The sequence below is a fragment of the Juglans regia genome, chromosome 11 (assembly GCF_001411555.2).
Source record: "Juglans regia cultivar Chandler chromosome 11, Walnut 2.0, whole genome shotgun sequence".
NCBI classification, from domain to species: Eukaryota; Viridiplantae; Streptophyta; class Magnoliopsida; order Fagales; family Juglandaceae; genus Juglans; species Juglans regia.
In genome coordinates, this window is record NC_049911.1 from 32,271,440 (window position 1) to 32,409,718 (window position 138,279).

General features: G+C 34.5%; 14 protein-coding genes and 1 non-coding gene across 19 annotated transcripts; 10 read left to right on the forward strand and 5 right to left on the reverse strand.

Annotated features, from left to right (window-relative positions):
- Positions 1–996: 996 nt before the first annotated feature.
- Positions 997–7,476, reverse strand: LOC108998889 (uncharacterized Rho GTPase-activating protein At5g61530-like). Its single transcript, XM_018975631.2, has 10 exons — positions 7,359–7,476; positions 7,028–7,144; positions 6,627–6,889; positions 4,800–4,862; positions 4,650–4,668; positions 3,962–4,060; positions 3,782–3,859; positions 3,450–3,694; positions 2,662–2,821; positions 997–1,571 (listed from the first exon to the last, which is right to left on the reverse strand). Exons 2-10 carry the CDS (start codon positions 7,086–7,088, stop codon positions 1,426–1,428), a joined length of 1,134 nt encoding a protein of 377 aa, XP_018831176.1. The 5' UTR covers positions 7,089–7,144; positions 7,359–7,476; the 3' UTR covers positions 997–1,425.
- Positions 7,477–9,363: 1,887 nt separating this feature from the next.
- LOC108998906 (hexose carrier protein HEX6) lies at positions 9,364–11,878 on the reverse strand. Its single transcript, XM_018975666.2, has 3 exons — positions 11,655–11,878; positions 10,721–11,043; positions 9,364–10,614 (listed from the first exon to the last, which is right to left on the reverse strand). The coding sequence occupies exons 1-3, from the start codon at positions 11,782–11,784 to the stop codon at positions 9,571–9,573; spliced, it is 1,497 nt and encodes a 498-aa protein (XP_018831211.2). The 5' UTR covers positions 11,785–11,878; the 3' UTR covers positions 9,364–9,570.
- Positions 11,879–33,083: 21,205 nt separating this feature from the next.
- LOC108998890 (very-long-chain aldehyde decarbonylase CER3-like) lies at positions 33,084–37,983 on the forward strand. Its single transcript, XM_018975632.2, has 11 exons — positions 33,084–33,458; positions 33,633–33,856; positions 33,994–34,229; positions 34,323–34,542; positions 35,082–35,209; positions 35,558–35,814; positions 35,941–36,048; positions 36,242–36,448; positions 36,665–36,775; positions 36,882–37,055; positions 37,638–37,983. The coding sequence occupies exons 1-11, from the start codon at positions 33,408–33,410 to the stop codon at positions 37,803–37,805; spliced, it is 1,884 nt and encodes a 627-aa protein (XP_018831177.1). The 5' UTR covers positions 33,084–33,407; the 3' UTR covers positions 37,806–37,983.
- A 3,350-nt stretch (positions 37,984–41,333) lies between these two features.
- Positions 41,334–46,626, forward strand: LOC108998919. 3 transcript variants are annotated; one of them, XM_018975688.2, is made up of 4 exons: positions 41,335–41,610; positions 41,732–41,869; positions 44,808–44,993; positions 45,773–46,626. In XM_018975688.2, exons 1-4 carry the CDS (start codon positions 41,448–41,450, stop codon positions 45,817–45,819), a joined length of 534 nt encoding a protein of 177 aa, XP_018831233.1. In that variant the 5' UTR covers positions 41,335–41,447; the 3' UTR covers positions 45,820–46,626. The 3 variants fall into 3 exon arrangements, with proteins under 3 accessions (XP_035538850.1, XP_018831234.1, XP_018831233.1); XM_035682957.1 differs by lacking the exon at positions 45,773–46,626 and having other exon boundaries at positions 41,334–41,610; positions 44,808–45,141; XM_018975689.2 differs by lacking the exons at positions 44,808–44,993; positions 45,773–46,626 and adding an exon at positions 43,516–44,801 and having other exon boundaries at positions 41,334–41,610.
- Positions 46,627–61,795: 15,169 nt separating this feature from the next.
- LOC108998786 (transcription factor IBH1-like 1) lies at positions 61,796–62,949 on the forward strand. Its single transcript, XM_018975485.2, has 2 exons — positions 61,796–61,966; positions 62,147–62,949. Exon 2 carries the CDS (start codon positions 62,148–62,150, stop codon positions 62,736–62,738), a length of 591 nt encoding a protein of 196 aa, XP_018831030.1. The 5' UTR covers positions 61,796–61,966; position 62,147; the 3' UTR covers positions 62,739–62,949.
- An 8,644-nt stretch (positions 62,950–71,593) lies between these two features.
- On the reverse strand, positions 71,594–77,006 carry LOC108998902 (GPI mannosyltransferase 3). The gene is made up of 9 exons (XM_018975662.2): positions 76,646–77,006; positions 76,420–76,537; positions 74,962–75,066; positions 74,514–74,800; positions 73,339–73,620; positions 73,012–73,210; positions 72,238–72,389; positions 71,954–72,116; positions 71,594–71,847 (listed from the first exon to the last, which is right to left on the reverse strand). The coding sequence occupies exons 1-9, from the start codon at positions 76,885–76,887 to the stop codon at positions 71,764–71,766; spliced, it is 1,632 nt and encodes a 543-aa protein (XP_018831207.1). The 5' UTR covers positions 76,888–77,006; the 3' UTR covers positions 71,594–71,763.
- Positions 77,007–77,863: 857 nt separating this feature from the next.
- Positions 77,864–81,189, forward strand: LOC108998799 (cation/H(+) antiporter 3-like). The gene is made up of 3 exons (XM_018975500.2): positions 77,864–78,385; positions 78,712–79,722; positions 79,927–81,189. Exons 1-3 carry the CDS (start codon positions 78,020–78,022, stop codon positions 81,034–81,036), a joined length of 2,487 nt encoding a protein of 828 aa, XP_018831045.1. The 5' UTR covers positions 77,864–78,019; the 3' UTR covers positions 81,037–81,189.
- A 450-nt stretch (positions 81,190–81,639) lies between these two features.
- Positions 81,640–87,818, reverse strand: LOC108998910. Of its 2 annotated transcripts, none has more exons than XM_018975671.2 (5): positions 87,381–87,818; positions 86,266–86,421; positions 83,600–83,695; positions 82,830–82,950; positions 81,640–82,039 (listed from the first exon to the last, which is right to left on the reverse strand). In XM_018975671.2, exons 1-5 carry the CDS (start codon positions 87,684–87,686, stop codon positions 81,870–81,872), a joined length of 849 nt encoding a protein of 282 aa, XP_018831216.1. In that variant the 5' UTR covers positions 87,687–87,818; the 3' UTR covers positions 81,640–81,869. The 2 variants fall into 2 exon arrangements, with proteins under 2 accessions (XP_018831216.1, XP_018831215.1); XM_018975670.2 differs by having other exon boundaries at positions 81,640–82,096; positions 87,381–87,793.
- A 2,253-nt stretch (positions 87,819–90,071) lies between these two features.
- Positions 90,072–90,207, forward strand: LOC118343924. Its single transcript, XR_004797710.1, has one exon. It is a non-coding gene; the product is annotated as a small nucleolar RNA Z247 (small nucleolar RNA).
- A 7,434-nt stretch (positions 90,208–97,641) lies between these two features.
- LOC108998788 (RING-H2 finger protein ATL13-like) lies at positions 97,642–99,656 on the forward strand. The gene has a single exon (XM_018975487.2). It carries the CDS (start codon positions 98,036–98,038, stop codon positions 99,506–99,508), a length of 1,473 nt encoding a protein of 490 aa, XP_018831032.1. The 5' UTR covers positions 97,642–98,035; the 3' UTR covers positions 99,509–99,656.
- Positions 99,657–102,541: 2,885 nt separating this feature from the next.
- Positions 102,542–103,410, forward strand: LOC108998784 (RING-H2 finger protein ATL56). The gene has a single exon (XM_018975483.2). The coding sequence runs from the start codon at positions 102,687–102,689 to the stop codon at positions 103,239–103,241; it is 555 nt and encodes a 184-aa protein (XP_018831028.1). The 5' UTR covers positions 102,542–102,686; the 3' UTR covers positions 103,242–103,410.
- Positions 103,411–105,472: 2,062 nt separating this feature from the next.
- On the forward strand, positions 105,473–106,417 carry LOC108998810. Its single transcript, XM_018975513.1, has one exon. It carries the CDS (start codon positions 105,473–105,475, stop codon positions 106,415–106,417), a length of 945 nt encoding a protein of 314 aa, XP_018831058.1.
- A 6,182-nt stretch (positions 106,418–112,599) lies between these two features.
- On the forward strand, positions 112,600–116,837 carry LOC108998920. 2 transcript variants are annotated; one of them, XM_018975692.2, is made up of 5 exons: positions 112,600–112,771; positions 114,582–114,666; positions 115,767–115,880; positions 116,289–116,390; positions 116,559–116,837. In XM_018975692.2, exons 1-5 carry the CDS (start codon positions 112,674–112,676, stop codon positions 116,598–116,600), a joined length of 441 nt encoding a protein of 146 aa, XP_018831237.1. In that variant the 5' UTR covers positions 112,600–112,673; the 3' UTR covers positions 116,601–116,837. The 2 variants fall into 2 exon arrangements, with proteins under 2 accessions (XP_018831237.1, XP_035538851.1); XM_035682958.1 differs by having other exon boundaries at positions 112,615–112,771; positions 114,582–114,740; positions 115,777–115,880.
- Positions 116,838–122,291: 5,454 nt separating this feature from the next.
- LOC108998883 (probable alpha,alpha-trehalose-phosphate synthase [UDP-forming] 11) lies at positions 122,292–125,665 on the forward strand. Its single transcript, XM_018975623.2, has 3 exons — positions 122,292–124,500; positions 124,609–124,882; positions 125,029–125,665. Exons 1-3 carry the CDS (start codon positions 122,528–122,530, stop codon positions 125,356–125,358), a joined length of 2,577 nt encoding a protein of 858 aa, XP_018831168.1. The 5' UTR covers positions 122,292–122,527; the 3' UTR covers positions 125,359–125,665.
- A 584-nt stretch (positions 125,666–126,249) lies between these two features.
- On the reverse strand, positions 126,250–131,590 carry LOC108998888 (preprotein translocase subunit SCY1, chloroplastic). Its single transcript, XM_018975629.2, has 8 exons — positions 131,327–131,590; positions 130,236–130,393; positions 129,744–130,126; positions 128,770–129,069; positions 128,600–128,689; positions 127,881–128,004; positions 127,168–127,331; positions 126,250–126,763 (listed from the first exon to the last, which is right to left on the reverse strand). The coding sequence occupies exons 1-8, from the start codon at positions 131,506–131,508 to the stop codon at positions 126,542–126,544; spliced, it is 1,623 nt and encodes a 540-aa protein (XP_018831174.1). The 5' UTR covers positions 131,509–131,590; the 3' UTR covers positions 126,250–126,541.
- Positions 131,591–138,279: the final 6,689 nt, after the last annotated feature.

Consider the following 138,279-nt stretch of genomic DNA (forward strand, 5'->3'; position numbering starts at 1 on the left):
CTTTTAAAAAGTGTTAAAAAGTTTTATTTAAAAAAAAAGAAAAACATTTTAGTGTTGGAATTAATAGGCAGTGTGCTAAAGGCCTCCCTTAGGGACTGATTATGCTGGTGTCCTCTCCATTTGATCTTCAACACAATCGTAGTCTTCCCAGAATTATCAAGCCCACTGCAAAGACGAATTATTAAGCCTCGTAGTTACTACATCTTCTTCGAACCTCTCTCCCCTGTCCTCCGTCGAACCCATCTCCGTAAATTGTTTATTTGTTTATTCTACAAATAAAGTTATTCATCTTGTGATATATTGTATTGGAGGAATGCAGACAATCGGCGGGAGGGAGTGAAAGAGGGGAGAGAGAGAGAGTGACAGAGGGTGGGGGGAGTCTCTCCCGGGGAGAGCAGGTGACGACGGGGTGGGGGGAGTGAAAGTGGGGAAAGAGCTGTAAAAAAAAAAAATCACCTGTGTTCGATTGTAGAATATCTATTTCATCCCCTTATATGTTTAAGGACCACTAGTCTACTTGTGTTATCCTCGCCGGCCGCCCATGCATGAAGATATCTGTGAGTTGAAAGAAAAACATCATGATGATGGCAAGCCCCAGAAATATAAATTGTTCCTCACTCTCTCGGAAGGCCAATCTGTAAACAATGTAAGTCCCAGACCAGTATTCTTGCTTCCCAATTTAAAACCAAATGTCAAAAGAAAACCTTCTACTTACAAGTCGATACGGGGATATATATGTATGTGCAATTTAACAAGTATCATGCACGTTTATCAATACTATAGACAAATGTCTGGTAATTAGGGCTCCAACACATACATCACTATATATAATATATTGCAGAGTATTTTGCAATATATGTATAATTTACATTAAAAAAAAAATAGCGGATTGGTACTATGGTTTGTATACTGCCATTCCGAAGCACGGTTTTGTCATTTCCATGTCACTCGTGAAGCCTAATAAACTTTGTCCGTATAACCGTATAGTAAAGCCAGTTCACCATAAACCAATTCATAAATCACAATACAATTACTTAATTCAGTCTAAAATGCAACGCTTACAAAACTTAGATCATTCCCCCATCCGCACTCACACTCTTGTAAATGATAACAGCATTTGCAATCACACAGACGAGAATTTCACGGCTATATATAACACTGAATTTGTAAAGTATTGAACTATCAATATTTCTGAATATATGCATGGGTGAAAAACCATTCCTCAAGCGGCAAAAATTCAATACTCATTTTAATCCTAGTTCCAGTACGCCCTGATCCCTAACTACAACATATAGACCAATATACAGAAATTCTGCCTACTTTAACGAACATCACATCCCGTGCTGTCCCATGATCATCACGACCAGATTAGGAATTCATCCTTGCCAAATAATTGGTGATGTATGAGGAAAATGTCATTCCAATTCATCTCCAAATCGTCTCATTTGCATCAGTGAAAATTGCATTGTGGTGTTCTATAAGACACTGAACAACCTCAATGGCACCAAAGTCAACAGGCATGCCATCGTCCAAGGGAATGAGAGAGGATGCGTCCATAGCTTCACCCTCCTCTGTATCCATGAGGTTAAGGAAAGAATAAGGACTTACCAGTAAAAAAAAACTCAGCAAATAGCTTTGCATAATCCAACATTTTTTATCAGTGAAAAAAACCCCCTAATAGTATATATAACAAATAAGCATTTAGTTGATATTAAGTTCCCACAGATACTCTACAAAGTTAGTCTTGACTCACAAAATAAAAAGAACATAAAAAAAAAACTTGTGTGGACATTGTGATCTCAGTTCTACAATAATATAGCACCAGGGAAAATGAAAAGAAAAGGAAATTTCCAGATAACCCTCGCAATTCAACTCAAAAAGAAAACAAAAGCTTGACATTTATTATAAGCCAATCCCAGAAAAAAAAATTGGTTTAAAAGAAATAGCACAAGTTTTTTATGACTGATCCATTGTTTAAATATAATGTAGAGATATCATCCAACTTAAACAATATTTTTTTTTTTTTTTTTTTATGTCGGGGAACCTCTCAAAGGCAGGGCCCTTCGGACCTACTCCTGTAGAGTAAATCCCGGTCCCGTGCACCGCACCCTCAGAAGTTTTTCTACAAGAAACTGGTTAAATCGCAAACTTTTCACCAGGAGTGATTGAACAAGATATTCCCAATCACCCCTTTAAAAACCCTTCAATACTAAAGTACATAATGTTTTATACTTTTGTACAATGAGTCTGTCTTCTTTTTTTTTTTTCCTTTTTTTTTTTAATGAAGAGTCTCAGTTTAAGTTCATTGCATTTCGAGGTGGGGTTGGAAAATTCGTTACAAATTGCAGATGAATAAATGTTATGATTCATTCTCGGGGTGTGAAGAGTCTCATATAAAGAAACAAGTTAGTCATATACAACATTAGCACAATGTTGTGATCCCAAGCATTGCAATGGTCTTTCCATTCGTATACATGTAAAGCATATGTAATTAATCCCATGAAAAATGAAATCCATTGAAACAAGAGCCTAGATGCCCCACAGATTTATTCAACCTTCTGGAGTCACAGATAGTGAGATGCAAGGGCACGCTAGCCTAGGCACAAAGTTGATATATATATGTATATATATGAACAAACTATAGGAAACAAGACTACTAACCAGCAAGCATGTCCCATGCACTGTAATTAGGCGGGGGATCCAATTTTTTGGAAGGACCTTTGGATGGTTCACTCCAATATTTCTTATAAAATTCCGGTTTCCGTCCCCTCTGCCAAATAATAACAGGGGCCATGTCCATCGCAAGGCTTCGGATATCCATCTGTAGAGAGGTTAACAACAATTGAGAAAGCTTATGAAATGCATATTATAGAATAATAATTTTATTCACTGTTCCACAATAGCTCATTCAGCAAAAAAAAGAATTAAAATAGAAAAGAATTCTTGATCGAATGGCCATAACAGAATTAGACGAGGATTTCTATAACTTGCCAAATGAAAATAAAAGCTGCAGAAAGTGACAAACAACAGATACAACTAACAATATTTCCTTCACGAACAATATGGAGGAGCAGGTTAACTATGAAATAAGTCAAATGAAGAATTCCCCAACAGAATCAGAGGCAAATAATTAGGGAAAAGTAGTTTTTTAACCAGTGAAGATAAAAACAAAGCAAGCAGCAAAATGCATATCAAAATATGGGGCGTCTTAATCATTATAAACATGATTCCATAAGTTTAGATGCCACATGGTATGAATGTTTTAATAGATCAACTGAACAATCCTCTTGGTGTTTGGAAAGAATGCAGTAAATATAATCCTCTATCAAGTCAGAAGTTCATATCTAATAAGCAAATGCCTCAGCTCACACAATCAACCACTATAGGTGGCATTGACGGTCACAACCCCAATTCAGAGAGAGAGAGAGAGAGAGAGAGAAGATTCATACCTTGTTAAGAAGTGACTTCTGGCTAACACGGAGTAACAGAGCAGTAATAAATTCCAGGGTCATGTAGTTTACAATAGGAAGCCTCTTAAGTATGTTTCTCATTGCATGTATGCTAGAACGGGCACCTTTGATCTCATTATAAAGCTCAAATGTAGTTAGTGGCTCAGGAAGGCAGGCTAGATAGCATTTTATTAGAGCTGCTATGTCGACTGGATTTACTCCCTCTGGTAATGACGCATTTGAATCTGTAATCAACATCTTATGGCATTATATCACAGCATGAGATAATAAGATCATCAAAATTGAATAAATGAAGACAACAGATAAGATACCATCGTTGTATATTGAAACCAATTGCTGAATGACCTTTTTATCTCCTTCAGACTTAAACAGGTCTGGTGAGTTTAATCCTTAAAAATCAACAAAAAATAAGTTACTCTCAGAAAATGAAATTGAATTGAAGCTCATTTGTTAATGATTTAGCAAAGTGTACTTTGTCTAAATTCAATTACCAGATACTATGAGATAGTCTGCACATTTGACCAAAATATGGGGAATGGGTCTGCTGGATTGTTGTTGTTGCACTGTGGCCTCAATTGGAACTCCAAATACTAGGAAAGAAAAATAAAAAATAAAAAAATAGGGGAAATATCACTATACAGACCAGAAAAAGGTCATGTTGATAGCCCAAGCCAAAAAGCTAAATTAAAAGCATTCCTAAGTTATTACAGATCTGCCAGGAAGAAGTGCTAACATAGAACAAGATTACAAACCAACATATATTGGAAGTTCCAACCACCACTGGAATCTAAAAGAATAACGCCACTACTTAAAACTGCACCTACATAGAAAAAAGTCTCCAATATCACAAAACAGAGGAACTTTTACTTCTTTTTCTGGTTGCTAGAATGTAATTAAGTTTTTTCTTTTGTATACTCCCTGTCTACTTGGACAATGCCTATTACAGTCTCTTCAATAAAGCTACTTTTACTTATAATAAGAAATAATAATTAGAAAAAAAACAGAGAAACTTTTACTATCTCAGTTTCATTAAATTAACATAATGACCATCTCCTAGACAGCAAGCCTTTCTACAGACAATCAATTCAAGTTCAACGGGCAGAAGTTAGAATAAAAAAGCACACCAAATTAAAAACACAATTTTAAAAGCTTAAAATGATCCAAGTTTAAGTAACTTACCATCAGTGCTAGCAACTCCCTGCAAGTGAGCAAAACAACATAAGAATTTTGAAACTTAGTGATGGACGGAGAGAGAACCAAAAAAATATGAAGTACAAACGGGAACGAGAAGAGGAACAAGAACTACTAGTTGCCTCAGAATCCTAATACCTTCTGCCATCGTTCAATGTCAGTCAATATGGTTTTACTTTTTTGTGCAGTCTTCTTTGCCACCTGGAACAAACTCAGCATCTCAGATGTGTCAGTTCAAATTATGTGACACATCAAAGATGTCAGGCAAGCGATAATTCCACACATCGGCTCATTAGCCCCAAAACAATCAAAGATGCGTCATTTTAATTTTGAATGCAGATAATTCCACACAAGTAATAATAAGTCATTTTAATGTAGATAATACCAAAGATGCTGCATTAAAATGAATATATCTTAAAAGAACTCAAACGATTGAAAATAATAATTCCATACATGAGCTCATCAGCCCGAAAACAACTACAGACATCACTCTTTCCAATCTTAATTGGAGAATTTGATTAATATGAAGAGCAAGTAAATAACTCAAATCAACCAAAAGTGACTATCTTGGTTTTGCCTGGTTTTACAAGAGCTTATTTTCAACTTGAAAAGCAGTGGTTCTATCCCATACAACACCTAGAGGGGGGTGAATAGGTGCAGTTCAAATTTTCTTTTCTAATAAAATATAAGACAAGTAAGCAATTAAAATATGAAACAAATCATACAAATAATCAACACAGAGATTTGGTCATGAAGTGGAAACTCATTTGAAGAACGTCTTCAAATTCTAAAACCACTCCGGGTGTAAGCCACCACCTAAAATTCACTATAGAAAAAGTTTATTACAATCAATTTAGAGACACTCACAAAACCTTTGTAGTTCCTAAACTTGGCTTGCAACATCACGAGTGACCCACTCGATCTCTACATGCATGTAGTGTCGGAACTCCGACCTTCTATAGCTTTCCACGAGAACCTCTCAATCTCTGCATCAAGATCAGCTCCGGAAACCTTCCGGACAGTCAACACGTCCACTTCAATGGACTTTGAATGAGATTTGATCTTGAGTGTGGTGTGGTGGATATGTGTTTGTCCAAGAGAGATTCACAAGGTGAGGAAAGGTTTCTCTCTTTAGCTCTTGAAGCACTTAGGGTTTTTGCTCTATTTTTCCACACCCCAAGGAAAGACCAAAAGGTTTCCTTTTATACAAATAAGGAAAGAGGCGCTCAAACCTAAGATAATTAGGTTTCCAGAACATTGGCTCGAGCGAAGTGTCCAGCAAACTTAGTTTCGCTCGAGCCAAGTGTCGAGCCTAGTCAAGCGAACTCTCTGACTTGAATGTAACTTGAGCGAAGTGTTGAACCATGTCGAGCGAACTCTCTGACTTGAAGTTCACTTGAGCGAAGTGTCGAGCTGAGTCAAGCGAACTCTCGGACTTTAATGTAGCTCGAGCGAAGTGTCGAGCCATGTCGAGCGAAGTCTCTGACTTGAAGTTCGCTCGAGCGAAATGTCGAGCCACTTCGAGCGAACTCTCTGACTTGAGTTGGCCCTCCCTTTTTCACTTTGACACACTACACACTTGTTACAACACAAGTTTACACAGTTTTTCACAAGAATATGCCAATTAACTAATTTTTCCCTCAACAACTGTGCATTGATAGGTTCAGCGTTAAGGCTTAGTCGACTCTTGTTCAACTTCAACCAAAGATAAGTGCGTCTTGGCATCAATTTTCAGAAGATTAAATGTATTGAGTTATAGATAACACTAAAGAACACTTGAGATGCATATCAATCGGATACACCTCTAAAATTCTTCAGACTCAGACTTCAAAGAAAAAAAATGTCAGACAAGTCACCTCGGCTCTAACTCTTGACTTTCACAATCTATTCTGTATGACTCGAACAAGAAAATTATTGCGAGAGTTTTGAAATGAAGGAAAGGTCTAGTTGTTTAGCTAAATTTACCTCTTCAACTTTTGTCTTCCCGACGACAACCTTGTCCTTTGTCTCGGAGACTCCCTTCCTAAGCAATGTACCGGTGGTAGCAGCAGCGGATATAAGACGTTCCTGAACGGCGTGCCTTGTGGCTGGCTGCTGTAGAAATGCCCATCGACTTTTCACCATGGAGCCAACACGCTCCGCCACATCAGTGAAGTTGTACTTCGCATCCTTTGCAACCTCCCCCACAAATGTCCCGGCCGATTGCCCGGCTTCTTTAAGCTTCACCCCTGCTTTAAAAACCTTAATTTTAAATATATACATATAAATAACCAAACAAGAAAATAAAAGAGGGCAAACAAGAAAACTTGGGTACAGCTCGATATGTTTACGTGCTTATATTACCTATGAGTATATGAATTCCATACCTGAGGAAGAAAAGAAACCGCTAGCCTTCTCCTGCCACTGAGGCGATGTGACGGACGGCATTGAAGCAGTCGCAGTCGCAGTCGCAATCACCAGAAATCGAATTCCAACAAGAATTCCTATAAGATATGTAGGAAACAATACAAGTGTCAGAGATTCAATTTCTTCATTTTTCAAAAAAGAAATTATATATACATATCCTTAAGGCTTTTTCCGATCACGAAGGAAAAGTACTTTAGCTTCCAATAAAGATCAAAAGTCGATGAAACAACAGAAAAAAAGAAAGATATAAACCCTAATAATGGAGAAAGAAAAAGGAAGGAAATGATTCACCTTCGGTTGACGACTAATCGGAGGAACTCGAGCAAAATTCGAAAGCCTGCCCAGCCCAGCCAAGCCAGACGAGGCTAGAAAGAGAATGGGTCTACAAGTCGTTACGAAGTAGAGAGAGACATTCAATTGCCGTGGGAAGGTAGGATAGTTTAAAGTAGAGCCGTCAGTAATTTTGTTTGATAGCACGAACCAATGAAATAAAGCCACGTATGATTTTCTCGTAATCTTCTCCAGTGTTTTAACGGTTCTCTCCCCGTGGTGTTTCCACCTGGCGATGAGTTCAGCGACTGTACTGCTAAATTGAAATAAAAATAAATAAAAAAATCTCAGCAAATAAAAAGAGAAGAGAAGGGATCTAAGGACAAAAGAGAATTAAATTCTCTGTCAATAATCAATGTCACGCAACTGCACAACTCTTATCCCTATCACTGAATCTCATTACTCTTCTAAGTATTGAGAAGTTGACCTGAGTTAAATAAATTGACCATAAAAAGCAGAGAAGTGATACATACGATTACAAAAAATAACCTATATATCATATATTTATTTTATAATAAAAATAATTTTATAATTTAATAAATTAAATTTATTAAATTATAAAATTATTTTTATAAAATTATTTTATAGTTAAAATCTTTATCTAAAAAGTATGTTATTGTTGACAGAAAAAAAAATTTCTCCTCCCTTTTATTTTTAAAAAAATATTTGATAGTTTATATGATACGTTAAATTATAAAATTGTTGTTCTTTATAAATTTGGAAAATGGGAGTTTCAAACTCTAAGCCTCTATTTTAAAAGTTGGAAATTATGCCAGTAATTATAAAATTATTTTTATTATAAAATAAATCTATCGAATCACATTAAATTGTGTTATTTTTATAGATTTACCTTTATATAATCTATTTGTATAGATAACACTTCTCTCATTTTAAATCAATTGTATATGTTTAGTATAGTTTATTAGATATTATGATCATGATTTTAATTATTATTTATAAACGGAACTGATTTTTATGGGTAAGTCCAGTTTCATAATTTATTCATAGGTAAAATATATTAATGAAAAGAATTTCATACTTTTTTTCTGCCATTATTTTCAATATTGGGCTGGGCTTTCCAACATGACGAAAGGCCCAAAATGTTTTCCGTTTTGTTTCTGATAGAGGTTGGGATAGATCTGATTTGCAACTTTGCCCCACTTTATCGTCTAAACGCCAAAATTAATATAGAGAAGTTGGCTCCCAAATTGGAATTAAAGGGTAAATCATCCAGAACTAAAGTTTTATGTAATCTAATAAAAAAATTGATAGTTTGGGGGTATTTTTTGTTTTTTAAATGGATAGTTTGGGGGTATTAAGCATAAACACGAGGGGGGAAAAACTAATTATTGCTAATAGCCAAGGAGGACTTTCACCCTTCGATCTTTTGATTTTTATATTTTTGACGTATTCGTATTTAATTTGTAAGAAAAATTTTAAATTTAAATTTTCTTACATAATAGTACGGAAGAGGATATAATTTTAAGCCAAATTTTAAGTAGCCTTGCTTTTAGGCCAACCAAACAAAAGGAAGAAGCGACTACACTAAGATCACTGAAAAAATCTACTCATCATTTATTTTCTCAAAAGTATTAGTAGTAGATTCAATAAAATTATATTTTAATAAAATTTTAACTAGATTACATAAAAATTCACTGTAGTGTATTCAGCAAAACTATAATGTTTTTAACTTCGATAATTTTCACTGGCCAAATCTGTTGAGTTCAAGTTGCTAGTTAAATATTATTTTGGCATAAAAAATTCTCTCTCTTATGTGCTATTCGTTTTGTGCAATCTCACAACTCTAAAAAATTTCTTTTCGTCTTAAAAGCACAAAGTGCCCAAATCTCAAACTCAATCACAAAAGATAGCCAGTTTCCATTAGTCATCATTTTAATAATGTGGTATCATCTTGTTTGAGTGCTTCAAGTTCTAGTTTTGCAATATTATGATTATTTAATGTTAATTTTTTATTTAAAATTTAACGTGAACGTTAAAAAATTAATATTTTTTAATAACGAAAAAATATTTAAATTACAATTAAAATTAAAATAAATAAAAATGTCAAAGTTAATATTTTAATATAACAGTGATATATTTGATTAATATAATAATCAAATTTTGGCCCAACTGATTCTAGTTCTAATTCGCACTTCAATCTTACACTCCCGACTCACTTCTCCACAATTCTGTTCCAAAACCAGTGCTCCCTCCATATTCTGTCCATCTGTTCAATCGGCATGTTCTTCGTCTCCGGCAATAGAAAGTACACAAATGCCGTCATCACCACTACCCATACCCCAAAGAAGAAGAAAATCACGGCCTTGAAGTGGCAGAGCATTGCCAGAAAAGTTTGAGCAACTACGAAAGTGAATATAAAGCTCACTGCCACCGTAATACTCTGCCCAGCCGATCGAATCTCCAATGGAAAAATCTCGCTCGGAACTAGCCATCCCAATGGACCCCATGACCACCCAAACCCAGCAACGTACACACCTATCAAAATCAGAACCAAATACGAATACCCTTTGCCTATCCCACCTTGATCACCTAGCTGAGCTGCCATTATTCCTCCCACCATAATCTGGGAGATGAACATTTGAATACCCCCTATTATGAACAAAGTTCTTCGGCCAAGTTTATCCACTATAAGCATGGATATGAAGGTTGAGCCTGTGCCAACAATCCCTGTCATGATCGCCGACAAAAGCGATGCACTTTCCCCCAAACCAATCGTCCGAAATAGTATTGGGGCGTAGAAGGCAATGACATTGATTCCCGTCACTTGTTGGAAGAAAGGTATGGCTATTGCCATTACAAGTTGGGGCCTATATTTTCTTTCTAAAATTTTCTTGAACGGGTGTTCGATGGTTTTCGATATGGAACTAGCTTTGATCAGATCGTCTAATTCTACTTGGACATCGTTGGTGCCTCGGACGCGCTGTAGCATTTGTTTGGCCTTGTGATGGTCGCTGCTGCGTTGGATCAGGCTGTTGGGTGTTTCCGGGAGGAAAAGAGCACCCAATGTAAGAATGGAGGCTGGAACGGCGGCCATTGCTAGAGAGATTCGCCATCCCCAGCCTGCTTTGATCTTTTCCGTACCAAAGTTGATGATGTTTGCTGATAGAGCACCGATGCCAATACTGAATTGGAAACCATTGTTGATTGCGCCTCTGTATTTTGGTGGGGCCATTTCAGAGAGATACAAGGGGACTGCCTGTAAAATTTACAGTATATAGTAGAAGATAATTCATAAGAGGACTAAAATCAGTTCACCCCAAAATAATTCATTACATAGAAAGGAAAAGTTATAAGAATGCTACCTGGTTTGCAAAACCGACCCCAACTCCGAGCAAGACGCGACCAAGTATAAGCATGTAGACATTGAAAGCTGCACCGCCAAGGGCTGCACCCGCAAGGAAAGCAGCGCCTCCAGCGAGGATTGATGGCATGCGTCCCAGGGCTCTAGTGACCGAGGAAGCGAAGAAAGTTGCCACAAGGCCAGCCACGTAGAGTGAGGATGTGAAGGAAGTCAACAATTGGCTATCATACTTGCAGTAATTGCTAATCTTGGTATCTTTTTTCATCTTAGTGTACACCTCTGGGAAGAACTTCTTGAGAAATGACTCCATAGAGGTGACTCCACCTTCAAAGTAAATTGTCCAAGTACAAACGTTTGATATTTTCTACAATGGCTAATCACAATTTCCACAACCAATGACAATGACAATTGAGCCATCCTGCTCACCACCTGATATACTAGTACTGAATATGCTTGAAAGAAAAGTAATTTTGAGCTTGCAATGTGTTAACTTTGGTAATTTATAGTGGAAATTATAAAAATTCTACTAGTTGGACTACTGTAAAAAGTGTATCTTCCCATTTTCTCATGAAAAAAAATAAGATTTTGCATCCAAAAATCATCACCCTTCTTTCAATTTACACACACAATGAACTAATTCTTGAATGTAAAATCTTAATCACTTAATGGAGGGTGTTTGTTCCTTTCTTTCTTGTGAAAGGATAGAAATCTTTTTAGCAGTTGCATGGAATCAACACATTATATATAGATGGAACAGCTAGCAATGGAATGTTCCTTTAGATATAACTAATAATACATGATGATATCAGCTGGGATATAAAGTCGCACATAAACTGGCCGGAAACAACCAAAACTCCAATATACAATCCTAAAGCATACAAAGTTTAGTACGAATTAATGGTTGAATATCTCATTGCATCAGTACTTGTGCAGACCTGAAATTCCAATATCATAGCCAAAGAGAACTCCTCCCATGGCGGCCATCATACAAGACAGGACTACAAACCGGGTTATCCTCCCATTGTACTGCCTGCCCTCACCTGCAATTGCTAATCCCACTGCCATGGCCTTTTCCAAGCTCACTGCACACACAGGAGACTCGGTTATGGATAGAGAAGTAAAGAAGCAGAAGCAGTCTTCCTTGACTAGTAGAGGGCAGCATGCATTATTGATATTGATGTCAATTTTGGAAGTAACCATGAATGCTGCATAATCGTCAAAAAAAAAATCTAAACAACGTAGAATATAGATATTTTTTGTGCACTTTATTCGCGCATGTGGGTTTGAATTATATGGGGGTATGCTAAGTTTGGAGCCTTATGCACTGCCAGACACTGAGACACGTCATATTTAAAAAAAAAAAAATCAAAGCACGACCGGTGGACTTATTAGCTATAAAAAATCTACACAACTTTCACACACCATATTTTTTTTAATTTTAATTTTTTTTATCAAATATTTAATATATAAATAATGAATAGAAGAATTAAATTAATTTTAAAAAAATAAAGCCTAGCCCGAGAAAACTGTTGAATGGAAAGAGGACAAAAAGTTCCCGTACGCAACAAATACAATATTCTCCAATTAAGTGCCAATCGGACTAGTTCGACTATTGCCTATAGGCCTAGGGCCCAAGCCCATTTTATTAGATGGACTTTCATTTCATTACTTACGAGCGAAGGCAATGGATCCTCGGCGATGGCTCTGTTTATTCAGTAAGAAAAATAATATTTATAGTCGTGAATGTGTAAGTGTCGTGTAGTCATTTTAAAAAAAGTAAATAAATATAAAACCTACATGAAAAGAAATTAATTTTTTAATAATGAATCTCACTCTTTTTCAAGGCGACTGTATGACGTTTGCGTATTATACGACTGTATGTAGCATTACTCATAAAAATAATTTTTTTTATATTTTTTAAATAATATTTATTTTTTTACCAAGATTTATATAAGACTTATCTATTTAGAATTTATCTATTTTAGGTGGGATCTACTCGTTGGTATTAATATTTCCCCTTTAACCTACTTTTTTCATTAATTCCTATGATAGACTGTCCGGAAGAAAGATAATTATTTCATATAAAAGTTTCTAATGCATGTCTACTTGGAGATTATCTCATTATCGATTCTACAAATTAATTATAAAAATTTTATTTTTAAATCAATGTGTAGCACAGTTAATAAAATACTTATATGATATAATTTAATTTGTAATATAAATTTTAAAATTTAAATTTTATAAATTAAATTTTACTATTTAAATAACGTAGTTAGAGTAGTCAGTAGAGTAAAATAACTCATCAATTATTACAAGCCCATAAACTTAAGTATCCTCTTCCGACTTCGGAACGCTGTCTACAGTGATTACACGTGTCCAAGGAATTGGTCAGGAGTTAGGACAAATAATCTAATATATCCTCATAACACACGTCGGATCTATTACAATCCATTAATTTAGGACTTTACGGCCGGTAGGAGAAAACCCCAAATTGGCCAACCTACGTTCTAATTGTTGGAACTATTTTAAAAATAATTATATATTATATATATATATATATATATTATATTTTGATAAATTTTTAAATTTATTTATCTTAAAAGTTATGAATTATTTTTTAACATGAGTGTTAGAGGCTAAATTGATTTGGTCAAACATTTTGAAAATCTATCATTAAGAGAAGAGATAAAACCAAGAGATAAGGCAAGAAATATATAAGGTAAAAAAGTTGGCTCATACTCTTAAAAGAAAAAAATATCACAAGTCAAGTTGGACTCTATTACTCAAAACCTTTATATAAGGAGCAGCTCCCTCACAAATCTGAGGGACTCTGGATAGGTTCTCTACAAGCTCTCCAGGCACTCTCTACCAAATCTTTAGAGGGACTTGTCTGAGACTAAATTCTCTCGTTATATTGAGTGATATGTAAGGCCACCAGATATAGTGGATTTACAATTCGTAGTTGTAGGCTTTTATGCCGAACAACGTAAATTCATGTGTCTCTTTTTTATTTATTTATATTCGTTTATTTATTATTTATGTTATGGATAAACGCGACGAACATCATATCAAAACTCGAATCACCAATATGGATCGGAGATGACTTTTTTTTTTTTTTGTTCAATCTATTGTAAAATTTTTGGTATTAACAATAAAAAATTTATGAAAAGTTTATAAATATTATAATAATTTGGATCGACTTCATGAGAATAGTTGTTGAATGGCTTGGTCACTGCTATTGACCTGATGATGGGGCTCGAACCACCCCCTATGAGTTTATTAAACTGTCTTTGGCACACAAATACACCGAGCGTCGACGATTAGTATGATCTGGCTCTGCCTCCATGTTTTTCAAATCAATGATACAGGTTTGGATCTTTTTCCGCAACGTCCGACGAGGGATAAGGTTTAGAGCACTCTAATTGATTAATTAAAATTAAAGTATGTTTTTTTTTATGAATATAAGATAAATTTAACTTTTAACTATTCTATTTATATAAATCTCTACATTAGAATAGTTATTTTTTTATTATATGATAATAAAATAATATAAGATGAATTTGACTTTAACTATTTACATCAAATGTCCACATTTAATTATCTATTTATTCATTATATAATAATGAGTAATTAATAATTAATAATTTCAAAAATATTTTAATTTTTTTAATTCTAAATTATTTTATTTTATCATATTTGACTATTCATAATATTATATTAATTAGTAATCATATTCTAATTATATATTTTTTTAATTATCATTTAAAAGGTAGAGAGAAAGAATTGATATAAAATATATTTGATGTATGAATAGTTACTTTCAAATTTAAAAATTATTTTGAATTTAACTTATTTCAAATAAGTTCAATGGATTTAGTTTTTAGCTAATTCATTGAGGATGTTCTTAGAGGAGTTGGTTTTTTTTTTTTTTTTAGTAATGATATATACACAATATTTTATTATTTTTTACAATACATGATGTGAAATGAGAATATTTTTATAAAGTAGTATTATTTTATAAATAATATTTCTCATTTTAAAATATGATTGTAAAATTATTGTAAAAAATATTGTGTATTCAGGAGCGAAACTATTTAGGACAAAATTTTCAAAATTTGATAAAAATTAAATTTTAAATTGTATTTTTGTAAAATAAACAATATAAAAATTAGTATTTGTTGCCTAAAATTATTTTTTGTAACTTGACCCCATACCAGATTTTCTGGTTCCGCAACCTGTGTGTATATCATTATTTATAAACTAATAGTAGGTAGGGCCCCGTCATTCATTAATTAATAATAAGGCAGTTGGAATAGCGTCACCGTACGTCCTTATCTACACAACTCATGAAAATACAACCAGGAACAATTTCCACACGTCTGTTACGAAAGCAACTTTTTTTTTTTTTTTTTAAACAAAACACCTCATCTTATTGAGATCCCTCACTTCTTACCAAAGAAAATCGTGATAACAAATACTAATTCCTATAGACTATAGAACCAAGACCAATACTAATACATATGTTCATGAATCCAAAACCAGGTCAAGAGATTATAGAACCAGCAAAAAAAAAAAACCAGACCAAGACACCTAGGCCAAGAGGCTATAAAAACTGGAGAAAAACAGTATGAAGGTGGGACCAAAAAACCCAGGCTATAAAACCAAAACCAAAACCAATAACACCAAAAAGAAACCAGACTAGAGATCAAAACATATTAAACCATATGAAGATTGGGGAGGCCCGCCTTTTCTAACCTCAATATTCCTTTTAAGTCCATAGGGAACTTCTGTGGGAGGCCATCATTGACCACTACGCTCTTTCGCTCCCATTCTTGCCAAACAATTTGTCGAGACATTCCATTTCCTGTATATATGCGATACTATAATCTGTAAGGACTCTGCCACCTCCAAGATTTCCTCCAAAAAATTCTCAATGTATTAATTTTCACAGCTTTGCACCTTAAACCATTTAACCACCACTAAGGAGTCTAATTCGACAAATAGCTGTTTAACACCCATGTTTTTTGCTATACGAAGACTATGTAGTAAGCCCAACAATTCAGCATAATTATTGGTTCCAGTACTTAAGTCAACTGAGAAAGCCATAATCAAAATTTCCCTCCAATTTCTAAAGACGCAACCTTCTCTAACACTTCCAGGATTTCCTCTTAAAGCCCTATCTACATTTAATTTTATTATTCTTGGCTTCAGGTGTTGCCAATAAACAAGCTGGGCATACATTTGTTTTGAAAACTTGATTGGAATATTAAATTTCTTAAGAATTTTTTCATCTCGCGTGGTAATTAATTTTTTGGTTTTAAGCTTCTCTCCAACCCGTACCATCCATAGCTTAATCTTAAGAGATATGTTAGGTACAATCCACTTAAGCAGTCCCTGCGTACGCCACCATTTGTCATTTGTCCAAATCAATTTGATTGAAAGGTGAAATTAACCTCCTCTGCTTTAAGCTTTTGACGAAGACAATAGAAGGAATTCAAAATTAGAATTCACTTTGCCGCTACTATTCATCCCGCGTGACCCAATTTTTTTTTGTCTCCTCCACCACCGGCGTTGTGCTAATCTCCTCCACCACTGCTATCGTGCTCAACTCCTCCACCAACATCAGCAGGTAACGAGGATCGAGGCTACCAAGCAAATCTGTTTGCCGCTAGCAGCCTCGCGCAACCCAAATTTTTTTTTCTCCTCCATCACCGGCGTTGTGCTAATCTTCCCCACCATCGCTGCGTTGTGCTAATCGGTTTGCCTCTAGTTGCTCTGCTCTCATTGTTATTACCTAGTTTCAGTTTTGGCTTTAATAATCCATATGCACGTACTAGCTTGCTTGCTTATTATTAAGTTCATCAATTTATCTTTTTTGCATGGTGATAAGTATGGCGGTGTCTTCTGAAGGAACTAGCTAGATTCATCTAAATTTAGATTTCAAGGTCATCATTTGGCTAAAGAAAAAAAAAAATTTAGCAAAAAAAATTTAGATTTCAATGTAAATTTTTTTTTTCCTTCTGTATCAGTGTTTGATAGTGTTGATTTATTTTGTAAAGTGAATTAGAGGAGCAGCATGAGATGACATAGTTTGTTTGTGTTTTCTTGGGACTGTGTAGATGAAGAATAAGTTTTAGTTGTGATTAGTGGATTGCTTTTTGTGACTTTGGGTGTTCCTACCCATGTTATTATTGGATTATTAAACATGTTCATCACTATATGTTCAGGAATAGGCTATGATTCTCTTTACTACTAATTTTTTATCTTGAATTGGGTGAATGTTTACATAGAGGTAGGTCTATTTTGGTAGACAATTCGATGGAGAAAGGGGAAGAAAGCACAGGGCCTACCAACAGTGCTACAGGGCCTGCCAGCACTACTGCAATGACACAGGTATTCTTTTCTCATCCAAAAGCCATGTTATCGGTGTCATTTATAATTTGGTGATAAATCATTATTTGATATTGTTTTAGGAAATACCAAGACCATTTTATCCAGATTGGTCAGCATATAACAGTTATATGCATGGTTATCATGGGATTATGCCACCTACATTTTTCCCATCGTTTGCTCCTCATCTAAATACTGACCTTTATTCATGGAGAAACGAGGTGATAAACTTTATGATTCGGAAGTTTCTATATTTAAATCAACTTTGTGAAGGACATTTATGCTTATTTATTGTAAATTGCAGCAGCCAATGGGAGTACCGTTTAGACCACCAATTGCCTTTCCAGGATGTTCAAGTAATCCTAAGGACATGACAGAACCCTCCTCACTTACTAGGCGATCGTTGTTTTCTTCTGAAAGCAATACTTATCACGGTAGCTCAAATGTGGAATACGAGTTCATTGAACAAGAGCAGATATACACTTTATATATTGAAATTGGGTTTATACATTCCTTATCCTGATATGTGTTTTGGGTTAATGCAGGAGGTTGATAATTTAGTGGTTGAGGAAGTACCATCGATGGTTGAGGAAGTACCATCGAGCAGCCATAGAAATGACGATGATGGTATTATAGAGCCGAGGCCGGGGATGTCATTTAAAACTAACAATGAGCTTTTAGATTTCTATAAGAAATATGGAAAACAGATTGGGTTTGGCGTAATGACTCAAAGAAGTAAAAGGGAAGACGATGGGAGTGTTAGGTATTTAACACTTGGTTGTGCTTGTGGTGGTAAGACAAGGAACTGTACTTCAAATGTTTCTAAACCATGGCCGACAACGAAGACGGATTGTAAGGCTAAAATTAATGCAATCTTGCTTGATAGAGTGTTGCGTATAACTAACATTGATAATGCACACAACCATGGGTTAAGTCCAAGAAAGGCAAGGTTCTTTAGATGTAATCATGCTATCGACGCTTCCATAAAAAGACAACTAGATATCAACGACAAGGCATAAATAAGTATGGCTAAAAGTTTCAACTCATTGGTTGTCGAGGTAGGTGGATATGATAATCTTCCATTTGTTGAGAAGAATGCGCGTAATTATATTGATAAGGCCTGACACCTTAGGCTTGGTAAAGGAGGTGCTGATGCACTCTGTGGCTACTTTGAGATAATGTAGTATAAGAATGATGGATTCTATTCCTTGATGGATTTAGACGACGAGGGAAGATTAAAGAATGTTTTTTGGGCCGATGCACGTAGTAGAGTAGCATATGGATATTTTGGAGATGTTGTGACATTTGATACAACATACCTAACAAATAGATATGGCATGCCATTCGCCCCTTTCGTAGGTGTTAACCATCATGGACAATCAATACTTTTTGTAGCAAGTTTGATTTCAAGTGAAGATACTGATACATTTGTTTGGTTATTTGAGACTTGGTTAAAATGTATAGATGGGAGAGCACCAAATGCTATCATCACAGACCAGGATAGGGCCATGAAAAATGCCATAGCAATAGTCTTCCCGAAGACCCGATACATGTATTGTTTATGGCACATTATGTGAAAACTACCAGAAAAGTTGGGTTCCCATTCTAAATATAATGATGGATTGAAGAGCGCATTACACAAATGTGTTTATGATTACCAAATTTCTAAAGAGTTTGAGAAGTCTTGGAAGGTTTTTCTTGATACGTATAATATGCATGAGAATGCATGGCTTCAAAGTCTATATAGTGAGAGGATGCATTGGGTTCCTTTATATCTAAAAGATACATTTTGGGCTGGAATGAGCACAACTCAAAGAAGTGAGAGCATTAATGTATTTTTTGATGGTTTTGTGCATTCGAGGACCATGTTAAAAAAATTCGTTCATAAGTTTGACAATGCATTGAGGAAAAGAGGAGAGAATGATATGACAATAGACTTTCACTCATTCAACTACACAATCCCATGTATAATCCATTTACCCGCAGAGAAGCAATTTCAAGAATTGTATACTAATCCTAAATTTAAGGACGTACAATTTGAAGTAATGGAGATTATTTATTCTCATTGTATTCTCATCAAGACGGAATGGGCAATTTCGACATATCAAGTTAATAACTAGTTGCAAGTTGAAGGGTACATTAAAAGAGTTACATACCAAGCATACTTTAATGAAGATGAGTGTGAGACAAAGTGCATGTGTGGATTATTTCAGATGAGATGTATTTTATGTAGGCACATTCTTGCTATTTTCTCAGTAAAAGATGTTCAATCAATGCCTTCAAAGTACAATATGGACAGGTGGCAGAAGGACATTAAGCATAGGTATGCTCTGATTCGAAGCAGTTATGATGATTTGAGTAATAAACCAGCTGCTAGAAGGTATACTAATTTGATTAAGCTATGCTACGAAGTCGCTACAAATGCAGCTAAAATCGATCATTATTCAATGGATATGACACAAAAGTTGTTGGCTACGAATTTGAGTTACACAAAAACCAAAGCACAGCCTGTAATTGTGAATGCTGAGGTTAATGATGTTGAAATGGGAAGTTCGAAAAAAGTATTGAGTCCTCGCATTGTTAGGAGTAAAGGGAGGCCTCCATAAAAAAAGATGGCACCTACAGTAGAGAAGGTTATGAGGAAGCCACAAACTAAACGTAAACAGTCCTAGACCGTTGCAAAGAGAAAGAGAAAAAATGTATTTAATTTGTTTGTCATACTTATGCAGAGTTATTTCATAAAAATATATAATTTAATTATGTATGGTTGAAATGTAGGCAAGTCAACTTCATGATGAGGTCTTGAGTGACGCTCCAAGAACAGATGAGATCTTAAGCACAAGTGGCGCTCCAAGAACAGATGAAGTCTTGAACATAAGTGGCATTGCAGCAGTAACATATGAGGTCTTGAACACAACTGGTGTTGCAGCAGTAACAGATGAGATCTTGAACACAAGTGGCGTTCAAGCAGCAACAACAGATGAGGTCGTATTTCCTGGCACATAACAAAGTGTCATTAGCCAAGTATGCAATGGTTTATGTATATAACTTTGTTTACTTAAGTATGACAATTTTTAAGTGATTTTTAAATCTATTTTCATTAACCCGATTACAGGTAGATCTTCAACATTGTTAGTTTTAGTCGGTGTATTAGAAGTTGACAAGAACTTTATGCCTGTGGAGCTGTTGGCATTGGTGGAGCTGGTTGCTTATGGCATTGTTCATTTCGAATGTAGTTGTTACTGGTCGCTATTGAAATTTTTGTACTCGACCTTTTTGGTCACATTTTGTATTTGTGGTCCTTGTTTGTATTTGGCATTAGCCATGACTACATTTGTTGACAACACTTTGTATTTGTGGTCACTGAAGTACCTGTTGTGACATTTATTTTCAGACACAATGTTATGTGCTTTTAATGAAGAATGTCATATATTTAAGTTCAAACCAACTTACTTATTAGGTGCTGGAAGTTTCACACTTTATTAATGCACTAGTATGTAAAGAAGAGCAGTTCCCGCATATATAAAATCTCAGCTTACTATTACATCAACAAATTTGATGGAAAATACGTTATATTGATTGCAACATAAGTTGGACATAGAAATTTGATGGTACAGTTGGACATAGAAATTGCATATTACAACTTCGCACAAAAGACTGCATATTAATGCAGAACGTTTACAAGTAACCAGTCTGGCTACACTAGAACACAAAAAGTTAACATCCAAAAAGTCCCCAATACAAACTTAATCTTCAATTGATGTTGATCGTAGCAAACCACATGAGATTAGAATTGTAAATGCTCAGTACACGCAAAGTAGCATGCGTGCATGTTAGAGTTCATTCCCTCTCCTATAGGCTTCAACCTCTCTCTTTCTGACTTCTTCGGACATGTTTGAGGGATGATATGAGAATTTTATATTTTTTTTTAAGTTTAAAATATTATGTTTTAATATTATTATTGTTTTGGGATTTGAAAAATGTGTATTGAGATTTGAAAAAGTTGAATTATTTATTATATTTTGTATGGAGATTTGAAAAAAGTGTAATGATAAAATGAGATGAGATGAGAATTTTGTGTTTTATCTTGTGCCCCAAATCTGCCATTCCTCTCTTTGTTGGAGTTCTCTTTCCCTGGCAAAGGGATTTTCATTTCGTTCTTCAAAATCTGCTCATATAAAGTAGTTGCAGTATGGCTTTCTCTGCAGCAAATTTCTTGTAAAAATCATTGTAGAAAAAAAAGATCACTTCAACAGTGTAGGAGATTAAGTGATGACCTCCTTATTGTACTTTGGACAAGTGAAAAAATGTATTCTTGGATTTCTTGAGGTGTTCGAGATTTTGAGACGTGCAATCGATCCACATAAACATATTGAAGCATTTCTCAAATAACGATCACCCAAAGAAGATGATGATTGAGATTGCGATAAAGACATTGCACTTTACTAAACACAAACACCCATGAAACAAGTAAAATATTAGTATAATGGTAAACACCCTTGAAACAAATAATATCATGAATTAGTTGAGACTTTCATGATTACTTCCATGAGTTGAAGTCCCTAACACATCAATGCATCTTTGTTAGGTCATCGTCTCTTTGAAAAATGGATTCCTAGCTTCTCTTTGAAAAATGTAGAGTGCAGGAAATTAAAATGAGTTGGGTTTGAGCAAGACAATCAGTCTTTATGATTTTCAGGTTAAGCTATTTCTCACCCATTCTTGCAAATATAACTAATCAGAATAATAGATTATAAAAAGTTCATCTCCTAACCGTACTTGCACTCAAAATTGACAATAAACTAAGAAAAGTATATATTAAACACAAAAGTAAAATTTGATGCTATTCACTGATATTGATGAAATATTACACAAAATAGCATTCGGAGTATGCTTATCAGTGTTTAAAGTCAAGAGACTTCGATGCCAAAGAATAAAGCTTGGTGAGTAACTTCAAACTACAAGACAACACCTCAAGTACTCAATATGTCTCCATAAACTCCCTCTTTTCTCTATGCTTTTAAAGGCAAAATCAATTTTAAGAATTCCTTACTAAAATACTATGAAATAATGTACATAAAACACCTACAAATGGAGCTAAAATGTAAAAGGAAAAGAAGTGTGAAGCCAAATCAGCTCCAATTGAAACAATAGATTGCAGTAATACCACAAGCAGCAAGAAAGTTATGTGCTTTGAAAAATGTAGAGTGTAGGAAATTAAAACAATTTCAAAAACCAGAGATCATTACATTTCATGAAACTGAGTCCCTCTCACACATTTTCTCAAACAATTGGACTGCAGCAGCAATGGCACCACGACATTTCCAATAAGAACTCAACACAGAATTTCCAACAACAACGTGTATGAAGATGTACTTCAAAGATGCCTTAATTTCAAAAATTACCAACAAAAATGTGTATAAAGATGTACATCAAAGATGCCTTAATTTCCAGAATTACCAACTAGCTTAATTTCCAATACGAACTCAAACAGAATTACTAAATGCCTACCAAATGCCTTAATTTCTAACAAAAACAGAGAAACATTGCCATAAAAAAATTGTCATAAATCATCCTATTAAGGCTCAGACAGACTAAAGTTAGGGCTAGGCTCAATAATTACTCTTTTGGGCAGAATCAACTCCTCCACCATCTCGCACGACGACGTTAGGGCTGGGACAAAATTTATTACAGTTCTAGGCAAAGCGAATCTCCACCACCGACGGAGTGAAGTTAGGGCTACTTTTCTGGGCAACACGAATCTCCAATACTGACGGAGTGAAGTTAGGGCTACTCTTCTGGGCAAAGCTTCGGTCTCGGGGAGGATGGAAGCAATCTCTCATGAAGAGAAGACCAGCCAAACGAGGAAGGAACTCTTCTGGGCTGAGTTTAGGTCTCAGGGAAGAAGGAATTCACTTTGTCAATGGAATAACGAAGACCAGCCAAACGAGGAAGGCGTTTGTCTTAAGCAAGACGACGTCGTAAGCCCAACTTAATAAAACGGGGCGTTTTTGCCTCGTTGGGCGTGCGCGCCCAGTCCTCTGACATGGGACTGCATAAAGACTTTCTTAAACCAAGTTGACTCTGCTGATTGAAATGAACCTTCCATTCTTGCCTGACACCTCTTGCTCCACAAAGTCCATGTAATAATATAAGGCATCAATCCTAAGACTAGCCCCATTTGGGAGTTCCTCGATGCCTTAGTAAACCAGGATTTTATTAATTGGGAGTTCCTCAATTCCTTCAACATCACCTAAACCCACCTGAGCAGCCGCATAGTGCCAGATTTGTTTTGCAAACTCTCCTACTGCAAGCACACGATTCAAGTCTTCATAACCACCCTGTAAACAACAATCGCATTTGGACACTAACGAGATTCCAACATATTTCAACTTATCGTCCACACTTAGTGCGTTGTTTATCACCTTCCACATGATGATTGAGATATTTTTTGGAATACAAGGGTGTCAATCCATTCAGCCTAACGGAGTTTTGGAGCTCGGACTCTAATGCACTGTTAGCAGTAAATTTTCCATATGTATTTTCCTTGCACACCAAGACATCTATCTCATTTCTAGAAGTTCATAATTTAGCTTTTTGAGAGTTTTAGCCAGACCGATGCGGATGCTCTAAGAGGGCCTCATCTTCCCAACTATCCAATCAAAAAGCTAGGTTACCAATTAACTGTACCAAAACATACCGTCGACCATGAGTTGGGTTTGACTTACGTTCGGATCATAACTGTACCAAATAACGTATATAATGTAGACATGATGCAGAGATATGACTAATGACAACCCATCCTATACAAACGACATAATATTTTGGTTAATCTTGTGGCTCTCATTCTCTTTCATCCATGCATCAGAAAAAGGGCAAAAAAAAAAACCCCTCGAAGTGGGACTTAAAATTGTGAGCGTCACCCATGAAACCAAACGAGCTTAATTATTTTGGGAGGGTGACACAACGATTTATGCTGTCAGTTTTTCGACTAGTCTGGCATGGGTCTTTGAGTTCGATCCATTACTGGTACTAGTACTAGTCTTTGTTATGCAAATTAATTAGTTAGTTCCCTCCGATACGTTATAATATTGTTAAAGATTCAGACATGATTTTCGAATGTCAATTTTGTGCAGGTTCTAATTCGATCAGCATTTAATACCCATCTCATGTCGCTTCCATTTTAAATCTTCACCAGAAGTTTTAGCTAACTAAGTAAACAACACACGATCGAGGCCGTGGTCGTAATTTGGAGATGACGATGATCGTTGTCAGAAAAGAACCAATTAACTTGGGCGCAAAATATTAAGATCAGATGGGAGTTTGCATGACGAAATAGTCAATCGGCCTTCATGAGGTGGCATTTGTCATTAATTAAGCTTCGGCAGGCAGTAGTAGTTGCCATGTGGTTAGCAAGTGGCCGGCGTTCTATAATACATGATACCCATCTTATTATAAATGTGATCAAGTACGAACTCGACGTCCATCATGTGATGAAATAGCAGCATGGATGGAAAAAAGTGGCTGGGGATTTACATGATCAGAAGAAAAAATCTATTCTGTCATATTTTTTCTTATCAATATTTCATGATATAATATTAAATAATAGGTTAATAAGTAAAATATAATAAATAGTCTCTAATTATCTAATATCACATCATAAAATAATGAGAGAATAATAAAAATTAAGATGATAAGTAGTATTACTCTAAATCAGACTAGTGACCTCTCCGTCTAAGCATGATGAATAATATTAGATATAGTTATAAATTATGCAAGTATCGCATATCTTATATTTATTATTTTTAAAAAAAATTAATACGAAATGCTTACGTGCGATATATCATTTCTTACAAGATACGTACTTCAAATAAAATTAGAGGGAGTTAGAGCATTGGCATTATCTTCTTCAAAAGTCAATGCATCTTTAAAATTTGAAGAAATGTAAATATAATAATCTACATTAGCTTTTTCAAAAAGTAAAAGCTTAAATTATGAGGTACAATAATTTTAAGTATATGTTCAAATTTAAAGATATACTGTTAATTTTCAAAAGTAATATTAGATTGTAAAAATTACCCCAACTAATGCTTTGTTTTTCAGTTTTCACTTCCTACAGTTTTTATTTCTCCCTAATGTCATTTCATTTTCATTTTTGTGTTCAATTTTAAAATATGTAAAGAAAGAAATATTATTATTAATTAAAAAAATATTATTATTAATTAATATATAGTTAGTATAATTCTATCAGCATTTAATACCCATCTGTCGCTTCCATTTTAAATCTTCACCAGATGTTTAAGCTAAGTAAGTAAACAACAAACGATGGAGGCCGTGGTCGTAATTTGGAGATGACGACGATGGTCATTGTCATGAAAAAAAACAATTAACTTGGGCGCAAATTATTAAGAGATGGGAGTTTGCATGACGAAATACTCGACCAGCCTTCCTGAGGTGGCATTTGTCATTAATTAAGCTTCGGCAGGCAGTAGTAGTTGCCAAGTGGTTAGCATGTATGTGGCCAGCGTTCTATAATTAATGCATGATACCCATCTTATTATAAATGTGATCAACGAACTCGACGCCCATGCTGAATTAGCAGCATGGATGGAAAAAAGCGCCTCCCCATCTAAGCTGGGGTCCTGGGGATTTACACGATCAGGAGAAAAAATTTATTTATCATTTTTTTTCTTATCAATATTTTATAATATGATATTAGATAATAAATTAATTAGTGAAATATAATAAATAATTTCTAATCATCTAATATCACATCATACAATAATAAGATAATGATGAGTAGTGTTACTCTAAATCAGACTAGTAACCTCTCCGTCTAAGCATGATGAATAATATTAGATTTAGTCATGGATTGTATAAATTTCGTATATTTATTTTAAAATTAATTTCTTCATGTAAATCTTATATTTATTATTTTTTAAAAAATTAATACGAAACGCTTACGTGCGATATATCATTTCTTAAAAGATACCTACTTCAAATAAAATTAGAGGAAGTTAGAGCACTACCATTAGCTTCTTAAAAAATTAATACATCTTTAGAATTTGAAGAAATGTAGATAAAATGTCTATATTGGTTTTTTCAAAAAGTAAAAGCTTAAACTACGAGTTACAATAATTTTAAGTATATTTTCAAATTTTAAGATATATTGTTCATCTTCAAAAGTAATATTATATTGTAAAAATTACCTCAACTCATGTTTTGCTTTTCAGTTTTCATTTCTCACGATTTTTACTTCTCCCAAACATCCTTTCACTTTCATTTTTATATTCAATTTTGAAATATGTGAAGGAAAAAATATTATTATTAATTAACATATAGTTAATGTAATTGTAAAATATGAAAATAAAATAAAAATATTATTATTAAAAAAATATTATTATATTATTATTTTTATTAATTCAACGTGGAGTTATGACTGTTATGACTAGAGAGATTTTTTATTTATAAAAAATATATATATTTTTTTTTTTATCAAATTTTAAAAATAATTTTAATGAAACCAATATTAATATTGAGAAATAAGCTTTCAATACTTGGTTTGACTAAGCTTTGAATAAGCTTCCTATGGTTGAACAAATAGCAGATCCTCCGACTAGTTTGGGGGCAATTCCCTACGAATCAACAATGAAGATCCTACAAGGCTAAAAGGCTTGGGGGCAACGGAAAATGCAACCCATATATATAGCTACAGTTAGAACTTAGGACCATGACTGACCATTCCTATACAGTACCTTTTAGTTAGGGTATAGGAACGACTCACCATGCGGCCTATACTATCCGAGGACTTCTGGTTTCACCGATGTAATGAACAGGGGATGATGTTTATTTAGTTATTCATATATCACAAGAGCAGTTAATTTAGAGAAGAGAATTAAACAATAAAGTTTCCAAATATTAATATAAAAATATAAATATGGCTATTAGATCATTTCAAGCTCAACCATCATATGGTCATTTGACATGGCATATATAACATGGTAGACTGGTAGAGTGCCATGTTGTTTATTAAAAAAAAAAAAAAACATAAATACAAAAGTGGTAGAAGGAACTTAAATTTTAATCTATTTTTTTAGATGCCTTATTATACATATAATACGTGTTATAATTATTGTGTATTATACTTATCATACATATTCGGTCATACTTTGTTTGTGATATCGCTCCTATTTTTTCTCTAATAACAAAAGTGGTAGAGAGAACCTATGATTTTAGTTTTAGGTGTCGTTTGGATTCGAAAATGAGTTGAGATGGATTGTGAATAGTAATAAGATAAGTTGTGAATAATAGTGAATAGTAGTGAAATGAATTGAGATGGACTGTGAATACAAACGAAACCTTATTCTTTTTATGTTTTTGGATGCCTCTTTGTTTGAATATGTTATTTTTTTTAATAAACTATGCGGCATTGTGTCAAGTCAAAAAGATCATTTAAATGGTAAGTTTTAGATGATCAAATAATATTATTTTAAAAATATTATTTTACAAATTAAGATAATACATTGTAACATTATTTTTAATAAAATTATTGTATAATTTTTAATTTTAACTAATATTTTGTTCAGAAGTTTATCGTTTTGGACTGTGGATCGAGGATGGTTAATCAAGATGACGTTAAAAGGAAGAGAACAAAAAGAAAACTTCTACGTGGTTGGCAGGTTGCGGTACGTACCTAGCTATCCCACCACCCACACTATGCTATGAATCTCTCTATGTTTCATTTCAATATTTCAAATATTTAATGAAAAATATTAAACACGCCACTTTTCATTATACTTTCCATAACAATATTTTAACTGAAAGAGTATTTTTATAAAAATATTTTTATTTAATAATATATATTGTGTACGTGGACAGCATTCCTTATATTTAAATTAGTTTTGGTTACCGTTAGTGGCGTTTGGAGCAAGTGACATAATTGACTCCGGCCAGCATCTCAGAAAGGGTTATTAATTTCTTTGAATCCCATCGGAATTAGAAAGTAAAAAGCTATCGTTCAGCATTAATTTACCGATATTAATGCATGATATTCATTCGTTTAAAATTCTTATACAATCCCTTTAAAAAAAAAAAAAGATCTTATACAATCAAAAATGTTGACTGATATAGCATGTGTCACGTGAACCCATAATATGCCGACTTTGTAAACATAGCATTAAATATTATATCACTTTTATTTTAAAATATGTACCCAATAAAGTGATTAGGTGGCATGGTTTAATTTTGGAGATAAATTTTTAAATTTATATCTTATAAATCAGATCTTATAATTTAAATAGTATGATTGTGTACTCTACACACTAATTTAAAAATAAAATAACTTTAAATATTATGGAATCTAAATATGTGCTATGTCTCTCTAAAAATTTTTTCTCTCTCTAAGATAGATTTTTTTTTTTCCTTTCTATCTCGTAAAAACTTAAGGGCTTTAGATATGATTTTCATCGAAGGGGGAAGGAGACATTGGCTTCCTCCTCCTCCTTCCCTCATTCATCCATTTACTCACCTTGTTTATCAAGGTTCCTTTTATTTAATTTTATTTTGCTTTCTTTAAAGTTGAGAAAGATAGATATATAGCTTTTCGACAATTCTCGAAAGACATGCGCAGTACAAGCAGATTCACAGGTTCAAAATTGTTTGAAGGAAAGTTGGAGTTTTGCAAAAAATCACCATGCGTGGTTCTCACGCCCCACCCCTTCCAGCAACTCTTCTCGACACACGTATCAGATCACTGGATTTGCTACTACCAGACCTTTTAGATATGACATTTGTGGCTAAAAAGAGATAAGTATGTTGCCTTCACAGGCTGTCACATATCCCGAAATCTATCAGAGTTGATCCAAACTGTAATTCGTATTTTTACTCATCTATCTTACTGCTTTCATTTTTTATTTCCTTATTATTAATCAAAATAAAAAAGAATTCGTCTCTCGGATATTTTTCTGTAGAGGTTGAATCATATTTTTTTATGAAGTGTGATGTTAAATCTCTGTTTAAGAAGAAAGTGTTGTCTCTTGAACATTTGTTTGAATAGCCTATCAGCAATAGTAAAGTCCAGACCAGTTACAATAAAAAATAGTATACTGGTGGAACTTCAAATAAATTATTTGGATTTATCATGTTATGTTTGATATGTGGACATTTCAGAATGTATTCGATTATGAATATAAATTTCTCTAATAAATGAATTATGATAATTTTTTTTAAAAGAAATAGACTTATTTTCAGTTGCATGGAATTGATATTATAGAATATTGTGTCGGCCTAATGCATAAAATCCGGATGCCGAAGGTATCGGTTTACAATGTTGTTCATTACAAAAAGACTATATACTGATTCTAAATTTTTTTTCCTTTTCATACTGCGTTAACGTGATATTGTCTCTTATATTAATTTTAATTTTTTTAAGAAAAGAAATCAAATTCTAATAAAAAATACCACATCAACGATGTAAAGAAATAAACCAAAAAGTATAATATATATAATGTAGAGAAGCTCTATAGCTATAAAAAAAATTTACAAAAATAAATTCATAAATTGATAAGATTTTATATGATAATATGATAAAATATTTTAATTTTATAATATTTTTTATTTAATTTTTTTTCTTTATTTTTTAAAATATAAAAAATATTCAATTCAAATTATTTAATTATTATTTATAAAATTTTGATTTCAACTTACTCTCCAACCAGCTTTAAATCAGTTTGTAACGAATTAGGTGGGAGTTGGGAGAATGGAAAGCATGCCATGCTGGACCGCTGCTGCGGTAATTAATATGACTAGTCAAAAACGAATGACAGTATCTCTTTCTTTTATCATAAAGGATTCAATGCGTGTACCGCATGGGCCTTATGTCCTTTGTTTTTTGTTTTGTCTTTTAAATAACCTCGAAGACAAGTAAGATATTTTGGAGAGACCATCAAGGTGGTAGCTGGTACGAGTTAATATTTTATAGTTTTGAGATAAAAAATTTGAATCGGGTGTAAGTCGAAATTGCTTGCAAGAATAGTGTCAAACTAAGGATTTATGAGATGGTATTTGAACCGGTTGATAGTTTGGTGGTGCTGTGGTGACGGGTTCATTCTTGTGACAGTAGTTATGGCTTAAATCGGATATTTTACAGTCGGGAGGGACTCCTATGATCACATCCAATAATGATAGCTACGTTAGTCGCTCCCATCTCTCTTTTTATTGAGAGAAAAAAAGATATTTTAGAGATAAAAAGATGAGATGAGAATTTTAGAAATAATAATAAAATAATTTACAAATAGTAATGAAATAGTTTGAATTGAGTATTTTTAGAATTTTGAAAAATGAAAGAGAAAAAATTGAATAAAAAATATTATAAAATTAAAATATTATTATAATATAGTTTTATAATATTATTTTTATTTAAGAATGTGAAAAAATTGATTATTTTTTATTTTTTGTTTAAAATTTTGAAAAAATTTATAATAATTAGTTTAAAAATTTTATATTTGAATTATATTTAGAAATGAGATAAGATGAGATGAGATGAGATGAAATATTAATTTTGGAATGAGATTTATTTACAAAGAAGCCCTTACAAGTTTTTTTTTTTTTTTTGGTTTGATTAACATAAATGCAAACAAGTTTTTCTTCTGTTGGTTGGACTCTGACTAGCTATGCTATTTTCTACCAAAACTAGCACCAATTTCACACGACTTGTGCTACACTACAAGACTCGAGGAGGCATCATATTTAATGATACAAAAATGTTATGAGTAGTTATTTTTATATATTTTTTATTTATTTTATTAATGTGATTGATGGAGTATTTTTTTTAATATAAAATAATTATTTTGATCAATAATTTTAATGAAGTGCATAAAAAATACGTAAAAGTAATTGTATGTAGTAGAATTTGCTATGCCGCCTCATTTTATCTCATCATTTTGACCGTTTATGTATTTAATTTTTTTAGTTATTGATTAAAAAAATGACTATTAATATATTTATATTTTAAAAAAATATTTAAAAATATAAAAAATAAAATTTATACTGGGCACACTCCAACAGTCAAAACGGCACACTAGCACTACCCTAATGAAAATAGAGAGTAGAACCAGTTTGACCAATCAAGGTTGTACGTACATCTGGCATGCATGCAACATAATCAACGATGATGAAGTGCAAACCAGCTCTCCCAATTGAGAATCACTGCTGGTAGCTCTCGTTAATGTATTTTATATTTTTTTATTATTTTATGTTTTTTTATTATTTTATTTTTAAATATTTTTAAAAATATAAAAAAATTTATAATATTATTAAAAAATATTTACTTAATTATGAAATTAAAAAATTAAAAAAAATAAAAAAATTACCAAGAGGAACTCCAAGCGGAAGCCCCAACGGTAAGCATAGCTTTTTACATTAGTTAATTAGAATTTGTGGAGTACTGAATTAATTAATGCATCGATCGAACACAAGCTGCTAGCTAGCTCAAACAGTAGTACTACGTACTGGGGAAGAGGGAGTGCCTAGCCTGCAGTAAATTAAAACAATAAATTATATATATATTATAATTAAGCTCTAAAATCATGTTCACAGCATAGTTGTTTTTTTAATATATATTAACATGAAATAATATTAATAACGAGGAACCAAGCTAGGGGGTCCATAAAATGATATATTAGATTCCAAGTGAAGCAATAATAAATACCTAATTATATTTATATTCTGAAAATGTAGTAGTCTTGTTTACGTTAATCTTGTAGGCGAGCCCAGTCATGCCCATTGCTCTAAATAATTTGTTGCTTTTATTTCAAACCAAGCCAAATTTAATATGATAATCTCTTCATTATTCTTTCATGCTTGCATGCATGGATTGCAATTTCTTTTTTGTATTTATCTTAGGAATAACAAACCAAGCCAAAACATAACAAAATGTCACGTGTGATAAACACATTGATGGTGGAGTAATATTGATAATCAAAATTTAAAAATAAAAATAAAAAATAAAAAGAAGAGGAAAAAGAGCCACGCGTAGAGCAGTGTTACAAATGGACCCCAGCCGCGAAGCACCACCGGCCACCCCCCTACTCCCCAGCCATACGAAACATTAATTCCTTGGGGGAGGGAAGTTAGTCGGCCATCCCTACAGCTGTGCTAATTTGAGGGTGTGAAATTTTAATTAGACGCGTTGAAATTCAAACAAACACACGGCTTCCATGATTGACGAATACTGACTTCTGTGCATCACCATGCCTCTATATATATATATATATATCAAATCGGGTTAACGGATCGTGTTCGTATCGTATCAAGACATATATATTATATTATATAGGTCAATTCTAACCCGACCCATTATTGTGTCAAAATCTCAAATCCTAATATGACCCAATAACATAACGGGTTGTGTCGTATCAATCCGTTTTGACCTATTTATGTAAATAGATTAAAATAAACTCAAAATTAACCTTTTTAATTTAGTTAAGTTTAACATAATTTTATATAAATATTAAAATCACAATATCTATAAAAAAATATAAAACTAACTACAAATCCAAAATTACAATCTAAATAATAAAAATATCGAAATTAAAATCTCAAAAATTTTATTTTTTAGGTATAAGAGTATAATTGTAATTTTAACTTTCTTAACGGGTCATAACGGGTTGACCCGTTATCAATCTGTTGAGCTATCGTGTCTTAACGGGTCAATCCGTTTTGATCTGAACCCGTTAAGGGTAAACTCTAACCCACTTTTATCGTGTCGTGTTCGTATTGAGTTAATAGATCGTGTAACATATTGACATCCCTATATATATATATATATATATATTTATATACACGTAGTTATACAACAAGAATGAAGATAAAAAAGAAAGAGATATATAGATACAGATCTCACTGTGGTGTATTGGACGTGACACTCGTATGTCTTGTAGGCTATAAGTATGTGGCTTTGAGGCCTTGCAGTCCAGTAGCAAATTAGAAAGGCAAATTGGGAAACGCAAGTGCATTTCTCTCTCTCTCTCTCTCTCTCTCTGTGGGATCCCGGATCCTTTATGCAGTCTTGGGAGTCCTGAAATCTGGGGCCTCTTTTTCCTGGTTCTTTTCAGCTCGATCGCTATTTTGGGCTGCCACATTATAAAGATTATACCGTGTACGTTCGTCAAAAAACCGAAAAAAGAACCTATCGCAACAACAGGATCATACATATATCTTGTAAAAATATAAAACAAGGAGATCAAAGGCCAGGAGACGAAAGAAGGTTGAGTTTCTTGTCTTGTTCCTTGTAGAGAAAAATGGTTGCTCCTTTGTCAGCTTGGCCCTGGGAGAACTTGGGCTGCTTCAAGGTATGAAATTACAAATAGCTTATGTTTCCACCCTGCAGCTTAGTGTTAAAGCTAGTTTATATTGAGTTTTGGATCTCTCTCTCTCTCTCTCTCTCTCTCTCTCTCTCTCTCTGTCTCTCCTGTGAGTGTTTGTTGATTTCCCTAACATCATATGATGTTTCTTGTATGTGGAAGTATCTGCTATATGGACCTTTTCTTGCGAAAGTTCTGTATTCAAGATTTCATGATCAGGAAGCCTCCGAATATGGTTGGTGCCTCCATATTCTGGTCATATGTGCACTCAGAGGTTTAATTCATCAGCTATGGAGCTCTTACAGTAACATGCTTTTCCTAAAGAGAAATTCCCGGATTCTTGAAGATGGGGTTGATTTCAAGCAGATTGACAAGGAATGGGACTGGTACTAATTTCCTATCAACAATTCAGCTTTATGATTTATGAAATCAATGGATTAATTTGCTCTATCTGGACTAATGATATTTAGCTGAATTAATCCAGTAATTTCTCATTAATTTTTTAAAACTCTTATTTTTACAGGGATAATTTCATTATTCTTCAAGCATTAATTGCCTCCATGGCCTTCTACATGTTTCCATTCCCTGCGAATCTTCCCTTGTGGAACACGAAAGGATTTATTGCTCTTCTGACACTTCATATGGCTGTTTCAGAGCCTCTTTATTATTGGATGCATAGATACGTACTCCATGGGAACTCTATTTTTACCCATTACCATTCACTTCACCATTCATCTCCTGTACCCCAGCCCTTCACAGGTGACACTGACAGCTCAATAAATTAATTGATAAAACTCGATATTAATTTTTTTTTCCCTTCCTAATTATAATTTACTTGTCATTTTGCTGCAGCTGGACATGCAACATTTTTGGAGCATCTTATGCTAGCAGTGATCATTGGAATTCCGATTCTGGGGGCTTCTTTAATGGGATATGGATCGATGATCACAATCTATTCCTATGTTTTAATCTTTGATTTTCTGAGATGCTTGGGGCATTGCAATATTGAAGTTGTTCCGTATCAAATTTTCAAGACCATTCCCTTTCTTAGATATCTTCTCTACACACCAACGTAAGCATTAATTAATCAATAACGTGCAGTACTCTTAATATTTTCAATTCTTGCAACTTTACATGATGATTACCTAATTTCCTAAAATTAATACGATTTTTGTTCTGATTACCAAAGAGATCATCAAGTCCTTCCTATTAATAACAGTCCCTCACAAAAAAGGAACTATATGGAAGGTAGCATTTACTTTCACGCATGTACGTAGTTGTTCTATATAAAGGTGGAGCTTTGCTATTCATAAACCTCCCGTACTACACATATATATATATATATATTTTAAATAATTGAATTTTTCTATTCATCATCTATATATTATACATTTGATAAGAAAATAAAAAATAAAAAATAAAAAGAATGATGTGTGGAGTATAAGGCTTATGAATAGAATTTTTCTATAAATGTGTGGTTGCTGTTTGTCGGACGTCTAATGAAATGATTATTTCCTCGTGAACATCATATTAGGAAGCCTTTTTGTTTCTGTTTTAATTATAATATTGCTTATGGATTTTACCGATTCACTAGTTTTTCATGCTGTGCAGATATCACAGTTTGCACCACACAGAGATGGGTACCAATTTCTGCCTCTTTATGCCTCTCTTTGATGCAATATGGAAGACACTCAACGGAAAATCATGGGAGCTGCACAAGAAAATAAGCTCAAATCTAGGTGGGTTCGGCTTAATTTCAACAAAATACAACCAATCACTAGTCCACAAGTAGCTAGGTGTTGGTTGAGATCTAATGTGGGGCACTTACCACAAACCATGCACCACTAATGCCTCCTCCATCCATATGCATTTTAATGGATCGTTGAAATAAGAAAAGTACCTCTCAGACTCGAAAGTAGTGCAGTAATGGCATTGACAAGGATTTCTAACACTTCCAACACCACTCTCTCTTTTTTATTTTCCCACATTTTTTTAAAGACTTTTCTGGGAAACCCAATTATTAATAGGTGGGCACATTTCTTAAAAGGTTTAACTCTTTTATACCGACATATAATATATGAATGCAGGAAAATCAAGAAGGGTACCGGATTTTGTTTTCCTGGCCCATGTTGTGGATGTCTCGGCGGCTTTGCACTCACCATTCGTTTTCCGATCTGTTGCAACATTTCCATTCTCGACGAGAGTCTTCATGATCCCGTTGTGGCCCCTGGCACTGTTAGCGTTGCTCATGATGTGGGCTTGGTCTAAAACTTTTGTCTACTCTTTCTACAAACTCAGAGGCCGTTTGCACCAGACCTGGGCTGTGCCCAGGTTTGGCTTTCAGGTCTGCTTACATTCCAAGTTTTTCCTTCCAATTAATCACTTCTACTGCTAATTTTTATATTGCTGATTAGATAGATATCTGTACTAACAAAGATCTCAATCATCCGTTGCTTTTTATACTATGCAGTATTTCTTACCATTTGCTAGGGATGGCATCAACAAACACATTGAGCAGGCCATCCTCAGGGCAGATAAACTTGGGATAAAAGTCATTAGCCTTGCTGCATTGAATAAGGTTGGTTGGTTGGTATTCATCTCATTTATAATCCATGCCAATCTTCAGGGTAACAGTAAAATTCATTTTAATAAAGAAAATCGATTATTGTAAGTTGGAAAAGCCTTAAAAAATTAGTTATGCACTGATCTTCTTAGATATTCCCATCAGTACTGAACCTTAAATATCTTTTTCTTCCAAATTTTCTGTGCAGAATGAAGCACTCAACGGGGGTGGAACACTGTTTGTAAACAAGCACCCGAATCTAAACGTTCGAGTTGTCCATGGAAACACCTTGACCGCCGCAGTTATTCTCAACGACCTACCTAAGAATGTTGAGGAAGTATATTTAACAGGAGCTACTTCCAAGCTTGGCAGAGCCATTGCTCTCTACCTTTGCCGAAAGAGAGTGAGAGTCCTCGTAAGTTTTCTCTCTCTCTTCTCTTTAATCTTCTCTTTTATTTGTTTCGCTAAATAATCTCCTTAACAAAACAAATGCTCCAAAAAATTGACTGGTATAATTAAGAATGAATCCCAATATATCTATACGGCAAATATTGGCATTCTCAATGATGACTCGATGAGCAAAGCTAGCTTGTTATGTACCTAAACTCTGATTGGGTGGGAAAATTTTCAGATGCTGACTCTGTCGGCAGAAAGATTTCAAAAAATTCAGAAGGAAGCTCCAGTGGATTGTCAGAGCTACCTGGTCCAAGTGACAAAGTACCAAGCAGCACGAAACTGCAAGGTATAACATGATGTAATTTAGGAAAGAAAAAGCCTCTCGAGAACTTGAAGTATATATGCGTGATTTTTAGTAATATAATGCATGCTTTATTGGTGATGAATTGTAGACATGGATAGTTGGGAAATGGATCACACCAAGAGAACAGAATTGGGCACCACCTGGAACACACTTCCATCAATTCGTGGTTCCCCCCATCTTTTCCTTCAGAAGAGACTGCACTTACGGTGATCTTGCTGCCATGAGACTACCCGATGATGTACAAGGGCTTGGATGTTGCGAGGTTAGCATTCATATATGCACCACTCTACTAATTATAAATTTGTGTTGTCTTTCTGATTTCTTCTTATAATGAAAATGCCTTGTAACATTAAAGAGAAAACAAAACGCATGCATGCAATATTAATAATATTGCTTAATTGTGGCGGGTAGTAGAAGACCAGGCCAACATGAAAAACATATTGCGCGCATGGGAGGTCTTTCGGGGACTTCTCACACTCTCTCATCATCATGTAAATTAATACCAATTTATTCTTGCTGCATGACATTGAATCCACCATACAAAATTAGAAATAACGAATAGTACTTGAATGGTTAACACAGAAAAAGGACAATCAATTAATTAATTAAGAGCAAAATCTTCTTGAAAAATACTTGATCTACAAATTAAGAGATTTTACAAACTCTTATGTGGTTTAATTTTTTTCATTATAAAAATATATATATGTATATATATATGTTAAATCAAGTACTTACTCAACAATCTTCTTCTTAATTTGCTTCAAATCTTTTTCAGATTTTTTTTTTTTTTTTTTCCTTTTGGCTCACAATTAGCTGCCACTGCATGTACTGTTATAACTTGCAGTATACGATGGCTAGAGGAGTAGTGCATGCATGCCATGCGGGGGGAGTGGTTCATCTGCTTGAAGGTTGGACTCACAATGAAGTCGGGGCGATTGACGTCGACCGGATCGACATTGTTTGGAATGCAGCATTAAAACACGGTCTTAGGCCCGTGTCTTCAAGCAATTAATTATTAAGTTTGATACCTCATGCACCCTCAAATATTTGAAGGAATTAAATGGAAGAAGAGGCGATTGTTGTACCGAATTATAGACTTCTCTACTTATGTTTCTTTGTGGCATAATTATATTGTAAGCCAACCCAAATAAGCTTTGTTATATATAATCAATTGAGTAATGTTATATATAGTCATAGAGTGCGTAAATATCGTGCAGTTATTTTAAAAAAGAGTGAGATTTACTATTAAAAAATTAATTAATTTTTTATGTGAATTTCTTATTTATTCACTTTTTTAAAGTGATTGTACGGTACTTTCACACTCACTGCGATTATCATTTCTCTTATAATATTTCAACTATATATTCTACTTATATAAACTAACAAAGGAGCTGGCTGGCTGGAAAATAACGATTAGTACCTGGACCAAGTTCTAATGAATAAGTAACAAGTTTCTCCATGCTTGGATGAAAAAAATAATTTCCACGAATCCCTAGTTATTTAAATTCCATAAACATATTTAAATTAACATTATAATTGGCTGATGCTAATTATTATTGATGATCTTCAACAAGTAAAATTTAGGATATATAATTATGTTTCTTGGAATAAATACTAAAGGATTTTTTTTTGCTATATTATTTAAAATTAAAGTATTGGTGTTTTGGGGAAAAAAAATTAAGAAAAGACTTCAGGCTTTTAGGAATCTTGACCCTATTTAGTGAAAGTCTTATGTATTTTCTACCACCAAACAAAAGGATATGAATATCCTTCCAAATTTCCAGTCTCTGTGTAAGTAAGTACTCATTCCCCCGTATTCTAAATGAAAACCGGGCCCTTTGTATGAAGAGCCCATACCTAACTCTGAATCAAATAAGACCCAAAATCAATTTGTAAACTATTTTCCCACGTTAGCATAACTGATTACCGATGCCCAATAAACGAAGAAGCAGAATTTTGTGTGTTTGTTTTTGAGAATAAATACTCTGATAAATTCACTGATTAAGAACATGATAGTTCACTGTCTACACTAAGATGAATACAAAGAGGACATTCCCCGGAGTACAGATACTAACATCAGATTAAGTAAGAGCACTTTTTGCCGATGCATGTGTTCACTGCTATATATAAATATATATATATTTTTTAAGAAGAGGACGGTATCTCAATTTTATTCATAACCTTCATTTTTAGTAGAAGAAAATTGTAGTTACAACTAGACACTTGGAGATTACAAATAAACATAAAAACGAAACTTCAAAAGATTCAACAATAAACTAAGAAAGCCAAAAAATTACAAATCATATAAAAAGAATAACTCTAAGAAACCAACACGAAAGAAATCACAAATAAGAAAATAACAAAGAGACGAGAAACAAAAACTAAGTACCTCACTTTGATAACCTCAAATAAGGAAAACCAATTTGTCTATGTGAAGAATGCCTCTTAACCGACTAGATAAAGTATCTATGTTATCAATCTATTTCGTATTTAAACCTCTAATACCCTGCTTAACAAAAAAATCAGCCACAATATTATTTTCGAGATAGATATGAGTAATTTTATAATCCCCACAAAGAAGACAATTGTTTGAGCTATTGTTTGACTTCATTATATATGACTGCCATATATAGTTCATATATAATGACTTCAACACCTATTGTTCGAGCTCATGTATTTATTATTATTATTATTATTATTATTATTATTATTATTATTTTGTAGGCGTTTGAGCTCATGTATTAAGTGCTGTAGCCTATATCCCAGTTGGCCTAAAAAAAAAAAAAAAACCCATCACATGGACCTTTCCATTTGCTATGAGACACGGCTACTAAGAGCACTTTCATTGGATTAGCGAAAAGTTAAATTCAATGAGAATTTAACTATTGAACCATAAAATGTATCACATTAGAATAGTTATATTCTAAATAAACAGTAACTTCTAAAGTTATTTCCAAATTTGAAAGATACTGTTTATTCATCAAATCTATTTTATATAATTTGTTTCTCTCTCCCGAGGTCTCTATCAATGTCTTTCTAGTTTCTATTTTTAATCCATAATTTAATTAGAATATGATTACTAATTAATATATAATATTATAAATAGTAAAATTTGATAAAATAAAATAATTTCATAATTAAAAAAATTAAAATATTTTTGAAATTGATATATTAATTTGAGTTAGTGATATATTAATTTAATAAGAATATGATTATTAATTAATATATAATAGGTAGAATAGTAAAATATGATAAAATAAAATAAATTAATAATTAAAAAAATTAAATATTTTTGAAATTATTAATTATTCATTACTATATAATAAATAAATGTATAATCTAATGTGGATATTTGATGTGAATAATTAAAATCAAATTCATCTTATATTATTTTATTATTATATAATGAAAAAATAGCTATTTCAATGTGGAGATTTATGTGAATGGAATAGTTAAAAGTTAAATTTCTCTTACATTCATAAAAAATGTCCTTTAAGTTTAGCTAATTTAATAAGAGTGCTCTAATACATGCATTTGCATTTGTTGCTGTTGAATATTTTGAAATAATTCATAGGATTGTCTAACTTCACTAACAATCACATTTGTACGAGAAAATGACCCTTCACTACTTATTTCGAAATTAAAAAAAAAAAAAAAAAAAAAAAAAAAAAGCGATCAGTGAATGCAGCTTTGGAAGATTGTTCCAGCAATGTCCAAATGAACAATGCTACACAATCTCTTCAACCTCTAAACATAACATTTTTTTTAATTTTTTTAATTTTTTTTAAGTTTATTCTTTTTAAATTAATTCAATTTTTTTATTCATTATTTATATATTAAATATTTGATAAAAAAATTAAAAATAATATAATATATGAAAGTTGTATGAATAGTAAAAAATTATGTAAATTTTTTCTTATCCAAACACATCAGTACGCGTAGTTGGTATCAGAGAGGATGTGAAAAATAAAGATGGATAATACTACAAAAAAAGTTTTATATTCACGCTACCTAATTAAATATGTAATTATTTTTATAAATTTTTTGCAAGTACATTTAGTATTTTTTATTGAGTAATACGATTCATCGGCTCTTTTATTATTACTCTCTTATCATTCTATTACGTGGAATTAAATAATTAAAAATTATTATATTTTACTTGTAAGTCTATCATATAAATAAATATTAAAAAATTGACATAAAAATAAATGATAACTAAGATGAGTTATAAAATTTTCATTTCATTTCATTATTACGATTTTTTTAAAATTTTATATAAAATATAAAAAATAATTTAATTTTTTTAAATATAAATTTAATTTTTTAAAATTTTTAAATAATAATAATATTAAAAAATATACTCTAAACTTTGATTTAAAATAAAAAATTCTGATATATCCAAGCATATCAAAGCGGTCACAGAATTTTCCCCTCACCACGTGTCGCGTGAATCTTCGAAACCTTGACTCAACTCAGAAACGACACCCAAAGGATCTTAGCAACAGACACCTGTTCCAACGTTCCCAACCGCCACAACTTTCTCACCACCAAAGTTTGTTTACGAAACGCAGAGGAAAGGAAAAAAAAAAAAAAAATAGGAAGTGTGTGATAGCGCTTTTTTCACTGGTTTTGTTTCGCCCGAACCAAACAGGAGATGGAGAAGAAGAAAACGTTGCGTGGAGTACAGAAGAGAAAGCCCACTAAGCGTAGCAAGAAAAAGCTGCTCAAGAAAGTAGGAGACTATCTCAGATCGGATTCTTACATGTTTGCTCCTCTCATCTCTTCCCAATCTAAGACTCTTCGTTCTTCTGCTGAAAGTAAATACCTTTTCTTTTTCTTTTTTTCCTTTTTCGATTATATCTTTGGGTTTTATTTTAAAGTGTTGCTTGTGGGGTATTATAAATATTTGCTTCGATGTATTGGAATTTGCGATCTTAGGAGCGGAAGTGAGAGAACCCATCAGAGAAAACAAGAACAAAAGCCTAATCGAGAAGATTGGGGAGTATCTGAAGTCTGATACCTACATGTATGCTCCATTGGTTGATCCTCCTCGATCAATTAGTCCTCTTCCTACAAGTACGTATAGTTTACATATCCTATGCCGTTTGCTTTTTTTTTTTTTTTTTTTTTAAATTTAAATGGTAAGTTGGAACTTTTGATCATGGTAAAGAGAAATTTATTATGCAATTCTTAGGCCCTGTTTGGATTAAGAAATCCCTAAATTCATCTTATCTCATCTAATTATTATAACTTTCATAAATAATAAACACTTTAACTTTTTTAAATCTCAAAATAATAATAATATTTTATTCGATTTTCATTTCATTTCAACTCAGTATCCAAACCTCCCATATGCGGGTTTCAAATATGTCCCCCCCATTAGTACATTGGTAATAAGGTTTTTTTTAAGCAACCCTATTACAAGTTTAAATGTCAGGTAAAAATGTCTGCCTTTATCTTAATCTCTGTGCATGCTACTCTGTGTGCGCACTTGCACAGGAGGAGGGGAAGGCTGGGTTGGGAGAAGCATTCCAGTTACTTTTCTCCCTTAAAGAATAATGCTTCACCATTTTATATAACACGTATGGAGCAAACTAAAAAGATTGCTCCTGTTGTGATGAACTGAATGAAATGTATCTGTGGGTTGGCCAAATTACTCTACCATTACTCTGTTTAGTTGGGTTTGGGGCGAAATTGGTGAATGTAACCTGAAATTCCAGAGCACACAGCTGAATGAGTTTAGCACTATCAAAAATCTCACTATCACACATCGGGCCCTAGGTCGGAGCAGTGACAACCCATTTCTCCCACGGATTGTTGGGTCGAGACTATTGGTAAACCTGGCCCTGATACCAGTGTACTTGGGTGGTCTTGGGTCTCCTCTCAACCCCAAAAGCTAGCTCAAGAAGTAAGGCTTTCTCTCACACTTATAAATTGACCACCAACCCCTTCCACAACTGATGTGGGACAACTCCAACAGAAATTAAGGGAGTTTGTCTCACTGTGAGGTCACTTTTATAATGCAGTCTGATTATGTGAAGTGCTGAAGTCAGGTTTCAACAAGTCCAAAATTAAGCACAAAAACCAAAGTCCAGGTCATGTTGAAAAATTAGAGAGGGTGACCTCACACTGGGAGTTCATTGATGATCATAATATTTTCGTTCTGAGGTTGAAGACTACCCTATCTTGAAATCATAATTCTCAAATCATCTCCCTTTTCTAGGTAACCTAGTATTTTTTCCCCTAAAAGGATGAATGGGTGATAACTATTCCATGGTTGGAAGGGAGTTTTTCTCCAACAGAAGAAGGAAAGCAAATGAAAACCACAATGAAATGGATGAGATGTGGCTTTGTTGAACATTTACAAATTAACAAGTGATGAGTCAAGGCTGCTGCTAGGAACTCTACCATGCATTTGTATCGAGTGCTAAAGGGTTTGCAAAATTTGAGTCTCCCGGACATGGAAGAAATTTTGTGGATGATGAAAATGTTACTTTCCTTACAGATCTAATATTTTAGGATTTTATGAATGGCCGCCTTCTTGATACCTTTGATAAATGTTGAAAGCTTTTTCTTGTTTGAAAGACACAAAAGAAAATTGAACAGGAAAAAGGAAAAAAAAATCAACAGAGCAAGAAGGGCTAAGATTGTGCAGTTTTGCATAGTTGATCAAGTTTGCATAACAAGTGTTTGAGGTGATGTTTACAATTTCGTTTTAGCAGACAAGTCATGCGATAGAAATCATGCTGATCTGCTGCTGCTGACTCGTCAGAAGAAGCAATTTTCCATAAAGGACTCCACAAGCAATGTGAAGGTCATTTCTAAGGAGTCCATTGGTTGCTGAGCAGTTGAGGAAATAGAGTTGTGTTAGAATTGAATTAGGAGTATTTGTTATTAGTTGTTTGTTTGGGAATAGGATTATCATCAGGTTGCAATTGGGTGTTTTAGGATTTTTAGGTCTTTTAGGATTCATCTGTTGGTTATTACCATTTCTATCAGGAGTTGCGTGTTTCTTTTTCTATAAAATCAGAGTTTGCCCGAAAAGAGTTTGATCTTTTACCAGTTTGTCATCATTGGTCCAGACATCCCCTTCAACATCTCAGCTTTTCTTATACCCCTTCGAGCCTTATGCTGCAACAAATATCCAGAACTCAACCTCATCTATTACCCAAGCTTCACTACCATAATCATGGTTCATTTTCTTATCCTTTTTTCGTTTCCTTCACTTTCCTCTTCCTTATTTCATCTACCACCTGTATTTTTCTTCCTTTTTTTGGGACTTCAATTGAATGGAATCATTACTTATGAGAAATGATGGTCATGAATTTCATATTTCTTTTTAAGGTTAGTCGACATGGTGTCATAGCAGAGGCAAGGAAAGCATGACTAACCCTCACGACATTTTGAATCCACATGGTTTGGGATTAATGACATCATATAAGAGACATTGAACCTACTAAATATTTGTAAGGATTAGATTCCTCAATCATAGCAGAATATTAATGTTTTTTTGTGGTTTTACTGTTATATATGATAGCAGAATATATGATAAGCATGGAGATTAAAGATGAAGGAAAATCACATGTCTAGTAGATCAGTGAAAAGGACCAAAACGAAAATATAGTGCATTAAATGACTTCCGGCTATTCATTAGAAAAAATGACCCTGGGCTGAAAAGAGAAAAAATTGCAGAAGGATGGTATTTTTGAGGTCGAAAATGGGTCTGAATGAGGAGTACGTCATAGTGCCCGTTAAGTCAGTCGATCTTTCAGCTGACCGCATTCCTCATCAAGTCAATCTTCCCATTCCATGTCCAATTTGATGCTTAGTTGAAGTTTTGCCATGAATCTAAGTTCTGTTATGGGCTGAATGGTTGGGCTTCCATGCATCTGCCTGCCCTTGGAAGTCCATACCCCATTACTTTTGTTTAAAAATGAGTTTCATCATCACTTGAACTATTTGTTTCATTATATTCCTGGACCTTCATGGTACATGAAAAGGGTGACGATGGCAGTTTCAACGCAGAATGTCACCATGGAAGACAATGAACCAACAGATTGGTCATCAGATATAGTAGGGAAGGATCAAACCTCCAAGAGCTTTCTTCACGAAACTAGCATCTCTGAAGAACAAACTTTTGGGCACGGAGAGATGGTGAAGCACATGGTTTACAAAAACTGTCACTCTACATCCGTTTCAGGTCACATTCTTTACCCCATGACATGGTCTGTTGTCTGTCCCTTCGCTCGTAATTTGATTTCTTGATGTCATACATGACATTACTGCACTATCGGTAACGTGGAGATGCTTTTTGAGATCTTTTCAATTGTCAGTTTGTTATTTGTTTCTTTCTGACACGTCTCATTGCCCGATAGAGCATAAGAGTATTAAGAGGACAGTGTCTGCAATTGTCAATTTGATGCATATGCATCTCGTGGCGGTAGTTGAGACTGATTTCTCAAACAACAGTTAATTCGATGCATATGCATCTCATGGTGGCAGTTGAGACTGATTTCTCAATTACTTTAATTAAACTTCTGCCCACAAATTATGGGGTTAGTGGTAACGAATTGGTTCTTGAAATGATTTTATGATATTGGCATCTTTAATATTTCACCAGAAACTTTTGCAGTTCTCTTGAAAACAAAAGAGTGCCTCGATTTACAGCTTGCCTTTTTTCTTTTGCAAAGACCTCTGATTTTGTTAGTGTAAAATCCAAAACTTTGAAAACTAAAATCAAGACTAAAATCCAAAATTTTGAAAACTTTGAAAACCTTTCATCTCATCGTTACAATTTTTTCAAATTTCCACACAAAATAAAATAAACAATTCAACTTTTTCAAATCTTAAAATAAAAATAATATTAAAAAATATATTATAATAATATTTTATTCAACTTTTTAACTTTAATCTTAACTAATCTCATCTCATCTCTAAAAACAAATGAGGAATTGAGAAACTGGTTTTGGTCCGTCACAGGAAAGGGAAAGCTCAACTCACAGCTGAGGAAGTTCATTGTTGAATGAAAACTCTCTCCATCAATGCACTTAAATATACAGGCATCTTGTACTTATATTTATATGTCGTAGTTAGTGAGACTGTTGGTAAAACTTATGCTGGTATGTTGTCTATGAGTCTGTAAAGGTTCTTGTTATGAAGAGTCTGTATAGTTTTTATTATGAAGACGAGTAGCAGTGCTTCTGTTAATTGTCGCCGACATAGATTCATCCCCTTTAAAGGTGAACTCAGGAGTGCTAAATAGGAGTTTCGGATTGAAAGACATTGAATTCGTTCGTCAAATACGGTCGTGCTGCTGTTGTGTGAATTGACGATTGAAGTCGCTTCCAAATTGAACTTCCCTGCATAATTATAGGCTTATAGCGATTTATGATCAAACCACCTTTGCTGAATTCAGGATTTTTTAAAAACAAATATATATGTGTATATAATAATGGGAGTAATTATCTGAATGATTTGACTTAACGTCGAGAGATCATGCGTTGGGGGGCCGAAGCACGTCTTTTCAAGGATGAAAAAACATGTACTTTGCTCTTTAGAATGATTGGACAGTGCAGGAACAGCGTGATGACATGAATCAGGGGCTGGTTAGTGGTTATGCCCTTGACTTGATTGAAGGGAGTGATCAATATGTGATGATTGCGTGTTCGCTGTATAATCTGTCACTGACTCACTACCATGCGGAATGCTTCGATACAGAGCAGAGCTTGAGATTACTCTCTGCCCAACGGTACTTGTGAAAAGATATATCACCTATGCAATGTTTTAATCTTGTTATTTGTGGTGTTTTTATTGTTTTCTGGGTGGTCGTTTATCCTGGCCCAACGGTACTTGTGAAAAGATATATCATCATGCTTTAAAGAAGTTTAAACCTTAGTTAATTTGAAGAACAGCATTTTTTTGAATCGTCGCTTGCTGAAGAGCGATTATGGGAAAGGTTAAGACCTGCATATTATTCTTTCCTCTTCGACGATCCAATTAAGCCCAGTTGAGAACACTTGCCCTAAAACATTTATAAGAGCACTCTCATTGGAATGGTTAAATTAAAGTACATTTTTTATGAATGTAAGATGAATTTAACTTTTAGCTATTCCATTTTTATAAATCTCTACATTGAAATAGCTATTTTTTCATTATATGACAATAAAATAATGGACGTTGCTACGTCCACAAAAAATTTCTACCGAAATTTTCTACCGAACCGTTCAAACTCTTTTTTTTATTTTTTTAACTTTTTCTTTCACCATTTTTTTAAAGTATTTAGATATTTTTTAAAAATAAAAAAAATCACATATTCATTTAAAAATATTTACTTAATCATTAAGTAAAAAAAAATTTAAAAAAAAAATTAAAAAAATTGTCGGTAAAAGATTTCGGTAGAAATCTTCTGTGAGAATAGTGTTTTCCTAAAATAATATAAGATGAATTTAATTTTGACTATTCACATCAAATTTTCAAATTGAATTATCTATTTATTCATTATATAGTAATGAGTAATTAATAATTTTGAAATTTTTTTAATTATAAATTTATTTTATTTTATCATATTTTACTATTTATAATATTATATATTAATTTGTAATTATATTCTAATTATATTTTTTCAATTGTCATTTAAAATAGAGAGATAAATAATTAATATTAAAAGGAGAGAAATAAATAATATAAAAAGGATTTGATGAATGAATAGTGTGTTCTAAATTTAGAAATTAGTTTGGATATTACTGTGGAATATAGCTAATTCAATGTGAGCAATTTATTGACCTAATAGCTAAATTCTCATTGGATTTAACTTTTAGCTAATCCAATGAGAATGCTCTAAGTCTGACAGGTTAGCTTAGGTGATCGAGAACAATTGAAATGTGGCTCGTTTCGTTGGAAGATCTCTGTCTGTACAACATAACAGAACAATGAGAATCGTAGGGAAGCATTGAAGTCATTTGTGGAAACGGAAGAATTAAACTAGTTGGTGGTGCCACGAATAAAAAGATCAATAAAATATATTTCTGCATGATCGAATATTAATCAACATTAGTATTTGGGTTCTTATGCCATACCCGATTACTGTAGAAATCAGTAGCGCAGATGTAGCAGATAAAGAACACTGCATGTTACATGCATTCTGTGTAGCGAGGACCATGTCGGCACTGTAGATATATTGTCTTGCCCGAGAGATGCCGATATCTTTCACAGCCACAGATTAGTGACAGATTTCTTGATATCAACTTTAAATGAACGTCACCAACACAGTTTTTTTAAGTATAAAAGATTACAAATTACAACTATGTTAGCCAGTTTCTGAGTTATCTTATTAAATCGATTTGTATTCCAGTCAGTAATCTTAATTACCATCTCGAAATCGATAAATGGAGCAGCACAGTTTTTCTTTTTATCTGTTACTGAGATCGACTCTCTAGCTGCTCTGGTTTTTCAATTAATAGAGAAGCAGCTAGCGCATGATGCATCATTTCAAGGTACAATTATTCATTTCTCTATACCATCCGGCCGTGCTGATGTCAATAATCTTCTTCGATCGCCATGATCACCCATTTAACCAAAAAGACTTAATAAGAAATTATTGATGGACAACAAATCTCAGGCTAAAGGACGACGCACGAACGTAGTAGTAATAGTATATCATCAATAGATTCACACTGTCATGCCCTGATTTCTCAGAGGACAGGTCTCGCCTGATCAGCCATACCTTGTGAGAATTAGAGTGACGTAAAAATATATTGAACATAAAATAGGATAATACATGTGTTTGGGACGGATCTATATCATAATTGTCAATATTATTTTTACAGGCAGGAAGCATGCATGTTGAAGGAAATGCAACGAATATCTTAGGTGCCACCCATTGCGCCCAACGAGTGCGTAGGACCGATTATTATTCTTTTCCCACATTCCATATTTCATATGACTGCATACAAGGTAGAGGGTCCTTTCACATTAAGGCCCTATTTGGATAGTTAGATAAATGTGATGATTTTATATAAAAGTTGAAAGTTAAATAAAATATTGTTAGAATATTATTATTATTTTGATATTTGAAAAAGTTGAATTATTTATTATATTTTGTGTAAAAATTAAAAAATTTATAATAATGAGATGAGATGAGATGAAACCATTTCTATATCTAAATGGGACTTAAAACTCTTTGAATCACAGTATAGCTAGCGGTAGTTGCTTGTGGGGGCCGGAAAACTGCACACGAATACCTGCCTTCTGTTTGATCTTATGTATGAAACGGATGAATTAATTCATCTCCAAACAAATTTTCTTACAGAAGATAATCGAATCATCAGAACGTCCATATTTTTTTTTTCCCTCTCCGGGGCTGTCAACAAATTAACGTATAGCTCAATTACTGAGTACTGCTACAAAAACAGAGTACTATCCATGCCCATTAGCATTGGGCATGTATACCTAGTACCTACCCCGCACGTGGGAACATCAAGTCAGAACATGCAGGTATCTGACGTGGCATTTTACCAACCTTCAGCACGTCCATTTGTTTGGCCATCAATTGCTTTAATTAAGTAGGGTCCTATGTAGACCTAAAAAGTCACCAACACATGCTTTGCAATAGGAGTCTATTGCCATGTATAGAATGCAAGCATTTAGAACTGAGAGGTGAAATGTTTTGCGCAGGAAAGGTAATGGAGGGAGAGAGTCCAAAGCAGGCATTTGAAAAAAGAGGGAGAACAACAACATGATCTGATCTGGGTATGGGTATGCATCAAATTCTCTGGTCCATAAGCTGCTGCAATAATGCAAGGTTGTAGCAGCTGGGCCCCAAGAGAGAAAGCACGGCCACATGTTTCCAATCAAAGGTATGACTCATTTGAACTCCGCAATGACAGCAGTCTTGCCCATTAAGATGTAGTACTCGTATCCATCAAGACATGCACGTGTGTGGCATTAAATTTAGGGCCTCTCCAAAGAAAATGACTCCCCCTCTTTCTCTCATATATCACTTCAATCTTTGTCTGGGCTAGGCTGGTTGCCTTGGCTTCTTTCAAGTGCAAACCCACGTTAGAAAAAGACCTCAAGTGCCGATAATACAGACATGCTTGGCAGTTTCAGAAAAATTGAAACTGATCGGGAGCAACTAGTCAAGCAACCGCCCGTAGGCCCTGCTATTAACTACACTGGTGTTACTACTTAATATAGATGAATACTTCAACATAAGCGCTTCTTATTGTGTCCATTGGATTAACTCTTTCCGATTTAGTTTGTTAGGGACCTTCTTCAAACTCTGAGTGTGCATGCTTAGGATTATGCCACCATTCCCTCTGCTTGATCTCAATACGGGCTAAAAAATTAATGAAATACCCAATGCAAACATCACGATTCTCTTAGTTATTTATATACAACTTTATGAGATCGATGCTCTCTCTCTCTCTCTCTCTCTCTCTGTTTTTCGTTGAATATCTGCCTCTAAGATAACAAGCATTTAAGAAAATATCTTTTCTTCTTATGTTTCTTTTTTCAGGACCGCAAGGAATAACCGGTTTGATCATGAATGGAACTGGCCTAGTGTAACATAGATTTAAGTCGTTTTATTGTCTGACAGTTACGTAAAGTATATATGATTTGAACTTCCACGAATTGACCTATTGCCATTGAATTTATTTTGAGAGAGCACTTGTAATATAATGCAGCAGTTGATTTGAGGAAGTTTATCATGTACTATGACAGTTGGATTTATAAGACGGTATGTACAACTTGATTCACCGCATATATATATATATATATAAAAGCAAATAATTGTATAGCAGTACTATAGGTTTAAGATACAAAATGATCTTAATATTCTAAAATGAAATGTTTTAGTCACAAACAGATTCTATACAAAATTTATAAATTGACATGTGTATATGTTGGATTCTAAGGCTACTTATATTGTATAATATATCTAAATCCATGTCAATTTATGAATTTTTTTTTTTATAAATTTTTTTTTAACTGTTTGCATTTTTCTACCCTAAAAGACCCACTGATCCATCTATATGTGAATGTTTCGGCCTATATTTAAGCTATAAAAATGTAGCTGTCTGCTCCCACGTAAGCTTGGACTTGACCAAAACATGAAGCCCACAACATTTTTTCAGAGATTCGACAATATTGCCTGGTTTCAAATATAGCCATATAGATGGTGGTTTTACTCCTGCAACACTTTTTTTTCCCTTTTCACGTTTTACCCGTTATACTCGTTTCCCTTAGATGGATGTGTGGTTGATATGTCGATGGATTAATGGATTTCTCTTTCCAACAATTTAAGTTGCGCTGTCTTATATAAATATATATATATATATATATATATTGCTACAGAACAGTCACGGTAGTTGTGCACAAATTGCACACACTACGTGGTTGCTTCTGGTCCTTTTGTTTTTTGTTTTTTTTTTGTTCAAAACGCACTAGACGGCTTACCCATCTCTCTCTTCCTCTCTCTCATCATCTCTCTCTATCATCTCTTTCATTAGCTGTCTCTCTCATCTCTCTCTCCTTAACTCTCTCTCACATCCCTCATCAGATCTCTCTCTCATTGTCTCTCTCTCTCATCTCGGCTCTCTCTCTCCTCGACTCTCTCTTTCTCATCGTCTCTCTCTCTCTCTCCTCGACTCTCTCATCCCTAATCGACTCTCTCCTCATCTAAGTCTCTCTCTCTCTCATCAACTCTCTCTTATCGTCTCTATCTCAGTCCGGTCAGTTTGGCAATAATTTCAAATTTGGAAGATATGTGGTTTGAATGATGCTGCATAGGGTGTGCAAAAGTGACTACTCCCAACAGTGGCTGCTCCCAATATTTTTCCTATATATATATATGTGTGTGTTTTCTATTTCTATGTGAAATGGCTATATTAAGAGGTTTAGGCAGCTATGAAGAGGCCGGCCCCCCACATTTCCCCCCTCCCCCCAAGCTCCTTCCATCAGTTCAAGAGTAGTGCTACATGTACTTATACTTTTACTTATAATTTTACTTACAAGATTCATTTTGTTAGTTTTCTTTTGAAATACAAATTTTAAATTTTAAATTTTATGATTTTTAGCTATCAATAATTGACATGTAAATAAGTAAGTTTTTTGTAAGTTTTTCTTAAGTATATTAGCATTTTTCATCAGCTCAATTGTTGGAGAGAGAAAACATAAACTACAAGACTATTAATCTTATCATATACCTCAGTATAAGACAAAACGTTGGACATTAAGTTTGGAAGATGGCGTAGAAATCTACAATGCATTGAGTTAGATATTAGGCTTGATCCATAATTAGTTAGCAAGAAACTTGATCATTGCTTGTTGCTTGTTTTATATATGCCAGAATCAGATCATGATCACTGAGATCATGAAAGCTCATGAAAGCACAAAACTTTCTTGTTAGCTTTTTCCATGTTAAAATCACCCAACGTCCCCTCGTGACCCTGATCTCTCCTTGATCAGTACTCCTCTCTCACTCAGACACACACGTGTGAGAAATTTTCTTGCGAGAGATGTAGGGTCTCCTCTCCTTTGTGCCTATATAGACATCCACCTCCAGCCCTAATTGATCATTCAATCTCAGTCTCTCTCTCTCTCTCTCTCTCTCTCTCTCTCTCTCTCTCTCTCTCTCTCTCTCTCTCTCTCTCTCTCTCTCATACATAATGAGAACAAGGTGTTCTCCTGCCTGGAGAAGAGGGGCCATGCGGATGAGGGGAAGGAAGAAAAGGCTGAGGATTTCATTGGTTGAAAACGCTAAGAGCGTCAAGACTTCCATTCGAGGAAAGCTTATGCAGCTCCAAAGGATGATTCCAGATTGCCATGAAACGGACATGGAAACTCTGTTTCCAAGGATTGCAAATTACATTCTCTTACTCGAAGTTAAAGTGAATGCTCTTAAGAATCTGTCCACTTTATATGGGGTCTGAGGGAGGAGAAAACAAAACAATTCATCAAGAATTTCTCAACTACATGATGAGAATTCCATTTGTGGGGTTAATTAAAAATGTAAAGCGTGGAAGGTTGGTGGGATGCAGTACTTAATGTATTTACCAGCTAGCTTAATGTACCAACAACGTTATTGTATGTGTAAATTAATAAATGCAACTTCCATTTACAAGCATTAATGGGTACTATTCAAACTTCAAATTTTATTTTAAGTTTTTATCGTTTGATGAGATATTCAACGGGGAAGAATTATAAAGATGAAACGAAAATACAAGTTGGGAACTGAAAGTTTTTTTTTTTCATAATTTACATTTGATATAAATTATTTGGAAAATGCTTTAGCTCCCAATATATAAAACATCTCTGGGTTAATTGATCCGATAAAATTATTTATTTATTTTTACTTAATGATTAAGGAAGTATTTTTTTTAATGATGTTGTATTTTTTTAAAATGTTAAAGAGAATTAAAAAAAAAAAAAAACAAATGCACTAATTGGAAGAATCTCTCGGGAGCTTTTATCGATGGTTGTAGTGCTACCCCTTTTATTGTTGGTTGCATGTGGCGTGTGTGCCAGCTAGTATGGGTCTAAAAATTTAGATTTGGTAATTATTATCCTTGCTAAGTTATAAGCAACTATACATGAATAAGAAAATTTTTACATTAACTCTTTACAAATAATAAGTATATACATGCTTCTGCCGCCTAAAGTTTAATAAAATTAGTATACCGTTATTTCAATCATCTTCTTCTTGATATATGTAACATCAAATAATTAGAGTTAATTATCGAAACATAACAAATAATTGATCAATTATATAACATCATATCAAAAGAAGGAAATGAATAATATTTTAGCAATCAACTAAGTATATATATTATGCTGATCAAAAGAAAACTAAAGATATTAAAAAAAAAAAGAGTCCAGCTACTCTGCTGCCCAAAATAGCCAACTCAATTTGACCGAAAGTGTAAATGTATTTTTGTTTTTTTCTCATTTTTTTAATATATTTAAATATTTTTAAAAAAAAAGAAAAAAAATCAGTAAATTAAAAATCACTTTCTTAATCATTAATTAAAAAAAAATTTAAAAAAAATAAATATACAAATGATCTAGACAAAATAAGTGGATAAATTAGCATTTTAATAACAAAAAAATCGGCAGTGATATTGATGAATATGAACATCGATCGATCGATCGTTATAAGGTGGGATTTGATTGATGGCTGCTGTTGTAACCCAATTGGCCTTTTGTTTTAAAGAGATGACCCAAAGATGTGATGGGTTAAGTATTAATAGTCTGACATTATCAATAGAAGATCATGTCCACAAAGATATATAAGATCCGATGGTTAATTGGGTATTTTGTCGGCCGAAATATTCTGCTGATTATGCTGCGCGCATGGACGTTCAAGCAAATATCCGGCCATTATCTTCATCTAATTATATATGTTGTTCGCTTAGAAAAACGAAATAATACTGACCCCATGCATCTCGATCAATTAATTTCTTTGAAACTTACATATATAGAATCTACGTTCCTATTTTATTCACAGCTAGCACATATATATTTTAATTAATTCATGTGATTATTGAAATTTGTTGGGTGGCGTCAATTGAAATTATTTGAGAATATTCATTTTTTATGCCCTTTTTATATATGTTTAATAAATTTCGTTCATTCTTCCTCTTTGATTTTTATTTTTTATTTTTTTTATTTTTTTTTTTCTTTAATTTTTGTGTGTGTGTGTGTAAAGCTGTGATTATTTGTTGAAAGTTTGGAACTGCCTATATGTAGAGCTCTTTCGCCGTGTTTTTGAAAAGAAGAGTGCTATAGTTATAAAGAAATTATATAAAAGTAATTTCATAAACAAACGTGACTTAATGTGATCCATTAGATCTCATATTTACAATAAAAGTAACTTTACAATCTGACAAATCACATTATGTTATATCAGTTTGTAAGATTACTTTTGTATAATCACTTTATGATTATAATATTTTTCTTTTGAAAAACATGAAGCAATATACTTTTCTAATTTTCTCCTCCGGTAAAGATTCTTAAATTTTGGGTCATTCCAATATATATTATTAACCCTAAGAAAATATTTATAGGTGGTTAGTTATTTGTGACAAAAATCATTATTGAGAAATTTCTTAACTATAAAGAGATTACACAAAAATAAATTTACAAGTTGGCGTGACTTGATGTGGTGTATCAGATTATAAAATTATTTTTATTATAAAGTAGATGTAATGTAACGTACACATGAAGTCACGATAATTTATAAATTTATTTTTATGTAATCTATTTATATATAACGTTTTTCATAATTATTTTTTACAAAAATAAGTCTATATATCATCGTGTGATATATTATATATATATAATCGAATACACATGATGACTTGCTAATTAATTGATTTCCTTCAGATTGCTAATTCGTACGTACATGAATCTCTCTCAAATCGATCAGTTGGTGGCCTGAACAAGAGGCATTCATCCTACATATATTTTTCTTTCTGTTCATATTTTTCTTTTCATGATATATAAAAAGTCAAAAGAAATTTATAGAAGGGTCGTACCATCTGATTAAACACTCTTACCGCATGCGTACGCATGGCATTTGAAGTCATGATCGATCAGGGCAAATTAATTAAAGCCAGCTGCTGATTTGATATGATAGTGGTCCATTGAGATAGATTAGATGCTCTTAGTTAGCTAGCTAGTAATACTAAGAATATCCTACATATATCGAATATATATATAATAATCAAAACGTACATGAGCTCAATTATTATAATATCCAAAAACAATGCCTCCATCTCGCGTTTTCCTAAGAAACCCAGCCATGCATGATCACCTGCTGAGTGCCGAATTAACTCGATCCATCGACTCCTAGCTAGCCATCATGTACAGATCATATATGTTTCAAAGACCGCCAGCTTGGACTACCTGATGATCAAAAAGATCAGATCAATCAGGAAATTAACTCGCCAAAATTAAAGCATGCATTTGTCAGCTGGTTTTGATCTGGTGGTAATCAAATGTGCCTACTTAATTCCCTATCCTTATTTATTTATACACACTTAACTTAGCTGATTGAAACTATGATATATATATATATCACCATGCACTAAGGGGTTTACTTATCCGACCTTTTATTAATTGTAAGAGATTTTTTTAAATCCCGATTTAATTGATAAACTCTTATTTGTAGCGAATGAATGGTATCTTATACAAAGAGAACAAGAAGGTCGTTACAGTTATAACAATTATTCAAACAAGCTGCTTGCTCCTGATCTCCAAAGAAGTATTCCAACTATTACATATATGGTTGGATAATGATACACCTACAATTACTTTACAATTAGTTTACAATTCATTTTAAATCTACCAATATAATTGTGACATTTCATTAAAAGATAATTTTAATTTTATTTAACTACCCTTCATTTTAAATAGATCAATAGTAAACTAGTTGTAAACTAATTGTAATCTTATCATTTTCCTACATATATATGATTTTATTACGACCTTCATTGCTACTTTATTTTGATTCAATGCATATATATTAAACCTAGATTTTGTTGTTTTATATATGTAACTTCTCATGGAAAACATCCTTCAATATATATATATATATATATATATATATATATATATAGCTAGCCAAATTGATGAGAAATCTTTCAATAAATCCAAGAATCAAGAAAATTAATATACATAATATATATATAGTGTATATATATGGAAAATTTTATACACCATATTACCATACTATTTTTATTCTACTAAGTATGATGTGATACATTTATCACTATTAAATAATCATTTATTACATGCTTCTTTATCATCTAATAGTGATGAATGTGTAATATACCACTTAATATGATCAAAATAGGATGAGAGTATAGTGTATACTATTACTTATATATATATTTATATACACACACATATAAGGCCAGCTAGCCAATAATAAACGATGCATGTTTGGGCCACTTTTTGATGAATGTCTGAAAATTCTCGTCATGAATTTGAAGTGCGTGCATGGGTTAATTAATATTAATTGCTAGAACAGATCAAATTATGCGACAAATAATGAATGTGTGCAACTATAATTAATTACCCTAATTAACCAAATACGTACCGGCCAAACAGTACCATCAATATATATATATATATATATATACACATCATGCCTGCGGTGCGTGCGCCATCTGATGACCACGTATACGTAATTCGTTTATTTATTCTGAACATATCTTTTTTCAACTTGACAGGAGGACTTGGATTGCTTGAACAAGGTGGCCGCCGGTGGTGTCCTAGAAGTGCGCTAGAAGCGACCGAGCTAGCCCTTAATTTAAGGGTCGGCATTATATATATATATATATATATATATATATATATATTAACTGCTTGGGAAAAAATAGCAAAATGCATGAGCACCACTAGATCAAAGGTATCACATATTAACATAAATATTGCTAGCTCTATATTTGAATTAATGACCCTTATTGGACCGATCTAGCTGTAAAGTATTAATTGGTAAAATAAACATGAAAGCTAGCTGCTCGATCGGCGCTACATCATCATATATATAATTCACATTAATATATGCTGCTAATTAATATAATTAGTTCATTATAATACGTACATGGCTAATTATTGATTTTTTTTATTATAATGCATGGACTCGTTGATACTCCGCTGGATATTTATTTATTTTTATTTATGGGTCCAATTAATTTATCCCGTTTTCACCCATAATTAATTACATATAAGTACTCATGTTTAACTCCCTAAGATGTAGAATCATATATATATATATGCATCTTGTCCAGGAAGTTGGGCAAGTACACTGTACATAAATTCAACTAATTGAGTGCCGAAACACTAATTAATTAAATCTCATTATTAATTATTAGTGAGCAAATGATCAGGCCGAAAACACAGTTCCATGCATGAGTTGATCTTTTTTGGATGCATTCTCCTTAATTTGATTCTTAACTTAATTGTGATCATGATGAGAGACATTACTATTTACTTTTGGAATGATATCTCACCATCACGCAAGGTAGTAGCTAAGTTGGTATACGAGCTGGTATTTCATAACTTCGAGATCAAAAGTTTGAGTCAGGATATAAGTTGAAATTATATGTGATAGTAAAATCTGACATTTAGACCATGAGATTTGTTTTGGATTAACTGGATATTTTAGAGGTGTTGTAGTCACAAGCACACCGAAAAAGAATTGCTATGCTTGTCGCTCTCGCCTCCTATTTTCTTAAGGGAAAAAGAGAGAATGACATCTCAAGTAAATTAAGGCCGTGATTAGCTTTAATTAATTTGATGGTGAATTGCTCTTTTTCTTTACTTTTTAATTTTAATTTTAATTTTTCCCTTTAATGTAATTTGTTTGAACCCGTTGAAGTAGTAGGAGCCAATCACAAGGATAAATGCTTTGTTTGACAACGAGGGCTAGTAGTCTATAGTATTGGACCTAGGAAAGGAGGTGTTTCTCGGGGTTGGCCAAATCATTGAAGATTGTAGGGCTGTAAACCTTTGTTAGGACATTGGGAGGGTCCCATCCATGTGTACACATGCGTGTGTTCCCGTGTGTGCGTGCGTGCACGAGCACGGCCACTTAATTAATACCATCTCTCGCCACTCAACCAAACCCTACTCTCAACTCTCCATACGCGCGGAATATCATACACTTCATCCACCTTCCTAGTACAAACCAGATATATCACATTATTGTGTGACAAATCAAAACAAAGGTTACAAGTATTGATTTTATGATAATTCCTTTGTAATATATATATATTTGGATTACTGTACGTGTTCTTCCAAAAACAAAAGGCAAGTAAGTCGCAGTTTTTGAAAAATATTCTATCTATAAAGGAATTCTATAAAAATAATTTTACAAATTGATTTGACTTGATATGATTTGTTCGATTATAAAATTATTTTTATTATAAATTAAAACTGATAAATTACATAAAGTCACGTTAATTTATAAATTTATCTGTGACAATAACACTAACAAAATTTGAAAAATGATGACAAATGAACTAAAGGAATTAAAGTCAAGCTAAACATTCAATTCATGGGCTTTATAATGTTATATATTATATATAATATTATTCGAGATAGTAAGGTATGTAACTTTTGGCTTTGGGAAGTGAAAGGTACGTGGAGAGGGAGAAAATTAAGATTGGAAGAGAGAAAATCCAAGTGTCCCATGTTGTACTGCTGCTGACAGCGAGTCAATATATTGTAAGGATAGGATAGCCGTAAATCACGGGGGCAGCGGCAGACACCCACTGCCTCCTCTGCTTTGGACTCTTTCTCAGCTTGGACCTTTGCTTCCCATGGGTTTTGGATTTTTATATTCTTAAAACAATTAACAAATAAAAATTAAGATAATAAAAGTCTTACCGCACGTGATCTCTAATATTATAAAACATGAACTACCTTGCTTGCTTGCTTGCTTTCTGCATGCGGCATGCATGGCATTTCAAGGTCTCTTTGGCTTTAAATATTAGGCGCTGTTATTAATGACCTAATAAATGTCATAAAAAAAAAAAAAAAAAAAAACTTGTTTGTAACATAAAACATGGTTGAAAATTTTAGGAGATCATCGAGATGGTGCGCACGTTTTGTAATTATAATTGCAGGAAATAGCATGCATGATATATATATAGGCACGCATTATAATATTGGACAATCTTGAAATAATTATAAGTGATGACATGGTAAAAAGATATGGTGATTAGGGTACTGTTAATTAGCAGATAGAGAGCTAGCTAGGGATAAGATGATGATCTCCTTTATTTCATGATCATCATGATCATCACTGTACCGTTGGAAGTTTGAGAGGGAGATCAGGCCAGGATTGGGAACTAAATTTCAGTAGTTGACAATGAGGTCCCACCAGTCCACATGATAGAAGAATGCCACAAATTAAGGCTACGACCCATTCAAAAAAGAGTCACAGAAAGAGAAATCTCTTAGACCAAAAAGATAGCAAAATGAAGTTGGGACGCATGCATCCATCTCGATCTAGTCCCACATGATTTTGGGAAACACCCCTTTATTTCAAAAATAAAATAAACTAAAAACAAAAGAAAAAGGGTGATTTAAATATCCATCGGTTTTGGTCCCACCAATAAATTGTTCGTATAGACACATGAGTCATCTCTGTGCCGCTATATATGGATATGATTCTTTGAATTTCGATCTAATGAAAGTCTTTTTTCTTTCTTTCTTTCTTTTCTTCTTGAATTTTGAGCTTCTTTTTCATCCTCCTCCATATAATATACGTTATGAGGCCAGATGTTATATACAAAAACAGAAAAGAAACAAATAATAAATAATAAATTAACAAGAAACAAAGAAATCAGCTCTCTCTCTCTCTCTCTCTCTCTGTGCAGAAGATATATTTTCTAATTATTTAAGGGGATGATCTGTTCGTACTAATTTGAAGAGGCTTCAGAAGGCCATATTTAAAAACTCCCATGTGGAAGCCATGTGGCCGGAAAGCTTTTTAATTACCCCTTTTAACTTGCTAGAAAAGCGCCAATAAGCGGCCTTATGCTCTCGATTTTTTCTTCCATGGGACCCATTTGGCCACTCAGCATTGCCATGTTTTCCGGATCTGGCCAATTCCCCTCTCTAATTCAATCTCCTCGATGCCCCATGTACATTACTTAAAACCCTAGACCTAATTCAATATTTATCATCCAACCGATAATGCATGAAGTTAGTTTTTAAACAGCCAATCTGATTATGATCTGACCCCGTTACTCGATCATTCTCAAAGTTTTGAATATCGTTTTGGTGACCGTTTCGATCAAGATACTGGAACGAAATATTTCAGTCTTCATTCTTCCCATTAATCCGGGCAACAATCCATATGCATTAACTCGGGCAACTATCTAAGTATAACTAACTTTCTTCAGTACCTCTAGTACGTGTTAGATTATATGTGATCCATACCTAGACACAAAGTTATGTCGGGTACTGCAGGAAAATTGATCGAACCATCAAATATATAATATACCACTTAATTACAAGAAAATCTCAAGACTTGAAAAAAAAAAATTACGTACAGTACTAGCTGTACTGGAATGACAACGTTCGTACGTACAGATACATGCATTGGAAGCGATCGATGATCAATATATTTGTACGTGGAAGAATTTCAAGATGTATGCATGCGATATATAATTCCAAGTACATAATGTGATACTTTGAATTACAACATGGTTTTTGTCCGCAATTTAGACAAATATCATGTGATTGTGGATGGTTTAATTTAATTATATTCTGGTTCTCTCCACTGACGTTGGATGTGCCAAAGATCATCATGTAGTCTAGCTGAATGATGATCAAAGATTAATTAGGCCTTGTTTAGATTCGTATTAACTCAACTTATTCCAACTCATCTCATATTAACTAATCATTGTTATAATTTTTTCAAATTCTTAAACAAAATACATGTAATAAACAATTTAATTTTTTTAAATCTCAAAACAAATATAATTATATATAATAAAAAATAATATTTTATTCAACTTTCAATTTTCATCTCAACTAAACATCTCATATGTATGAGAAATTAAGTTGAATATATAAGCAATATTATTTTAAATTATAAAACATTTTCTCTTTCTTATTATTTCTTTATTATTTTTTCTTGCAGTGACAAGATTTCCAGCGAGCAGGACTGGTGTAGCTAGTTTGATGATCTCCCATGGTAGTACCCCAACTTCCACATAGGGGCCGGGCCACGGGCGGCACACCATGATGAGTATGTCCATGTAGTGACTTTTGTTTGTATTCATAACAAGTTACAAAGGTTAGGTTTGCATTAGATTAAGGGGACCTTTATCCTTTATATTATAAATCTACGGATTTTTCTTATTCTCTAGGGTTAAGGTGGTGGGCCACCGACACCATGTGCCTGCATGTGCTGTGTCTTTCTCTTAAAGGCCCACCACTCCTCTTCCTTTGAGAACATAAATTTGGTTTCTGCACGTTCTTCTCTTTCGCATTCCTCTCTCTCTCTCTCTCTCTCTCTCTCTCTCCGATTCTAATACATTTTTCTTGGATCTGGAGAACTGGCGCATCACTCCAGAAAACTTGTTTCTCGTTATATACTTCTAATGAGTTTCTCTCCTATTATCTAGTAGAAGAATTTCACTGATCTGCAAGGTAAGTAGTACTGCAAGTTTTATTGATGTTTGTAATTAGTCATACTCTTTTTATGTGTTTCCTTCTCTAAAAACCCTAGCTAGCTAGCAGGCAATATATATCTGCCAGCATCCTTCTCAGAAACCATTAATTTGATGAAAGTAGTCCTACCCATATTAATTGCTTTCTTTCATTCTACAGAATGCGCAGTCCTAGCTCACTCAAGCAAGAATTCCTTAAAAGATGGATGAGGGGTCTTCAAAGATGCACTAGTTCTTCAAAGAAAGACATGAACACCTTGGAGAGAAAGAAGGTTATAAAGTTGTCCGCCGACCTAGCCATGGCTTCTGCTAGAAATGGGAAAACTTCGTGGAGCCGTGCCCTCATTGATAATGCTTCAGGAGACAATGATAACAGAATCCTGGCCGAGAGAATCTTGGGCCCGGAGTCTGATATTTTGATAAAAAGAGTTTCAACTTCTGTGGGTACTGTGAGTTGCAACAGGAAGATTAGAAGCAAGAAGATCTTGAAAAGGAGCTGTAATAGTGTCCGTAGAGTCAGAAAAGCTACTCATCTTCCTCATCATCAAAATGTTCTTGCGAAATCTATTGCAAAGAGACTGGTTCAGAAGAGAACACAAATTCTCAAGAGACTTGTGCCGGGTGGAGAATTTATGGATGAGCTATCTTTGATTGAAGAAACCCTTGATTATATCGCATATCTGCGGGCTCAAGTTGATGTAATGCGATGTATTGCTAGTGCCACCGAGCTTATAAATCGTAATAACGATTAACTCACGACGTCGTTAATTATATATATATATATATATATATATAAATGTATCTCTTTTTTTTTTCTTTAATTTATTCTCATTTTGCAAGATGACTAGCTAGATATGAATATTGGAGAAAACAAGAAGGTATAGTGAAGGCAATGTACAGATCGATGAATCATATGTAAGTCATTCGATCCAAAGCTCTTTTCTTTTTCTTTTTTCTTTTTTCTTTTTTTTTTAATTTCCTCTTCTTTTCCGTGTCAATATTATGGCTTATAATCCGCTGCACTAAGTCTGAGTTCGTATCTCTTCCTTAATTTCTAGCTAGTTGCTACTCATGAAAAGCCACTGCACTTTTATTTCTTTTATTTTTCATGGAAAATAAGACGATAATAACGATATGATCCTAACGACTAACGAAAATCAAACTCAAAGCATACTTTCTGTACAAATAATCTAAAATACTTATGAGGATTTGAATCAAGTATGGCGTACCCAGATATTTACTTACGTACAATAGCAATATTTATTACATGACTAGCGAACTTCTTAGGTTAATTATATTAATAACGTAATGCGTTAATTTGGTACGTTTCTGAGTACTGCAATTTAATTAAGGTTCAGGAAAAAAGAAAAAATGATGTGCTTCCAATTGTGGTATTTCTTACACACAGGCTGTTCGATTCTACTGATCTGCCAGTTTTGGGCAAGAATTAAACTAAGGTACGTCCAGAGAATTTTTGAGCCATATATATATATAAGAGAGAAAATCAAGATGGCTTCTGATTCCATGTATTCAAAATAATTCTAAAAAAAGAAAAAAGAAAATGGCAGATCAGTCTGACGTCCATTATAATGATCTAGACAGCAGCTGAGTAGCAAATTCAGCCATGCCAAACCGCACGCCCAGTACACGTACCTGTAGCTAGCTAGCACATGATGAATATATAACTTAAATACATGATGATGACATTAGATCAGAAAACTAGACGCTCGATCGATCATCTTAAATGTACATGAATACATGACAGTCGGTTAGATCTTGGCCACTTAATTTATGATATTCTTAACCCACAATCCCATGCACTCTCTTGAAGTTAATTATATATAATGTTGAAACATATAAATGTACATAATCATTCCAAATTCTTGAAGATAGCTATCAATTTAAGGGAACGGCTCTGGATGCGTTAGTCCCGAAGTGCACCTGACATAATAATTTAAATAAAAAAAATGAAAAAATCAGTAACTTATTTATCTGGAAAAAAAAATACAAGGTTAAACAAAAACAAAAAAATTTAAATTTCAGCAAAGTATGAGCATTGGTCTGCATCCATATTGGATTATCTATTTATTCTCTATATAATAATAAAATATTTTTAATTTAATAATTTTTTAATTTTAATTTTTATCACATTTTATAGTTATACTAATTAAAATATTAATAATAATTATATTCTAATCAAATTAATAATATTCAATATTAATATTAATAATAATTATATTCTAATTAAATTAATAATTAATATTATATATTGAGTGTTTTAAGTATTTTATTAGTTAAATTTACTTAGAGTTGAATTTTACAATGAGAATGCTCTATAGCGTTTCTGTTCTAAAGAGTAAAGTCATTTTAATTTTTTTTATTAAAAAAAATTGAAACAAAAAGAAAGGAAAATGATTACACTGTTAGAACAAAAAGGACATAAAAAAAAGACGTCAATTCATGTGCACCACAGGGCTATTAAGGGTCTTTTAATAAAACATGATTCTTCAATAAATTCTACAAGGGAGCTACACGTCAAATGATCAAGGATCTTAAGGACTTTTTGGAAAAACATGATCATTCATTAAATTCTACAAGGGAGCTACACGACAAATGTTCAATGATTTTAAGTACCTTTTGATAAAATAAGACTTAACGGAAAAACAAGAAAAATTATTATTTACAGTTAGATAACCACTTATTATAATAGAGTAGATATTATATACAGATAGCACATGAAATGTTTAATTCCCATACTAATTAAGTAATGTTGAGTACTGGTACTGCACGCCAGCATGGAAACACCACCAGAAAACCTTTCAAGGAATTTAATTATAAGAAGTAATCAGATTGAAAAGGTTGTGATCAGACCAGGTGGTAATATGTGATATAACCCTTGAACCCAACACGATCATGACATGAACCCAACACGATCATGACATGAAATTAATGGGTTTGTATTTGATGTTAACGGGTTTGGATCAAAATGAATTGACCCATTAAGACACGATTTATAAACAGGTCAATAACGTGTCAACCTGCTTAACACGAAACCCGTTTTGATCCGTTTAAAATTTATTTCAAAATTAAAATTTTATTATGTTTTTATTATTTTTATTGTTGGGATTCTAATTTTAAACCTATGCTCATATTTGTTATTATATGATTTGTAATGTTGGGTTTATTGTAAATGGGTTGGGTTAGAATTTGGAAGTTTGACACGTTTAACTTAACGGATTGGGTTTAAATTTTCTTATATAGTCTAATATTCATAACTTGACACGACACAAAAACAATCCAAAAACACGATTTATCACCCTGACAGCTGAGTGTTGAAAATTGCGAACCTTAGGTTGGGGGATTCTTCTTTTGTTTTGCATAAAAGTTAGGAGTGGAGAAAACATATTAGAGCAAGTCAAGATACTTGTACAATCCATGATCTTTTGGACTATTAATGTGCTTGTAGCTAGCTAATTAGCAAGAATACTTTGAATAATTATGAGGATTGACCAAACCCCATTGGCCTTGATTCATGTTCAGTCTCATCATGTGGCTTATCATCTTGACTAGTAATAAAGTACTGTTGCAAATAATGCATCAATGCATCATGACCCACACCCCCCCAAAATCAACGATCTTGATCTTTTGTTTTATGCTCCATTTAGAGTGTGTTTGAATGTTGAATTGAACTGAGTTGAATTGAATTAGGGGGGTAAGTTGAAACCGAAAAACCGGAAAACCGATCCGGACCGGACCGGTTTTACCGGTTTTGAACAGGTCCGGTCCGAAACCGGTTCTTAGAATATGAAAAACCGGCCTGTTCCGATTTTTGAATTTTTCGGACCGAACCGGTTGATAAAAAAAATATTTATATTATTGTATATATAAGTTTTATACAAAATATTATATATATATTAATATATATAAGTTTTATATATTATGTATAATTATAATTTTTTATTTGAAAGTTTTATATATAAATATATATATTTATATATGAAATAATTTCTTATTATAATTTATAAATTATTACATAAAATGTTTATACTAAATCACTAAAAGTTTATAACTAATACTAATATTAAATATATAGTTTATAACTAATACTAATATATAACTTATAATAAAAGTATAAAACAATATTTTTTAAATTAATTTTTTTTTTATAAACAAATTTATAATGACAAATTGTGAAACTTACATTTTAAAAAAATCGAAAAATCGGACCGGACCGGAACGAAAACCGGTAAAACTGAAAGTACCGGTTTAGGAGGGTAACTGGTGCATAATCGGTTTTGAAAAATACAAAACCGGTACATACCAGTTCGGTCTTAGATTTTTTTCAAAACTGGATCGGACCGGACCGGTTACACCCCTAAATTGAATTGAGTTGATAAAATATTATTATTATTTTAAAATTTAAAAAAATTAAATTATTTATTATATTTTGTATTGAAAATTGAAAAAATTATAACGATGAGTTGGAATGAATTGAGATTCTAACTCACCCATAATTGATCAAAACATGAAGAATGCGGCTGGCCCAAAACAGAAAAATCAAAATCGCCAGAGATTTGTCAAAAAATATCGCAATACATTTAAGAAGACGTTTCAAACACCATACATTTGGTAATCATATCTGAGAATCAACAGCCTAAAATTGGAATTTAGAGCCGATCGAGCAAGCAACTGAGCGGATCAGTATACGATATTGTACGTGGATCTCGGTCTAACCCATAATATAATTATTGCAGTCTTGCTGACACCACTACTCATGTATGGGTCTATTTTATGTTTAAAACGCTAACAGTATTGGGCCATTTCGGGCTTCAAAGTCAACCCAAAAGCCCCCATTCTTTCTATTTTGTAACATTCGAGCCTAAGCTTGTTACCTGATTCATTATTTCTGGTTGCTTGTTTAACTTGTTAAAGCATTGAAAAATGAAAGGAGCTGCCACACTTGAAGCAATAAGAAAAGAGTAAAGTTACTCTCACCGCTCTCGGTCCCACTCCCGATCCCATTATATTTTTAAAAAAAATTTTTAATATATTTTTTTTATTTAGTGATAAAGTAAGTATTTTTTAATAATATTATAATTTTTTTATTTTTTCAAAAAAATATTTTATAATATTAAAAAAATATATGTATAAAAAAGTAAAATAAAAAAATATAACATTTTACACTATGAGTGACTCCCAGCGGGATTGGGAGCGGTGGCTGTAGAGCCACTCGTAAGAAAATGAATGGGAGTGCACTTGTGCTGCCCATTTAGAGGTATCGGGCAATACTTTCAAAGGGTGCCGAGCTCAGTGTGGAAACACCAGAAGGTAGGGAGATTTAGACATTGTTATTTTGTATAGTAAGATGAGATGAGATGATATGTGAATAACAGTGAAATAGTTTAAATTAATATATTTTATGAAATTTTGGAAAATGAGAGAAAAAAAATTAAATATTGTTAGAATATAATTTTTATTTTAGGATTTGAAAAAATTAAATTATTTTTTTATATTTTGTTTAGAAGTTTGAGAAAATTGTAATAATTAGATAATGATTAGATAAAAAAATTTGAAAATTTAAAATTAAAAAGTGTTTGTATTTATGGTGTTGAATGTTGAGATGGGATCATGTGATGTGATGATATTAAATCAAATAGGATGTGATGAGATGAGATGAGATGATCTTGCAATTCAAACATGGCTTAAAAGTCATTCTTTTCAATTGGGTAGCACAGATGACACGCATAATCCAGCTGCTATATATATTCCTTCAACCCCGTTAATTCTTTCTGTTTTCTCTCAAATGCTAGCTTATAATTTGAATATTGTATTCCCAGTGAAAAAGTATCAGTCATCCTGAACAGCTAGCTAGCGAAGTCAATGTCTGAGTCATGTTATAAAATTCGAGTCAGAATTTATTTTCAGGATTTCGATTTTAGTACAATGTAAAATCATCATTTATCTAAAATTAGTTGTATCGATTTACATGCACTTAATTTGTGTAATTATTATTATAATAGAGTTAAGATCATTTGGATCAATTGTCAACACCTTATTTCTCACTAAAAAAACTAAGGATCGAATCTCCCAGTTTCCCATGTATCAAAAAATATATATATTATTATTAGAAAAAAAATACTACTTTGCCCACTTATTTTGACCACTCATTTTGACACCTCATGTATTTTAATTCTTTTTTACTTAATAGTTAAGAAATTGACTATTTATGTATTGATATTTTTTCTATATTTTTTTAAAATATTTAAAAATGATAAAAAAATGTGAATTAAAAAATTGAAAAAAAAAATAAAATGTTAAATTTGGCTACTAGTCAGATTGAGCGGGCTACTCTGAACGACAGAATAGGCCGACTCATTATTATAACATATAGTTCTGCACATGATCGAGTATTCAATTTAAAAAATGTGTCAGCGATTATATAGATTGCACCATAATCCTTAGGTACTTTCTACTTTACTAGATAAAATTTTGAGCAGTGAACAAACAGAACAGACATCTTCTACAATTGTATGATGTTATTAGAACATTTACTATGGGTCATTGTTCATTAATTTGAGGTATCAAGAAAAAGAAAGTTGGCTTTCGAGATGTAAAAGAATGGTATGAGAAGATTCAACACACAAGAAAACGCATGATCATCGTACTGAATCTACTGATCAAGGTGGAACGAAATTAATGTCGGAATTTAATGGGTGTTAAAATATCAATGACAGCACACCAGATGGGATATGGTTAGCAAAATTAATATAGAGTAATAAATGACCATTATTGAATTAAATCAAGAGGTAATTACAGCCCTGAAGACTGCAAAAGTATGCAAGAATCAGGTACCACGAAATCAGCCTTTTGCCAAAAACACCAAACCGAAGTGCAAAAACTGGGGAACTTCAGCTGAGAGGAAGATCATATACAAGCTGGCCGGGATGGGTTCATGTAATAGCTAGACTTAAGACTACGAAAAAAAGGTTTTCGAGCCAATTTTTGCCCCTTCAGATATGCATACAGTTGCTTTAATTTCCAAGAGAAACGGAAGTTTGGAGAAGGTTGGCTTCATTGAAGATCACGTAATTTGCTATACAAAATAATAGTACTCTTATACATGCAGCTAAGGACAAACTTTACTGCAACCGTGAGTATGATGTGAGGCTTGGTTGCTCGCATGCTGCATCTTAAAAGAATGCATAATTTGTATGGAGTCGAATAAGGATTAATCTTAAACCAGGCCACACCATGGCTATTTGTTTCCAACATCAAACGAAAGATACATTTATAATTAAAGCATTGACTGATTGCATGACTGACATCACAAGGGATGAAAGCATGCTAAAATAACACAGCAAATTAACTTCCATGAGAAAAACCACACAATATCAAACACCACAAAGATTTGTGAGAGTTCTAAGGATATGAACTTGCAATTCTAGTTTTATTATATGTTCCATCGTCTTCAGGAACAAAGTTTCGACATCCACATCTTCACACCCAGGAATAATGCTTCGCAAAGTATCGACATTTCTCTGTCTTTGTGAAGAAATCCTAGCAACCTTCAACTTGTTTCTAGCTGTTGAACAGATCGTCTTCATCTTTTGGAGTTTGAGTTTCCTATTCGCATGTAACAAGTTAGCTCTTCCCATACTGAATAGAAAACTTTAAGGCGATAATGGTAACCCATAGGGATTTTATAGATGAGCTTCTCTCACTGGGGACAATACTAGAACTTTTTTTTTTTCTGGTTTAGTGAAATTACTAGAGACTTACAAGCACAGAAGATAAGAAAAGATCGATGCATCAGAGGCTTTTAGCGTCTTTTTCTGTGCCACTTGGTGATGGGCGATATCTAAACATGCGTGTACCTTTTAACAAATCTTTATCCAACATAAGAGACAACAATGATAACCAATTATAATTGTAGAAGAGACAATGACAAAGGAGGGAGCATGAAAAATATTTTGACACATTTGTATGCGTCCTTTTTTGTTTCGAAACTATTTTTGAACTCACAATAAATATAAAAATCAAAATAAAAAGCTTTTCATCATTTTCCATCCCATATGCAAGATTAAAGTGAAATATGATTACTCGACTTTCAGACGTGAGCATATGTGATTGGCATACCAGAATCTAGGAAAAACGATGACATTTTTGAATGAATAGTGTTCTTAGCTTAGCAGAAAAAAAATAAAAAAACACCTTAACGTGATCAACGCAAATTTCTCAAACATGGTCAACTGTCCATATTCGAAGTAAGATTTATTTATTTATTTATATATATATTTATATATATACACGAAAACAATCAGGATACTCTTAATTATTCACTGAAGATTTCTAAGCTGAACTTGCGTTTTACCAACAAAATGGCAACTAGCTAGCTGGATATGCCTGAACAGCTTAGCTTTATGTAACATCTTGTGCAGCACCATCACTTTCTGGTGTCAGGGGTCCTACTATGTTTAGCTCTGTTAGCTATGTGGTAGGAAAGTTTCGAGAGAGAACAATGCAAAAGCATGGGGAGCTCATGGCGAAGATTCTAGTCACAAGCATGAATGTAAATCTCCAAAGGCAGGAAGGACCACAGTGTTAGGTTTGTGAGCTTATCCTCAATCCTTGTCTCCTAATCTTGTTATTTGTTCTGTAATGTCAAACTCATTTCCTCCCAAACTTGAAGACTCGGTTCGCCTTATTTCAGATAAAAAAAAAAAAGGAGGCTTTCTTTGTTCACTTGTGCTCTGCACCCATCAACTTGTGCAATGCTTTTTAAGGGAGGCTGAATCCTGACATGTCGAGTCTCTTTCCACTTCTGTGTGTGCAGTCTGTGTGATGTAAATGACTCACCCCACCTTCCACAATCCAACAAATCCTAACTTCTCAAGAAGTCGGCTCAATTAAGTACCAAAACTGATCCCACTTGTCCACCAAACCTACGTATATATACTAGAGCCCATATTTCTCACTTTCTAAAAATTATGGTCCTTGCACTTCTTTTTCCTTCTTTATGCATGGTTGATGATACTTTCTGAGGAATAAAATTGAAATGATGAGAATCCTTATCCCTTTTCCGAACTGGCTTGACTTTGGCTCCCATGGGCAAAGTGACCAGCTTTCGAAGACCTGGCAATTTCAGCTGGATAGACAAGCTAGGTCCTTAGATGGGCAAAGAATGGCCGAATCTGGTGCCCATAGTGGTGAGAGTTTAAAAGGTATGGCCGGTGGTGAGTAAAGCAGACCAACTTGCAACAGCCGATTTCATTCAGCCATCACTCTGGGACTGGGAGCGCCAGAGTGTATGTCTTAAAGAGCATTTGCATGGATCCTTACAAACAGGATTTGAAATACATATCTTCATCGTACTAAAATACGAAACGTGAAGTAGAGAAAAAGCAAGTCCAACGCGCATGTATATGGCTAATTATTACATCAAAACGACGAATTGCAATCATTTCCACTTCAAGCTGATATGACCATGTGCCCGATGTAGTCTGAAACTTGATTAGACAAAAGTATAAGGTTTAGAAAAATTATTGCGTTCCTTGCCTCGTGGGTGTGTGTAAAAACCTCTTCTAAAGTACTAAGAAGCATTAATCAATCGAGTATTTAGTATTGCATCGTAGAAAATTAACAAGGGGCCATTAAAAGTATTCCTTTTACACCAAAATTTTAGTTACCAACGGGATATTCCGAAGAGACAGATTGGAGAAAAAATCAATGTCAAAAGGTTAGATTACAAAGATTGGTTGCACTGAATACACAAATATGTCAATGGCCTGTCCAAAAATATACGACTACTGATGCTTGAAGCTCACGGTCCACTTTGAAGTGAGAATGGAAAAACCTTCTTATCTGTCATGATAATCTAGAATAAGCAAAGAAAACAAAAATAATGGTGCCAAAAGCTACAAGGAAAAGTAATAAGGAAGATAAGATAAAAGAGTTTTTTGGCATTTACCTCTTTGAAAGAATGTGAGGTTAGAAAATCCCTCAATAATCTTTCTTCTGAACCAAACAACACAATATGACTAGGTATCGACCAGCTTTTTGTGAATTCTGATACAAAACTGATAGGGTCCATCATAAAACGGTCAGACTCATCTGGAATATCTTTCTCTTCACTGTTTAACAGAACATTGAAGAATAAGAATTATAAGCCACCTTCACCATGAGAGTGCCTGGACCAAAAGATTATTTAAAAAAAAAAAAAAATCATTTTAGCCAAATGTCAAAGGTCTGGACCTTGGTGAGCAGTCAAGGAAACGCATGGGTAGGTTGCGATGCAAAGTGGAGTAGTAAGGTGTGGCATGGCATGGCATTAGGAAAAGGATGCTTTCCACTTTGTTGTTGCGAGCTTCTTCAGATAGATATATCATTACATCTTCAGTTCCTCTCTGTCGAGTAAGCAGGTAAGTATCAACCAAAACAACTGTAATTCTGATAAAAAAAAAAAAATTCACAGATGCTTCTGCCCTCCTACACTAGTCAACTTTAGAATATCTTAGAATTTTGTTAATAGTAGTGAAATGGTTTAAATTAAGATGTTTTATTGAGTTTTGAGAAATGAAAGAGAAAAAGTTGAATAAAAATATTATAAAGTTAAAAAATTGTTTGAATATTATTTTTTAATATTATTTTTGTTTTGAAATTTAAAAAAGTTATATCGTTTTTGTGTTTTGTATAGAAGTTTGGGAAAGTTTTATTGGATTTTGTGTTTGGATAATAATTAGGTAATGGTTATATGAAAAAGTTGAAAATTTGAAATCGAAAAGTGTTTTCTGTTCGAGTGATTTTTGGGAAGGAAATTACGAGAAGTTATGAGAATATCTAAGTATCCAAACAAGTCCTAAATTTCCACAAAATAAAAGACAAGAATAAGGAATTACTTTCTTAACATCTCTCCAGGGAAAATCACGAGGAAATAAAAAAGCAGTTTCCAGTATATAAAGTCATTCAAGTTGTGGGCGGTGTGGGGGGAACCAGCTTTTATTCAGTGAAGAGGAAAATTAATTGTACCTGATGAACCAAGCTCATATAGAGGGCCATTGGTATATTGGTAGCAAGCAAAAACAAGATGGAAAGTCGCTTAAAAGGATGCCTGGAATGGGTGTTCAAAGATCCTTTCTTCTCGGTATCTTGAGAATCAGATGCCTTTGTCTTGGCCAAAGCAAATCCAGAGAACATCAACGCTATTGGGAGCACAGGCAGAACAAACCTGTAATTCATATTCTAACCGAAGGATGAGAATCATTATAACAAGAGCCGAAGGTTCAGATATAAATAAATATATATATATATATAATTTCATATATGTGCAGAAAAAATAACTCTCAGATAGGGTACCTGAATTCTTTGTGACCCAATAGGCTGTAAAGTCCTAAAACCCATGCAATAAGGCCAGACAGCTTCCAATGTTTGGACCACACGATTCCAGCAACAGAAAAAGGTAAGAATGAGAAAAGCATGACCGGAAATCCTTGAGTGAAGTACCAGTGCCACTTGTGAGTTCCATAATAGTCTCCTCCAGATGAAAGAAAATTGAACTTGAGAAAATTAAGAGGTACTAAGACCCACGAGCCATACATCAAGCGATCCAATAAACATGTTAATCCAAGAACCAGGGCCCTGATGCCATAATTAAACTATAAGGGAAACAATGATAGAATTATCTAAAAATACCAAAAGAAAAAAAGGAGAATTGACTGATGTTTCCAAGTGTGTTCTGGAGGAGCTAGCAACAAAATTCATCCAGCAATAATCTAGTCTAGTATTTTTTTTCTTCACAAAATCAATCAGACTTTGGAAATAAATAGGCATATATGTCTATACTACAGTTTACAAAAGCATTCATCCTCCACTAATCAACATTAGGTTTTATGTTTGATCTGCCAAAGTTAGGCATGCAGAGGTACAGGTAGCAGTATTCCTAAACAAGTACTGTGACACATCTTATAAGCCATTAAGCATAATCATTACCTTTTTCTATCTGCTTCATCGTGTGGATAAGACAATCAATTCACTCCCAATACTGAAAAATTGAGACTACTTTGAAAGGAATTTTATATTATATGAGCACAAGGGTGTGAAGTGGCATTTCATTTGCTTCTCCCTCATCAAATATGAATTCCTAATTTTGGATTTTCTTTTCTTTTTTTTCGATAAGTCAATCTCGAGTTTTCTTGTCTTTCTTCTTCCTTTTGTTCCTTTTTTCTTTTTTAGTTTGGTTATAAAAAGTGTAGGCCAATCAACCATAAGAATCTCATCCATCTACATTAAATATTTGGAACAAACTGTCTTCTACACTTCAAATATTAATAAAATCTGACAATGTTTACTAACCCTCAGATCATTGAAAATTAAGGAAGTAAAATAAAATAAAACTACAGATAATTACAAATATTTTCTAAAAGCATTGACAGATAATAGAATAAAAATAGCCTAAAGATTTCATGCATTTTAATGCACATGAGAAGAGATAAAATTGTGATTATGATAAAGAAAGTTGCAATGATACCTACCCAATGGGGGCCACCTCTAGAAAAATTAATCTCAGTCTATCATGAGTTCCAAACAGCTCAAGTAGGCCAATGTACACCCATATAATAGCACTGGTTGGTCGAATTACACAAGCCAATGCTGCTAGTGCCAAACCCCACTTTCTCGAAACCGAGGGAACTTTGGTAGGAGAAACTCTTAGACAAGGCCAGTGGTATAGGCTAACGAGTGTAACAGCAGTCTCCAAATTATTTGACAATGTACGGGGAAAACAAAATATCATAAACCAATTTGCCAACTGTGAAAAGAGCTGCAATGTCGTTAAGTATGCCATCTATCACAAATGTCTTCATATGAATACTAGTGATTTTCATCTTCAATAAATATATGAAATGAGCTCTCATCTTGAGATGAAGATAAGATATCATAGAGAGCATTCTAAACTGTAAAGAGTACAATAAAGAAGGATAATGCCCATTCCGCAACACAGTCACCAAAGAGGACATCTGACATTTTGTACAAATACAAATCGCCCACTGCAGAAAATATGGACTGCAGCAGCCGTGGAGCCCTTTGCTGTGAAGCATAAAAAACCATAAATTAGTACCTATGAGAATGATGTGACGCTGCACTCAGAGAGCTAAAATTGGAAGAAGATATCAGAAAAAAAATGGTTCCAAAGAAATGCATGTGGAATTATTCTATGGCTACATGCTTTCATAACATTCTTGAAGAAATATGCATTGGGAATAAATAAAAAGAGTAATACTCTATACTTTGTAAGCATAACATTTGAGCCTACATGCTTCAGGCCAAAAAAGAGGTCTGGCATCTCCATAACTGTGTAAATTATAGCTATTTACACGGCACTAACATAGGTACTGTACGAAATGATGGGGATTTAAATCCTTCACGCTCCAAAGTAGAATCTCTTTTTATGTGAGTAATTGAATATTTGATTAAAATATGAAAAAGATGTAGCACCAATACACAGGAATGCTCCATTGGAGAACCTAGGTCTATTAAGTTACTGACGGACATTTTGTTTGCAATTGCTCACTATTTTGTAGATGATTTCCCTAAAAAACTACTTATAAAGTGCATCATTTTGATCCCGATGTCACTCTATCAATTTCCAAACATGGTCAGAAGCCAAGAATACATATTGAATCAGACTTTGTTTCAAGAGAGGAGTATGATTGAAAAAAAAACTATACACTTTTCCAAAAACCTCCAAGATCATAATTCATATATTTTTTATATACTAAACACAAATCCTTAAGCTTTTTGCGGTATTAGTATGCAATTAAGAATGCTTCCAAAGGCAGATAACAATAACTAATGGTAGATTTCCTTCACGTACTTTCTTATGGGCAGGGGCCATTGTTTGTAATGGGCTAAATGTCCATGACTTTCTACTTTCGGTTGTAAACTCTAGTTAGGTACTTCTCGTGTATACTCCTTGTATACTTGGGCTTTGCCTCCTTTTAATGAATAAAATTTCTTCATTACTTTTAATGAATACAACTTCTTGATTGCCTATCAAACAAAAAAAAAAGATTTCCTTTATGTACTTGGCCCTCTGAGGTAGCTCCATTAGTGAGTAAATTTCTATATTTTTAAAGTCGCATCCACGTCAATAAAAGTACCATCGCTTCAGCAAAGGAAAGTGATCTGTTTTCCTCACAGACCTAAACCAATTTCCACACACTTCCTATTTATGCTATAGCAATTGGATATAATCATATGCTGATACCTAAATGAAATCCTACTTAATATACTTAGATTACTTCGAAAGTTTGTCACTTATTTTCTGCTAAAAAATAAGTATATCAAAATCCTTACTAGTGAGACATACTAAAAGAAAACACGGTATTACAATTTCCATTAAAGAGACGGAAAAAAAAAAATAATAATTAATGTGATTACCATGAACCATGGACTATCAAGACCCAAAAGAGCGAGAACTTTATAGAGAACAGCAAACAGCAGTGGATGCAAGTAGCTACGGATCCCCTTCTTCCACTCCCAAGTCAAATGCCCATACCTTAAAGTTTCATCAACCAAGACAAACATAAACCCATTATTACTATGCCATTTTGAAAGCCCATTCCACGGCTTCTGGAAAAAGAAAAAAACTGGAAATTGAAGATACCCGAAAACGATGCGATGAGCGACTTCGAGAGCCTGCCAGTGTTCATCTGGGTTGAAATACGTCTGCACCAACAAAGCATTGACCACTCTGAAGGCCAAGCAGAGTGCAAAAACTCTCCTGGTTGAAGAAAGGAGATAGCAATTTGTAGGTGGTTTGTGGCGATCTGATTTTGGAAATCTTGGGTTTTGGGCATCGGGTTGATTGGATGGTGGACTGATTCCACTCTTCTGTCTCTGTCTCATTGCTTTCCGCAAATTTGAGACTCAGCACAGGTATTGAAATCTGAAAGACGATACCGAAATCAGACTGGGGAGTATTGCAGGTTGGCTAGCAGACGCCTCTATGGTTGCCTGCACAGGGACCGTGGACGTTTGATTACAGATATAATGATATTACGTTTTTAAATGAGAATATTTTTATAAATTAATAATGTTTTTATAAGTTAATTTATAAAATTATCTATTTAAAATACGATTATGTAAAAAACTACTAAAGACCAGCAATATCCTTGTGCAAAGAAAAGAGGAGCGATTCTCCGGATAAATAAATTAATTAGAATAATATTTTGCTAAAAATATTTTATAAAATTAAATTTATAAATTAGTATAGTTTTATGTCATATGTTAATTATTTATATAATAAAAATAATTATATTATTTGACGTATCACATCAAGTCACGTTAATTTATAAATTTTTTTTATAATATTTTTTTTTTTTGTAGTTAAAGCATTTCTATGTACAAAATTAGCAAAATTGATATATTACACATTTTTAAATTACTAATAAATTATAAATGTACCATCTATTAAATTCAACAAAGAAAAAACATACTGTGTCAAATTCTATTCTTAATCCATCTTAATTATAACTATAAAAATGATTATATATGCATCATAGCTTCTATATATTCAATGTAAAGTAGGGAATAAATAACCAAAATAGCCTACATTAGATAGATACAGTCTATTTATTTAATGAAAAGTAGGGAATAAATAACCAAAATATCCTATATTAGATGGCTACAATCTATTTCACAAGATAATAGTACTCTGTTTTTGGTAGCCATTTTAAGACTCTGTCTTCTGCCATATCAACGAATAAATGGACTCAACTATTTAGCAAGGAAACAAGATAACAAACAACAGTTATAACCATTGTTTGGTGGCTGGATATCGGCTTTTCATTTCCCCCCATCTTCAACCCTCACCCACTCAAAACCCTCAATTTTTAAACCTCCCAACAATTTCAGAATCGTGTTAAAAGAATTTACAAGCATCCCATCTGTCTTTCTGTTGGAAAACTCTAGCTAGAGCCCTATAGACAGTGAGTTTTTAATCATGTTGTTCTTGACAACCTTAAATTAAAAGACTTTGATGCAACCTAGCAGAACGAGGGCGCCATTTCTAGCCACAGACGGTGTCATTTTCTGGAAAGTAGTGTCTTTGTTCTCTGAACTTTCTCTACCTGTGTCTGCCTCTGGTCTCGGGCTACCTGAGCAGGCAAAGATGAATTCATCAAGCATTGATGGCACCATTACTGCAAGTAAAGAAATATGCATTTCTCTACCACCTCAAGTAAATTCAGATGGCGTCTGGATCTCGAATGCCACTTCATCTCTTACCAACTTCTCCTTGCCACTGCTGGAAATGCAATTGATTCTCGCGTTCATCTCCAACATAGTCTGTTATTTGATTCTCAATAGCTTTGGGCTGATTACCAAATTTGTCTCTCAAATGATGGTATGCGGGCCATCTATATATCCCTTTTATTTACTTACTTCATTCTACATACTTCTTTGTTTGCATTTGCATTTTACATTCTCAGGGGATCCAATAATAGTACTATTGACACTCCGAAAACAAAAACAGTTCCCAATTTTGTTTTGAACTTACTCAGTGATCTACTCTTGATTAGTTCCAAAGTTGTTGCTTAAAAAATCCTGATTGTTCTCTCAATTCAGGCCGTATAAGTACTTTATGCTTTACTTTTTAGTGGGCAAAATTTAAAATTGTTAAAGATGAGATTCTGTAGTTTGAAAAGTTGTGTGATTTTATGCATGAAACAGGCTGGGATATTAATGGGTCCTCACGTTTTTGGCGGCACGAAAAGTTTTGGTGAACTCCTGTTCCCCCTTGTAAGTCAGGAAATGCTTGATACGATAGCTATGTTAGGCTACACGTTATTTCTATTTCTAAGTGGAGTGAAAATGGATATGGGAATTATATTCAGAACCGGAAGAAAGGCCATGTATACAGGTGCTTTGTCCCTATTAATGCCCTTGTTACTTGGTATGGGAACGCTCCAGCTATTCGGCAATCGCTGGTGGGGTCTAAGAGGCGCAGAAAAGCTGGAAGTAGTCTTCGCGACTGCGACACATTCTATGACTCCATTTCCGGTCATAGCTTGCCTTCTGAGTGACCTCAATATCCTAAACTCAGAACTCGGCCGGCTAGGACTATCTTCTGCAATTGTCAGCGATTTATTCAGTGGATTTCTCAACAGTGTTTTCACATTGGCTAAAGTTGCCTATGATCATTCAACCAGCAGGGCTTTCATGGATTTCGGGATTATCGTAGTATATCTCGCTGTGGTCGTGCTTGGTGCCCGGCCGGCGATGTATTGGATGGTCAGACAGACCCCAGAAGGGAGACCTGTCAAGGACCTTTACATCTATATCATCATTCTAGCAGTTCTGGGTTCAGCTTTGCTGTCTGTGTGGTTTGACCAATTGATAGTATTCGGGCCATTTGTTTTGGGTTTGGCCGTGCCAGACGGACCGCCATTGGGTTCCACTCTAGTTTATAAGCTCGATAGCATGGTCTCAGGGGCGCTTTTGCCACTCTTTGTAATCACAACCATGAAGAGTGTAAATTTCTCAGGCATCAACCTTAATTCCGATCTAGCAATAGCCCATGCAACAGCAATGGTGGTTGTCATCGTTGCCAAGTTTGCAGCCTGTTTGGTTCCTCCACTGTATTCCAGTATGCCCATGAATGATGCTCTCACACTGGCTCTCATTATGAGTTGCAAAGGCGTTGTCGAAATGGCCAATTATAGCATTGCCAGAGGCCAAAACGTAAGTACTTTAGGCTCACTAGTACATGAAAATCCTGATATATATTTTTCTTCCATTTTTCATCTTTTACCAAATCCATGCATATTGCTTGCTGACTTGGGTTATGAGTTTAAGCAGAAGAATTCGTTTTCTGAATTCCATTTTGATGTTGCAACATATAATATACTAATTAACATTTTCAACGTTCTTCCTGATTAAATTCAGAACATAGGCGAGAAGATTTTCTCGCTTGCAATGTTCACTATTCTAGTAACTGCAAGCATTGTGCCAGTTCTGATAAGAAGGTTATACGATCCTACAAGGAAATATGCAGGCTACCAGAAAAGAAATTTAATCCATCATAAACCAAATACGGAGCTACGGATACTTTCTTGCATCCACAAACCAGACAACGTCCCCGCCGTCATCAACCTCCTTGAGCATATATCTCCAACTCGAGAGAACCCTCTTGCTGTTTACGTTCTTCATCTCATTGAGCTAATCGGCAGGGCCTCCCCCGTTTTCATTTCTCACCAGATGCAGAAGAAAACTCTCTCCAACCGTTCATACTCCCAAGACTTGATTCTTTCGTTCAGTCACTTCCAGCGAAACAATCACGAAGCTATAGCCGTGAATGTCTTCACCGCGATCTCCCCGTCCAAGCTGATGTACGAAGATATCTGCACGCTTGCACTGGACAAACTCACGTCTCTCATAGTACTCCCGTTTCATCGGAAATACTCCATTGACGGGTCTATTGAACTGGAAGACAATACCTTAAGGACCCTAAATTGTAGCGTCCTCGACCGAGCGCCTTGCTCTGTGGCAATCCTGGTCAACCGTGGCCATATAAGACGTTCAACGCCTTCTGTGCTAGCGTCATACAGCATTGCCATGATCTTCCTGGGAGGCAATGATGATCGGGAGGCACTGATTTTGGCTGGTCGCATGGTGAACGACTCGAGGGTTAGCCTGACTGTCGTACGATTGATTGCAGAGGGTGAGGACAGCATTACTGATTGGAGTAATATGCTGGACTCGGAGACATTGAAGAGCTTCAAGTACCACAGCGCCGCCGATCATAAAGGTTGTGTAATGTACATAGAGGAGGAGTTGAAAGATGGAACCGAGACAGCAACAATGTTGAGAGAACTAATAGATAACTATGATCTTTGTATAGTTGGGAGAAGATACAACGTGGAGAGCCCTCTAACAACATGTCTTGAAGAATGGAGTGAGTTTCCAGAGCTTGGGGTTATGGGAGACATGCTTGCCTCGACAGACTTCAATGGCAGATGTTCGGTTTTGGTGGTGCAACAACAAATGACAATATAGCTCTCTGTAATATATGTGTGTGTGTGTACACGTACATGTACATATATATATATATATATATATATACATATATATACACACACTGGTCGACGTGGTCGTTGACCGGTGGCAGAACACGCCAGATTTTTCTTTGATTTTTTTTTCTAATCTTTGAATTTTTGTATAGTAGAATCATTTCATCACTCTAGTGCAAACTCTCTCTTAAATATATGCAACAAATGGTTCACTTACATATCTAGATTTTTACAATATTATTAAAAACATCTCTCAAAATACATGAGCATTAATAATCAGTTGAACCTGAGCTTAAATCGCAGTGTACAACTGGAGGCTATAGAAAACGATGAAATTGAGCTGCTTAAACATGTTTGTATCAATATCACAGAAAAACAGAAATAAAAAAGAACAAATATGGCGCAGCATGATATATTTACAATACTCAAGGATTGTCATGTTTCATAGCTACATTCCGCGGGCACATTGTTTTCATATATATCTCCTTTGCTGGTTCATTGCCAACAGATACTTAGGCATACGTTTTTTATAAGTGACATAGGCATACATATCAACCATGATGCCTGAATATATCCACAAAGCCGGTCGAGGAGAAAATGGGCATTGCCTTTCATCTACTACTTGCATTGAGATTACAAGATCTACATCTTATAACAATTAAGAAGCAAATATGCCACTAGAATTTACATTACCAAAATATCAAAGCAAAAGTAAAAAAAACACTGAGATGCCTATACTTTCAATATCACAGAAAAGCATTTTGAGGAATGAAAAACAACAAATATGTCACAAGATAAATGATGTACAATCGTTATAATTCAGAGATGCATGCCAGGAAGACCAGTCCATAGAAGAAGCCTTCGAGGTCGATCTAGAAACCTGGCTTGCCAGATAGGCTCATCGTTTTCATATGCAAAACCACTCTTCATATATAACTTCTTTGCTGGTTCATTGTCAACAGCCACATGGACATACAGATCAGTTATGCCTGAACAAATTCCCCAGACCCAGTTGAAATGGCTCATTAGATTGATCCTTCTCAGCACTTGCCCGGTTAAAAATGATAATAAATGTCACAAAAGTGCACTTGAAGCTACTATTTGAATCAGCAGGTGTGAATTCCAATAAACTGTTAACGCCATTAATTTATTGTGTACCATTATGCATGCTTAACAGAAACTTGATAGTTTTTCCCATTTTTGGATTACATAAGATACAAAGTCAATTTCCATTTACACAGCAAAAAAGAAAGAAACCATATTTATCCAGAATCAGACTGGTTACTCTTCTGATAAACTTTGCATAGCAAGATTTATAACGTTTTTCCAAAGTGTTCAAATATTTTCTGTTCCATTTGATGGTTTTTCTATAAGTCAAATGAAAGTCGGAAAGCAATGTATGCAGTCTTTCCAGGATCAAATGACATAGAAAGAAACCATTGTTCAGAATAGCCAAATGGTAAGATATAGTGCCCGAGCCTGTTCCTTTCGACCTAAGCTGTTTCATTCACAAGTATGGCCAATATAAAGTACAAATATCAAGATATGAGAACAACATATATCAAGATGGGAGAAACTACTCAGTATCTACTAGTTTGATGGCATACAACAAGAAAAGTTCAGATGGGCAATAGAAGGTACGATATAGGTAGTTGCAGCTAAAAACAAGGGAACTTCAAGGAGTATGGTTACCAACAAACAAAGAGCAGCACGAATTACGTTAAATTAAGTCAGTGATACAACTGACAGCAATAGTAAAAATACATTGTGGGTTCTTACCCCAATCTTGAGCAACTATCTTTGACTTTTCCACAAGCAAATAACCTAAACCATTTCTGTGCAATTCTTTGGCAACACATACATTGCTAAGATATGCCCTTGCAAAATCAGCTCCAATCCCCTGTTCAAGTGAATTAGGAAGCCTCAATTATCTTAAAATGCTTTTTAAGAACGAGAACTGCTAGCAAACTTGGCCTGCCATGTTGAGACTTTCATGCTTTTGACTGGTCTACAACCATTCTCCACTCTATGCAACACCACGTGGTGAGGCTTGCATAAGATGCATGGCCAAATCAGCACTTAGTCCAACCAACAGAAATACTTTTTACAGTCTCTTTCGAAAATCAAAAGCCAAATTAAATGTATTAAAGTATAAATAATGTTTGATAGTTGATTTACCCACGGTCTCCAAGATAACTATTACAATGACATTTCCTATAAAACCTAAACCTACTCACTTGCTACAGACCATTTACCGTTTTGTATTTGGATAAGACAACAATGTTGAGATTACTATAAAATAATCTGGAAACAGCCATGCACATGAGCTGTATTGTAGAAGGAATATTCTTCAAGAATATCATACAGGCCAAGTGAGCAATCCTTTTTGAAGAAAAGCCCTGATAACATGTTGTAAACTCTAAAAACTACTCACTTTTGCAAACTCTAAAACAAGCAACTGTGACGGATCAGGTTTAAAAATGCATGATACCCAAAAACAACTACATTTAGAATTAGTTAACAATGAATAAAATAATAAAAAGAAATACCTCTGGTTTCTGTCCTGTTATCTCATCCGGAAGCCTGAGGCACTGGTTAAGATCAAGGCTCCCTACAACTACTCGATCTTCTCCATTGTCAGAATACTACAAAAACAAAAAAGGATACATTGAACATTGATTATATTACATAATGAAGGATGAAACATATACAACTCCATGCACCCCTCTTAGTTTCAATGGTATCTAATGTCACAGTAACAAGATTGGAAACAAAACAAATTTAGTAGTACTAATATTAGAAAACAAGGACTTGAATAAATAGCATAAAGGCCTTAAGAACTAAAGAATCTAACTACAAGCATACTTAATGCTCTCTGAATAGCTAGGGTAGTCTAAATCAAAAAGCTTCATGCTCACGGCAAGCAATGTGCAAACTTGTGTTTCTTGATAGGCAAAGACAATATGCTACAATCAAACATATTGATATAATAACCTAAAATCGAACCTAAGTCGGTCAAAGAAGGCAGTGATGAAAGCCTCAACCACTAATCAGCTATCATGAGAAATTATTCTAAAACCGGTCAGAAACCATAACTTTTTTTAACTGATTTTTTTTAACTGATTTATTAAGCAATGAACAAGGACGGCAAAATGTCCAAATCTAATTACAAGTGGAAAAACAAGAAATTTAGATCTAAGGACGTGCCTGAGCCTTTAGAGATTCAAAGACCACACACACACAACACATAGGGAGAACTTGGAAGTTAAAACCAATGCAGCATTGTTACTTAAATCTTTAGTATTTGCAGTTTGCACATTTTCCAGCCATTTTCATTTAGAATTACCAAATTATTTTAAATCATATATACATAAAGAAATACCAAGTATTTGAATTCTTTGGTTGTCTCCAGAACAAAATGACAAATTATCTGCCTTGGAACATAGACAAAGACATAAAACAGCCAGCCAATCCAAAATCTAGTCCAACTCAATCCACTAAACTTTTTTTTTTTATAAGTAAGAGATCAATATTATATATATGAATGAAATAGGCATAGCCCATGTACACAAAAAGTATACGGAAGAACACCTATATACATTCTACGTGCGATAAATTAAAGACAAAAAATCATGAACATTGCCCCCCCTGCAATACAATGGCGGAAAGCCAAGACAATAATGTGTGGAACAAAAATTTCTTCAACTCAGCCAGTGTGCGTTCCTTATCTTCAAAGCAACGCACATTCCTTTCCATCCAAATACACCACATGATGCACAACGGAATCATCTTCCACACCATTGCCACTTGATGACAGTCTTGCATCTTCCTCCAACAATTCAACAGATCCACCACCCTCATAGGCATAACCCAAGCAACATCAACACTTTGAAAGATCTCATCCCACAACACCCTCACTACCTTAGAATGTAGTAAGAGATAGTCCACCGATTCTCCATTCTTTCTACACATGTAGCACCAATCCATGACTACACATCCTCTCTTCCTCAAATTATCCGTGGTCAAGATCTTCCCAAGGGCGGCACTCCAAACAAAAAAGTCTACTCTAAAAGGCACACGAAACCTCCAAATATTCTTCCAGAGAAACGGAGTATTATCTTGAGTTGTCAAGATGTTATAATACGCCTTCACTGTGCATAACTTGTGATTGTTAGATCTCCATTTCAATCGATCACGCTGTGCTATAAGGGTTCTTGTAGAATATAGTGAACTGAAAAAATCTGCAACAATAGATACTTCCCAGTCATGTAAATCCCTACTGAAGAGAATGTTCCACTGATACGAGCCATGAGAAAATAGTCGCACATCCGCCACTGACGCCTCCTTGTTAACTGCAATACGATATAGAGCTAGAAAAGCACTTTCCAAAGTTTGATCGCCACACCACATGTCCCGCCAAAAACTTATTCGATTGCCCTCACCAATTACAAAACGGATTTGATTTGCAAAGCATGGCCACCCCATAAACCCACACCATATCCCCCTCTTACTTAGTTGGAACACCAACCTCCCCTAACGACGCCATATCTAGCATCAACAGTTTCCTTCCACAATGATCCCTCCTCCAAATGATATCTCCAAAGCCATTTTTCCAATAAACCTTTATTAAAAGTCCTCAAGTTACACACTCCCAATCCTCCATTCACAACTGAGGCACAAACTGTTTTCCATCTAACCAGATGAAATTTCTTCTCCTCCCCCACGCCTCCCCATAAGAATGCCCTAAATAGTTTCTCCATCCTATTTACCACCTCTGCAGGCATAGGAAACAAAGATAGAAAGTATGTGGGGAGGTTAGTGAGCGTACTCTTAATAAGAGTGAGGCGACCCCCATTTGATAAATATACCCGTTTCCAACCAGCCAACCTTTTCTCTATCTTCTCCACCACCCTATCCCAAATAGCTCTATTCTTAAAAGTTGCTCCCAACGGAAGGCCCAAATATTTCATTGGAAAAGAAGACACTTTACATTCCAACAGGCTTGCTTGCTAAGAAGACACTTTACAATCCACTAAACTAGTAAGCATTGTATTAGACTCAAACTTTTATAAGCATCCTTTGTAGAGAGATTCAACTCATTACAGGGCATAGTACTTCACTCAATAAAAGGCATACAAATCCACCAAAAAACCAAAAGAACAGTCGAAAGAAAGAAAGTTCTTGCCAGAACAAACAAAGGAAAAAGCAAACAAACCTTACATGCAGCACATAGATCATCTGAAAAGCTTGATATTTGTGATACTGGAAGAGTAGCATTTATGCAAGAAACTCTTCTGAAACCCTCTCTCTTCCCAGCTACACGTTCTTTTAGTGCTTCAAACTCACGCTCGGTCAAGTACCTTCTATGATCCTATTTGAACTTAAGAAGGAAAAACTACCATTAGTATAATTTATGTTACCCAAAAGAAGAAGATAAACTAAAATGAAAGTGAATCGAAAACGTGCACCACTATCTCATTTGAACTTATAACTAGTGGCACTCTACAGCTTAAATCCAGGATAGCCACAAGTGAAAAAGATATAGTAGTATCATACGCTTTATATACAGAGAGAGAATATTCAATGACTGTTTCAGTTTGGTAAGAGATGAGAGAGCAATGACATCCCCCAAAACCATAACGAATTCACAAGCAACACAAAAATGCTGGTTGGATCTGAGATAGGTTTTTTTTTTATAAGTCTGAGATAGGTATTAGGCACAAATCTTGTTACCACGCAAGAAAGAACCAACAAACAACAATAAAATGTACCAATTTGAATCTAATAATATCAAATCCAATTTGATGTTCATACATGTGAAGAAAAGGGGCATGTGGGGTACTCATATTGTGACAGTATAAGTTGGATGACATTTGATATATTCGTTTGTGGCGGGACTGACAACTACTGACTTAAAGTAACTCAAGTGATACTTAACTTGGAACTCGGTCCATTTGGTTCCATTACAATGGCTTTTTTATTTTTAATTACAGTACATAAACAGAAGAGACTAATCACATAAAAAAATTTAACAGAAATTAAAGAAATTGACTATCGTATCTTATCTAAAATTGCAACAAAAACTTCCAATGACAACAAATGGGACGCCGAAAAAGCTCTTGTTCCATTGAGTGCTAAAACTATCATTTTCACAAAAAAGTTGGAACATGGGAGTGACTTTTTCTTTATTTTGGACTTTATTTCTTTCTTCCACCCGTCGAAATAAAGAAAACCCATATCTCAAAATTATATCTTCTTGTTAATTTCCCAGTAAACAGAGTAAAAAATAAAAGAAGAGAAAAACAAATAAAATGGAGCTCCAGGACTCACATTGACGCTGTAGGCATTGAGGCGGAACTCGTAGAAGGAGCGGACGCGCAGACACGCAGCGGCCCAGAGCTCGTCTTCGGAGAAGGCCTCGGAGACGTTCAAGGAGGACCTGTCGATTGGACTTGTGTCGAGGGTGGAGCAGAGGTCAGAGGCGGCGATCGGGCGTTGGCGGCGAGAGAAGGTGGGCCCAGAGAATTGGATCCTGTGGAAAGCTGATGAGAGCCTGCAGTTTGGTGGGTAAGACGGAGAGTTGAAGGAGAGGAAAAGAGGAGATTGAGAACAGCAAGGAGAGGAGAGGAGCCTCATTTCTATGGCAGTATGATCAGGCTATGTACAGATTACTAAAGCTCTCGCGGGGTCGTTGTACGTTCTCTCCTGCATTCTTTCGCCTTCCATATATCCTCTCCTCTATCCACCACGTTGTTATTAGCATTATTCATGGATTATTTAGTCAGTGGCTATGCTTTATTTTTATTTTTATTCATAATCAATTTTTCTCCACGTCATTAATAATTATCAGTATATTTATTGATTATTTACTATTTAGTACATTATAAATAATTAAAATAATTAAATAAATAAAAAAAACCCACCTCGCACGAAATACAAATCAAAAAAACAATATAAAAAGTCACTAGGATTTGTTTATTTTTAAAGATGAGATAAACAAATCCTAGTACACATTGGGCCTTAAGTGGGCCCAATGTGAATGCCAGTATACAGTAGTCTCGGCCTCCATAATTGGGCCAGGTTTACATATTATATATTGATTCTCCTCAAGTTTTGTTTGTTATATCCAGTTGCCGACTTTGTGGGCAAAAAAGTCAATTGCTTCCATTCCTTGTTTTTTTTTTTTTTTTTAGAAAAATGATAACGTTACTTTTTCTCTACTACTACTCTACTGCCAAGCCTCCACGTGGCTTTATTTTGCTTTTATTTTTCTTCTGCTCTTAGCACAAATCTAAACACATTTCTCAATTTCAGAAGCTCCTCTCATTCGCGTCGATAGCATGGCCTCCCGGTGTGGCCTCTCCTTCAAGTTGCGCCTCCCGATATGACTAATGTTCGACGACGCTTCTCGGATGAGATATCCACCGAACCGTCTCCTTCGCCTCTCTCTCTCTCTCTCTCTCTCACATACACACTCTCAGAAGCCTCCCTTGCATCGCACCCAGATCGTAAGGGTGATTGTGAGATTCCTTTGGATGCTTTAATTTCAAAAGCAACAGCTTCTTTTGCTCTCTGGAAGCTTTTGTCTTTTTTCATTCTCTTTTGAAACAGAGCTCTGTTCCAAAGAACCAATGGATAGCGTTGCCCTCAAAATAAAAGAAAGATAGACAACAGCAAGAAAATTATAGAGTTTTCAGCATTTGCTTTTTACCAAGGTTCTCCATTGAATTGACAAAACTCAACAAGCGTAAGATACAAACCATAGCTGCAGATAGTTTCAAGTCAAGGTGAATGGCAAAATCAACCAAGGTGAAATGGTTTAAGAATTTCTACATCATAACCTATCACAGCCATTGGTACTAGAAGTAAAACAGCTTCAGTGGACGCATATAACTAAAACAATCTGAATTGCAAACACAATCAAGAGCAATATCAAATATATTCACAGTGACTTTTGGGCGGAGGGGAGAGAGTTTTGAGCTTCTGAGCAAGCGTGGCTTTTGGGCGAAAGAACAGGTTCCGAGCTTTCTAACAGTATTTTTAATCTAAAGACCAAAGGACAAAAAAAAAAACAGAAGAGCCATGTGGGCTGGGTAGTAGAGCAGTAGTGGAGAAGAGGTAAGGGTATCACTACTTATTAAGTTCCGATGATCACGTAATAGATCAAACAAAATATTCTGCAGCAACTAAAAATCAAGCCAAGTCTCAAATTGCGGAGAAGACATAGCAAGAATCCTGAACCTTTACTTCTGTTTCTGTCACACAATTTTATAGCGTCATTTTGAATTTTGAATGTAACTTCAAGTAGAGCCCGTTATTCACAATTGTATTATATATTCATATTCTGTACATAATTTTGATCAATCGAAATACAAAGTTTATTTTAGCCTATCCGTTTATATCGTTCTGCATGGTATAAGACAGAACGACTTGCTTCATTTCCTAAATTCCTCTTCTCTGCTCACGCCCCTACCCACTCCTTCTAAACTCTTTTCTCAGCCGAATCCTTAGACACCATGGCCGTCTCCACCGATTCTTCCTCTACTTCTGATAATACTCCCAATATTCTACTTGTTTTCAATCCTTCTAGTAGTATCAATATCACTAAATTTATCCGTACCAATTTTTCAAATTGGAAAGCCACCATGCTTTCCTTTCTTAAGAGTCAAAAAGTCTTTAGGTACGTTGGTGGTACCTTTAAAATGCCTGCAAAGGAAATCTCTAATAGCGATGGAACTCTGCAACCCAACCCAGCCTTTGATCTTTGGGAAATTCAAGATAATCTTATTCTCAGCTATATTAACGCTTCTCTCACTGATGAAGTACTCATGCAGGTAGCTCAATGTAGTACTTCTCATGCAGTCTGGACCTCTCTCCACATGGCTTTTGCTACCCAATCAAAAGCCAAAGTTATCCAAGTTCGTTTGCAGCTTGCCACTGTTCGAAAAACTACTCAGTCTATAACAAACTATTTCATGTATATCAAAAAACCTTTATGACGACCTCGCTATGACAGGTCAGGCCCTCAAATGTGATGAGATCATCACATATCTCTTTGCTGGTCTCGAACACAAGTATGATTCTCTTATTACCATTGTCTCTGTTAAATAAAATGTCACCTTAGAAGAGGTGTACTCTATGCTGCTCACTTGTGAGGCACATGTGCAACATCATCAACAAGCTCTCTTGACTTCTATCCCATGGGCTAATTTTGCTACCAAACAACAACCTTTTGGATCCGGTGTCAATAGCAACACTTCCAATTTTCGGAACAGAGGACGAGGCCAATCATCCTTCCGTAGTAAAGGTAACTCATCATATTTTCTAGGAGTTGAAATTATGCATGATGGTGGCAGTCTAATTTTGACCCAACGAAAATATGTTATTGATTTGTTATGGAAAGTCAATTTAGATAAGGTGAAACATTGCAGCACCCCAATGTCCACGAGTTGCAAACTCTCAAAATTTGAGGGTGTTGATTTTGATGATCTAAATTTATATCGAAGTATGGTTGGTGCCTTACATTATCTCGGCTTTACACGACCTGATATTGCGTTTGCAGTTCATAAGGTGAGCAAGTTCATGCATCAGCCCAAAGATGTTCACTGGCAAGCCGTAAAATGAATCCTTTGCTATCTCAAACACACGATAAGCTACGGTTTACATATTACTAGTCGATTTCCTTATACTTTACAAGCTTTTAGTGATGAGGATTGAGCTAGTGACAATGATGATAGACGAAGTGTGGGGGCATACTGTATTTTTCATGGTGACAATTTAATTAGATGGAGCAAACAATAGCAAACGGTGGCACACAAACACCACTGAATCAAAATATAAGTCCCTGGCCAATACCGCGCTAGAATTACAGTAGCTCCAATCATTAATGAAAGAACTCAACATGCCACTCCAACACTGTCCAACCCTCTGGTGTGATAACATTTGAGCCACTTATCTCTCCCCAAATCCAGTATTCTATGCTCGTACAAATCATATTGAAATTGACATTCATTTTGTACGGAATCAAGTTCTGCAGTAGCACTTTCAAGTTTCTTTTTTGTCTACCCGTGATCAACTTGTAGGCTTATTGACTAAACCTCTAGTTACAACACAGTCTAATCTTCTAAGAACCAATCGTCATGTGCAGGAGCTGCCCATTCGATTGAGGGGCATATTAAATCAAGTTTTGATGATCACATAACAGATCAAACAGAATATTCTATAGCAACTAAAAATCAAGCCAAGTCTCAAATTACGGAGAAGACAAAGCAAGAATCCTGGACCTTTACTTCTGTTTCTGTTACATGACTTTATAACGTCATTTTGAATGTAAATTCAAGTAGAGCCCGTTACTCACAATTGTATTATATATTCATACTTTGTACACAATTTTGATCAATCGAAATACAGAGTTTATTTCAACCTATCTGTTTATATCGTTCTATACTACCCAACCCTATAGCTGAAGCAACAACGTATCGACGATAGAGATTACAAAACCCTCTCTCGCTCTATACAAGGTAGATAGTGATAACCTAGTCTGGGTTTGCGCGGTATATATAGGTAGATTGCAAAGTTGTTCTATGTTATCTCTCAGTCCTTGAAACAGAGCATCAAAAGATCTTATTTTGCAATCTACCAAACATCGGGTTATGTGCTTCCATAACTCGTTACGGCAATCACATGCTTAAGATTAGAAGTTGCGTTCCATGTTCGCGCTAGTATTTTTGGAGTTAGAAATATGAGTGGTGCTACTCTGCTAATCCTCGCCGATGTGGCCTTTACCACTTAGTGACCACCTCATCGGTTTATTAAAAAAAGCAAAAACCGAAACCGAAACATCAGAAATTCATTTGATCGAAATGGTATTTGAAACCCTAAAACCGCTCCTTGGCGTTTTCCCCATAACGAATGATTACAAGAGATCTGGAGCTTCTGAACAAATATTGTTCTTGGTCCTTCTTGGCAGTTACTTCCTGCAGAAAGTCTGCAAATTTGTAAGGAAGGATAAGGATTGTTTTAACAATAAATCTTCACAATCACTTTATATTTTATGTTTTATATTTTTTTTAATTTTTTTATTAAATATTTATTATATGAATAATAAATAAAAAATTTGAAATAATTTAAAAAAATAAAGTCAAAAGAAAATTTAAAAAAAATTTAAAAATTTAAAATAATATAAAATGTAATTGTGTAGCAAAACTATTGCTTTAATTGGTCAAAGAAAGCCCTGTACAAGAGACGATAGGAAAAAGGAAAAGACGAACCAATTACACCTGCAAGTATCGTTCTCATAAAATATTCATTGCACCCCATACTGTTTTAGTCCTTTTCACCTATTCTTTTTCTCTCAAAAACTTGGGTTGAGATTCCGAGTTCCCATGAATGCATGCTTCTTCTTGTTCTTCCGAATTTACGTAACTGAGAGGATAAAGATGTGAAAGACAGACCGAAGGAACAGAGATGGTTAAGTCACATTAGTCATGCTGCTTTCAGTCCTTCCTACCCCTCTTCTCTCAAATCAATCCCCATTTTTCTGACTATAATGGCAGACCCCCACATAGCGTCAAGACAGTGATAGAGGGAGTTGAAAAAAAAAAATGACAGACAGGCAGACGGAGAGAAAGTAGACACTTCATGGTTTTTGGGTCCACCGTTGTGGTACTTTTGAGGCTTTAGTTTGTATAATGCAGTTGAGAAATGTTTTGGGTTCCAAAAAAGTGTCTCGAATTTTTTTTTTTTTTTTTAATTTATAAATTTTTTAATTTTTTTAAAATATTTATGATGATTAAAAAAATATATAAAAAATAAAATAAAAATAAAAAAATAAAATATATTGTCCAGACTACATTTTTTATAACCGTAGCAAAACTCAATGCAATTAGGTGAGATAGAAAATATTTAAAAAATTTAAAAATTTAAAAAATTTATTATATTTTATATAAAATTTTAAAAAAATTATAATAATTATACAACGTGTAGAAGTAGTTTGATTTTACCTGACCAAATCAACTGTCGAACTGATCACATTTTGGAACTGTCAGTTCTAGCTTCTCGAACCTCATTTATTTCCTTCTCTTTTTCTCGCTATATAAACTGCATCCTTCTCTTCAATGAAACAATATGCATATCTTCCTGCACATATACACATGCCATTTCATAGCAACCCTAAAATGTCATCGTGTCCTCAGAGTCCCTCCAAGCCTGTCTTTTCTTTCTCAGCATCCTTTTTTATTTTGCTCCTTAAGAATCTCTTTCCCATGAGACCAAACATAGGCTCGCTTGTTCATGACAGTTGCTGTAGTAAACAGGAGCACTTCGGCTTCCACCACAAAGGGAGAACGAAGAAAGCGGTGGGGGATTAATGGTGCTATCCTGATTGAGCTATTCTCTCTTTTCTTCTAATTTTCAATCTTTTAATTTTCGTTAGTATTTTTCTTATAAAATTTTTCTTGACCTTGCAAGGCTTTTAAATTTTTATTTAATTATTATGATTATTCTATATTTTTAATTTATACATAATTTCTATTGACTACATCTATGATACTCTATCTTTATCTTATCTGATCTATTCCTCCTGAGCTTTAGAAAGATGCGTGAAATCATTGTTCATGTAAACTTTATATGACTCGTGACTCTTTGCTTTTGGCGTTGATCATGTTCTGTTCGAAGGTTACTCTAATTAATCTCTCTTATTGTTTATGGAGTGTCGTGTTTTTTTGAGTAATAATAATAATGCACAAGTTGAAACAAGTTGATAGCGATCATGATTGTCGATCGAGTTCTTGTTCCTTGTTTTGTAGTTTCTTGAATTTTTGCCGCTTACAGTCGATCATCGTCAAGAGCTGATCGATTCTGGTTCAGTTGCAGTCGTGCAAGTTCGATATTAGCATAATTTATCTTGCCCAACCTCTTAAGAAATCGATGAACTTTTTCTCAATATATTTAACAAAAAGAGCTGCAACGAGGCCTTTTTAGCCTGGCAATAAAGTCTGTAAGTGTCCATGTAAAGAATAATTGGGCCCGAAATCGATTAGTCAAAACCTTTTCATAGCAGGAAAAAATGGCTAATTTTGAATGGGGCGGGGCAGGGAGGGGTGGGGGAAGCAAGCAAGCAAGAATGACTGTACTGGGCTTGGGCTAAGACTATTAGTCCGATAGAAATTCAATAATCCAGCCGTCAGGCCTCAAGCTAGCCCAAGCATATTTTAATGTCCACGCTTAATATAATTATCACCTGCGACGCAGAAGAGAATTATGGTACATGCAGTCGTAGAATATAAGTATTATATAATTTTTTTTAAAAAAAATTAATTTTATTATTAAAAAATTAATTTTTTTCATATGAGTCTAATATTTATTTATTTTTTTCAAAATAATTATACGTCGCTTCCTCACTCACGATTACAACTATTATTTCTCTATTAATAATTTGTCACGAGTGCCGAACAAAGAGAATTTTGGTTCATTTCTGACGCTAATAAGTAATAATATTGCAAATTGTATTGGTTTCAGATGCTGTACGCCCGTGTTGACATATATAAATTCGTCCTTTATTTGTTTATAATTATTTCATGCTGCCTTTTTATATTTTATGGAACTTGTAAGTTGTTTTCAAAGGTTTGACATTTTAATTTTCTTGGTTTGGTGAGATATAAGAACTAACCTTTGAAACTGTGGTCATATGGGACGAGAGTTGTTAACAATGCAGAGGATCGAATGGATTAGTTGGGTTTAATCAGAGACCTATCTATCTCTTATTAATTTGACAGTTTTACCTAATTTCTTCGATTGTTTTGACATTATCGTGTCAATGTTTTTTAGGCACCGATAAGAGTAGGAATCGTGCCTCGGTCTCCCTCTAAAATGGTTCAAAAAACACCTTTTTGGACAACTTGATTAATGAAGAAGTTTGAGAAGAAAAGTTCAATGTTTGGGAGCTGCTGCTCTTTTCTTTATTTTATTTTCCCTTTAGCAAGAATTTGTTAAAAGTCAATAGCCTAATTACGTAGGGGCTTGTAACACATAAAAATGCTGAACTCATCCTTGAGCAAAAAGTCCATAACAGATGGTCAAGGTGCTTTAGTTGGGCTAGCTTTGAGCAGGAGATCAACTAAAAGCTGAAATCCCTGACTCATAATCAATGGGAATGAAAAGATACCTCGGCCAACAACAAGAGATGACATTGATCTTACCGTACAAGGACAAACAGAAGAGGCTAGCTGCTAATTATAGCAACGTGGTCATGTCACACTCACACCCATCAATTGTATATGTAAGTTTTTTAGACAATGTGATCGATCTTGGCCGCATGTATGGCAAACTTGTCTTTGCCTTCTTGTCATGAAGTGGCCTAGTCTGGCATCCTCAACACATGAGGCTATATATATATATAATATTATGATCCCATTGTCATCCCTCCGCCCAAGGCAAGCTAATTTTTGTATATATATATATATATATCATGCACAACATTGCACTTTCCACGCACTGTGTACGTACGTAGTTGCTGTTTTTGTATATTTCTTCCTGAGGTTGTGGCACATCCCGGCCACGACAATCATATCGACAAAACAACTACATATATGTGTTTGTGTGGGTGTCAGCAAAGTGCATCGCGACAATGTTGCTTCCATAAGCAAACTCGGATTCACTTGTGTAGTTGATCGATCAGTTGACTTTCTTTTACATAAATGTACAAACTGCAACACTTGTTCTATCTCTTTCTAGATTAAATGAAGCACCAATTCAGGGGAAAAAGGAAATTGGATTCATACCATCTAACTATTTTTATGTATTTCTCCTACCACTTTTCTTTATGCTAGCTTATGCTTTTGTGTTACTTTCCAAATTACTGGGAATAAAATTCACGTTTAACAACTAATTAGTTGCCCTTAATCAATCATGCCTTTCCATTGTCGAGAGGAGTGGTACCGAACCAGCTGCCTCATTGACGTAAGTGTGTATATAAAGGTATTTCTTTTATAAATAAATAGCTGAAGTTTTTTCCTGTCTTTTTAACGTTTTTTTTTTATTTTTTTATTTTAAGAAACATAAGATTGTAGAAAGAGTATGGTCATTATCTGTTAGCATCACTTAATTATAAAGTATTAAGTATAATTTCAATTTGATCATAATATATATGATATTGACTCATTATTATTAGTATTGATATGAGATTGACGAGCTGAAAAGTAATTTTCAATTAAAACAAACTTGGTGTGCCAACAAACTTTCTTGGAAAATGAGGTCGTTCGCTTTCTCAAAGCTGGCTGGTGTTTGGTAAAAACAGAAAGGAAAAAAAAAAGGCATAGGGAGGAATCTGCCCTTGAGAGGGGTAATGTGAAAGCATCTGCATTATTGATAGATATAGGAGATGAAGTCAAACGAGAGAGAGAGAGAGAGAGGGAGAGAAAGAGAGAGGAAAAATAATAAAAAAAATAAGGACTCAGACTGAAAATTTTCTCATTTCAAGATGTTTGGCTTGTTAACTTGCAGAGATCGCGGACTTGGAGAAGCATTTTCTATTCACCGCATGTACGTGAAAGAATTAATATCGGAATCCAATGCATGATGGCTTCGCATAGGCCTAGTAGATCCTAATAACTTCATGCATGGTCCCTTATTTCAGGTTGACTTTGTTAGATCAACAAAAATACAGTAAAATTGACAGAAGTCATGAAGGTTGTCCTTGGGCTTTAGATCAGATGTAGGAGCTAGCAGTGGTATGAGTTTCTCTTCCTCACGTTTAGCTGTTCTTAAGTGAGCAGTTGAGAGGAATCTGTCCAATAAATTGTCCTCCATTTGTAGTTATGTCTTGGTCTCAACTTCAGAAAACAACCTAAACAAGTTGTTAGTTTCTGCATGTCACAAGATTCAGATCAAACCATGCATACTGGATCGTTCACAAGAGTAGGGAGTAATCTTACTCAATTACCTTAGCTCATTTTTAATTAATCAGTATTTAATTACTATAATCTTAAATATTCTAGTTTACTAAAGCCATAAGTACAAATGTATCACAAACAATTAGGAGACATAAGGAAGATACCCTTCTTCTATATATGTATGTGGGTATTTCATGTTTGGTTATAGCACTGACTGATGACTCTTCTTAAAGCAGCAACCAAAACTCAATACCAAAAATCCATGTCATGAAAACGTGAAGAAAGACAGAGTTCCACAAAAATTAACCACACTTCACAGGAGATGGGGGTCCTTCCACTTTTAAATTGCACAGAACTCTGTATCCTAAGCTTTCGGTTCTGCCACTCTTTCCATCCAAATATTCTCTCTCTCTTGAAACTTCGTGACTTCCATCCAGATTTTTGTCCTACCCAGAAGAGACCGAGTTACAGATTAGAAGTGGAATAGAAGAACTGAAAAGTGATCAGTGCAAAAGGAAACTTTAAAGAAAGAGGGAAAAACTGAGAAGACCCCACTCGAGTTCACATTTCCAAATGTAATAATAAAAAAATCCGCAATTTTCCACTGAAGATTAATTTTTTGTTGTTGGGGTATTAAATGGGCATTGAAGTTGATGTAAGGGTTTCTTTGAAGTCAAACAGAAGAGCCGTGCATTTCATGAAATCATCGCAGCAAAGTCATTCCAAAGTTTTCTTTCTTTCCTTTTTATCATTTGCACAATGAATGGGATTGGCAGTCTAATTTGTAGCTAATCTGATATATTTCCATTAAGGGCAGATTTATTAGTTACTCTTTTTGAAATCTCACCTTCTGGCACCATTTATTTCTACTCTTTAAAACTCACATTGAATTCGGTCCCTCTTTCACTCTCCCTCTCTCGTGGGAAAGGAAAAGATTGAGGTGAACTATAGTCTCTGGAAATACATCTCTTTCTGGGCTTCTTCTCCACTTGGTCTTGGATTTCTTTCTTGCTACTGCATGGAATTCTTCATATTACATGATCCATCCTGAAAGCGGCATTCCGGGTGAGTTTTCTCAATCTTTCTTTCCAAAAGATGGACCGGGTTCTCCTTGAAATCAAAGAACAAAACTTTGCTGCTCCCTCACAATCAAATTTCCTTTCTCAGTCAGTACCCCCACCTCCATCACCCGCTATTCAATCTGATGGCTTCAATTTGAACAACAGGGTCAGTCCAAGCGTATTGCTCGTCATTATAATTCTTGCTATCATCTTCTTTGTTTCCGGTTTGCTTCACCTTCTTGTTAGATTCCTCATAAGACCCCAAAATAGAGACCCAGACGATTTGGAGAGTGTGAGTGCTCTTCAAGGGCAATTGCAGCAACTCTTCCACCTGCATGATGCTGGCGTTGACCAGTCCTACATAGACACCCTCCCTATCTTCCATTACAAAGCCATTATAGGGTTGAAGAACCCGTTTGACTGCGCTGTCTGTCTGTGTGAATTTGAGACTGAAGACAAACTCAGGTTGTTGCCAAAATGCAGTCATGCCTTCCACATGGAATGCATAGACACATGGCTCTTGTCCCACTCCACTTGCCCACTCTGTCGGGCTAACTTGCTCCCTGATTTCTCTCCAAATCACAACTGCTCACCCATTGTATTTGTTCTTGAATCTGGAAGTGAGAGCTCAAGAGAGATTATCTCAGAGGCTCCTGCTCTTGGCAGAACCAGTTCAGTCGGAGGAATCGATCCCCATCTGGGTTCTCATGCTGCCAATGAATCTACCCGCATCGATTTATCGCAGAAGTCTGGAGATTTTTCTGAAAAAGACGATACCAGCCCAGTAGTAGCGGGGGATTCAGAGGCAAAAGTAGTGCCCGTAAAGCTCGGAAAGTTTAGGAACGTGGATGGTGGTGAAGGAAGTAGCAACAACAATGCGGATGCAAGAAGGTGCTTCTCAATGGGGTCATTTGAGTATGTAATGGACGAGAATTCTTCATTGCAAGTACCCATTAGAACGCCCATGAAGAAGCAGTCGAGTAAGAAGCCTTCTTTGCCATTAACACCTGGACACAGGCCAGCAATGTCTGAATGTGACTGCGAATCTGCAAGAGAATTCAAGTTCAATGGGTTTGAAGCAATTAAGAACTTCGAAGCTCATGGAGGTGCTAGTATTAGCAATGTCAGTAGCGATGGCAATGCTATTGGGAGGAACAAAAGAGAGAGCTTCTCCATATCAAAGATTTGGCTCCGAGGAAAGGACAAGTCGAATACAGCAGCTGATGCATCGAGGCGGACCGTTTCGTTCCGGTTTCCAGTCCACATCACTGCTGAAGATTTGAAGGCCAAGAATGGGAATATTAATGGTGCACGGAGGAGTATTTCTGAGTTTGACTTTGGGAGCTTGGAGAATGGAGGAAGTGAACTGGGTGGTGACGATCAAAGGCAGATCTGTAACAGTTTAGATTCTCAGACAAATGCTCCATCTTTTGCAAGGCGGACATTGCTTTGGCTTACGGGAAAACAGAACAAGGTTGTTCACTCGTCCTCAGCTCCCAATGTTTAGTTTCCATGTATTTTTTTTCTTTGATAGTTAATTTGCTATTTGATTGCCAATTATGGGAAGGCATAATTGGAAGATCTAAGGTAGAGCATAGAGACAAAAGATTTGAAAGGTGAAAGAGATCTGAGCAGAGTGTCTGCATTTCACTGCATATTTTTGTTATAATATTTCAAAATAATTTATATGTAAAAAAAAAAAAAAGAGGTTCGTGTATGTTTCCCAATTCAAAAAATTCTCATTTCATCTCAATCCTAAAATTATTTTTCATCCCCCACACACAAGATACAGGCAGTTCGTCAATTCAATGGTTGACTCTTGTATTAAAATGATTTATTTTCCCTACCCTTGTAGGCATGGAAAATGGGTAATGATCTGATAACATTTTCCTATCATTAGATGCTTGTAAGTAATTCCACACACAGACTTTTCAGGACCACCCACTATTTTGAAATTTCATGTACTCGAGTATATCCTGAACAACACTCTATACAACAACTCACTATTTAATGGTTTTGAATCTAAAGTTGGGAGCTTTATAGTTCCTTTCCTTCTTTCGCAGAAAGCAGGGGAGATTTAAAGGTAAGTTGTATATACTCATCATCAATAATGACAGAAAGTAGTTGTATCCTCTATTTAGAAGGTGTGATCTCAGATCTGTGTATCATAATAAATGGCAGCAGAGAATTCAAAATCGAATTGAACACTAACAGCAAAGGTTGCTCTTTCATTTTCTTTCAAACTGCTTAAATGAATTTGAAGGTTGAGCAGGAATTACCATGGAAGGCAAATCATCATCTCATCTGTAAATATTTGCTGGCGGGTGCGTATCGAGGGACTAAAACATTAATGGCTGATGACAGATGTTAAGAACGTCACGGGAACGGTTGCACGCCGCTGTCTGTTTTAATTCGTGGCACCTAACCCGTTTTATGGTGCCTTGGTCTTAAATATAAGGGGGGGAAAAAAAAGTGTGTGTTCTAAAGAACAGAGTTTTCACGTATGTATTATTATACCCTACAACAGCCCTCTCACTTTCTTGCATTTCCTCAGTCGTTGCATGCATTGACAGATGTCTGGGATTGCTGCTCGATGGCTTTGAGACCCTTCGTTAGACAAAATTTATGTAGACGGCTTGGGGATTTGCGAAATCAAGATGGTGTCATGTTATAATAGGCTAATTTGAAATCCATTTTTACATACAAAAATTATTTATTTACAATATTTTTTTATAAATGTAACGACTGATTTGAATTCAGAGTTGATCTTAATTTATCTCATTTAATTATTACAAATTTTTTAAATTTTTATACAAAATTTAATAAATAATTCAATTTTTTTAAATTTTAAAACAATAATAATATTAAAAAAGAATATTCTAACAATATTTTATTTAATTTTTAATTTTTATCTCAATTCATTTCATCTCAATACAGCATCCAAACCTAACCTAGTAAGTGATATATTTATCCGACAACTTGTAAGTAGTAAAACATAAAATAAATATTATTCATTTAGTGTGAAATATGGAATATTCTTTACACAGTCATTTTAACAACTAATCGCATGAGGTTGAGGTATGAGACAAGATATATGAGATTGAGGTACGAGATACTAAACACACACTTGTTTGAATACGACATCCAAAGACAAGTTTTTAGTACTAAAGTATAAAGAAATATGAGATATGATTTGAGGTATACAAATATACTAATGGTATTACCATTATATAGGAGATTTGATGAGGAACATACGCCTTTATGGCCTGAACTGGTCCAGCTGTGGAAGAGATATAATGAGTAGGCCTTTTATTGTTTAGATTGCTCAATAATGAGGCTTGGATCTCTTTCCAAGTCATGCTTAATCATGCTCAATTTCTTTGCCAAAAAAGAAAATTTTTCCAAAAAATAGCATGAGTTCTGAGTTCTAAATTCTAATTTCTGTCATTAATCCTTCTATTTATTTGGGATGTTCATATAATCTGTGATTTGTAGGGATGATGTAGTTATATATAGATAGTATTGAAATAAAGTAATACTAGATACAGTCATGCGTTGTGCAAACGAACGCTATGCATTCATTTCGAAAAATAGTAAGATCTATTATTAAAAAATTAATTTCTTCATATGAATCCTACATTTACTCACTTTTCTAAAAAAAATTGTGCAGCACTTGCGCACTCTATGAATGCGAATATCATTTCTTATTAAAAAAATTAATTTTTTCATATGTGTCTCATATATATTCACTTTTTTGAAAAAAAAAATATGTGACATTTGTGTATTTTATAATTATAAATATCATTTCTAATTGAAATAAGCAGCCCTAATGGAACTTAATTATTTCTTTCAAGCATGGCCCGCTCAGTTTTGAAAAGCAATTAATTTCCTGAGGTTGTATTTGGATGTTGGGTTGAGTTGTGAATAGTAATATTTTGTGGATCTCATTGAAATGAGTTTAATTGTTTTTAAGGTTGAGATGAGTTTAAATTTTTTATAAAAGATTAAAAAAATAATAAATCTCGTCAATAATTAATTTGAGATGAATTTAATTAGGTTATCTTCCAAACACAACCCGAGACTTCCGATACCAAGGTGATGTGTTCAAACTACATATGCCTAGGAGATCAGGCCTTACTCTTTAGCCAAGAGGTTAGAAAATCCATCTGATTGATCAAAAAATATCTATTAGCTTGTTGAGAAGGGCTAGCTTAGTACTTACCAACCGACTAGGCTAAGGTGGAGTTATTGAGAAGGACTGGCCCACAATAAGCTTCGTTTGTTAAAGATCTTTAGCCCAGACGTAACTCACCAAGCAATACACGCTTCAGGCTAATCAAAGCAATTCGGCCCACCTTACATGTGAAATTCGAACATGACTCTTTTTGTGTGTGTGTGTGTCTGTGTGTTAGGAGATCGGTTTTGGTCTCATGAAATCTTGGCCCACGAGCAGACGAGCTTGCCATTCACGGACTCACGGAGAAGAAGCCTCGTATTTTTCCTTTTCCTTTTTGCCCTTGAGGTACGCATCCCCCATGATATCATTCTCCTTTTTAGGGCCATCTCCGTGTCTTTCTGGAGTCTGTATAACTTTCTGAAACACCCCTGCCCTCTTCGACGTTCCTCACAAAAAAATCCCTTTGATCTCTAACAATCCGAGCGCGAGAATCCCCCAGTCCGTCCCCATGCCTCCTCACCACCACCACGACCGAACACCGCCACCACCCCCACAACCATCCCCATATAAACCAAACCCAAAGCTCCTCTCCCTCCTCCTTAAGGCCATTATCATGACCCTCCTCACCTCCCTCTTCTTCCTCTTCCTCGGCCTCGCCTCCGCCGCCTTGCTCCTCCTCCACCTCTCCCTCTCTTCCCACCGCCTCCGTCACCGCCGATATTCTTTTCCCTCCACCCCCTCCTCTGGCCTTCCCCCCAGAGACCTCAGCACCCTCCCCCACTTCAGATTCAAGCGGCACGCACCCAAGAACGGCGCCTTTGTAGAAGAAGAAGATTGCGTGGTATGCCTTGACTCCTTCAGGGACGGCCAGTGCTGCAGGAAACTCGTCGCGTGCGGTCACGTGTTCCACATGAGGTGCGTGGACTCTTGGCTCGTCAAGGTCGCCGCCTGTCCAATTTGCCGGGCACGTGTTCGATCAAATGCGGGAACGAAGGGCTTTATGATGGGTTTGGAGGAGGAAGATGAGGATAAGCAGTTGTGGGGGGGTTTGGTAGGCTTGTAATTATTGTAAGTTCTGGAATCTTTTGAAATTTTGTACCACATGTAATTTTTGTTCCCTCTTTCTGTTTTTCCGTTGATGTATAGTTTCAGATATAATTTGTTGGTATGTCTGTTTGGACTTCTATTTGCTTTTCTTAAGGTTTTCCTACCGTGGGTTTTGTTTGTTTGCAGAGGAAATTGTAAATTGCGAGCATAAAGTTAAGTTCTTATTGATAGATTTTCATTTTTTTAGCATTCCTTTCATTTGTAATTCTAGTCTAAATGTTTTTACATCTAATTGGCCTAGTCAAGAAAAATTGATGAGGATGAATGGGAAAAGGCGAAGAAGATAAAGAGTGGTAGATATTACTAATTCATACCATATGTTCTCATTACGCATACGGAAGACTGAAGTTGGAAAACTTGGGTGCTCTTCATTAGAACCCTTGAAGTTCCATTTGGATCTCGGAAAGCACGAGGAAAAGACATAGGTGAAAGCAGTTTGTTTTATGGGTTAGTAAGTCAGGTTCCTTTCTTAAGCAAGTTACATTTTTTTCCTATATCCTCCTTACCAAGATTCAAATGGGGGTTAATGGTTTAATCTTTAAACGTCGCGTTTGGAAATATTGGAGGAAACAAAAGAAAAGAGAACAAGGAAAATTCTCCTCTTTTGCCAAGCTAACTTTATGGAAGTTGTGGGGTGATATATATGGAGGAAAAATGACTATATATGCGAGAATTCGTGAGGTGAAAGAATAAATAGACAGGTGGGGGTTGTGCATTCAAGATTCTGCCTTGGTAAGCTTCCACGAAATCAAGATATTAAGTTCTCTGTTGGCCTTTTACCTTTTTTTTCTTGCTTTTGTGAACAAAGTGATTTGGGTCTTTGCTTGAGGTTTTGCAAGGAACTGATTGGTCGAGTTTATCGGGTGTTCCATAAGAGTATGATGGTTAGATTTGATTGACATAGTTAGTTGCCCAGTAGATCTTGTGCATGGCAACATATGGTGATTTCGAAGGTGGGGTTAATTTGCTTCAAATAAGGAAACTTTTAACTTGAGAATTTTATCGGTTGAAACGTGAAAGCTGAGAAGCTTATTATTAGGTTATTGTGATCTTATTTTTGGCATTTTCAACTGCGTATTTGAATATTTGACTCGAATCAACTGTGTTTATAAAAAGGAACGATGAAAATATCAATCATCATAATTCTCCATGAGATCAAGGGGGTCTTCTATAAGGTATCTATCCTATTTAAGTTGGCGTGGAGCTCGTCCACAATGAGAGTTAATACTCCTAAGAAACTTTGCAAAACATACCTGTATGGAGAAGTATGGTTCATTGCTTGCTCCAGCGGTCCACTGAAAGAACTCTAGTCTGCCGTATATATTTTCTTTGTTGTTGTTGTTTTGGTGATTAGAGCTCAATGTGGGATTCTTGTAAGAAATCTTTGTTGTTGTTTAGGAGTTGTGAAATGTTTCATTGGGAGTTTGCGAGGATTTTGAATTCTAGCTGGAGAGAAGCTTGTCAATTGGAAATATGCAGATAAATTTAGGGTGATTTTTCCAACACATGACAATTTTGATGAGTTTGAGGATACTTTAGTTTACTTTTGAGCCTATTTGTCTACTGAGTGATTGAGTTTGATGCTATGATGGAAAAGGAATCTGAAGTGGGGGGTACTGCTTTTGGCAGGAAGCGTGTTTTGTATTTGAAATTTTGAAGCCCTGCCGCATCAGGACGGCCTTTTGATAGTTACTCCTCTTGTTCTATTAGTCGTCTGTTTTATGCGTTTCACTCAAACATGGTTTTGAGAATGAATTATGGTTTATGCTGATCCACTACCCAATTGTATTTGGTTATCAAATTTTCAATTGTATTTCACAAATTATTGTGGAATCAATCATGGTTTACAAACAGTTTTTTTTTTTTCAAAGAAAAAAAAAAAAAAGGAAAGTAGTTATGTTTTAATCACATAATTTTATCATATTTCTCTATTGAAGTCGCAACTACAGTCTCACGCCATCAAAATTTACCATACATGAACACGACCTGATACATGACACCGCACAGGCGTATGTAGCGGTATTGTTAAAATAAAGGAAAAAAATAAAATAAAATCCGACCTTTATCGGGCATTTAATTTTCGGGAAAGACGACATACGCAGCCGGCTCCAACCCATCAAAAACTCGGAATGACCATGACCTTGGTCAGCCTGTGACTCGCATACGAGTGCCGAGGAAACGGAAACTATGTTGGAAAGGGACGATGTTCTCTTCCAAAACCCCAGCCCCCGCTGTTTCCCTCCTCCCCTCTCCACCCTCCTCATTTCCCTCAAGATTTTCTTCCGAAACAAACAGCTTTTCCTTTCCATCTTTGCCCTCTCCACCCTCCCCCTCTCTTTTCTCCTTTTCTCCCTCTCCCTCTACGTCCAGCCCATCAAATCCCGCGTCTACCATCTCGAGGCCGTCGCCTTCCTCTCCTCCACCCGCTTCGAGTCCCGCCACGTCTGGAAGGAATCGCGCGCCGATGCCCTCTCCATCCTCAGGGTTAAGGCCGTCTTCTTCCTCCCCACCTATTTCCTCTCTCTCTTCACCGCCATAACGGCCGTAAGTTCTACAGCCTCCGCCTGCCACGCCAAGCGCTCCAGCCTCCTGTCCGCGCTCACCGCCGTTAAGCTCACATGGAGACGGCCCTTGATCACCACCATCCTCATCTACGCCATCTCGCTCTTGTACGATCAGGTTCCCCGCACATTCGCGGCTCTGTCAGGGTCTCCCGGATCCGAATTGTTTGTACTTGTAATTGGTTCGGTTTTCGAGATTTACTTGATGGCGGTTCTGAGCCTTGGCCTCGTGGTGTCCATCGTGGAGGAGGAATTCGGGTGGGAGGCGTTTCGCGTTGGGTCGGGTCTGATGGCCGGCAGGAGGTTATCCGGGTGGGTGCTGTCGGGTGTGTTCGTGCTGGTATCGGGTACGATCGCGGGGGATCTTGAGAGGATAACGGACGGCCAGGATCCGTCATTGGAGACATCGACGATGGCGATGAGCATATCGACGGGAATCAAAGATAAATTGGGGATGATTGTTTTGTACGGGATAGTGGTGCTCTGGAGTTTCGTGGTTACCACCGTTTTTTACTTCGAGTGTAGAAAACGACACGTAGTTAGGGGCGAAGATGAGAGTATAACAATTTAGTTTGTTTCTTTAAAAATAAAAAAGAAAAATCCCATCATTTTCATTTGTTTTGTGCTAATGAAAAAATAAAAAAGATTGTTTGTAATAATTGTGTATTGAATTGAGATGAAATATTTTGTATTCTTGTAAACCTTCCTTTTAAATTTTAACGAATGCAACAATTTGTCATTCATTGTCGTTTATTTACGCAAAACCTTTTGCGTCGAATTTAAGCAAACAATGTCGCCTGTTTTCCGTCTGGAGTATGATATACATGTAAAAAAATTCTTTTCATCGGTATCTTATAAAAGAATATCTTCGTATTTTATGAAAAATATTTTCACATCTTATAAAAATAAAAAAATTACAGATGTAGAATATGAGAATGAATAATAATTAATGTATAGAATTCATCTATATATATAATCATCTTTATAATTAATTTTTTATACTTGCATATTTAAAACTGAATGGATTTTTTATATACATGGAATCTCTATATTCGTAACATATTTTTACAAAATAAAGTTTCTTGGCTTGCCATGTGAAGCCTCGAATGTACTTTTCCTATTTTGGCAGATTATAAAAATAGAATGTCCTTTCATTTGCATGTATTAGACTAGCTGTATTCTTAACTTCGAGGATAAAAACTTTCAACTACTTTACACATATATATATATATTGCAAATCTTAACTAATTTGAAAAGTATTCAAAAACATAGTTAGCAACAAAAGAAAAAAAATAAAGAGAAATTATATCCTTTGTACGGAGCCTTATATTAACAATTTAAATGGAAAGATACTTAACATATGTCAAAAAAATAGGGAGTGACACTTTTTTTTTAAAATAAAAATAAAAAGAAAAATTGCTTTTATTGATGAGAAAACTGAATTAATCTCATGGGGTAAAAGGCTTTTATTGATGGGTAAAGGTGGGATTTGTTTTTTTTTCACGAATTGGAAAATGCTTTGCGACCGGAGAGGCGGAGGTCCGGAGCCCACGTGAAGCTTCCTTTGCCAACATGTTCTAAAATATCTAAAAAAAGCACCAAAAAGAGAAGAGAAAAATAGCATCTTCAATATATTAGTCAAAGTTAAAAAATATTTTTTATAAATATAAAAAATTTGATTTTTAGTTATTTTATTCACATAAATCTATACATTAGAATAATTATTTTTTTATTATATAATAATAAAATAATATAAAATAAATTTAATTTTAACTATTCACATCAGATCTCCACATTAGATTATCTATTTATTTATTATATAATAATTAATAATTTCAAAATTATTTAATATTTGTTATTAATTTATTTTATTTTATCATATTTTACTATTATACTTATTATATATTAATTAGTAATCAAAATAATTAAATTAATATATCACTAACTCAAATTAATATATCAATGCATGAACCCAACCCCCCAACACGTGAACTCATGCACATGAACCAGCCATTGTGATAAAATATGTGATATAAAGAAATGTAGATAAATAATTGATAAAATATATATTTTGTGTATATAGAGTAATCTTCAAATTTGAAAATTCTTTTAAAAGTAAATGTATCTAAATTCTAATTATTTGAAATTTTTCTAATCCATTGTAGTCATCTAATAGTTAAATACTCGATGGATTAGCTAAAATCTAAATCTATTGAGTATTTAGCTATTAAAGAACAAAATATGCTCACAATGGATTAGCCAGCTACAATGACTTTCAAAAAAAATTTCAAATTTAAAGGTTTCTATTAATACATTAAATATATTTTTTTTCAATTATTTATATTTCCATTTCTTTCTATCAACGTCCATCTTCATGTGCTAGCTGGGTTCATGTGCTGGGGGGCTAGGTGGTTGGGTCAATCCAGGTTTGATGGTTGGGCTAGCAGATAGAATATAATTTTTTTAATCCATATTTTAATTAGAATATCATTATTAATTAACATATAATTGATAAAATAGTAAAATATAATATAATATAACAAATTAATAATAATAATTAAATATTTTTTAATTATTAATTACTCATTACTATATAATAAATAAATAGATAATCTAATGTGAAGATCTAATGTGAATAAACAAAATCAAATTCATCTTATATTATTTTATTATTATATAATGAAAAAATAATTATTTTAATGTGAAGACTTATGTGAATGAAATAGTTAAAAGTTAAAATTTTCTTATATTCATTAAAAATATCCTTTAACTTTAACTAATCCATTAAAAAAGCTCTAATTAGAGCACTCTCATTGGATTAACTAAATTAAAGTACATTTTTTATGAATACAAGATGAATTTAGCATTTAGCTATTACATTCACATAAATTTCTACATTGGAATAGTCATTTTTTCATTATATGACAATATAAATAATATAAGATTAATTTAACTTTGACTATTCACATCAAATCTCCAAATTGGATTATCCATTTATTCATTATATAGTAATGAGTAATTAATAATTTTGAAAATTTTTAAATTTTTTTAATTATGAATTTATTTTATTTTATTTTATTTTACTATTCATAATATTATATATTAATTAGTAATTGTATTCTAATTATATTTTTTCAATTGTCATTTAAAATAGAGAGATAAATAATTGATATTAAAAGGAGAGATAAAGAAATAATATAAAAGGAATTTGATGAATGAATAGTGTGTTCTAAATTTAGAAATTAGTTTAGAGTTTACTGTAGCTATATTTAGAATATTACTAATTCAATGTGAGGGATTTTATGACCTAATAACTAAATTCTCATTGAATTTAACTTTTAACTAATTCAATAAAAATGCTCTTAAGTGCTATAATTGGTCTAACCTGCCATATCATATTGACGGGTGCATGTTGTTATAACTTGGTTTGCATTTTACATGAAAAATTTACGCAATTGATGGAGACCCGAGCTGCCACCCACAAAAACTCCTCTCTCTCTCTCTCTCTCTCTCTCTCTGCTTTTTTTTTTTTCCTCCTCGAACCAAAGGCCCAAAAATCTTCCGTGTGATAACATAAATACTTTAGTTAAAAATAAATTTACAAACTAACTTAATTTTATATAATATGTCATATTATAAAATTATTTTTATTGTAAAGTAAGTACATGTTTGAGATTATGGCAGATAATTTAATTTTTAACTTAAGGCTTATAATTGCTGAGCTTAAGTAACATGGACTACTATTAAAAAATTATTTATTATTTGTGAATCATATGTCTAAAATACTTTCAAAATATTATATTTATTTGAAAATAAATTTAAAAAGTATTTTTTGAGATATAAATGATATAAAAGGTCATTTAATTTTTTAAAGATTATGATTATATTATTGATAGAAATCAAGTTTTATAATAAAAAAGCAACAAAAGTAATCTAATATAATTTTCAGTAAGTTCAACTATGCATAAGTGAAATAATAATACAATTATGTACAAGATAAAGACAAAATTGTAATTATATAATAGCTAAAGGAAAATGATAAATCCACCGGAGATGTGTACGGAGAGTTTCTAAGTAATTATATTGTTTTTTACTTAAAGAAGTATTTTTTAGTAAGTTTGTATTTTTTTTTAATTTTTAAAATGATTTAAAAATTATTTAAAAATAAATAATAAAAATAAGTGCAAACTGCATTATGGGCTTTCTCGGTGGACGTGGCAGTATCTTTGAAAAAAAACATCAAATTAATATGAGAAAAACTTAGGACCGGTTGGGCTAATAACCTACAAATAACAGCCTTCCAATAATACTTCATCCGATTCCTTCTATTTTCTTCAGTTTTTGAGATTCCAAAAAGAGATTAACAAAGATGAAAGAAACAAACAAAACCCAGTACCTTGACTGTAAAATCGTATATGGATTTGGAAGAATCTTCAGCCAATGGGTTTTCGTAGAAGTACAAGAAAGCGATACCCAAAAAGAAAACAAAGACCCAGTTGGTGAATTTCAACAATTGCAGTGCCTCTCCTCGCCAAAGCAAGCTCAAGCCCCTCTCTCACCCCCCTTTCTTACATTTATGAAAAAAAATAAGCTAAAGGTATCCATAGTACTACTATACATGAAGATGCCCCAACGCCTTTGCAAAAATCGGGATGTAAAACGGTGCAATAAAAAGATCGATAGTATGGATATTTTGAACATAAGAGACAGAGGATGGATGAAGTAATAACGGAAGAGTAGAGAATGAACCAGATGCTGGATGTCATTGTGGCTTTTGCGGGATGCATGCGAAATTCGAATGGGAAGAGGAAAAAACAACGATGATGCACAATGCTTGAAAAAAAAAGCCACGTCGGTGTGCGATGGTGAGTTTGGAAGTAAAATGTTGAATACAGTCATATAGGGCAAACGGCTTGCAAATGGCTGCTTACGTGGAAAAAAAAAAAACGCACCATTTTGTATAAAAATCAAAACTACGCCGCACTTTGCTTAAATCTTGAGTTCGCCGTCAAATTGCAGAGGATTGCAGCAAACTTCATACTTCAAAAGAAAAAGAAATGTAAGATGTAAAAAAGAGTGCAGGAACCAGGGAGGGAGGTGGGAAAATTAAATATTGGCCTCCAACTTCCATATTGAATGAGTGAGAGGGGTGAGACGTACGGGTCCTCATGTGGGGAAGAAGAGGGGTAGGCAAAGCTGTACAGGTCGTTGATTTCGTGGGGAAGATGAAGGGAGGAAGACTAGAGAGACTGAAGAATTAGTCTGAAAAAGTGAGTCGGTTTCAATGTGTCTGCTTGCAGCAGCTCATTTACAAGCGTGAACTCACCCGGTTCCTCTCATATGCTTCACTTTCTTCTTCCCTCTATTTTTTCTTCTTATTTTCTGTATTTTTGGTTTTTGAATTTAATCCTCAATTTTTGGTTTTCTAAGAAAATGTGAGGAAAGTAAGTGAAAAAAAAACACCGATTTGAAAACCAAAGAATTATTCTACAAATAAAAATTCCACAACAATACTATTGAGCTTAGTACAACTGTTTCAGTGGAGATTTTATATTTTTTTTCTTTTGACGCCAAAACATCATAAAAAGTGTGAAATCCATTTCCTGCTTTGCTTTATTTATTTTCCTCTGTTTTCTCAACAACTAAGCAGAAACTCAGAAAAATCCAAGAAGAAAAAACGACGTTACAAGCAATAAGATTTACAGAACTAGAGGAGCGACTGTAGATAAAAGCAAATACAGGATAATGGGCCAAAGCAGAGGACCTGAGTGAGAGTACGGTTCCTCTCAACTTTCTCCATGAATTTGCCTCCTACCTCGCGCTGCAAGACATCGTTAAGCAGACTTCCAAGCAACTTGCAGTCGTCGTCGAAGTTCTGGAACGATCCCTTGTGCAGACCTCTTGAATAATGTTTTTTCTTTTAGGTGACGTGGCCTGACCGACTGCAAGGCGCCTGCATAGGGCTATTGTGTATAGAGGAGCTGAGTTTGGAATCAAATCGAGATAGAAGGGAGGGGTTCTGGTTACCTAGGTTTGTGATTCAATGTGAGTGCATCTATTCTCTATTTGGTATGAATCTGACATGGCAACTCATAATAGGAGGGTTGCTTCTCTGGTAAAAATAATCAGACCGCTCCAAAGTGGCTTTCAATTAATATTCTTCTTGAAACTGAATTTTTAGCTTTTTTGTATTTAAAAGTACTTTAATATGGGTAAATTAAACAACTTAATTTTATTATTTAAATGATTTTAAGGCTATTTAAACATTTTCTAACCCTCCTAATATAATTTTAAACAGAATTTAAATATAAATAATTATATAAAATCATATTAGTTTTTAGATTTAAATTTGTCAAACATATTTTTGTGATTGTGAATAAATAATTGAGAAATTTTATTTATAGTCTTTAAATAGAGACTGCATATTCAAGTCTTTTATTAAATAAAAAAAATGTCATTTTAATAAAAATATTATTATAATTTTAAAAAAATTTAAATATAAAATTAAGTTTATTTAGAAACGTTACTTAACATTTTTCTAAATAATTATGGCCATGCCCATTATTTATGTCAGTTTTCTAGGGTGGCGCACGTACTATTTAATCCTAATTTGCAGTTTAAAATACTCGCTCAGATCTGTGATCTCAAGCGCTTCTCGAGATTTCATTTAACAGATCCGATTCTAACGAGGATAAATAACTTCAATTACCACTATCGATAGAAAAAAATACGTGCAAAAAAAAAGGACATGGACCAAAAACAGTCGAAATAAAAGCACAAAATGAACATAAAGCAACGAGCACGTAAGGAAGCGTTTTAGACTGTAGATGGCGTCCGCATCTCTACCACTCGTCGATGGAGGCTTCATTTTCCACTCACAACACTCGTTCCTCTCTAACCACCGCCACTCTGCAACTCCTTATAAGTAAGTCCAACCCTCAATCTCACATACCCACTTTGCTCGAATACCCGGATTTCTTTTCTTTTTCTCCTTGTTTTTTCTCTACTATTCGTTTGTTTCCTGGGAAAGATATTGAGGGTAGAAAACATTGTTTAGTATATTTAAAATTTATTTGACTCTTCAATCTTGGACATCCAGCTTTCCAGTTACTTTAATTATGCCATTTCTTTGTTGATTTCTTGAAATTTTCTCTACCCCCTATATTTGGTTGCTAAGCAAAGTGCATATATTAATAGATACTTTCGTCTCAATATCTGTCCCTCAAATTCGCATACTCTCGTCTCAATAGATGGGCTGCTCTGTTTATTTCTAAAATGGACGAAGGCCAAGAAAAATTTAAAAATTTGGAAAAATGGAATCCATCCACGTATCAGAGCACATGGAGAAGTGGGCGTTGCTTTGATTTTGACTTTGAGAAAACCTATATTTGGTTATTCAAGATTTTTTTGGCACCAGAGGGAGTCGAGGAATGCACACTATTGTGGCATTTAAAGTGAGAAAATTTGGTTCTTTCCATTTTCGTTTCCTTTTATTTTTCTACTTTTGTTGGTAACCAGGTATCTGAATTTCTAATATGGCATAGCATGGATTGAGTTCTTGTTGGCGCTGACTGCTGACAATATGTTGGGAAAGAGAATAAAACTTGGAATGGTCTGGTATACCTCTAATGTACGGGCCAAAAATATTGAGATTCAGATTGTAATGATGCATTGATATCGGTATCACAAAACATACAAATAGTGCACATATTATTTCTCTCATGGTCATTATTGATAAAAAATCTGTTAATAGGGTAGTCAACCATATGCAGATGACGAATGAGTGAAATTTCAATGTCGTTAGATACTGGAAGTTGCTTTTAGAAAATCTTGTCAATATGGGGGGAGTGAAACATGGTGAATGAGTGAGAATTTGGACACTGATACGGGAAGTTGCTTATTGTAATTTTCTTTTTTGTTGGTCTTTGTGTCACCTCAGAAATTTTGGGTTTCTTTGGAAGGAGATATGGGTAAAATCATGCTAATTAACAAAACATATGATATGGGCTCTTCTTTATAAAGTAAAGCAAGGAGGGAGTAGAGCTGGAAACAATTATTTCTTTCCCCACCCAAATGGCCATTTTTTTTTATTCCTGGCTGGTGGCTCATTGAAACATAGTTTGAAAAATTGTACAAGATTTTGTAGTTAGCTTCACTATGATATTAAGCAAAACGAATTACATGGCAATTTCATGATAAAACTCTTGAAAGAATATTCAAAGTCTAAGGATGGGCATTTTTGTTTGCATATGTGGTTATGCACCATTGACTCAGGTAACTCATGCTTTTCAAGGTCATGGCCTTCTTTATTAGCTGTAAGCATCATAAGGCCCCATTTTGTTTCTCTTGGTGGAATAACAGAATTCTCTACTTATTAAGTTATCAATGAGGTACAGTTTCAGGAAAAAATATTTTGATATTTCATGCAATGGCTTACTCATGGCTTGTTGAAATGTGGCTTGGAAGAGAACTGTGCTTTTCAAATTTGAAATATGAGAATCCAAAAAGGAAAAAAAGGGTATAAATGAGCTTAGAATAAGAACATAAAACTGGTTGAGGGATTCATTGTCTATATAGTCAAATGGTCGATGTCAGCCTTTGAAAAGGAATCTGTCCCTAAAACTCAAGTCAGGTTTCTCGGTTCATATTTTACCATCTCAACTGATTAGAGTTCAGAGGGATATAGCCTGAGCATTTCCTTACCTATTTGTTTTATTTGTTTCCATTATTCTCAGTTGGGGATGGAGAAGAGACCAAGAGACAAGCATGGCCATCAACAGAACCAGAGGACAAGCATTTCGAATCTTGGCTAATCCTAATGTATGCATTAATCCAAGGCTTCCACATGTATACTGACGAAATATTTGGTTTGAATATGATCACAGGTTTTGTAGGTATGTTATTCGTGATATAATTAGTGCCTTGTGGGAGCAAAATGTTTAGACTCTACTTGCGTGTTAGATGATTCAGTTTTAACTGCTTGATTAATGGTCATACTTAAAACTGGAGCCATCATCAAGCGAATTTAGGCACTAATAGGTATAGACATGATGTATGGTAAGTATAGTATGGTCTATTTAATTTATATAATCTACCTTTTGCAGTAATAGTGGCAAATTGGCATCTTTCTTTTTATGTTTTCCCTTTTTACATCAATGCATTTAGTTCTTTATCTAGTCTGAAGTTATTAATATTTTTGTTCAAATTTTTGGGAGATGCAAGCATGGTCATCAATAAATTGACTTCTTTCTTGTTTCGTGATTGTGTGTCCGTCTGAGAACCAGGATTTCATACTTTTGTTCAAGTTTCTCATTATCTCATATGTAGAAATTTTGGGGTAAAGACACTTTGCACCGTCAAAATACCATGAGTTGTACACTTTGTGCTACAAACTATCAAAATGACACACTGAACCCTCAAACTACCAAAAACCGATGTGTTATCCTCGATTAAAATTTGACTGTCATGATTGTGCCACATCACCCAGCTGTCCTTAGCAGTTAGAATTGAATGAGAACGCAAAGTGTAAGTTTTCTGTAGTTGGCAGATGTGATGCGCCACTTTGGTAGTTTATAGTACAAAGTGCAAAACCCTGATAGTTTGAGGGTGAAAAGTTTACTATTCCGTAGAAGCTTATATTACAATCTTTTATTTATAGGTAGAAAATTATGTTACAATCTTAGACATTGAGATTCAATGAAGTAGGAATTCACAGTTATTTTTCTTTTTCTCTCGCACGCTTCCTTTTCCTTTAACTCACTTTGTTGCTTGACCAAGTTGCACTGTGTGACGAAAATGTTTTGTTTATTGAATTTCCATTTGTGTAAAATAGCAAACTAGCAGCCATACCAATAAAATAATCTTCTGATCGCTTATTGTCCTTATTGGATGTACCCTAACCAAACTAAATAAATGCATAGGTGTCTTCAGCGAGGGGAGGCTCAAATAAGGAAGTGATCATGGTTGATCCTTTGGAAGCCAAGCGGTTGGCTGCCAAACAAATGAAAGAAATTAATGCAAAAGAGAAATTCAAGGTGAAGGAAATCCCACGTTTGGTGAAAACATTGACTTGTTCCAGTGCACTCACTCTATTCTACCACAATCTTCTGGTCGGGATAAATATTAGCTGAATTTGTAGATCTTTCGTGGTGATATCAATCTTTGCATTAACTGTCAGCAGGAAACTTTAATGTGTTATGTAGGGCATGGATTTTGCACTAGATTGTTTCCTATATGTTATATGCTTCACCCTTTAGCTTAAATTTTCTTGGTAAGAAAAGAGGAACGAGTTACTTCTCAAAAGAAAAGAGGGCTAAGTTTGTTAATTTCTGTTCTTTTCTTTTCTCCCTAATGCAAGATAGATTGGATCAATCAATGATGCCATAAAATAGATCATAATCAAGTTACTTATCGGTCTGGCTGGAACTATGTTGTGATTACAGAGAAGACGTCAAATTGAAGCCATTAATGGAGCATGGGCAATGATTGGTCTCACAGCAGGTTTGGTAATCGAAGGTCAAACCGGAAAAAGTATTTTGGCACAGGTAAACTTACTATTGCTCCCCGTGTGTGCACATGTACATGGTCTCTCTCTCTCTCACACACACACACTGACATGGAATGTTTTGAATTTGGTTAATTGATAACTAGTTCCTCCAATTGACTGTATCTTTTGAGTTACCACACATGCGATGAATGCTTTTCACTTTCAGTTGGCTGAATACTGGAGCACCATTGTCAGTTTTTTTGTGTGATGCGGGTAAAGATTGAGAAATTGCAGATTCTTCTTGGATCGTTCTTTGAAACCGAACCTGTTAGATCTTTCAAATAATGTTGCTTCTGTCCACAAATCTTGTACCTTTTTATTTGAATTGATACTCGTTACATACATTGTAAAAATTCTTTCTGCCAGCACAGTTTAATCAGATTCTAATATGTAAAAACTCTTTCTGCCAGCACTGATCAATCACAATTTGTTGAACATTGTTTAATGTTGAACATTGATTACCAATAGGTAAAAATTGGTAAAAATTTGAGATTTTTTATTCTTTTTGTGCTTGTGATTCATGTGGATGGGTCAATCCTACAAATTAAAATTGTAGTTCCCTGCATGTGTTTGGAATCCTGAAAAGTCTAATATGGTATATTATCCGGAATTCCTAAGCTTAGTATTCATCCATACAAACTTGCTGATCACTTTAGGCATCTTTGATGATTGCTTACAACTGCCTCATATGTATGGAACCAAGTAAATGACCTTGTTTCGTTGATGTCCTATCAAGGTCCCAAACCGACAGGCTATAAAGGACAGATGCCAGAATCGCAAATGAAAGTCCCCCTCTCCATGAGTCTCCCCCCACCACCAAAACGGTAAAGGAGAAAATAACGTGTGCATCAAGAAGTCCTTGTTAGACACCTAGCCATTCAAAAGAAACCCCAAACAATTATAGATAATGCCAACTAGGAGTGGATACATTTCATGTTGCTCTGTATTGTGATAATTTCCCATCAATCTATTCCGCTCAGCTTGGTACTATTTGTAGGGAAAAAAAAAAAAGAATATACACATATATATTTGCATGAGAAAATATATTTAAAAATTGTGAATTATACAATTGTCGCGTAATCACTTTGAAATAAATAAATAAATAAATAAAACATAGGACTCACATGAAAAAAATTAATTTTTTAATAATGAATCTCACTCTTTTTTTAAAGTGTTATATAGTGTTTTTGCACTTCACGATTATAAGTAGAATTATTATATATATATATTATTAAAAAAAAAAACTGGGAGGAAAGTGCATTGTTAAATCCGTATGTCAACAAATGGAAGCAGCTTCCAAGAAAGGGGCGCCATTGCTCAATCAAAACCCACAAAGATATGGATAGACATCACGTATTATAATCAACAAGGAAAGAAAAGTTAGTGCTCATGTAAAGGAATTAGACCATTCTCAAAAGCACATTCTCTCAGATTTTTTCACCACCGTCTTCGGTCTTCTCTTCAAATCGACATCTTGGAATTAAACGGTCAATTACCAGTACTCCAACCAAGTTGTACGTTAATTTGGGAATTGCTCTTCCTTTATTTTATCGTATCAAAACCTGAGAAAATCCTCGGTGGGTTCTTGCCCCTTTTGTTTGACAACGACCAATACCAGCCAATTGTGTGCCCACAAGTCACCCTTTCTCGTGACGACGTGTCAATCAATGATTTAATTTTTTTTTTGCACATTGACCGAAGACTTCGACGTTTGTTGATACGTGCAGGTTCAAGGAATCTCAGTAAAGAAGATTCAAATGTTCAAAGGATAACTAAGTTTAGACCTTAGAATCCACCGTTTTAGGTACTTGATCTCAAGCATTTGAACTAAAAAAAAAAAAACTGGGAATTCAAATTCAAGCAGGCAGCTCTGACTAATCCGGCATGAGCGTAGAGGTGCATCTACCGGCATTTATCCACCTTGGACGTTGACCATCCCTTAATGATCTGCCACGTGGACAAACATCGAAGAGATCTACCTAACATTCTGGGTTGCCCTTCACATGGAATTGTAAAGAGTCAACAAAATACATATATATAGACTTATGGTAGACTTCATGGGTAATAAAACCCTAGTTACCAAGAAAGAGCCGGCCAGGGAAAACCTATTCATACTTCACACATGCATCTGTCCGGCCAATGCATGTCGGCTTGACTACAACAATTAAATAGATCTAAACTAGAGCCACGTATATATATATATATATATATATGTATGCATGATCCTAGCTCGATGTTAAAAGATTTACCTTTTTCCTTCTCGTGATAAATGTTTGGTTAAGGTCGGTAGAGGTAGTTATGGCAATCTCCTAACCAACACTTTTTTGAACATGCATGGGTATTATGTTTCGATCTGTTGGGGGCCGGCAGGCATGCCGCTTGAGGAGTTGGTATCATTTGTTTAATCTTTAGCTGTCTCCTTTAAGATTGTAACACATACCCCCTGTCGGTCCAATTCAAAATTATGATGCCCTGGTATCCTAGTGCTAGCTGTCCCCTCTATACATGCTGCATGTATCGACATATATGCATGCATCACATCCATATATATATGATCATGAGAAAAAAATCTTGCTCTCTCTCCCATGATCTTATCATGAAATTAATGGCTATATATATATATATAATCGAATGCACTGTTTCAAGTTTCAACGTTTTAATTAATCCCCTCCATAGATAAGCACGTACGCAAAGAAAGAGCTTTTTGTTTCTTTTCTTGTTCCGGATAAGCATCTGATCTAGTACTGTTCGAGTGAGATATCTATCTATAACCACCCAGAATATTAAAATATATATATGGGATAATAATTAATGTGCAGAAATATTAATTTTACGCCAGAAGATAATTACGTAAATGCCAATTAATTGGCCGGAACTTATACATCTTATTTTTATATATATATAAAGACCTATTTATTGAGAAGAAAGCTGCATGCATTTCGTTTAGCTGTTAAGTCACGTGTGTAAATATATACAAATTAAGTTGATAATTAATAACAATTTATAAGTACAAGATGATTGATCAAGCTTATCCAGAATTAAATATTAATCAAAGCTTTCGTGTTTGGCCGTTCTAACCCTTTGACATTTCCTTTTAACGTTTCTTTTATTTTTACAACTCTTCTCAATTTATCTCATCTAATCATTATAATTTTCTTAAATTTTTATACAAAATAAAATAAAAAACTCAATTTTTTTAAAATTCTAAAATAAAAATAATATTAAAAAAATATATTTTAACAATATTTTATTTAATTTTTAACTTTAATCTCAACTCATTTATAAAAACAAACGAGATTTAATTAGTCCCAATTTGGATTAAAAACTCACCAACTCATTTCATTTCATTATTATAATTTTTTTAAATTTTCACATAAAATATAATAAATAATTTAATTTTTTTAAAATTTTAAAATAATAATAATATTAAAAAATAATATTTTAACAGTATTTTATTTTACTATTCAATTTATAAATCATCTCAACTCTATCTCTAAATTTCAACTTATATATATGACCTAGAAATATGACCTAGATATATATGACCTAGAAATAGAAAGATTAATTTATGAAGAAAACGTAGGCTAAGATAAATATGATCGGGTCATAATTGTCAGCTGCCTCGTCAAATCAAAGAAACTGCATGCGAAAATTTTGAACCAAAAGCCGAAAAGACGAAAAAGGGCGATCATAAATAAATTATAATAATTAATATTCCTGGGTATGAAATAAAAATCGTACAAGAGCGACGCATAAAAGTGAGAAAAAAGTTTTTGGGAGTACTAATCAATCCTATTATTCGAATATTCCTCCCCCATCTTTAATCTTTAACACTTTTAAAATAGTAAAAAGTTTTAATTATATTAAGTTAGATCCCAACACTACTCATATTTTATATTATTTATGGATAATTAAAGTTATTAAAATGATTATAAATATATATTTTTTTTTTACATAAAATAGAAAATTAATCTTTTAGAGGATTAGGAAATACTGACTTATCATTTTTGTAGTTAATAAGATTTCAATGCGTTATAAGAAAAATTCGCTTAACTGATGATTACATTAAATAAATAAAAAATAATAATAATAATAATACTAGCGATATCCTAAAGTTTTTTTATTTATATATAAAAACATATACAAAATAATAAAAATCTAATCTGCGTGATGAGTGGGTCCTACAGATAAACGCAGAGATAGGAATACCAAACTCCGCAGACATTTAAGACAAGGTTGCCGCCCTCGTTCTCGTTAGTGGAAAATCTTGTGGATAAAGTGGGACCCACATATAAAGCTACTGGCCACGTAGCTGCCCAGAGTGGGCCCCTCCTTTAACATCGGTTTGGATCAGTCTCTAGTCGCTGTACGTGACTCAATTATAAAAAGTTTTAGACAGCTTCCATCAAATCTAAAGTCCAGGTTGCCACGATGGTCCACTAAAAATCCTCCACGTTTTTTCAGATTTGTACGCCGTCGGATCACTGTTTTTTTTTTTTTTTTTTTTTGTCCGGTTATATCATATATGAGTACGGTTCATGAAGAAATTAAAATTTTAGTTTGATATCAAAAGTCAAAACCCTTTCATTTTAATGTTTTTAAAATTCAAAATATTGAAAACATTCTCTCTATACATACCATAGATCATCAATACATGGATAATGATCAAAACACTGCAATCTCCTTTTTTTATTATTGTTTTTTGTTGAATAAATCTCATTCCTCAATTTCTTCCCAATATTTAAGTGATTTCCCATTTTAAGAAGACACATTATCTTTGACTTTATAACGTATGAACATCTTAATTATTTTAATAAAATTATTTAAAACATTGGATAAAAATTCAATCCTAGTATTAAGAATGTATAGTTATGGGTTATATAAATGATGTGCATTTTTTTAAAAAAATATTAAAATCTGTTATTAAAAAATTAATTTTTTTTATATGAATCTTATTTATTATTTTAAAAAAAAGAGTGTAGTAGTATTTAGATTGCAAGTATCATTTGAGTTAATCCGGCTTTAATAAGTCTATAACGAGGTCAATGAAGTATTAATCCGAACTCATACGGTGCTATGCTATGAACAAGGCTTGGACAATAGGTGGCAGTTGTTCCATTCAAAATTGGCAAATTGCTTGATGTCAACTGAGGTTTATATGTAAGAACGTGCAGAAAGAAGACCGGTGGAATTTGGAAATGGCTGTTCGAGACGTCAGCAGTGGAAGGAGCACCTCGATCGTTGCCAAGTCACCAGTCAAACGTAAGTCCGTGACTTTGGCCGAAACGACCCCCACACGCCACGTTTCGCCTATAACAAACCCCCACGCGGCTACTTCTAGTAGGAACTTCCTTCCCATTTTCCAACATTTTTTTAACAAGTCTCCGGGAGACCGCCTTACCCAATCTCATTCTTATCATCATGTTCATCAGAAAAATATATTAAAAACTAAAATTGGACACGTAGGTAATTACGTGTATTTTAATTAATATCATCATAAATTATGCTTAAAAGACAAGGAAAAAAAGTTTGAAGCTTCCTTTTATTATTTCACTCTATATAGGTAAAAAGTTTGGAAAAAAAGAAGAAGATATTACTATTTATTCTAGATTTTAATAAATTTAATTATTAAATATTAAATATGAACAATTAAAAGGCAGATTAAAATTCATCAAAAAAAGAAAAATCAATTGCGTGTCTGAGTCGGTAATTTCACATGTTTTAACGAAGTTATTTTTGTTAAACCCGGAAGAAGGAGGAATACCAAAGACTCTCTTCCTTATCAGAATTCGGCAAAATCCGATGTGGAGAGAATCGGTCGTGGAAGTAATGCCTGATGGCGTGATCTTGAACGTTGAATTCATCTCGTATGACGTAACTACATACATCCTAGTCTAGCACGTCGTTCTTATCCGCAATATTGCTACGTTTCTTTCCATCTTCACGGACAGCACCTCCTCGTTATGGAAATTGTATCAGTCCCTTCTATACGATTTACTCCCAGAATTCAACGCCCACCTCTATAATTCTTGGATCAAACTACTGCAAAACCAAAAGACAAGAAGAATAAGAGATCGAAGAACATTTTATTGTTTGTTTGTGCGCTTGGGTTTCTTGAGTCTGTGTCTTCTGAATATGTTTTCGAGCTCTTGCATGGACCTGAAGAATTTGGTCTCGGTGGATGACTTTTGGTCATTGAATCAGGATCCTCCGAAGGAGATGCGGGTCCCCAAAGTTATATCTAGATACGGCCCATCCATGGACGACGAAGACGACGGCGTTGTAATTCCCAAACGAATCATCGTGGCGAACGAGTTGCCGATACGGGCTGTCTGCGACGGCGAGACCGGCCGGTGGTCATTCGAGTACGATGCGGACAGTCTGTATCTGCAGCTCAGGGACGGGTTCGGTGATGAAGTGGAGGTCGTCTACGTGGGGTGCCTAAAGGCCGAGATCGACGTGGCTGACCAGGACGACGTCGCGCAGGAACTTCAGGACAAGTTCCGATGCGTCCCGGTTTTCTTACCGCGCGAGATTCGGAGCGGGTTCTACCACGGATTTTGCAAGCATTATCTTTGGCCTTTGTTTCACTACATGCTGCCGATAACGTCGAGCCAGGGCACGCGGTTCGATCGTGCCCTGTGGCGGGCCTACTGCAGCGCGAACAAGATGTTCGCAGACAAGGTGATGGAGGTGTTGAGCCCCGAGCTGGAAGATTACGTTTGGATCCACAACTATCACCTCATGTTACTGCCTAGTTTCTTGAGAAGAAGGTTTCACAGAATCAAGCTCGGTTTTTTCCTGCACAGCCCCTTCCCTTCGTCTGAGATATATAGAACTATACCGGTACATAAGGAAATTCTCCAGGCTCTGTTGAATTGTGATGTGATTGGCTTTCACACGTTTGATTATGCTAGACACTTCTTGTCCTATTGCAGTAGGTTGTTGGGTCTTGATTATCGATCGAACCGAGGTTACATTGGGTTGGAATACTGTGGTAGAACAGTTGGTGTTAAGATTTTACCGGCTGGGATTCATATGGGTCAGCTTCAATGGGCTTTGTCCCAGAAGGAGACGGCCGAGAAGTTCAAGGAACTGAAGAAAAAATTTGAAGGAAAATTTGTGATTTTGGGTGCGGATGATATGGATATGTTCAAGGGTATTAATTTTAAGCTTTCTGCGATGGGACAGCTTTTAGAAGAACAAGAAAAGTACAGGGGAAAAGTGGTTTTTGTTCAGATTAAAAACCCTGCAAGGAGCCAGGGAAAGGATATTCGGGATGTCGAGAGTGAGATTAGTGCTATTGCAAATGAAATTAATCAGAAGTATGGAGGACCCGATTACGAGCCAATTGTGCTCGTCAATGGCCCGGTTACGACCCAAGAAAAGGCCGCTTACTACGCCATTGCAGAATGCTGCGTGGTGACTCCTGTGAGAGATGGCATGAATTTGGTTCCTTACAAGTACACTGTATGCAGGGAGGGCTCCCCTGCTCTGGACAAGGCACTGGGAAATGAGGAGGCTGTGCAGCCCAAGAAGAGCGTGATCATTGTGTCTGAGTTCATTGGATGCTCACCGTCTCTTAGTGGGGCGATCCGCGTCAATCCATGGAGTATCGATGATGTTTCTACTGCCATGTATTCGGCCATTGAAATGGAGGAATCAGAGAAACAATTACGCCATGAGAAGCATTACAAGTATATTAGCTCTCATGATGTTGCCTATTGGGCTAAGAGTTTTGATCAAGATCTTGTGAGAGCTTCTAAATGGGTAGATGATGTGAGGCTTTGGACCATGGGGCTCGGTTTTGGATTCAAAGTTGCAGCTTTGAATAGTAATTACAGGAGGCTTTTAGTGGATTACGTTGTATCTGCTTATAGGAGAACAAATAGCAGATTGATCCTTTTGGACTATGATGGCACTATGATGCCGAAAACGCATGTGGACAAGACTCCTAGCAGCGATGTTATTTCAGTATTGAATTCGTTATGTAGTGATCCCAGAAACATAGTTTTCGTTGTGAGTGGAAGAGGAAGAGATTGTTTAAGCAAGTGGTTTTCTCCATGCGAGAAAATGGGTATTTCAGCAGAGCATGGTTACTTTACTAGGTAATAATGCTTTAAAAATTTTTTTGCTTGCGATCATCTGTTTGTATACATCCGCTTGTTTTCTCGCTTGATGCGTTATTTTTTCTTTCGTTCTTTCATTTGTTGTAGGTGGACTAAGGATGCTTCATGGGAGACTTGCTCCCTGATAATGGACTTTGATTGGAAAAACATCGCGTTACCTGTGATGGAACATTATACAGAGGCAACAGATGGGTCTTTCATAGAGCAGAAAGAAAGTGCAGTGGTGTGGCACTATGAACATGCTGACCTTCATTTTGGCTCATGGCAGGCTAAGGAGCTTCTCGACCACCTCGAGAATGTACTTGCTAAGGAGCCTGTTGCTGTTACAAGGGGCCAGTTCATAATCGAAGTGAAACCACAGGTATGAATCAATTTCATAAAAAAAAAAAAATCAAGATCATTCATTTTTTGCTGGACAAGCATCTCAAGAATATCAGTCACCATCCCATCATGTTATTTTGTGGATTGCAACGGTTGTAATGGATGGCCTTTTTTAATGAACTTCAGGGTGTTAGCAAAGGGAAAGCTGTGGAAAACATTGTCTCGACCATGAGAAAGCAGGGGAAGTTGCCAGATTTTGTGCTGTGCATAGGAGACGACCGCTCAGATGAAGTTATGTTCGAGACTATAGCGGATAAGGTTGTCAGCCAATCCTTGCCAGCCATTAGAGAAGTATTTGCCTGCACTGTTGGTCTGAAACCAAGCAAGGCAAAATACTTTCTTGATGATACTGATGAAGTCATCAAGTTGCTTCAAGGCCTTGCTGCAGAATCATCGATTCAAGCAAATTCCGATTATCTCAAGGAATCCGTTGGAAGGAATCCCTCGGATGACTGATGTGGGACGTGTGCTCACTGCTCAGTTCACAATGGAACTCAGATTAAAGCGGAGTTTGGAGATATTATGTTCTTCTGGGGTCATATCAATGTTCGGAGGGTTAGATTTTAAAATGAAAGATTAATGATACAGCTAACCTTGTATAGATGACACTGACAATACTGACATTGTCAGGTCCATCTCAAAAGCCAATACTCAGGAATTTACTCTCATAGCTTTATTCATGTTAGAATCTTACAAATTTGTTTGTTCGTGTTAGATCACTTCAATTTATTTTAATATTTACAGGAAATTTGATGTCTTTTACGTGCAATGAATTTTACGACTCTGAATCATTATAGGTTCTAGAAGGCTAGACATTGGTTGACATTGAATAAACAAGAAGCGAAGACTGGAGATCAGCCAGTCTGCCTGCAACTCTCTTTTTCGTTAGCATTTATGTTTTTGAGATGTGATGTGATATCTCGATAAAGACTTGAATATAACATGATTAACGTGAGAGTCTATCACAGGAAAGACTATAAATATGTAGGTCATCTCTCCCTCCTTATGTACTACCACATAGAAATAACGGGGGTTTCTAATTCTCAGAAAAAACGATCATGATTAATGGTGATAGATTTTCATTAATTCCATAATTCTAGCATTTAATTCACAATTAAAACTACATATGGTCGATCTAATCTAGAACTGAAACGTCTGAACTATAAGGCCTATGAGAAATTGGACTTTGGTATTTCTGGGTTTCCAGATTTTGGATCAAAAAGCCCAACTTTAATAGGCATAATCACTAACCAGTTTTTAAAAGGAGTTTCGTTAAAGCCCCACTTCCCCCGAAGCTTGTCTACAGGTTTTGCAGGATGTAGGAAGTTTTCTTTTCACACGCACCTATACATAATGGATTACAAGACGACAATTAACTTCAATAGGGTTGAAAGAATCTAACGCTGTTTGCTGCTGCCTACATACAAAATACAACTGGAAAAACGTCGCATATAAAAGGTAAATAACGCAATGGCCACTTCTGCGGCACTATGTACAAACCTAAATCAATAGGTGTATCAGAAAATATATGATATAGAGACTGCAGAAAGAAATCTAACGTGCTAAGTATCGCCATGTCATCAACAGAAAGCTAGATACCCCATTATAAGTTCTTTGGAGAACTCTATCCTTTCTGCCTTTACCTTTCAATGTCATAAAACTCTATGTTCTTGTACTTCTGGGATATTATTTCAGCTTGAACTTTTCTTGCAGTGTCTGTTGCACAGCCAACAAGAATGAGAACAGAGGTGCCAGCAAATCCCCGAAATGCAGTTAGGTGTGTGGTTTGTTCAATCAAGGCAGGACCACCAGCCAAGATTGCCAAAAAGGCCGAACCAAGAACAGATATACGACTAAGAACCTATATTCCACCATAAAAGAATGAAATTCAATCGACAGTCATACTGAAGCCAAAAAGGTTTACAATTCATGCTGACCCAAGCCACAGCTAAGTCCCTGATAGAGTAGATAGCTAACAGAGTGATGCAAAAGCTCATCATGGGATAGTTTCATTTTTGGTGCACGCTATAGGTTGAAAAGTAAATGAAACTCCAAATCACAATGAAAAAAAATAGAGAGCACTAGTTCAATTTGAAGCCATCTCATGAGTGGCATGATATTTCACCCAACAAGCATTTGATAGTCCCACAATGATGACACCAAAGCAACATCCTTCATGTGCAAATCAAGATAGAGTAGACCCACTAAAACAGGACTAATATATCTGTGCAAGGCCATAGATTTTATTTAAAAAGTAGAAATTACCATTTTAATAAATGCAGCTGTACTTTTACCCGGTCGGACAAGTGGAACTGATGCACCTTGACGCTTTAACTGCTCACTGACATCATCAGGGTCCAATTGCAGGAAAGTATAATAGTAGTTGAAGAAAGCTATCAAAAGGATGTTCGTGGGGAGGTAAAGAGAACCTACAAAAGAATCATCTGGTTAGAACTTAGGTTTAAATTGTCAAACAGTAAATCTCATTGAACAAGAACTTGACCCTGTCCATGCTTATAAACTGATGGAATGTTTCTTTTACTTAATTTTATTATCATTACTCAGTTTGGACTATCTCATCATCACTTTCATTAGATAAAACACACAGGTTCAACCTATTGTCCAACCATGAAGGCAGCAACAGCATTTTTTGTTTTTTGACAACTAACCCTGAAGACTGCAACAGCAATAGGCTCAGTCTATGGGCAGTACTCGTAAAGATTTTACTGACTTATGCATATAGCAAACCATTTAGGAGACAAAAAGAGTCACAATGATATTTAATCTTTGAAATTTAGTTTCATCATGTACCTGATGCCTGTACAACGTTTAGGTAAAATGTGAACATTTGCAACAGATTTTAGAACCAACTATGCCAGCTGAATGAGATTAGCATTACAGAGCTCATAAACAGACCATACACCGTCTATATCCTTCAATATTCATCAACTTCAACCACTAAAAATTAAAAATCTTACCCCCTGGATTTAAAGCCAACGCAGCATTCTTCAGCCCAGTTAAACCAGTAAAGCGGGCTAGAGTACCAGGAAGAGCTAATGATGATGTAGAAAATATGATTGGCATCACTCCAGAGCTATTCACCTGCTTAGTCAGAAGATTTAGATCATTACAAAGATAACAAACTAATAACATTTCACTTAGGAAAAATAGTGCAGTAAACAAAAAGCAAAAGCAGACTCGTAGAGAAAATAAGATAAAACATAAACATAAAATTACACGACATGAGCTGTAAGTGCATAAACCACATAATTAAAGTAGGAATGGAACGTGGAGAACCTCTGTTAGAGTCACTCGGTCTGAAATAGATATTGTAATCATGAATTAAGAATGACTAAAACAAAGTTGTTGAAAGAAATGACTGCAAGATAAGAAAGAATAGAAATCTGTAATCAATGTTTTCACTAGATGCTAGAGGTAAAATTGTTTTCAAATGTCAACAAAACGAGATATTATTGGTTGAGACCTAGTTAATTTGAAATTTGGAACAAGATAATAAAGCTGACCCATGGCCACAGAGAAGTTATTCCTGTCATTACAAGCCTTAAAGTACAAGTAAATGACATTAGGAAAAAAGGAGCAGCAAACATTTCCAAGTATATGTGGACTAGAGCCCTGTAATCAGAGGATCAGAACTCTAAACTATAGAAACAAAAAGGAAAAAAGCTAGAATACAAACCTTAAAGGGCAGGTAAGCAGATTTTTGAAGCCCTCCACTTTTACTGGTATATCTTGAAGCATAGTTAAGTGGGATTTTCCTCTCAGCTTCCTGAAATCCTTTGTTGATATAATTGTGAACATTTCTTTACTTGCAAGGACATCTTGTTAAACAAATTGAGCAGCACTTACCTGAACGTATACGATACTGAGGACCAATAAAAAGAAGGAGACAACGATGGCAATGAGACCAACATAGTTACCATCCTGAAATGCCTGGGAAACAGTCCTACCAAAAGATGCTGGTAAGTAGGAGATAATACTTGTGAATATCAAGAGAGATGTTCCATTTCCAAGTTTCAGGTCTGAGATTCGTTCTCCAATGTATGTTGTAAATACTGAGCCAAGTGTCAATAAGGTAACAGAAGTAAGAACCCATTGTGTACTGAAGTCATTGACGTAGGGGCGAAGATAGAGTACTTGACCAATTGCCTGTTGTAGCAACCAGAGACGGAAAAATGAAGATTATGATCAAAGCTCATCAAACAGTCCATAACCTAGAATAATGACCCAAAGAAAATCCAAGTCACATATGAGCTTATATTCTAAATGCACTAGTCATGGTTGTAATAAGAACTTTTTGATTCATTACAAAGCCCAATTCCGCCTGGTAGGGGATCAAAGTGAGTCTTGACGACACTCATGCACCTTTATCATGCCTACGTACTTCAATTACAGTCTCCTCCACCCAATGTGGGACTTAGCAAGGAGTTCAATATAAATAATACAATGTACACAGTATTGTTATGAAGGAAACTTTAGTATGGTCTAGGAATTTTCAGAAGAGGATGTTGAAGATCTATATCTTTCAGGCACAATGGGGCCATATCACAGATTTAAATTATTTGTAAAAAAACAGACATTCTATACCAGCTCAAACCAAAATTGCCCACCATATACTCAATTTCAACATGGTAGGTTTCGGTAAATAGGAATTGACATGCAGCATATTGTTATTTTTTATTGGCATCATAATATTAGTTATAATTTTCATTTTAAGGAGTTTGGTTCCATTTGTTATAAATTAAAAGACCCAAATCAATTACTCAGCAAAATGGTAAGCTCTTTTTCAACTTTCTTCATTCAAGTTAAGTGAAGTTCCTCGCCTGTACAATGGCAAACCCAACCGAAGCATATCGAGTATACTGAAGAATTTTCTTTCTTCCTGCTTCTCCTTCTCTTTTCTGAAGATCTTGCAACTTGGGATATACTTGTGCAAGCAGCTGAAACACAATTTGTGCATTGATGAAGGGAACAATACCAAGAGAGCATATTCCAATTCTACCAATTCCACCACCAGAAAATGAGTCCAAAGTGCTTAATAAACTGTTCTGGTCCAAATTTCCTAGAAAAGCGTCCCTATTTACCCCGCCAAGAGGTATATATATTCCAAGCCGGGATAAGGCCAGAAAACCCAAGAGCTTAAGAAACTTTCCTGGTAATGGCCCTTTGAAGAAGTCCCCAAAATCAATGGAACTGTCCTCTATTGCTGGTGACAATTTCAAAACAGTTAATAAACTGCTAAAAGCTACAGGCATCAATTGCAACCTGAAGACTTTGAAAAAAATTAAAGAAAATTTGCAAGTCAAGAGACAGACCTGCCACTCCTCGAGCAGAGGTAGGTTTCTCCTTTTTTGTACTAGAGGTACTCTCAAATGTTTGAGAAAACAAACATAGGAAACTATCCCAGACTGCATTTAGACCAGAAGATGCATCTGAGTCGATACCCAAGGGATCAAAAACAGAGCCCTCACAGCTGCAAAGGCATCCCAGTCAGCAAGAAGGATAAATATGACTACAATAGCAGGTACCCAAATTCTGGCAGTTTCTCCAGAATATGGACATGACTCAAAAGGAATTTCTCATTTGATCTATATTCTGTTAAACAGTATTGAAAGGATCAATGTTCAAACAGCTCACTAGGCATATAAACACAAATATTCCATCTGAGGTCAAATTTTTGTATGATCAATGAAGAATATAGCACCAATTACCACCTTTAGATTATAGTTCTCATGAATGGCTTTCTCAAGGTCTCACCTTTTTACTAGTCCTTCAAAAGTACTCTTCAGAACCATGCCCGTACTTCAATTCAATTTGGACAGATCCCGAATTATGGATATTTTTTAGAATTTCATTACACAATCTTGGCATCTCCATCTAAGTCTGGTCCCCTTGGAAATTAAGTTGCTTTTCCAATAGCTGCTAACCTAGTTTCTCATAGACCTACAAAACCCAATGAGTTGAACTGCTACATTGTTTTCGAATAACTTCAATCCAGCCCTGTATCACCACTTAAACTGCATTTGAGCTTCAGGTGATCGATTGTTCACCAAAGGCCCAAAACCCCCTAGTAACCTTGTATTTTCGAACTTGGAATTCTACCTAATTTTACCCTTACTCTCAGTTTCTCCCCTTGTGTGTATGAGTATATGTGTTTTTGTGTGAGAATTATTAGTATACAAAGAAGCGAATAAATTAATCCCAGGAAGAGGCTATAATCGAATAAACAAATAAGACAAACTGCAGCTAGAAAACTATGAGCAAAGAGAAAAACACGCACGCACAATTAACGTATTAGCAAAGGCAAAGACCCATATAGGAAAAAACCTGAGAGGCCGATTACTGAGTAACTAAAGGACACGACTATAGCCTATGGAGGAGAAAAGTGAAAAGGGTAATGGCATACCTGTGGGAAAGAAGACCGAGGTTCCATGACTTGGAACTGTTGGGTTTTCTCTGAAGAGAATAGCTGGCTCGGCAGATTGATGTTTTGAATCTTGGAGAGGCCTTGGGGTTGAGATGGGAGAGGGTAGAGAGGCGGAAGCAAAGGGAAGAAGCAGAAGAAGCTTCTGTGACCGTTATCAACATGTTTATCTAATATCTACTACCACTGCTCTCTCACTTTGGTTCTGCCCCTCCCCCCATAACTTCACGCAAGCCTTCTCGACTTTCTATCCCCCACACAACCAAATAATATTTAATAATAATTATGTCACAATTAATACGAAGATTAAAATACATATATTATATTTTATTATATATCAATTACTATTCACTCTCATATTTTATTCCTGATAATTTTTTTTTATATAAAGTGAGATGTGAGATAATAAATAGTAACTAATAAGAATAATTATTCCTATAAATTTATGTCCGGTGCTACTAAACTAATTTTGTCCATTCACTTTAACAATAAAAAATTCAGGAAAAATAAAAGAAGAAAAATTAACAGAAATATTATACGCAGTGTGTGTGATAAATACATATCCAGACGAATATTATTAATTTGAGGAATATCTTTCAAAATTAGCATTAGTTTGGGAAGAATATTATTAATGAAGACAATAAATAATGTAATTGTGAAGAAAACTGTTTGGACTATAAATATGTTTTATAAAAAACATTTCATTTTAAGCACTTCTCGTTAGTTAAAATGAGAGTGCATTCGCCAACCAGGAGTTTCATTGCATGGGCCTAATAGTGACACTATTGTACTGCTACGAGTCCACAACCACATTTTGCAACTTCATCGGTTGTCAGAAAACTTATGGACTATTTGTCTGACATCAACATCAAAAGACAGACCTCAGGCCCAAATCATACTCGACCTGCTCAGTGTCGCCTTTCTTCTCCTCTTTTCCGGGATACTGTGGACCGAACGGCGCCTATAATTTGAACTGGACATGTACTAGATTGGTGATGTGTTTTGGTTGGGCTTAAAAATATAAGTTCTGCTGCATACAATTACTTTTATATATTTTATTAATGTAATTAGTCAAAATAATTATTGTATATTAAAAAAAGTAATACAGTCAATCACATAATCACATTAATAGAGTGCATAAGAAATACGTAAAAATAAACAAATATATGATTTTTGTAAGAACATGAAAGGAAGAAAGGAGATTTAATACCTAATTGCCATGTTACCATACCATACTAATGAAAAATGTTGTCGGAAATTCAAATATGTCATTTTTTATCGCATTTATTGGCGTAAATTATTTGAGTGATAGTCACATGAAGTCACTTAAAATGCATCACATATATTATGTATATATCTACGAAGAAAAATAACATTGCTCGATGGGCTCCAATATAAATAAATAGAAATGGCAAGGGCAAGGGTAATGAAACCCAGAAAAAGGAAGATCACAAGTTGATATGTGAGGTCAAGCTGTGTCAACTATAGGATGAGATGAGATTGATCCCACCACACACCGCTGTACAAGATTTGGATAAACTTATTCCTTGAGATTTTGTTCCCTTTGCATGAAGTTTATTAAAGTTAAAAAGTTAATCAAATGTGTTAACAAAAAGGAAACGTAATTTCACAATAACACATGACAGAGACTTTGGCAAAGAGTGGAGGATAGGTTGGGGAATCGTGCACAACCATACTTTGAGCTTTTGTCCACTTCCTAAAAAGGTTTACCCAAATATTTGATTTATAGTATATCCTCTTTTTGAATACTAAAATAATGAGAGATATAGTTGAGATCTCTGCTTAATACATTATCAATAATATATATAAATATATATATATATATATATATTCATGCATTACCTGCACACCTTTTCAAGATCATAAAATATGGAGCAGTTGCAATATTATGTGGATGTTTCCAATTAAAATATGAAGAGAGAAAGAACCCTTAGGTAAATTGTACCAATTAATTACACTTATGCATGTTTGGTATAAGAGTTAGTTGTTGGGTCTATATCATTATCCTCCACACCACAATGTGCAAAAAGTGTTAAGTGGATTTTTAAATTGGGTATCTGATCAAACACAGATATTCTTTATAAATTATATAATATTGAATGGACCTTAGTGATTCCTAAGTAATAAATTTTGAAGAAAAAGTGTAGAGAAAAGTTAAGTAGATTAATAATTTAAGCGTGGTCAGAGGGAACAGGTAAACATATATGGTGCTCAAAAAGCTTACATATCTACTACAAAAAGATGAGCAACAAAAAGGCAATTTGGAGCATTGTCATCTACCTGTTATTTTGCCTATATATTAATATATCTCTAATTCTCGAATTGTCTTTTAATAATTAAATAAATCAAGCTTTTTTATACTAAATTAAACTTAAAAATCTAGACAATCGATCTCCTGATATTTTAAATAGAATAATATTATAAGATATGAAAATTAAAAGTATAGTGGTTAATAAACAAATACAAAAGAATATTTGATTGATCCTGGCTTTCCAACCCCCCTAGCAGCTAGCTACCTTCACTTTTCCTTATTTTCCCTACTAAAATATTGGGACTTCAGATGTCTGCATCTACTTTTTAAAGGTAGCAGCGAAAGGTAGTACTACTGGTCTCAGTATTCCTTCCAAAACAATCCTTTTCTTTTTAAGAGTTTAGGTAAACCAAGCTAGACCTACGATCGATAATTTTGGAGAGAGAGAGAAAGAGAGAGAGGTCATTGGCAGCAGTAGACTTTGATTTTCTCCTTTTTAGAACATTACAAAAGCAAAAGGCCAACAAAGTAAGGTTAAGAGCATGCTTAACTTTATAATTCATCGCAGGCATGCATGTTTCCTCTGCTTTCCTTTCTTTTGTCTTATTCTGATCAGTTGTGGTTAAGGATTTCCTGTCTTTAGTTGCAGACACTTGCACATGGGGTTTCTACAGCCTCGTCAAAAACCACTACTACTGCATATGATGAGATCAATGAACAGAAGGTGGTTTAGTATATATGAAGATGGATCGGAATTAATATATAGGTGGAAATTATAAACATCTCTGACTAGTGAAGATTAATGCTAATTGCATGCAGGTGATCTGATCAGGCATGCATGTAAAGCATCTTTGTACGCACACGCTTTTTTGAAACAATACCAAGGAAAGATCAAATCAGCGTACGGTTCAGTGAATATCTTTGCCCATTGTCTTGCTCTTCTGAGAGGCATTTATGATTTATGTATTTTTGTAAAGCATGGAAATTTCGTGGGAAATGCCATGCACATGTTAGGAGGTCTTGGGAAATTGGTTGAGGGGTCGAATCGAGGGGTCCGAGACATCTAATGACTGAATCATGTATTCCGATCCCCTGCCAAATTTCATTGAGCCGCCGACACGCATGGTCTGATCCAGCCACCCCTTCTAGAATTAATATATACCGGCCTGCCAACTACCTTTTTTTTTTTTTTTTTTTTGCTTGACGAATATTAAGAAATTCATAAACGCGTTTTATATCTAGCTAGCTAGTAGCTAGGGCCACGTAGACTTTTGAAGTAAATCGTGCAGTAGTAACAGCATGCACCCAGGATTAGTCAAACATTCTTATCATTATGTTCGGTATTATCTTTAGATTTTAGTGTCAATATGTTGAGATAATTAATTTGTGTGTTGATTAGGACATGTCAGATGTGCATATATAATTAAGTTAAGTTAAGCCCTATCGATCGAGGAGATCAAAAAGAGGTGCATTGAGTTTAATATATATATATTGCAGACCAAAATGCATGGAACCCACATTTTGGAATCAAACAAAAGATCGAGCGCACCTCGGATTCGATAACATTATGGGACACGTTAGGGACAAAGTTGTGGTTTATATATATATATATATATATAATAGCATTGCTTTGATATTTTTTTTATCTATCCCAAACACATACGGGTTCTATCTCTTTCTGACTTTCCTCCCTTTTCGAATTTAGATCTCTGCATGGATTTGATAGATTTCCACGAATAAATTATCTTTTATCTATTCGATGGCCCTAAAACAGACAAATTTGGGGGTCCATGGCATGCATAGAAGAATTCTTGATCATATTTATCTAATATTTGAAAATCTCGAAAATAAGTATTACATGATTCACAAATCACCTGCTTACATTAATAGATTCCTATAAGCATGCAGATAATTAATTAATTAATAGAGTGATATAACATTATAATTACAACCAAAACCTATATATATATATATATATATATCCAAACATTATAATTACATTAATCGATTCCTATTGGCATGCTGAACTTATATATATATATATATATCCAAAACCTATATTATATTTACAACCAATTAATTAATTAAGAGTGATATAACATTCTTGCTTGTACCCTTCTCTGTCATCTATGTGTGCGCGCGCGTGCATGTATTCTTCGTGACATGAGAGTTGCCTGGTTTGTTTATTGTTTTTTATAAAGGATTTGTAAGACTTTTCTATTAAATGATCACTTCAAAATTAAAAAATAAAAGTATTCAGCAATCAATCTGTCAAGGGGAACACGGTTGGACGTGACAAATGTGTATATATTATGAGCTACGTACGTGACCAAATAATATGGTAATTGCTGTAGGTGGAGGAGCAGTCGTTGCCAATGCCCCTTCTTTCAGTGTACGAAAGTTGGAAATATGGTGCATCAAAATAACTTTAAACAAGATTTAAATGAATGCCTACTAAGAAACGATGGACTTTAGCGAGAAATTTCCAATGTGATTTGGCAGCTAATTATACTTACTTGCGTAATTTGGGTATGAAAGTCCAGATAAGGACGCGTTTTTTTGTGAGGCTTGGACGAGAATAATTTGAGGGGAAAAAAGATACACATACGAAGTTGAGCAGTATCGATAGCTTTTACTTTTAGTAAGATTAAATTAATGCGGTCTACTTTCTGGGGGGGAGTGGTTGGTTTTTGTTTTTATTCCAAAAAGGATGATATGACGCGAGGAAAAGACATGAGTATAAAGGTGTAAAGGTATGCGGTGTGGGTTGGAGAAGAAAACGCCAACCCCCCCTTTTTTTTTTTAACCAAAAAGAAAAATCCCCCCCAACTTTTTCTGCATATGGACAAAACCTCCACGTTTGTCATCAAGGATATTCATTATTCTGCTTCTCTCTCTCTCTCTCTCCAAGTTGGTATATATATACTGATGCATAAAATATTGATTTAAATGTATTAATTCTTGTTACAGTTTTTTTTTATTTGGGTCAATAGATAGACTATTGAAGTCTTTGCATAAATGATGGGGAGAGTTACATGACGATTTACATGAAAACACGTGCATGCTCGGGGTGATATATATATTCAATACATTAATAGACCTCCATTTAATTTTATTTTCCACTACGATTAATGCTACATTTTTAAAATAAATCAAGCTATATATATATATATATATGCATAATTTCATACATCAACATTATAAAATAATTTAATAAGATTGACTTTAATACCATCCGGCCATCACCTAAAGTCTTTCAAAATTTTCTACCTCAATCTGAGGGCTTAGGGGTAATATTAGGAAGTGCTATTAATTGTACGTAGATGCATGCATCAACATATATTATATTTTATTCGATCTGAAAAAACAATGTTGAAAAATGGGCATAAATTAGTCAATGGTAAAAGAGAGTACGTTTTTTTATTTTTATATTATATATTTTGTAAACAAGCTTTATCTTTATCATTTTCTAAATGGGAAATACCAGATGATTTAATTCTAAGGGTCTTAATTTAGAAAATAAAAATAATGTGGGTGGGTTTTTTATTTACTCGAATGGGCAGGAAATTTTACATTAATGATGGATCATGGAGCGTTGGAAGTTGAGGGTGGACGGCTTCTAGGCCTTGGAGAGCACGGCATCAACGCGATAAGAAAGAGAGAGGCCGGAGAAGATCGATGGAGAAAGCTGTTTGGTATTTTATATTTGAAATTGAAAGAAGATCATGTACGTACGTGTAGTAGTAGTAGCCTTGTAAGTAAAAGAAAAAGATGATCTTTCTCTTCTCTATTATGAGAGCATCATCTGGCCATTCATCACAACAAGTAAGTTACAAAATTAAAAGAGGTCCATTGTCCTTTAGTGGTGGCGCTGGTGGTCCTCATGGGACATCCGCATGCTCTCTCTTTTTTTTTTTGTCAAGCTTATTAATTACTTTTTGAATATTGACTAGTCAATATTCTTCCATCCCAAGTAATGCGTACAATATAATGTTTTGTTTTATTTGTTTGGATTTTGGAGTAAATTTTGAAGAGGAATAGATACTGTAAATTTAGCAATAAATCATTTGCAGTACTGAGTTAAATAAATAAATAAATATTTTTTTACACATACGTACAAAGGAAAGAGATATTTATTAAAAATAATCGGCACTCAAAAAAAAAAAAAAGAAAAAAAAGAAGAAGAAGAAGTAGAAACTGTTACACGTAGTCAAGAGAAATGGCAGTCCCAAAGTGTCAAATACTCCATAAAATTTCTCTTGGAAGCTGAGCTCCCAAATTCTCTGTCTCTCTTCATTGTGTTCTTTCTTCTGCAGACAAGGGCCACGTGGTGGTGACATCACATGGATAGGGCAATTATACCGATGGTAAATGATAAAGACATTGGTAAAAGAGAGAGAGAGAGAGAGAGAGAGAGAGTATTTAGGCTTGTACTTTGTTTTCATCAGTATATAGGGTTTAATCGGTGCAGGTAAGGCCAATTTGTATCTTATCAACCGGATCCAAAATGTTGGTCCAATTCGTAAAATCTACTTTGCATTATTGGAGTATTTTCTACATATTTTTAATTATTTTATATATTTTTTCAGTTTTAAGTTCAATCAAATTAATTCACGTTAACATCAATCATGATTCAACAAGTGTTATTTAACAAGTCAAGGAA

Bases quoted from the DNA above. Each gene is read 5' to 3' on its own strand.
- LOC108998889 (XM_018975631.2), bottom strand. From the start codon at position 7,088: ATGCCGTCCGTCACATCGCCTCAGTGGCAGGAGAAGGCTAGCGGTTTC. The intron at 4,863-6,626 runs GTAAATTTAGCT...AGTTTGTTCCAG, and splicing joins GGAAGACAAAAGTTGAAGAG to GTGGCAAAGAAGACTGCACA. The intron at 3,695-3,781 runs GTATCTTATCTG...TGTTGATTACAG, and splicing joins GGTTTCAATATACAACGATG to ATTCAAATGCGTCATTACCA.
- LOC108998906 (XM_018975666.2), bottom strand. From the start codon at position 11,784: ATGGCAGTGGGATTAGCAATTGCAGGTGAGGGCAGGCAGTACAATGGG. The intron at 11,044-11,654 runs GTCTGCACAAGT...TTTACTTTGAAG, and splicing joins CTATGATATTGGAATTTCAG to GTGGAGTCACCTCTATGGAG. The intron at 10,615-10,720 runs GTAGCATTCTTA...TAAATTTTACAG, and splicing joins GGGTCGGTTTTGCAAACCAG to GCAGTCCCCTTGTATCTCTC.
- LOC108998890 (XM_018975632.2), top strand. From the start codon at position 33,408: ATGGTTGCTCCTTTGTCAGCTTGGCCCTGGGAGAACTTGGGCTGCTTC. The intron at 33,857-33,993 runs GTACTAATTTCC...TTATTTTTACAG, and splicing joins ATTGACAAGGAATGGGACTG to GGATAATTTCATTATTCTTC. The intron at 34,230-34,322 runs GTGACACTGACA...ATTTTGCTGCAG, and splicing joins TGTACCCCAGCCCTTCACAG to CTGGACATGCAACATTTTTG.
- LOC108998919 (XM_035682957.1), top strand. From the start codon at position 41,448: ATGGAGAAGAAGAAAACGTTGCGTGGAGTACAGAAGAGAAAGCCCACT. The intron at 41,611-41,731 runs GTAAATACCTTT...TTGCGATCTTAG, and splicing joins TCTTCGTTCTTCTGCTGAAA to GAGCGGAAGTGAGAGAACCC. The intron at 41,870-44,807 runs GTACGTATAGTT...TGACGATGGCAG, and splicing joins AATTAGTCCTCTTCCTACAA to TTTCAACGCAGAATGTCACC.
- LOC108998786 (XM_018975485.2), top strand. From the start codon at position 62,148: ATGCGCAGTCCTAGCTCACTCAAGCAAGAATTCCTTAAAAGATGGATG.
- LOC108998902 (XM_018975662.2), bottom strand. From the start codon at position 76,887: ATGAGACAGAGACAGAAGAGTGGAATCAGTCCACCATCCAATCAACCC. The intron at 75,067-76,419 runs GTAATCACATTA...TATGCTTCACAG, and splicing joins TTGATAGTCCATGGTTCATG to CAAAGGGCTCCACGGCTGCT. The intron at 73,211-73,338 runs GTACCCTATCTG...TATGAATTACAG, and splicing joins TTGGGTCACAAAGAATTCAG to GTTTGTTCTGCCTGTGCTCC.
- LOC108998799 (XM_018975500.2), top strand. From the start codon at position 78,020: ATGCAACCTAGCAGAACGAGGGCGCCATTTCTAGCCACAGACGGTGTC. The intron at 78,386-78,711 runs GTATGCGGGCCA...TGCATGAAACAG, and splicing joins AATTTGTCTCTCAAATGATG to GCTGGGATATTAATGGGTCC. The intron at 79,723-79,926 runs GTAAGTACTTTA...GATTAAATTCAG, and splicing joins GCATTGCCAGAGGCCAAAAC to AACATAGGCGAGAAGATTTT.
- LOC108998910 (XM_018975670.2), bottom strand. From the start codon at position 87,686: ATGAGGCTCCTCTCCTCTCCTTGCTGTTCTCAATCTCCTCTTTTCCTC. The intron at 82,951-83,599 runs GTATTTCTTTTT...TCACTTGAACAG, and splicing joins TAACAGGACAGAAACCAGAG to GGGATTGGAGCTGATTTTGC. The intron at 82,097-82,829 runs GTAAGAACCCAC...TAACCGGGCAAG, and splicing joins GATAGTTGCTCAAGATTGGG to TGCTGAGAAGGATCAATCTA.
- LOC108998788 (XM_018975487.2), top strand. From the start codon at position 98,036: ATGGACCGGGTTCTCCTTGAAATCAAAGAACAAAACTTTGCTGCTCCC.
- LOC108998784 (XM_018975483.2), top strand. From the start codon at position 102,687: ATGCCTCCTCACCACCACCACGACCGAACACCGCCACCACCCCCACAA.
- LOC108998810 (XM_018975513.1), top strand. From the start codon at position 105,473: ATGTTGGAAAGGGACGATGTTCTCTTCCAAAACCCCAGCCCCCGCTGT.
- LOC108998920 (XM_035682958.1), top strand. From the start codon at position 112,702: ATGGAGGCTTCATTTTCCACTCACAACACTCGTTCCTCTCTAACCACC. The intron at 112,772-114,581 runs GTAAGTCCAACC...CATTATTCTCAG, and splicing joins CACTCTGCAACTCCTTATAA to TTGGGGATGGAGAAGAGACC. The intron at 114,741-115,776 runs GTATGTTATTCG...AGGTGTCTTCAG, and splicing joins TATGATCACAGGTTTTGTAG to CGAGGGGAGGCTCAAATAAG.
- LOC108998883 (XM_018975623.2), top strand. From the start codon at position 122,528: ATGTTTTCGAGCTCTTGCATGGACCTGAAGAATTTGGTCTCGGTGGAT. The intron at 124,501-124,608 runs GTAATAATGCTT...CATTTGTTGTAG, and splicing joins GAGCATGGTTACTTTACTAG to GTGGACTAAGGATGCTTCAT. The intron at 124,883-125,028 runs GTATGAATCAAT...AATGAACTTCAG, and splicing joins TAATCGAAGTGAAACCACAG to GGTGTTAGCAAAGGGAAAGC.
- LOC108998888 (XM_018975629.2), bottom strand. From the start codon at position 131,508: ATGTTGATAACGGTCACAGAAGCTTCTTCTGCTTCTTCCCTTTGCTTC. The intron at 130,394-131,326 runs GTATGCCATTAC...ATGCCTTTGCAG, and splicing joins CTCGGTCTTCTTTCCCACAG to CTGTGAGGGCTCTGTTTTTG. The intron at 127,332-127,880 runs GTAAGATTTTTA...ATTCTTTTGTAG, and splicing joins GTTGGCTTTAAATCCAGGGG to GTTCTCTTTACCTCCCCACG.